Source organism: Rhododendron vialii, chromosome 1a, assembly GCF_030253575.1.
Source record: "Rhododendron vialii isolate Sample 1 chromosome 1a, ASM3025357v1".
Lineage (NCBI taxonomy): Eukaryota > Viridiplantae > Streptophyta > Magnoliopsida > Ericales > Ericaceae > Rhododendron > Rhododendron vialii.
The window spans coordinates 46,723,022-46,844,917 of record NC_080557.1 but is presented as its reverse complement, the minus strand read 5'-3'; the positions used below and the strand labels follow the sequence as shown (position 1 = coordinate 46,844,917).

At 38.5% G+C, this 121,896-nt stretch overlaps 7 protein-coding genes across 15 annotated transcripts; 2 read left to right on the top strand and 5 right to left on the bottom strand.

The window, feature by feature from the left end:
• Window positions 1-2,289: 2,289 nt before the first annotated feature.
• LOC131322118 (protein transport protein SEC24 A-like) lies at window positions 2,290-13,292 on the bottom strand. 3 transcript variants are annotated; one of them, XM_058353278.1, is made up of 14 exons: window positions 13,050-13,292; window positions 10,687-11,685; window positions 10,442-10,580; window positions 8,762-8,952; window positions 7,935-8,042; window positions 7,626-7,829; window positions 7,205-7,436; window positions 5,999-6,148; window positions 5,711-5,867; window positions 4,937-5,064; window positions 4,288-4,610; window positions 4,026-4,208; window positions 3,354-3,594; window positions 2,290-2,730 (listed from the first exon to the last, which is right to left on the bottom strand). In XM_058353278.1, exons 2-13 carry the CDS (start codon window positions 11,638-11,640, stop codon window positions 3,361-3,363), a joined length of 3,003 nt encoding a protein of 1,000 aa, XP_058209261.1. In that variant the 5' UTR covers window positions 11,641-11,685; window positions 13,050-13,292; the 3' UTR covers window positions 2,290-2,730; window positions 3,354-3,360. The 3 variants fall into 3 exon arrangements, with proteins under 3 accessions (XP_058209261.1, XP_058209280.1, XP_058209270.1); XM_058353297.1 differs by having other exon boundaries at window positions 4,026-4,196; XM_058353287.1 differs by having other exon boundaries at window positions 10,442-10,577; window positions 13,050-13,286.
• A 1,534-nt stretch (window positions 13,293-14,826) lies between these two features.
• Window positions 14,827-21,444, top strand: LOC131322075 (peptidyl-prolyl cis-trans isomerase CYP63). Of its 5 annotated transcripts, none has more exons than XM_058353224.1 (14): window positions 14,827-14,997; window positions 15,759-15,847; window positions 15,975-16,029; window positions 17,118-17,206; window positions 17,789-17,813; window positions 17,916-17,954; window positions 18,051-18,168; window positions 18,321-18,481; window positions 18,571-18,925; window positions 19,231-19,325; window positions 19,474-19,654; window positions 19,937-20,326; window positions 20,416-20,493; window positions 20,867-21,444. In XM_058353224.1, exons 2-14 carry the CDS (start codon window positions 15,770-15,772, stop codon window positions 21,228-21,230), a joined length of 2,028 nt encoding a protein of 675 aa, XP_058209207.1. In that variant the 5' UTR covers window positions 14,827-14,997; window positions 15,759-15,769; the 3' UTR covers window positions 21,231-21,444. The 5 variants fall into 5 exon arrangements, with proteins under 5 accessions (XP_058209207.1, XP_058209198.1, XP_058209225.1 ...); XM_058353215.1 differs by having other exon boundaries at window positions 14,857-14,997; window positions 15,737-15,847; XM_058353242.1 differs by having other exon boundaries at window positions 14,861-14,997; window positions 15,756-15,847.
• A 537-nt stretch (window positions 21,445-21,981) lies between these two features.
• On the bottom strand, window positions 21,982-29,837 carry LOC131322104 (2-methyl-6-phytyl-1,4-hydroquinone methyltransferase, chloroplastic-like). 2 transcript variants are annotated; one of them, XM_058353257.1, is made up of 3 exons: window positions 28,873-29,837; window positions 22,973-23,279; window positions 21,982-22,317 (listed from the first exon to the last, which is right to left on the bottom strand). In XM_058353257.1, the coding sequence occupies exons 1-3, from the start codon at window positions 29,430-29,432 to the stop codon at window positions 22,162-22,164; spliced, it is 1,023 nt and encodes a 340-aa protein (XP_058209240.1). In that variant the 5' UTR covers window positions 29,433-29,837; the 3' UTR covers window positions 21,982-22,161. The 2 variants fall into 2 exon arrangements, with proteins under 2 accessions (XP_058209240.1, XP_058209248.1); XM_058353265.1 differs by lacking the exon at window positions 28,873-29,837 and adding an exon at window positions 24,485-25,375.
• Window positions 29,838-44,876: 15,039 nt separating this feature from the next.
• LOC131322071 (protein LONGIFOLIA 1-like) lies at window positions 44,877-49,157 on the top strand. Its single transcript, XM_058353209.1, has 4 exons — window positions 44,877-45,254; window positions 45,343-46,698; window positions 46,982-47,180; window positions 48,270-49,157. The coding sequence occupies exons 1-4, from the start codon at window positions 45,102-45,104 to the stop codon at window positions 48,839-48,841; spliced, it is 2,280 nt and encodes a 759-aa protein (XP_058209192.1). The 5' UTR covers window positions 44,877-45,101; the 3' UTR covers window positions 48,842-49,157.
• Window positions 49,158-56,772: 7,615 nt separating this feature from the next.
• On the bottom strand, window positions 56,773-60,478 carry LOC131322065 (beta-carotene isomerase D27, chloroplastic). 2 transcript variants are annotated; one of them, XM_058353192.1, is made up of 7 exons: window positions 60,114-60,341; window positions 59,568-59,707; window positions 59,374-59,466; window positions 58,884-58,945; window positions 57,940-58,046; window positions 57,161-57,253; window positions 56,773-57,019 (listed from the first exon to the last, which is right to left on the bottom strand). In XM_058353192.1, exons 1-7 carry the CDS (start codon window positions 60,334-60,336, stop codon window positions 56,979-56,981), a joined length of 759 nt encoding a protein of 252 aa, XP_058209175.1. In that variant the 5' UTR covers window positions 60,337-60,341; the 3' UTR covers window positions 56,773-56,978. The 2 variants fall into 2 exon arrangements, 1 of the variants encoding a protein (XP_058209175.1); XR_009198683.1 differs by having other exon boundaries at window positions 56,897-57,019; window positions 57,936-58,046; window positions 60,114-60,478.
• An 8,045-nt stretch (window positions 60,479-68,523) lies between these two features.
• LOC131322063 (probable histone H2A variant 3) lies at window positions 68,524-69,667 on the bottom strand. The gene has a single exon (XM_058353176.1). It carries the CDS (start codon window positions 69,195-69,197, stop codon window positions 68,832-68,834), a length of 366 nt encoding a protein of 121 aa, XP_058209159.1. The 5' UTR covers window positions 69,198-69,667; the 3' UTR covers window positions 68,524-68,831.
• Window positions 69,668-111,064: 41,397 nt separating this feature from the next.
• Window positions 111,065-114,766, bottom strand: LOC131322057 (3-ketoacyl-CoA synthase 20-like). The gene is made up of 2 exons (XM_058353163.1): window positions 114,005-114,766; window positions 111,065-112,142 (listed from the first exon to the last, which is right to left on the bottom strand). The coding sequence occupies exons 1-2, from the start codon at window positions 114,635-114,637 to the stop codon at window positions 111,339-111,341; spliced, it is 1,437 nt and encodes a 478-aa protein (XP_058209146.1). The 5' UTR covers window positions 114,638-114,766; the 3' UTR covers window positions 111,065-111,338.
• Window positions 114,767-121,896: the final 7,130 nt, after the last annotated feature.

Below are 121,896 nucleotides of genomic sequence, written 5' to 3'. Positions count from 1 at the left end.
TTACCAAGTGCATGAACTACTACTCCACATACATTTCGGCCTATTTATTTGAGGAACTAATTGTGAAAGTATAAATAATCCAAATACATTGTCTCATTGTATTCAAAAGTGATCGGATTTAAAGAACACCGGTACCGGTTCACACTTCCCATGATATTGTATAGTTGCACATTGTGGCATTATATCCGATGGATGTTTACTAGGAACCAGCTAATTAACCAAAAGTATGTGGTCACCTTGAATATATAGTTTAATCTGATGATGCTCATACTCGGTCAAAACAAACAGAGCCTAACATTTTTTTGCTTCTTTTTCCTAACAGAAGGGGCCGGGTAGGCCCTTAACATTTTTACCAAGCACCTAAGCTACCCCGGCCAATATAGTTAAAACTTTTGTTTATTACCCCTAATAGGAGGGGCAGTTTAGACATTTGAATAAAGATACATATTAATGACAAATTATGGAACATTGGTGTTTTTGGTGGAATGATAAGTGCAACATTTTATTGGGTAGTTAGTTTAAATGTGTCAAGTACTTATGGTTGGGGAACCTTTAGAGGGCATGCTAATTATATAATTGTGTTGGTTCCTTGTTTGTGCTTTTGAGACCTTTCCTTGAAGAATAATCTAATCATGCCATCTAAATCCTAAACATAGGAAACTAGCCAAAATAGGAAAAAGGTAAAAGCTCTTGAATTCTTTATGGGCAACACTGTTGTTGTGTATTAAATCTTTGTGATAATTCTCTATATTTTTGCAGGACAATAACTTTTCATTTTAATAATTGAATGTATCTAGATTTAGCTTGTACGCACCTCAACTAATTCTGAAGCTCTAAAATTATCGATTGGGCAAACCTTTCAGTTGCCCCAAGGTTTGAAATGTTTCACTCCCGTGAAATTCGAACATGCGATCTCATGGAAGACAAACATATATTTGGTTTCTCATGCCCACTTAGCCAAACTGCTTGTGATTCAGGATAATAACTTTAATTATTTATGGGATTAACTCACCCAAAAGACTAATCAAGGAATGACATTTGGGATCATTTCTGCTCATATATATTCCAGATTCTTGATGTAAAATTTCGAAGTGAAGCTGTCTGAGATGGTTTCAGAACACTAATATCAGGATCTAAAGTATAATTTTTTAATTAAGATGAAAAGTTGTGTCCTTTCGGCTTTGCCAAGTGTTTGTTCGATTTAATTCAAAAATCTTATTTTGAAGTGATAGCATTGGATATGAATCGTATTCATGATTAAAAGCAGATCCATTGCACATAACTATTATGGTTCTATTAGAGAAGTGATTTTCACGCCCTCTTTGTTACCGTATGCACTTCATTTTTTTTGTTCTTGTTCCTGTGTATTCATTTACATTACTTTCTAATATTTTTCAAAGTTTATACTAACGAAAGACTAATATTGTAAATACACATGAATAAAGACTAGAAAAACAAGTGTATGTAGACGATAAAACAAGTAGTGCAACGATAATAATTCCCTTTGAATATTGGTGGATAATGGATTGGTGTTCCATCAGGTTTGAAGTAGAAAATAATTTTGCAAAGTTGCTCCTACATGCAAACTATTCACTCGTCAAAATGCAGTGGAAAATTCTAGCACTGCTTTGTAGAGGTAAAAAAAGAGGGAAAGGTAGCTAGGAAAAAACAATGTAGTGAAAAAAGCTAAATTCTTGTGTTGGGTAAAAAAAAAAGTAAGAGGAAAAACATTTACAAAAGGCTTCATATTTTCGGGAATGGGAATGCTGCCAAGCACCCCCTGCCAAGGGGGCGCCGAGTGCCTAATTTGGCCATTCATCTCGGCAATCGACGGGTCGAATCTTGACCAAGTAATGACGGTTCAGATCTGTATGCACTCAAATTCAATCCGGACTGTCAGTGCCGAGATGAACGGCCTCAGCACCCGCTTGGCAGTCCTCAATAAACAAAGGGAGTTAGCGATGGAATGCAGTCATAAAATGATATAGTTTCTTTTTTTCTTTTAGCTTCATAGTTTGTTACAAATGGGGTTGTTGAAGATTGGGATATCCCTCTCCTGTTGGGAAGCTCAACTTGGTATACAGTCCAAAGGACCTTATGAGTTCATAAGCATCCCACCAAATCAAGGAATATCAGTGATGTGATTCTCAGCCCTTCTCAGCGACTTCATCATGTGTCCTTTACTTCGTCTACGGTTAGGTTACATAACCCCACAATGGGTTTTACCCTTTGGCATTTTTCCACTTTGTAATATCCAGCACCAAGAGCCCAAAAATATAAAAGAAGGAAAAAAAAAAATGCCTGATGCATTTCTGTCAAACTATAATATTATTTTATCTTACAGTGGGGGAAAAAAAACTTTGCCTTCAGATAAATGCGAACGTCTGAAAGTACAGAAAAACTGTAATAAACAACAATGTATAATCTAAAAACAAAAATACTAGCTGAGATGAGGAAAAAAATATAGCAAAATCGTCGAAAAAATTGGTAAAATGTCACACAAATAAACAGACCCTTATCCTTCCTTATAGATAAACAACATAAGTTCACATCGCGAGAACCCCCGTCGGATTATGGTAATGAACAAACAAATGGTTGCTTGCAAATCCTGCTCTGCACCCATTTTCCATGAACTCAATTTTCCATGAACTCAACCACCCTTGTTTTTGGCTGGAAAGCCATGGGTGATGGCTGAACACATGTTATTCTGTCTTCAAGTTAAATTTGCTCCTGGAAGGTGAAAAAGCAAATGATGATAAACCACAAAATGGAACAGAATGCAAGATATAGAGAACCTTATTAAGTGAAAATAGAGGCAGAAAGACGCATGCATAATAAGAATTCTACCATATTAGAAAAATCACACTAATATGAAATCGCATGATTTTATGCACCTCTTGGTCCTCCTCCTCATATCCATCAGACCACTGTATACCCCCAATATAATGAACTCGGTCATAAGATGAGGTAAAGCCTCTGCACATCAACAATATCTAAGGGTATGACTAGGATCTTAATCTAACATGAAACCGAATCAACATAATGTTTAGCCAACGTAACTGCCTACAACTGGAATCAAACAGAGGAGCAAAAGATCAAGTTTTTTTGGTCTGGTCATCATATGATGGAGATGGACACAATTTGGTGAAATAACTACGCCACATCTTTCGCATCATCCTTTAAACAAGCACATTTGTGTGCAGCTTTCCAAACAGGTAATTTAGCAATTTGTTTCTTGAAAAATTTTAACTGCCCAAACACAGCTAACAGAACGAACATGTAGTTCTTAGAACGCAATTATACGCAATACTTCAAACAATCCTCTAAGAAACCAGAAAACAAATCTTTCTTACCTCTATATTATGCATTTTGTTGAACTTGTCGGTGTATTTGCAAAATCCAATCAACATAGCCATTCATGCCGCCAACTTGGTCCTCAACTAGGTTTTGAAGGAGAAAGAATCCTTCTCTGGGTTGCTCACCCTGTCTTACAAGGTGACACAACTGATAGTACGAAGGGTCAATCTCCCTAAATTTCTTCACCATTTTCATCAGCTTTCTTGACAGTTCACTATCACGTTCGCATAAATTTACCTGATTCTCAAGAACAAAAGGATACTGAATCAGAGTGGGGATTGATTACTGCACATTAGTAAAGCAGCAGTCGGAGGAAAGGCCTTTGAAGAAAATGACAAATGAAAACAACCAAAACACTAAAAAGGGAAGAAGAAAAAAAGATGGTTCTGCAAACACCCCGGCCAATGAACAATTTGGTGGTATCTACCAAATTTCACCTCCAAACATAAGGGCTTGTTAATACAAACAACAAATGATTTTACCCAAATTGAAAACGAACACAAAGCAGAATAATATCCAGGGTAATATCCTTAGCAAAATCACAACTAACAAAAAAACACCTGAGATCGTAACATCAAAAAATATCTTCAGAAACAGGCACGTGAAGTATCCAATGTTGAGGACTGTTAGCAATATATCGTATTGACTCTGGAATAGCAGAAACATACCTTCGACAAGTCTGTGGCAAAGTCTTCGCCAAGTAGATTCATAGCTACATCAGGTGGAAGCATTTTACCAAACCATATAACAAAATGCAAACCATCGTCATAGATATAAAGGCCTCTTGAATCTAAGCTCTGTGCAGTAACTGGTAGCCTTGAAGTGTCCAACTCATCTGCCTGAGAAGAGGCCTGCAAATGAGAGATGCAGCTGAAAAAATTCACAAGATTAACAGCATAATTCCAACATTTCTAGTACAAAGAGATGTACCTTTAACAGATACTCATCAACCCGAACCAAACTAGGATATAGCAACTTCAACAAATTTTTAACAGGCAAACTCATCATTGTGTACCCTGCTGCACAGCGTTCATCAAGCTGCGCATCAGCATATCCACCCCGAAGGGGTATTGATTTACAAAGTGCTAGCCCATATAATGGCAATAACTTGAGTGATTCTGGGTATATCATCCTGCCTCCCAAGCGATGCTGCACAGCATACAGATTGCGATACTCTCTGAGGGCCTTGACAATCCTCTGTTGAACCGAGTTTCGAGCTTCTTCCAGTTTATAGGACAGAGTTTTCTCAATTGCTGCAGAATAATTCATGTAGAATTGAAATTTATAACTAATCCTCAGATTCAATTGTGAAATTCTCCCTCCGTCCCTTAATGTTAGTCCGCTATTCTATTTTGGGGGGTCCCATACTTTTGTCCACTTTGAAAAGTCAATGTTGAAATTGTGACAACTCGAAAGATAAAAAAGTGGAGAATCACTTTTGCATTGAATTTCAAACTCAAGGGCACTTGTTCTGTCTCCTAAAAGAGTTGGATTCTTCAAAATGGACCAACATAAGGGGGTGGAGGGAGTATAATCAAAATATCTGCCAGTAGGAGAGGGAGCGAGGTGCTTTTTGTACCTAGCCTAGAAAGCAAAGAAATGATGGCTCCAGTATCAGCTCGGCGGTACATCTCTCCTAGATCTGTGACAATTGGTGCTGCTGCAGTATGTACTCTGATACGCCTCTCTCCAGAAGATGAAGTGTATCTTTCAATGGTTAAGTAAAGCTGTTAATAGCTATTCTACCAAATAAAGATGCAATATGATTCAACATGGTCAAGCAAAGTCCAAATTTAGAACAAAACAGAACTCGTGAAACTCTTCCAATACAGAAGGGCAGAGTAACTCAACCAAACCAAACCAAACCGAGCCTTATGTCCCAATCAATTGCGGTCAGCTACATGAATCCTTTTTTTTTTTCTCCATTGAGCACAGAAAGGTAGAGTAACTTATGAAAAATTATCTGACAAAACTGGTATACAAGTTACTAAAATCAAGTACAGACAGCAAATTGGAAACAAAAGTGGTCCAATAAAGGAGTTTAGGCCATGCTCCATTGCTTGCCCTGATGCATCCTGAAGCAGGTGACTCTTTGATTGGCATTTGAATCATGATCTTCAAAGAAAAGAAACTGCACAAAACTATGTCTTGTCATGGTAACATAGGATGAAAAGGACCTTGTGTATGGGAATACAAAAAAAAGTAATCAACTACATCTTTAGGTTTGTCAAGGCTTGGAAATCTGGAAACCAAACCAAGATAACCTAATAAGCAACTTTTCCAAAGACAACTGCCGCAGTTCCATGCATGAGTGGAGGAGTTAAAGTTCTTTAAGATGTAACTAAAAGGATACAATAAAGCAACTTGGAAATATACAGTCTGAGCTGTCAATAATGCTTCTTCAAGACCCAGTTGCATTGCATATGCTTTATCACAGTCCACAGCTGGAAGTGCTAATAAATCAGTGGACCTTAGCATAAAATTCCCATGATAAGATGTGAACTTCACACCTGATAGTACAGCAAAAGGAAAATTAGCTTTCAAAATTGAATAATATGCAACAAACTATCAAGAGAGTTCAAACCAAAATAGAAGCATTGGCTTGGATATGGTAGCATTTAGACTAATGGGATGGATTGACCTTTTCCACATCTTATACGCAGGACGGATTCCCAGGCAGTTTCTCTCGTAAGATCTCTGGCTAACTCATGCCTTAACTTCTCTTGGTGAATGGATGATTGGAAGCTTGGGTAGTAATATACTTGACCACCAGTATATTTTGCCAATGTCCCTTTACAGGAAAGAAAAAAAAAAAGTTGGACCAGTTAGTGGATACAATGATCCGACTGGGTGCGATGCACAAAATAAGAAGCTAAAGGAAACCAAATTGTGAACATGGGTGTGCTGCACCAAATAAGAAGCTAAAGGAAAACAAATTTAAAATTAGTCTGAAAGGGGCGGCAAGGTCTACTATGGAAGACATGCTTTGAGGTTTTTTAAATGAGTTTTGTAGTTTAGATGGGGTTTATAATACAAGCCCTTTCATTTCTAACCAAGGTATCAAAGTCCTAGTCAAGGGAGTGCTCTTCCTGAAGTCTCACAATGCTGCGTGCAACACGCAAGCCAAAGAAATCTCAAAAGTTTTAAAGCCTACTGGTGACTATGGATGACATCCTACCATACACACGATGCCACCCTGCCCTCAACGTGCGAACTATGAAAAGATGGTTATGGTGCTTCTTAATATATTCTACCTCTTTCCATTATATTCAGCTTTGACACTTCAAGAATTATCAACCAGACCTCACATTATCTATTTAACAAGTGAAATCCAATTACACACCACCGTCTTCTTATTAAACTCAAAGTTTTCCATTCTCAGAACTCCATCCACTCACTCTACAAACAACCTAACCCCAATTTCATAGTCAGCTTCTCAAGATTGTATGACCATTCCGTTCTAACTCTAAAACTTGCATGAAAGTCTTGTAAAACTGAAAGTCTAGCTAGCTAGCAAGAATATAATGACGTCAGTTTAGAACTTCTGTAGCCCAAGAAATGGGACAAATTAAAGATGTTCAATCGTTGCCAACAACAAACACGACTTTCTACGTGAAATAGTACATGAAATGAATAAGTCTAGCATGGCTTTTCTGGCAACAATTCTAATAATAAGAAATAAGTTGTTTCTTTGTGTTTGTTGTATCCCCAAAGTCGTAGTATAACACTCCTAACAAATAAACTTAACGAGACACCATGTCAGACAAAATTAATGATTTTTAAGTTTCAATTGGTGACTTAGCACCACTTGACGTGAAATCAGTAGTGTGCTCAAAATTACACATACCTAGTGATGCTATATCAGTGTACTTGTCACTGAACGCATATACATTCACTGCTATCTGGTACTTTGTGCAATCAGCAGCCATCTGTTTGTAAAATGGATCTTCAGGCATTCTTAGTGCCTGCTCTTTATCTGTTCCATAAGCACGAAGATCATCTCCACGCAATCTGAGGCGGCCTACACCAAGCGAAGGCAGTGTATTCTGGAAAATCAACAGTTTACCACCAAGTTTATGCTGCATAGAGACATCAGAGAGGAAAAATGAGTATGTCAAAGCTAAGCCTATTCTGCCAAATTACTTATGCAAAAAATCAAGCAGCATAAATTCATCAGAAGATCGATGAATTTTAAATTTGAGATATAACAGAGCAATAGGCGAGGCGTAACAGTTTGAAATGAAACTGGAAGAAAGAATGGAGCACACCATAACCATAAATGCTGCTTTAAGAGCTGGACCAAAAGCAGATTCCACATTAACATTGTCCTGAAACATGGAGGGTAAGCTATCTACAAAAGCATCCACCACGCTTCTTGATTCTGACAAGTTGACAAGGAGATCATCGGGCAAAGGAACAAATATGTCATCCAAATCTGAGACCACCATCATTTGAGGCTGCATCAAAGATGACTGGCACAGGAAAGACCCCAACTTCATTAAACACATAAAGATTGCAGGCACGAAAAATGAGTTATGTTAGAATCCTTTTTAAGAAAAAACGCTTGGTTCGCTTGCCTTCATGTTATAAAAATGTATACTGCTGTCGAAGGTTATGAAACCAATTTGTGTTCTGGGGAAGCCAGGCAATCTATCCAAACATGATTTAATAGTCTGTGCCACAACCTGTGAAATAAAAAGGTCAACATAAATCCAAGCCTCAAAAAATGCAGCCACAACTGTTTCTCATTTTCGTATTACTTAAAACTAGAGGAACTGGACATTCGACAAAGATACTTTTATGTTATATAATAGATCGTCCAGAAGAGTACCACAGTAAAAAACAACTAAATGAAACTGTCCTTTGTTTACTCAGAAAGAAAGACACTCTATATGATACCCACAAAAGGGAAGCAACCTTTGCACACACCGATATGAGAGTAGGAAAGGTCACACAAAATTTGAGCTCAACACATATATCTACAACGTAAACATAGGATTCATAAAGAAAATAGAAAACAAACTTAACACTTGAAAGGAAAACAATGTAACAGAAACATCTTAAGATAATACACTCTATCTTTGATTCCGTAGTTGCAATGCACCTTGCATTACAGTGTTATTAATACAACATGGCGGACAGTACCTATTCTAGCTAGCCTATATAATAAAACTCCTCCACTCTACACACACACGGCCGAGCGGGCACGAGAACCAACAAATTAGTTCAGTTCCTTGACAGAAAAAAAAAATTAAGGAAAGAACACTAGACAAATGAAGAGAAAGAAAAACAGCGACAACCATAGATCCAAATGTGAATTGGGGAAAAAACGTTTGAAACGATGGTACAGAAAAAATGTGTAAGATGAGTTGCTAAGTCCATTCTGTTAGCTAACACTGCATACCTCAAGCATTCCACTTCTAATGGCAGAAATAGACACGTCTATCAGGAAAAAATATAGCGGCGGCATCGGAGCCCGCACCATGTATTCAGCTGGTGCAATAAATTCCACGCTACCCTTGGTAAGCTCAGGCCGTTCATTCAAATCAACTCTTCTGCCACCAGCATCCAAATGGGCGAAATAATCACCCGGAACTGGGGATGATGAAATAAATAGTCATATACGCATTGCAAAGCAACATACCTCTTGATGAAAATAACAATGTTCTACCACCCGGGACAACAAAATCAGAAGAATTCCTGTTTAGCAAACACAATTACCCAGTAGCCGGCGAACCATGTGGTTTGCCATGGTATTGTAGATTTCAATCACATCCGTTCGGTAGATCTTATTTTGAGAGTTTTAGCTTAAATTTGGAGATTCCATGTTTGAAAAAGTAGGGTGTTAAGTAAACCTTTACGGATTTTCAACTACACAAAACACCATTCCTCGTCATGCGTACTCCAAAATTAGTAAATCTACCAGAGGAAACAAGGGAAACGATGTTCTAACCCCCTAGACTGGAAGTAAAGTAGTGATCCTGCCTAGCAGAAATATATTGCCAGGCCGCTGGTGCAGCCTGTGACTTGCCATGTGGATTGCAATCTACATCCAATTTGGTAAATCTTATCTTGAGCTTTTTCTAGATTAAATTACTAGTTTATCCAAGTCTTATCCAATTTAGTTAACTAAAGCTGTTGTCCATGAGGTCTGGTGTTCAGTATATCTACGCATTTTCAGCTTATTTGCTTTCTCAGCCAAAAATCCTTGTCATAAGCTGGGTTTGGGCTGATTTCCTAAAGCTGCAAATAAGTGAAACCAAGCAGACTGCTGCAGACCTTCAGAATTCCACGCAATGTAAACAATGTATGCCTTCAGAATGAATACATGCACCATGGGAAACAATGACGTGTAGCAAATACAATCAACTAGGCAGCTGGTGAAGCATGTGGTTTGCTATTGTTTTGTAGACTTCAACCTACACCAGTTTTTTTTAAAGCGTCGCTTAAATTGTGAAATCTCATGCGTAAGTACTTGAAAAGAAAATAATAATAACAATAAATCTTCCTCAATTTTTAAGCTTATTTTCAGCTTTAAAAAGCTATATTTTCTAAGCTGGGTTTGCTGATTTACGTAAGATGGAAATAACTGTTGACCCGTCAGTACAATGTACACAATGCCATTCTCACTTGCAAAAAACTCCTCATCGAAAAGAGACAAACTAAGTAACGAAAAGGCACGGATCATATCAGTATTACAACAGAAAAAATAAAAAAAAAATCCCCGTGCATTTTAGCCATTAAGGAACCTAGCAAGAAGACTTAACATCCAAGTTTACTTCTACATTTTTGACATGGCTGATCAAAGTTGAGTGCCGTAATTGTGCTTAATGCACTATGATAAGGACAACACCACCATACCTTAGGCAGTAGAAAGACAATAGTAAAGATTATGCATTTCTAGCAGTGTCCCTGATGGGGTATCCTAGCACTTGAGACTTGATGGGGTCAAAAAATAGATATGTAACATAGCAGATCATCAAGTGCAATTCACTATCTACATATAAGCTGTTATAAAACCCCAGCACTTCCAATTCCAAATGAAACAAACCATGCTTTCTTCTACAGGTAGTCAGAAACTTACCGTCATTAAGTAAAGAACAGATGTTGCAACGCCACTTTCTTCCCCCATCTGTGAATGTCACATATGGGTTCACATATGTACGGCATCTTCTACAACGAACAATGCCAGTAGCGGAAAAGTTAAGTACCGGCACCTCCTCCTATATGAAGAGGGTTCATAATAAGTGTAAAGAAAAACAGAAGCATAACAGTAGACCATTTCCAATATCAGTGAAGTGAAAGAATTCTGGGTGCATAGATACTCACTCCATCAGGAGCTTCTGCAAGAGGACAAACAACTGCTCCAAGAGGCAAGTGCCATTTTGAAACCAAAGATGAAGAATTTGGTATGGCGCTGGTTGTAAGACACAGATATCTGGAATGACAATTCATAGGATACATTTCAGCCAAAGAGTTTGGCTCCACGTCCCCATCCAATGGCCTTGGCAATACTTTATAATCAAGTCCAGGGTCAAGTGATCCAGGAATAGAGGCAAGAGAAAGAGAGCTGAAATCTTCTGTCAAGCCCTGCAGAGTTCCCATCGGAGGTCCAGAGCCTTGTTGTTGCATCTGCGCAACTGGCGGAGGGTGAACATAACCTCTTTGATGAGAAAGCAAATGGGCAGACGTTCCAGGTGGGGGAGGACCATAACCTCCTTGATGGGTAACAAAGGGTGCAGGCTGTACAGGTGGAGGATGTGTTAGAACAGCAGATGGCCTACTAGGATACCCAGGAAAAGTGGACGGAAATGGCTGAGGACCACTCATTCCTGATGGCAAATGGCTTACGCTTTGAGGTGGAGATCCCATAGGCACGGATGGTATCTGGGGCTGATGAAGAGAAAGGGGTGAGGACCGAAGATGAACTCCGGGAGGTTTAAATGGTGAGGTAAGAACTGGCTGGCCAGGAGCAGAAGGGCGTAGAGGAGGTGGTTGAACTGTCGAAGAAAATTGTGGTGTTGGGAAATGCTGCGAAGGTACTGCAGCTGGTGGGCCATATGATGATGGTGGAGGTGGCATATATGGAATATTAGAGTTAAGGGTTTGTGTTGGTCTAAAGCCGGATGCTTCAGATCCAACCACTGGCCCAGAGGACAAGAAAGGCGCGGTAGTCTGTGGAGCACCTGGTGGTGTAGGTCTATAAGCAGCAGCAAAGGGTGGACCAGCAGGTCTTTGAGGGATACTACCATAGTTAGGATCTTCAGCCCTCATGGTATTCATGTCTCACCCTTGCTCGTGGAAATGGCTATGCTTCCATGAATAATCCTGTGAGAACATGAACCCAGAACTTGTTATTTTTCGTGGAGATAGATAGTACTCTGTATTTATATATAGCGAAGTCCAAGCTCACAGAGTAAATCTCTATGTACCCAACACAGGAAAAAGGAAATATTTTCAGACTTCAGAACAAAGTTGAAAAATCATAAATATACTCAGCACATCAGTAGTAGCATAATATCTAGAAAGCTTCAGTATATTGGTTGATTGAGACAAACAGCATGTTGTCTGAAGTCCCACTTCACAAGACTTCCATACTGTCGGGCTGTCAACTCTTAAGTAGAGCAGTAACTAACAAACATTGTACTTTGGTGTAAATCCAAAGTAAGTGCAAGTCTCGTTGTAGTCACTTGGATGAAATGCAAAAACCTCACGTTTGTTCTGGTCTGAATTGCTTCTGATTACGCTCTTTAACATGAAAAGTCAAGACAGTCATTTGGACAACAATTAAAGAACTTTTGTACTCTGACCACTAATAATCTTGATATGGTCTCCATTCCATTCCACCCAAAGTTGAACATAAAGAACAACTACAAAAAACATCCACTCCAGCAAAGCTAAAAGATGAATACCAAAAGAGTACGACTTTACAAGCATCAACTATCAATGAATTCCTAGAATTTTAAAGGGAATGGTGATCGGAATTCTTCCTGCTTCTCGCATCATTACACGAAACTCAATCCGTCAACTTTAACCCAAACAAACACAATACAAAAAAGATAGTTCAAAAATCAGAGATGGACACAAGATTCAAGTGACGGATGGGACAACATTATGAACTTTTTTTTGAACATATGGAAGACGATATCGATTACGCCAATACAAATTGCAAAGATACTACCAAAAAACATATATGCATAAAATATTGCTCACCCATATTTATTCTAAGAGAAGAAATAATAGAAGCTAGTGTTATATCTCTATGAAAAATCAGAATCGAATTATGTGTTCAACACGCCTTCATAATGTAACATTCATTCATAACAGAATTTGGATGGACGGGTGCTAGATTTTTAAAAGAAAACGTTGTGTGGGCGAACAGGTATAAGCTTTAGACTTTCTACACAAAAATACTACTATAACTTCAAAGAAAGGTTGAAACTTGGGTAGGGCGGTCGCCCAGTTCATCAGCCCCTCGGTCTGTCCTTCAAATTCAAGTACACTCTCTGAAACAGCGAGGCACCCAAATTACTAAATCACCACACAGAAAGCACTAGAAAACCCTGATCTCTTACAGGCTAACTATTGACATCCAATCAAATTGACCAATGCGGAAGGTCCAATTCAGTAACAATGCCAGATACCGGGAAGGAACCAGTAAACCCGTCAGAAAAGTGATGAATACAACTCACAATTATCAAATTTGCATCGAAGGTGTCGCGGGCAGTGATGTGGTGGCTGGGAGGCACGCGTGAATGGAGATCTCGCTCGAAGTTGCAGAGAGTAGGCGATCGCAAGTGGTGGAATTTGAATTGGTGAAGGCTTTGGATTGGAACTAGGGCTTGGAAGACAAGTCCAGAAATTGGGGGAGGAGAGAGACTGACGGAGATGGAGATCGATCGGACTATCGGAGCGAGGAGAGAAGGAAGAAAGGAATTTTACAACGCCTAGAGAAGAAGAGTATTTATTTGCTTGAAAACTTTTCGGGCTAGTTTGTCCGAACGTTCAACCCGGACCGAAACTTTGTCTGGCCTCCGAAAGTCCAACCCGGGGCGGACTCGGAAAGCCCAATCCTCCCTAAAATTAACGACCCCTCGTGTGTCCATGAACGGAGGAGTTGAGTTTTGTTCATTCTCCACGTGATCCACGTGAGTGAATATTACATTTTTTTTTATTGGTAAAAATGGTATTAATCCTACTATAAAGTGATGTTATGCTTACCAAAAAATATATTGCACGTAGTATTATTTTAACAAATAAGAGAGGGTAATATTTTTGCACTCTGAACGGAGTAGCATGTGAACTCAAGCTCGAATTTTTGGCTCGTTTTCACTCAGCTTATTCGGAAAAAAATTGACTCGTTAAGAGCTCAACTCGTCAAGTTCGAACTCAAATTTTTTGTTCATTTTGTAAACGAGTCGAGTTCAAACTAGACAAAACTCGACTCGGCTCATTTGCAGCCTTAATCCCAGACATTATTACTCCCTTCATCCCAAAATGTTTGTCCGGTCCGTAAAACGGAGTGTTAAAAATAATACAATTTTTGCAAGAAAAAATCAAAAGTTTTTTAACAACTTACTAGATATCAATGAGTATTTTTAATTTGTGAAAAAAGTTTAGATTTTTTCTTAAAAAAATTACATTATTTTTAACACTCCGTTTTTTGATCGGACAAACATTTTGAGACGGATAGAGTATAATTTACCATTGTATTGATTTACCTCCCAGTCTCCCACCCCAGCATATAGTATTGATTACGACATGATGTACTCTAATGTGATCCGGTCATATAATTTTCATCAATAATGGAGCGTCTTTTTGGGCTATTAATGGGCCAAATAATTCAAATGCTTTATTTTTTGTTCTTATTTAAGAAAAAATTGCATTTGTTAATTTGAATCAAAGCTGTCTTCATTATTTCCAATTTCTCGGGTTCGTTTGGATGAGGTGAAGGTATAATGTAAGAAGTGGAATTGAATAGTAGGGGGTATTATGTAAGAAGGGTGGGTCCACATTAATAAGACGGAAGATTAAATAATATTTAGTTTGGATGAGGTATAAAATGGAGGATAATGTTATTTTGTAGTTGAATGAAAGAGAGATGAGGTATTATAAGGGGGGATTTCACATTGCCGGCTCCCTCCCTAGCCATGTATAAGCCTTGTTAGGGGGTATTAGAGGGTTATGGAGGAGGGGTATTAAGATATCCCGATTATTGATTTGCCAAATCACACCATAGAAGAAGGCCCACATATTTAGAATGGTATATATTATAATACTTTTTTCTATTGTGGCATCCAAATAGGCCCCTCAATTTATTCGTTTGATCGTTAATTTTAGAATCTTTTGGTTAACCTAAATATCCCGTAAGGCCGTAATATAAAGGGCGGGGGGGGCGGGGAAATCCTATTTTCTATACCGGATCCGCAGCCTCGACCCGAAAACGCTAGTACCCTAGAAAAGAAAAGTACTCTAGTTGTAAAAATGAAGCTTTTACTCCTCTCTCTCTTACACACACGCACGCACTAGTTCTATCACGCAAAGCATGACGGCGGATTTCCTCTCTCATCGGAGGAACTGACGGGCTTCGCTGCCGATTTTTCTTTCCGGCTATCAAATCAGTTGTAACGCTCACTCAAGGTTCGCTTTGTTCAGCCTCTCGGAACTTCTTAGGCTTCGAGTTCTTCCCATTACTTTCTCGTCATTCCCTCCGGTCAGTTTCAGCTTCTCGGGTTGGAATAGAGGTTTGATTAAACAATCAGGGTTTAGGGTTTTGGATTCATGTTTTTGTTTGTCTTGATGGAGTAGTATTGTCTCTTTATTTCACTTTCTTCCGTTTGAGCTTCTTGAGTTGGAATAAAGGCTTTTGAGTGCACACTTGGGGTTTAGGGTTGGATTCGTGTCCCCTTTGTGTATTTATGGCGTAACGATATAATTTTTACCCGTAGTTTACGGAATTTATTGGAATTGTGGGTTTGCTGTTTTGCTGGTATGCGATTTATGAAGCATATCTGTGAAATTGTGAGTGATTGAGGTAATGATGTGAGTACAGGAACGATTGTTGTTTCATTTGTTTTGGAAGAAAGGTTTATGTAAAAGTGTTGGGTATATTGCATGGTAGTTGCCCCACCTGTCAATTTGGTTCATGCAGTTCTAACTATACACTATTAAACTTTCCTCTAAAGTTTGCAAACCGTGCCAAAGTGGTCCACTTGAAAATGGTTGTAGTGATTTTAACTCCTACCATGTGGTTGTTAGGTGTCTATATGACATCGGCAATATGTGAAACATAGAGGTCCAATTCTTTGTTGTGCTATCTGAAGCAACGGAAAATAATTTTAATGTTTCTGTAGTGTGTATTTTATGTGACTATTGCAAGGTTTCGTTTTCAATGTCAGCAGAGTTGGGAGAGATGAGTAAGAAGAATAATCCACTTGTATTCTTGGATGTATCTATTGATGGGAATCCTTTGGAAAGGATTACTATTGAGGTAATTCCATGGCCATTTTCTTTATACAGTTGCTATATCATTTTTCTGTAGTCATCTGTTATCATGAACATTATTTGGTGCTTTTCTCTATTTTGATGCTGATAAATATGTTTTCTTTTAAATGCAGCTTTTTGCTGATGTTGTTCCTAAGACAGCTGAGAATTTCAGGGCGCTTTGTACAGGTAGGTTGTTGAGTCTTATTTTGCTTCTATGGTGAACTCCATTCTTTTCTGTCAAGGAAGAATTCTTTCGCTTGGGAGGAATAATGGTTAGTTTGTTAACTGCTCTCAGGCGCAGATACGCTAGCTGAGCTGATAGAGGCATAGAGCTATTAATGTTTTCTGCTTTCTAAAACTATGATCCCTTGTTATGAACCCTTGGTGTGGAGGTTCATGCTGCTACCTCAAAAGGACTTTGAATTATCAACTTCCTTAGCTGATATTATCAATTAGTAAAATAATATAGTGGAGGCCGTAGTTTGAAGGAGAGGAAGGACCATCAGGGACAGTGTTGGCGTAAGAATTATTGATGACTTTTTTTGGGTTGGGGCTGGGGCTGGGTACTAGACTTGGGATGAAGAAATATTTCTTGGCTATGAACTATCAAAACCTATAATTTTCTGGTCACCGTGAATGGCTTTTTCATTTCCCTTATCTGTTCGTGCTAAAAAAAGGATACTGACCTCTCCTTAGGGAATCTTCTTTGTGGTTGGTTACTGATATTACTCTGCCCTCCTTTACTTTTTGCTACCAATATCGGAAGACGCACCTCTCCTTAGGGTTTTGAAAAATTGGGAATCTCCTTTGTGGTTATTGAAATTACATTGCGCTCCTTTACGTTTTTTGTCAATATTGGAGAAATTACACTGCCCTTGTTGCCAATATTGGAACACCGACCTCCGTTAGTTGACTGTCTAGTACATAAACAGAATTGCACATGTCCACATTTGGTTATTTCAAGGTTGACAGGAAGTGATGAGGGTGGAGGTAGGTAGCAGAAGGCGGCGGTTATTGAAACCTTGAGGAGAATTGGTTAGAAGAGAGGGTATTTTTTTTAATCTTTTTAACGTCAAAGTTAACGGTGTTTGGACAATTGTCTGAAATATAAGGAGAATTTGTGTATTTGGCCCAAAGAAGTAGTGTCTTTTTGTCAATGCCTGTTTCACGAATTCTATCATTGTTCTGATTAGTGAATGAGAAACCATCCTTTTTTGTTGGACCAGCATATTTGGCGGATTTTCGTTATCTTTTTTTTTTTTTTTTTTCTGTAGGTGAGAAGGGCATTGGAGTTTCTACTGGGAAGTCTTTGCACTTCAAAGGATCTAAATTCCATCGCATAATTAGTGGATTCATGGCCCAGGTATGTTGCCAAAGTTACTTGTAAATTGTGATTCAAAAACTACATGCTATGATCCTGATCCTTAGCTTCTACAAAAAGCATCTAAATTCCATCTGATAATTGGTGGATTCATGCCCCGAGCATGTTGCCAAAGGTATTTGGAGGTTATTTTAGAGTGAGAAACACATGCTATGATGAATACCCTTACTTACTTATCTAGTGATGCATCCATGTTGGGCGCTGCTTGGTTGCAGTGCATGGTATGGTTCGTCTTGTGATGAGGTTACATGCTGCTAAGTTCCCAAATATCTACTAACAATTTTGTATCTCATCTGAGAGTTGAATTTTCTTCTCTGCAAGAGTTGAATTTTCTTCTCTGCATATGGAATGCCTGTATCTTTTGACTTTTGGCCTGCTTGCTGCAGACCTCCCCGAAAGTCCTTGGTTTCATCCGTCTGGATAACTCCCACTGCTCTTCATAGTACTCATTAGAAACTAACGAGTCTTATTTCTGGTGTTTCTTCCATAATACTAAATATTTTGGAATGTATATGCATGTTTGAACATCACTTGTGATTTAATACTGATTCCTTGTCTCTGCAGGGTGGTGATTTTCAAAACGGAAATGGTATCTATTTTCCTCGTTGCTTCATCTTCGGTGAATGCAGATTCTGTTTAATTCCGTCTTCATGCATAGACTTGTAAGGCACGACCTTTTGATGGTTTGCAGGCACTGGTGGAGAAAGCATATATGGAGGAAAGTTTGCAGGTAATTTTATATCTTTCCCTCGCTTATCCTGTTTTTCTGATACTGAGCTCACTTATGGATTCATAATGTTTAGGGCATTTTCTTTTCTGTTCGCAGATGAGAACTTTAAGCTGGATCATAGTGGCCCTGGCCTCCTATCTATGGCAAATAGTGGTCGGAACACAAATGGGTCCCAGTTCTTTATAACTTTCAAGCGCCAACCTCATCTCGACGGGTATATGATGTTGTGTTTGTTTTGTGCAGAAATTTGGTTTGTCATATCTAACCACGTTTATCTTTGTTCTTGTGCTTCTCCTCTTTACCTCTTACTGCTATTCGCTCACTTAGAGATCCCCAATTTGGATTTTGGTGGTGTTCTTATTGCAGCAAGCATGTTGTTTTTGGAAAGGTTGTCAAGGGAATGGATGTGGTTAAGAAAATTGAACTGTTGGGAACGACTGATGGGAAACCTTCTGGACTAGTAAAAATTGTAGATTGTGGTGAGACATCTGAACAAAAAATTCAAGATGCAGATGGAGCAGAGAAAGGTACTGCTCTGTTTCTGATCACTAGTTGTAACTAATCTTATGATTCTAATCCCTGGACTATTTGATCTTCATGATGCCTCTTCTTTCAGGGCAAAAGAAAAAATCTGCTAAAGCCATCTCCTCTGGAGATAGTTCTGATAGGCAACGGAAGGGAAGACGCAAACCATTGCTCAAAGACAATAGGAAGAAGAGAAGGAGAGATTCTTCATCGGACTCATACAGCTCCGATTCGGATTCCTATTCTTCAGGGACGGATTCCGATTCAGGTTCAGATTCTGATTCTGAATCGGATTCTTATTCATCAAGCTCTTCTGCTGACGAAAGGCGTAGGAAAAGGAGGTCAACAAAGAGGCCCAGAACCCAAAATCGGAAGAAACAGAAGGGTAGACGACAGGAGAGGACAAGAGGTCAGCGTGGTAAAAGATCAAAGGGAAAATCCAAACGGTATGGTTTCAGTTGGATTAAGTGCATCTTAACGCTCTCTTTGGGTTAATTCGGGTGAGATGATGAGAAAAGGGAACCCCTTCACTTTTTTGGATGAGTAGAGATGGTGGGAACTGGTACTTGCATAAAGGCCCATTCCATTTCTCCCTGAAAGTAGTGAGATTTGGTGACAAATAATTTTCTTTTCTTTTCTTTTCTCTCCTGCAATTCAAAGGAACTGTAGCTACACATATCTGGTATACTGTATTCTACTTAATGTCATCTTTTGACCATTTTCCTTTTTGAAAACCGTGCCCTATTTTCAGGAGTTCAGAGAGTTCAACTGATACTGAAAGTTCAAGTTCAAGTAGCAGTGCCCGCAGCTCTGATGATGAAAATGTAGCAAATGCACGGAAGCGTGGTATTATATTTATTACAATTTTTATTGTTTGACATGTATTAATGTACCTCTTGGTTTAGGCATGGTTTGATACCAAGGCCTCCACATTGAATTTTAACCACCTCTGATGGTGGTTTTCTGACCCTTGGCCGACTCCCCTCCTTTGTAGGAAAAGAAACTCTCATGGTGCAGCAGAAGGAGCGCAAGCAGAAGATGATGGACAAATCTTCTCATGAAGAGGGAGAATTTCAGCAGAAGGATAAACGATTGAACAATGGTCACGCTACAGAGAATAAAGCTGATAAATCTGCCAATCAACATGATAATACAGATATCCTTAAAAAATCCAGGTTTTTACTATTGGCCTACATCTCTTCCTCACATGCATTGGTTCCTCTCTTTTTAGGTAAATGAGAGATTTATTGATTGGAGCATTTCTTACGAAGAGACAAGGCAGGCATACCTTCTGATATATCAATATAGAAAGATTTGAGCAGTGATTTTGTGGGAAGTTTACCACAATTGACAGAATTGAGGAAGGATTTGCAATTTTACATTGGCTTCATTTGTTGCTTTTTGAGGTCAGTTGACTGTCAGATGCGTACCCGCTGTATCTTACTTATCATGTGCAGGAGCCCGACTCCAAGCCCCAGAGGGAGGCCGAAGTCTAGGCGTAGCAGCAGCCGGAGTATTAGTCCCAGAAGAGCCACAAGTAGTCCAAGATTCCAGAATGATAGTGGAAACCCTGACAGGAAGTCTGGTCACGAAAACAGCGGTAGGTCTTTGAGGAGTCCAAATGGCAGTCCTTCGCAAAAAGTTCCGGACCCGTCTGCTTCTAATCATGGTCGGGCCGCATCGGGAAGTCGATCTCCTAATGGCACTCCTAAACGTGTCAGAAAAGGACGTGGTTTTACGGAAAAGTTTTCATTTGCACGGCGATACCGGACCCCATCTCCAGAGCGCTCACAACGTAGGTCTTACAACTTTGGTGGAAGGAATTTTCATGAGAGGAATCGTGATAGGTAAGATTTCAAAGTAATAATACATTCGGGGGAATCCCTGGTTATACTAAGACTGCCGTTGGCTTAAATTCATCTCTGGTTTGCTTTAGATACTCGAGCTATAGAAGTTACGCTGATCGCTTGCCGCAAAGACATTATAGAAGCCAAAGAGGAAGGAGCCCTGCCAGGTCTCTCTCTCTCTCTCTCTCTCTCTCTCACACACACACACACACACACACATGTACACGCACACAGGGATCTGGCATTGTACTCCATGTTCCACCAACTTTTAATGTCAAATTCAATTAACTATTTCTATTCACCATCGTGATGTTGCATGACCGCATCGTCTTGTGAGAAGCGGTAAATCCAACAGTACTGGCTAAAAAACTATAGCTATTTCTGAAGCTGGCCTGGTTCAAAGACTGTAAGACATGTCTATTGAAAGTGGGCAAAAGAAATTAGCATGGAGGGAGTATTTTCCTGCAATTAGCTTTGTTATTTCATCATAACAAGGACCGTTATGTGGGAGCAATGAGTTTTATATTTCCTCTTTCATAGGTATCGAAACAGGAGAAGTCAAAGTAGAAGCAACTCTCGAAGCCCAGATTTCAAGCGTAATCGTGACAGGAATCGCAGCCGGAGCCCTATACGAAGCCCTAGCCCTGTAGATAGGCGACCTGCATTAAGTGACCAGTTGAGATCTCGTCTTGGGCCTCCTCTGGATGACAAGCAGCGTCGTTCAAGGCGAGGAAGATCGAGTTCAAGCTCCAGGAGCCGCTCTAGATCACCTATTGCTGTACCGAAGGCAACTCCTAAAACCGTGAAATCTACTTCCCCCAGCCGGTCTAGATCAAGCTCCCCAGGTGGACAAAGGGGGTTGGTTTCCTATGGTGATATCAGTCCTGAAATCGGTGCAAACTAGCGTTGAGTAGAATGAGGGAAGGATATCCGTTTTTGTTCCTTTTCTTTTACCACAAAATTATTAGGCAACTGGAAGCAAACTGTAACGTTTGTCTACTGAGGTTGATATTGCTTTGCCTTGAGTTGAGTAGTTTCAATTACCATGTTTAACCTTTGTGATCTTTCTTTTGAGTTTGGTTATAATTGAACTGGGACGTGATTTGGACGGTTGACTCTTTCTGATGATTGATTTGTTCCGAACTTTCAAAAATGGCAAATGAATCTCGTTCTGACCTTTAATGAGGTGACTACCGGGAATTGCCAAAGACCTTCGCCAATCTTGGGAGTCCTGTGTATGTGAGAAGTGCATCAGTGTATGGTACTACTCTTCTCATAAGGTGAAAATCCCAAATAAGGCTGGGTCTCGATTGTGGGTTTTCGAAAAAGTTAATGGTTTTTATGATCCACATTCAGCAGTTTCTTCATAATTTAATTTCCTTTTCCTTAACGGGTCTTCCCCTCCACAAATATCAACAGATCCGGTCGAAATGCTGCACAAAGGTTCTGACCCAGGGCATGCACAAACAGGGTTCCCCCTTGGAGGAAATATTTACTGCTGTGATCTTGGCCCACCATAGTGTGTTCGTGCCGAGGTTGCTGTTCAAGTGTTCTGGAATTCACACTACACTTTTAACCGATGACTTGTTTATGTGCTTTTGCACCCCAGGTTCATAACCATAATTCAAGGAACAAACAGCCTCAACACCGACTTATGTCAGGCAAGGGTTCTGGTGAGGCAGAGACCTTTATATTGCAGAGGACAAAATGAACATAAGATGGTGAAAAAGAAAGCATAGGAAACAACAGCAGAAATTGTCCGGGTATCATAACAGCAAACATTAATGCAAAGAGGAAGTGTCATAAGCAGCCCTGAAAGTTAACCGCAAACTCTCTCAAATTGGTTGACCTTTGGGAACAAATTGATCCTTGAGCCACATGTAAATGGGAACCAATACATAGTACATTCCTGCTGTGGCACCAAGAAGGAAACGCAGCAGGAAGACAAGTGGATTGACAGGCTCCGAGACATCCTCAGCCTTCGGACCAAGCTGTGATGAAAAAAGATTGGTAAATCCAGAGAGACAGAAAGGAATTGCAATGAGCTTCAGCGGTTGAAGAAATCACATATTTGTTGATTAAGCACTAAGCAACAATTATATTCAGCCTCAGGTATATCATCAAATTCATGCTTCTGTGTTCAAAAGCAGAGGGCTGACCCCTTATCACTTAATCAAACATATCTCCCCAAAATATATTAGAAATGCACATATAACAGTAATCTAGAAACAGCAGTAAGATGTTTCAGAGATTCAATTGCACGGGGTTGGCCTATAACGTTACAAATCAATTTTCCAAACCTTGAAAAGTAAAATGCTTCTCTCAAACTTAAATCCTACTTAGTTGAAATGAACTTATATCATGATGAGTTCAGCCATTTAACCAATAGCTGCAAATTTCTTTGTGAGGGTAAAGTACTTCATGCAATTAAATGTCAAGAGCTACTCCAGCGATACAGTTAGACAAGTCCCTAATCCAAGTGATAGTAGCATTAGCATGAGAGCAAGAGCCACCTTTAGACAGAACCACAAAAAGACCCCCATCAAAAATAATAAACTCCTCAAGATGCAAAAAAAGATTTAACACGATGACTTGTATATTGGCATAAAAAAATAGCACACTCCATGAGAATACAGAGATGATTACCTGCAAAGGAGAATCACCGGATGCAGGTTTTACACCAGTGACCGAACATCCCATGATCAGCCCGTGGCGACGAACCCCACGGTACCATTTTGGGCCAATCTTCTTCAGCTGAACATCCTTAAATCCAGCTTTCTCAAACCACTCAATGTACTCTTCCTCCTTTGGGAAGAGCATCCACACATCTGCGAAGAACCGGGAGAGCCAAAATGTTGGATACACAGGACCAATCAAGCATGCCTTCCCTCCAAGTTTCAAAACCCTGTATGCTTCTCTGATGCCACGTTGTGGGTCTGGCCAGTACTCTATACTGAGAAAACACATTCGCCAAATCCTTATAAGAAAGACTACCAAGAATATTAATCACTCTATGAATACGTACATATAATATCACTCTTCATATTGGACATCAACTACTGATTCATATCACTTTCCATATTCACCTCACTACTTGTTTGTACCCTAGAAGATCATTCAATCACCAAGTTTTTACTTTACTACAGAGGGAGACGAGAAATCTTTAGAGGGAAACTCGATCTTACACAAAGAGACTCAAACCCAAGCATCATTCCTCAGAAGGATGCATCTTAGGTAACCTCTTGGTCTCCCTTCAATTATACATCAAAACACAAAATTCCCTCCCACGTATTCTGTTGACTACGTATAACGGATTCAATATAACGTTACAGTATCCATAAAACTCCCCATACACTGCCATAAAAAAAACATCTGTCATCTAATGTCTTCTCAACTATGAATGTCAAAAAATTATCCTTTTATTTTATAGCCATTTTGCTAGAATGATTCAACTTTCAGTTCCAAGTAGCTTAAGGTAAACTCTCCAACAAACTACACACATCAACATCTCTACAAAAGACTACATCTAGCTCGAGAGATTCACATACTAAGACCAACAAAATACCGCAAACCAAAACCAAAACACCAACTCCACTATGCATGTGAAGCGACTGAAGTCAGTGCGGGCCCAGACATTTTCGAGACCCAAGCGGAACTTTAAAACAGTCACTTAGAAGATCACTTTCGTTGCATTTTTAGCGGCAAACATTACTAATTATGCTTGTATTTCTTAGTTGATGGGCTTATCTTAAATGAATTCAAAAAGAATAACAAAGACGCATAACACAAATCTTTACGTGGTTCCCCAACTGTGTAGTTGAGTACATCTACAGCTTACACGAATTTTCATTATGTATTGAAAAACGGAATACAAATTACATCGGTTGTGTTAGGTTTATATCATCAATTACTGTAATACCCCTGTCTAGGTTACGGGCACTACTCTCGAGCCCTGCCGTGGGCTTAGTCCCTGAAAACCCGAGCCCCAGCCGGGGGTGCTCCCTCCTGAACCCCGTGAACCCCGCGACCTGACTAGGCAAGTCAAACCCGAATAGTCAGCGCAGCGCAAACTAAACCAATTTAGGCTACACAAAACCAACAAACTCGACTATGTATGTGAAGTTACCGAAGTAAAGGGCTAAACATGGAGCAAAATACCTCCCAGCAGAAACATAACGATCCGCATAATCAGTATCGAACGGGAGATCCTCCGCGTCCCCCTCAATAATCTTGCACTCCTTCAACGGCTCCTTCTCCTTCGCTTTGGCAAGCTGGTGCGGCGACTGATCCAAAATGGTCACATTCTTCGCATCCACGTGCTTCACTATACCTAACGTAGTAAACCCTGTTCCACCACCAACATCCACAACCACCAAACCCCGATCACTCAAATCAGCCGGCTCGAGCGCGTCTTCTCTCATGTCCTCGGTCCAATGGCCAGGGTTTATCACGTGGTCGTAAACAATGGACAGGAACCTGTAAAACCAAAACGCCTCTTTCTTGTGCTGGATAAACCTGGGTTGAGAAACTGGTCTGGTGGCTGAGAGACTGCACTTGGGGGCTAGGGTATTGGTTCGAGCCCTAAGTAGTGAAACCTGATTCCCACGCAAATCTGACCCAACGAAGCCTAACCGATTTGGGGCTACTCCTTTGATCAGTGTGAGATTTTGAGCTCGGATGGGCATTGAAGAGGCCATGAAAATTATCGGGTGGAAAAAAATGTGAGATTGATTCTCAGTGAATTGGAGAGTGAGAAGTAAAGGCTCAGTCAATTTATATAAACCATGCACAAGTTGTGAGAGTGGACTGGTATTTTTTGACTGGGTAAAATACTAATAGTGAAGAAATTGCTGCTTACAAGTTTAGTGAGAGGAGACCAATGAAGAGGGAGCAGTCAATTAGCGAGCAAACGGCAGACCAACAGCAATGGTTTCTTGTGTGCAGGAGAGTGGGTGAAGAGAAAACGCGAAAGAGATATGGAGAGAGAGAGAGAGAGAGAGAGAGAGGGCCCGGAGGGTTTGGTGTGAGCTAAGCCCAAGTTATAGGTTAACTTTGGGAAAAAAGTACTAGCCCACAAGTCATTATTAATACTAACAAAATTTTAAAATATAGCACCACTACACTTGATACAACTACGTTCGGAATTATTCCATATACGTTGGTCCATCTGCATCCAAGCAACACTTCGGAATCATTCCATACACATTGGTCCACCTGCATCAAACCACTATGTGCACAACTACGAAGGTATTTTTTTTTAGAATGCGTTTCGAAGTTGCTTCCGTCAGAGGCGGAGCTAAAAGGGGAGGAGGGTGTCACTTGACACCCCACTTTCAAAAGAAAAAGATTGTTTGTTTGGCATGGAATTCATATCAAGTCCTACGTAACCAACCCGAGCAATTCATTGTTTTAACGTTTTTTTAAAAGAATGTTTCAAAAAAACATAAACTCAATTTGAATATCAATAAGAACTTGACTAATTCGTTCACTTATGTAGAACCCCGAGTGCGCCATCAATACTTTTCTATCGGCACCCCATCTCTCAACTCTGGCTGTCACCCTAAATTTTTTGAGTTTTTTATTTTACCAAACTCTCCTGATATTTAATGCTAAGTGCAAAGAAAATAAGCAAAGAAAAAATTCTTAAAGTGTACATGAACGGCTAAGATTTGCTGCACCGGCTTAGATTTGCTGCACAGCGAATCTAAGCCGTTCATGGTGCAGCGAATCTAAGCCGTTCATGTACACTTTAAGGGTATTTTCTTTGTCTCTAGCACTCCTCGTGCTGAAATGACATATGTAGGCTACACTAGCATTCTTCCTAACACGTGGCTGGTTGCATGAGCTGCAACAGGACTGCGCTATTGGTAAGTCTTGCGGCTAAACGTATTAAGGCTGGGGTTCCAGAAACAAAAAAAAGAACTTATTTTTTGTTGAATAAAAAGGGTTGTTCCGGAAAATAAGGAGGGTAATTATTTTGGTAGAATTTATATAGGTACCAATGGGCGGCGGGAGGGAAATCGTACCGGTAGCCGCGCCGGGCCTTCTCCGGCCACTGGACGGCCGATCCAAGCCGTCCAAAAATTCTAAAAAAAAAAACCAAGGGGGTTCATATATACACGGAAAAGGGGTGCTCGGATCAAGCACCCTACACACCTTGGATGCTGTTGATTCTCGCGAGAGCCCCCTTGGTTTTTTTTTTTAGAATTTTTGGACGGCTCGGATCGGCCGTCCGGTGGTCGGAGACGGCCCGGCGCTGCCGCTGGTACGATTTCCCTCTGCCGGCGCCCATTATCATAGCAACAGTCTTTTTTTTTGTATGAGGCAACTTCAAGCTCAAAAATCATGTGTTTACGCAAATAATTTTCCTACTACTATGGATCTTGTTTGATAGATCTCATTGAGATCTTTAATACGGGGCAAAAAAAATTGAATTTTTTTTTTCATTTACATTATTTTTGAGTTTGAAAATGTGAAATGAACTTTTTAAGAAGGATTTTGTGGAATGCCCCTTCTTATTTTTGAATTAGAAGTGGCAAAATAAGTACTTATTTTTTAAGAAAGTTTCCGGAACGGAGCCTAAAACACCTAGCTCAAGAGAGAATCAAAACACCTACCCAACCACCTATTTTCGAAGTCTTAAAAAAAATTCCACCAATCTAAAGAGCTAATTGAAATCTTTAATTCAATAAAAAAAACTTGAAGACATAGTGTGCGAAAGTATTTTATTTTTTATTCAAAAACTGTATGTCTTTCCATAATGTACACTTACAAAGAAACAGAGAAAGTTAATGGAACATAGGGATGACAAGTGTACCCGCCCTGCCCCAAACCCATCCTGCCCCGCCTCGAACGAGGCGGGTTTTTCACTCCATTTTCAGGAGTCGGGTCGGGGTCGGGGTAAAATTTCCAAAACCCACCCAGGTTCGGGGTGAAAGTACCCCGCCCCTAAACCCGCCCCGAAATACCAGACCCGAAATTATCCGACCTCGCCCTGGCACGCGTGTGTGTATATATGTATATGTATTTATTTATATATGTATATATATTTATATACATGTCCTTTAATTTTATTAGCATTAATCCAAAAAACAATGTCCCTTTACTGTCAAGTAGTCTAATCAAATTTAAAAAAAAAATGATATTTATTGGTGTTTAGTGGATTTTTTAAAAGTTTTCTTCAAATATTTATAATAAATCCTACACATAAAGAAATGGAATGAAGTATCTAAAATACTGATTGCAATTAAAAGTTTAGATAAAACCGCGATACCAAAAGACACAAAAATAATTTCAAAACTTTTATTTTTTAGATTATTTTTATTTTTATTTTGCATTTTTTTTAATTTTTTACTTATAGTTTAATTTTTTTAATTTTTACGGCGCAGGACAGGTAAACCCGTTCCCCGATCGAGGCGGGGACGGGGGTACCCCAAAAAAAACCCGGTTGAGGTCGGGGCGGGGCGGGGCAGGGCAGGGGTGGGTAATGATTTTCGGGTCGGGTCGGGGTATGCAAAAACCCGCTCCGCCTCGCCCCGTTGCCATTCCTGATGGAACATCCCATTTGTGGTGAACTCTAGGTTTGAGGCTTGCTCACACTTTATCTTCCTAAATTAGGGGTGTTACAAAATCCGACGGATCGAAAAAAATTGAAAAAATCGATCGATCGGTTCGGCTTTTGGTCGGGGTGATGGCAGAATTTTTTCGGATCGGACCGAAAAAAACCGAAATCGGTTTGGTCTTGGTTTCCTGTGATTCTCACTGGACCAAACCGAACCGAACCGACCAACTATATTATATATATATATATTACATATATACACTTTAAATTTAATATTTTGGGCGGACCGAAATCTCCGACCGAACCGAACTCACCAGAACCAAACCGAGCTCAACTTTTGTTGGGATCGGTCCTAGTTATATTTGGATCGAACCAAATCGATTTTAAGAAATTTCACTCCGAACCGAACCGAAATGATTCACATCCTAAACTACTCTTCTAAGAGTATCTCCAACGGAAGATCTCAAATCTGATGTGGAGTTTGTAACGGTAATATTTCACACTAATTGACAAACCAACCCAGATGCCTTTTTTAGGCCAAATCCTACGTGGCTTTTGACATGGATGAAGGGGAATGAAGCATGACAACTTTGACTACATATACATTGCCTGTCAAATTTCAAAAAATGACTATTTCTATTTTGACATAAGAGTTGGAAATGAATAATTTGACGTAAAATAAATAGAATTTGATATAAGAGTTGGAGAGGAGGTTTTGATGTCAAATTGAAAATGCCAAAATACCACATCAGTCTAAAAAATAAATTAACATCCCCAATTTAAAATCAAGGGCCGGAGATGCTCTAACTATCTAAAGAAACAGCCCCGACGAAAATGAAAAATTGCCAACTCAAATTTCTCCTCCCCTATTTTTTGCTTTCACATCCCAAATTCCAGACTTAAAACGCATCACATGTGACCAGGTGTCTGCACATGTGAAGTGACTAAAATTAAGCAAAGAGCAAAAGTGGAGCAATGTACGTACCTCCCAGCAGAAACATAACGATCCGCATAATCAGTATCGAACGGAAGATCCTCGGCGTCCCCCTCGATAATCCTGCAGTCCGTCAACGGCTCCTTCTCCTTCGCCTTAGCCAGCTGGTGCGGCGACTGATCCAAAATCGTCACATTTTTCGCATCCACATGCTTCACTATACCCAACGTAGTAAACCCCGTTCCACCACCAACGTCCACCACCACCAAGCCCCGATCGCTCAAATCAGCCGGCTTAAGTGCGTCGTCTCTCATGTCCTCGGTCCAGTGGCCAGGGTTTATCACGTGGTCGTAAACAATGGACAGGAACCTGTAAAACCAAAACGCCTCCTTCTTGTGCTGGATGAACCTGGGTTGAGAAACTGGTCTGGCGGCCGAGATACTGCACTTGAGGACTAGGGTTTTGGTTCTTGTTGCAGCCCTAGTTTGTGTGATGATTTGGGGGAAATGGGTTCTGTGCGAATACTGGAGCCGAATGAAGCGCAACTGATTTGGGGACGCTCCTTTGAGGAGTGTGAGATTATCAGCTCCGATGAGCATTGAAGAGGCCATGATGAGATTATCGATCGGGTGATGAAAATCTGAGATTGCTCCGGCGATTTCAAGTGTAAGAACTGACCCAATTTATACATTAACAGTTGTTGTGAGCAGGTATTGTAAGTTGAGAGTGAAGTGAGATTTGATAGGGGGAAAGCGAAAGGGGAGAAATGGCTGCTTACAAGTTATAGTGAGAGTGTGAGAATAGACCAATGAAGAGGGAGGATTCAATTACTGAGCAACCGGCAAAGCATTTTGTGTGCAGCAAAAACCTAATCAGAATACTAGACTTCCCAGCAAAAACCCATTTGAGAGAGAGAGAGAGAGAGAGAGAGAGAGAGAGAGAGAGGGAGAGGTGGTGTGAGCTAAGCCCACAAGTTATTGGTGGTTTGAGACACGAATTGGTATTGGTATTTTGTGTGACTAGTGTCACTTCAATCGCTCCCATGCATGTCTTGGAACTTTAGATCCATTTTTTTAATGATTTCTAATAAATTTTTTCTTTCAATTATTATTATTATTTTTCTCTTTACTTATTCAGAATACAGAAATGATACCTACACAGATGAAAAATGCACAGATCTTGCACTGATCGAGATGTCGGGCCCACTATGGGTCCCACACAAACGATTTGATCCGTTCATTAAATTTAAAACATTTTTTCAAAGGCCCTCATGAAAAATCAGCTCAATCCGATGCCTATAAATACTTGATCCAATCATCTAACGTTTTGTTCAGTTTCATATCTACATGAAAAGTATGATGATTGGATCGAGTGCTTCTTGATGGATTGAGCTGATTTTTAATGAAAGCCCTTGAGAAAATGTTTTAAATTTAATGAACGGATCGGATCGTTTGTGTGGAACCCGTAGTGGATCCCACAACTTGATCAGTGCATGATCTGTACGCTATTCATCTGTGTGAATAGCATCCCTCTTCAGAATACTAGCTAGACTTTGCAGCAAAAACCCATTTGAAGGAGAGAGAGAGAGAGAGGTGGTGTGAGCTAAGCCCACAAGTTATTGGTGGTTTGAAACACGAATTGGTATTGGTATCTTGGGACTCTAAATCCATTTTTTTTTATGATTTCTAACAAAAAATTTCTTCACTTATTATTTTTATTGGTATCTTGGGACTCTAAATCCATTTTTTTTTATGATTTCTAACAAAAAATTTCTTCACTTATTATTTTTATTTTTCTCTTTACCTATTCAGAATACTAGACTTCGCAGCAAAAACCCATTTGAAGGAGAGAGAGAGAGAGGTGGTGTGAGCTAAACCCACAAGTTATTGGTGGTTTGAGACACGAATTGGTATTGGTATCTTGTGTGACTAAAATGTCACTTCAATCATTGTCATGTTTGTCTTGGGACTCTAAATCCATTTTTTTTATGGTTTCTAAATTTTTTCTTCAATTATTATTTTTATTTTTATTTTTACTCATTACTAAAAAAAAACTTTCTCAAGTCTCAACCTAAACATGACCTCTGAGCTTCGAGATTTAGGCCTATGTTTCGAAAAAAACTACTTCCTCCGTCTCTTTTTTAAGTATTTTGCTTCGTAACTTCAATTTATTAAAAAGACATTATCATTATACCTTTCACATCAACTTTTTCCTCCACTTTTCCTACTTACCCATCATCATTACACTTTTACCCACTAACTTTTCAAAATGAAATATACTTTTAGGGACAAAATAGACAATACACCAACTTTTACCCACTAACTTTACAAAATGGACACTTATTAAGGAACAACTCAAAATAAAATACTGGACAATAAATAAGGGACGGAGGGAGTAGTTAAGCTTTTTGTTTTGTCTTTATTGAGAAACTTAGCTACACTACTGTCCTCATGTGGCAACGGAGCATGGCGCGTTTTGCCATACCCAGCACCAACCCTATTCTGAATGCCGGGTAATGTGTGGGTGCTCCTCTTCAGGCTTAATCGCATGGCCCGCCTTGTAAAAAATTGAGAAATAATTGTTTAACTTGAAAGGAAAATTGAAGAAAAAAGTAATTTGTAAGGTGATATTTTAGAATAATGGTGAAAATATACGGGTTAAAGTATGATTTGTGTAGTATAATGGTAAAAATATGAGGATAAAAATATGATTTGTTTAATATAATGGTAAAAGTACGAGGATAAAAATATTTTGTTTCGTATAATGGTAAAATAATAGGGATGAAAATCTAATTTTATAAATAACCATATTTCGTGGCTGGTAATGGCACAAAGAAACGTTATCTTGATCCCGACCTGATCTGGTGTTCAAATTTTTTCCCAAACACACCCCGATACTTGAAATATTTATACGAACCCGCCCCAATCGGGGCGGGGCTAGGCCAATTGTCATCCCTATGTGTGTCACGCTTGAACCGGCTAAATATTTAAGTTGTTAGATTTTTTAGAGGGTTCCAACTTAAAATTAATTGGCTATAAATGAAGTAAACACTATTTACATTGACCAAACTCGAGTGACTTATGTAACCGACGTAGGATAAAGTCTAACATAAGTAATCGAAATTTGGTTTTTAGATGATGTCAGGGTGCAACGAGATTTGCTACTACAGGTATAGTGAAGCAGGGCTAGCACAGACTTTTTCTTTTGGGTAAATTTCACTGACCTCCCCTGAGGTTTCTGACAAAAACAGAAACCTCCCCTGAGGTTTCTAAAATGTCACTGTCCTCCCTCACTTTTACTGACATTATTAGATTCCCCTCTTCTGTTATCTCTCCGTTTGGAAATCAAACAGAACTACTGATGTCAACTATAATAATTTGACCAAGTACCGAAATTACCCTCAACTTTAAAATACTCAAATTTCCCAGCCAAAACCCAATACTTCGTAGAACTACATGCCACTGCATTAAAATCCATAACCCACTGACATCACCAATCTCCAATGGGCACCATCACACCGCCTCTCTGTCTTTAATGCTCGTGAACAATGAAATACCATTCCTCACCATATATGTTCTTACGTTTAACGATATGTAAATGTAAATCCATGGAGCCCCAAGAGATTTAGTCAAGTGGGTACAAGAAAACAATTAAAGGATTTGCCGTAAGATATCGTAAGTTTGAATTTCACGAAAGTTAAACATTTCAAACCTTGAGGCAATAGGAGGTTTGCCCGGTCGTTAACTTTAAGACCCCGGAATTAATTGAGGTGCAACTAAGCTGACTCGAACATCCGATTATCAAAAAAAATGTAAATCCACATAACACGATATAAATTATCTATATACTACGAAGTATATCTCCATTGTTGTAATTTTTTTAAAAAATTTCATATAAAATGACACTTTAGACCAAAAAAATTAATCAATTGTGTGGTATTTTTCTCGTCTTATGTGAAAGTTTTTTGTTTTTTGTCATAAATTTTCTCTCTAGACTGAACAACTAAGCCCCGATTTTTTTGTTCTATTAACATACTTTACCTCCACATATTTGATACGACTCCAATTACATCCTTTTGAGATTTTGTCAATTTATTTTTATTGTTGAGTATATCTAGTGTATCTCAATCTTTAAAAGTAAAGGATTTTACAAAAAATATTCATTACATTTTTTATAAAATATTAAAAAAAGAGTCTAAAAGTCAAAATGCCAAGTCAAAGATGGCTAATTTTTCAGGTTTGTAAATTTTGACTGAATTTTATTCACTTTTTTTTAAAATTTTTTTTCAAGCATGGCTAGACTAGATGTAACCAAAAACTAATAAAATATGTTAAAATGATAAAACAAAGTTGAATAAAAAAACACATAACCCAATCGAACTTTTTTCATCTTAAAAACTCATTTAATTTTGAAACACAACTGAATTATACTCTACATTTATTTTAATTTTCTTTTCTCTCAAAAGTATATGCTCAAATTCCTTCAACTTCTGGTATGGTCAAGGAAGCAGTGATAATGAATAGGATGAAATAGAATGATGGAACGTAAAGGAAGAGCAAAAGATTGGAGAGGGCATTGAAGTCTTTTACATCCTAAATTTGACAGCGTTTATGCCAAATTAGCTTGGAGGGGGAATCTATAGAATACTTTGAAAAGTAAGGGAGGGCAGTGAAAATTTCAGAAACCTCAAGAGAGGTTTCTGTTTTTGTCAGAAACCTCGAGGGAGGTCAGTGAAATTTGCCCTTTTCTTTTCAAACGAAAATTAAATATGAGGCTGTTACAAACTTTTATTCTCGGATTTTTAGGTACTCAAAATATAAAGTAGATCAATTACATTTCCTAAAAGAAATACGAGTACGGAAAGAACCCAAACAATCCAAGTCCTCAAAAGCATCACCTAAATATAATTATTCCTAAAAAAAAATTAATTGCACATTATAATATTTGAAACATCACTTACATATCACTTTGTTTGAAATTTTAGCAGCAAAAGTATTTATCCAAACATTAATTACTTGAAGAATGAACCTTGTACAAAATTACAAATTGAACGGCGCCCCCAATATTTTCGTTGCATGTATCTCAATACGTTTAATTTTTCTGTAAAATTTTATAGCGGGTACCAAAAAATAGAAGAACCCTTAAAAACTGCATATTTTTGGGGTCTAAAGCGACCGCACCTTAAACTCTAGCCAAGAATTGGCACGTGAATGCCAAAAACGTGACCCACCGGCTTGCCAAGGCGAACGAACGGGAGCCGTTGAAGGAGTGCAAGATTATCGAGGGCGATGCAGAGGATCGATCTTCCATTGTCTACTCACTGCACGAAGGAGGATTTGAAGATTAGTTGTAACTCTTAACGGTGGAGTGCTGATGGCTAAATTTATAGGGGAAAAAGGGAAGAGCTACAAAAAGTTGTTGCTTTCAATATAATTAGACGAGACCAAACGGCAAACCAACATCATTTTTCCAATTAGCAAACAAATTAAAGTAAACAACATTATCAGAGGACCAAAAAAAAAGAGAGTAAACAACATCGTGAAGAGGAGAAAGTGATATGCGGAGAGAGAGCCAGAGAGGTGTGGTCTGTGGTAATCCGCAAGTTAATTACTGACTTTTGCTGGGCACAAATTATATTGAAGAGGAGAAAGTGATATGCGCGCGCGCGCGAGAGAGAGAGAGAGAGAGAGAGGGTGGTCCGTGGTAATCCGCCAAGTTACTGACTTTTGCTGGGCAAAAATTATTGACTGGTTTCAGACACAAAATGTAGTAGGGATGTTCGCGGTTTGGTTTGGTCCTCATCACGGTTTATACAAAATGAAATTCGTGTCTGAACCAAAAGTCCTACAGTTTGGTTCTAATCCAATCCGTGACTCGAAGATCAGTTACGGTTTTGTCCTAGCAAAAATAAAGCGTAAGCATATTCCCACATTAAAAGGGAAGAAGGTTACACTAGAATTAAATTTAACATCACCAGAAAGTACTTGTTACATAAACTAACAAAGGCCTACTTCAGAAATCAGATTCAAAAGTATCTAAACACTAGTAGATTGTATCATTACAGTACATAACATAAAAAAAAAATTGAAAAAGAAACGGACTACTGAAACTGAACTAAGGTAACCTGTAACTTAGTAAAAAAAAACTATGATTTACCGCTTATATTTTATGTACACTTACACTATATTTCATTATTAAGATAAAATACTAAAATTGGTAGAAAAACATTTTAACATTACTAACAATTAATTATATAAATACACACACACACACATATATATATATATATATATATATATTTATAGATATATATTTATTTATTATACATATAAAATTAATATCTCACAGTCCGGTTCGGTTAATCTACGGTTTCGTAATGAAAATCCGTGGACCGAACAACGAGTCACGGTTTTCTAATTTTTTAATCCGTATCCGGACCATTAATCTACGAACAAAATCCAAAAAATACAGATCAGTTCGGTCCGGATCGATTTCAAAGCTCACCAAATTTTTTGAGCAATCCTAAAATATAGTATTTGGTGGGAGTGACTGTAAAAAGCTTTAACGTTTGAGTCACATCGCACGTCAACTGTAATACTAGATAAATTCGTTTCGTAATTCGATTGGCATAATCTTTTGATAAGATTTACGATTTCGATCAACTGTAAAATACTACTAGCAAGGATTTCGATTTACCCAACTGACCTGATATTTGTGGTGAAATGATAGATTTAGCTACTGTGGCGTCTTCGTGTTGCCTTTTCCTTCAAAAAATTATACTACGGTGGAGTGGGGATTTCGTGGTGCTGTAGTGCATTCCCGTGTAGTGCAGGCGTACTGCATTACACCAACTGTCGATCTTATTAATCAACGCTCCAAATATATAATAAACTCTTTTTTCAATAGAGTTTATTTTGAATCCGGACTATCGAAAATATTTTTGGACAGCTGAGATAGTTTCCTACCGCCCCACACACCGCACAACACAGGGATGCACTACAGCAACCTCAGATGTAGAATTTCAAAGTCGAATGAGCGACTATATTAAAATAAATACAGCATCTGTGGGGGGAGGATTAATTTCGACAATAGGAATTGTAAAATACAAGGCTAAAAGTAGTGCTAATGTAGAATTTCAACGTCGAATGAGCGACTATATATTAAAATAAATACAGCATCTGGGGGGGGGGGGGGGGGGGCAGGGATTAATTTCGACAATAGGAATTGTAAAATACAAGGCTAAAAGTAATTTCGACAATAGGAATTGTAAAATACAAGGCTAAAAGTAGTGCTAAAAATACCATTATATATTTAAAAAAAAAAAAAAAACTCTTGGTTGGGCGGACGTTGAATTGTTGAAAACGATGTTTGGCGGATGAACTCATATAAATGTAAAGTTCTTGAAAAAAGTGCTACTAAAAATTTGAAACATCCGCAGGGCAGTCGTTGGAACTCATTCGCTTGCCGGCAAGTAAAAGATGAGTCCTAACTTTCTCTTGGGCTTGGAATAAAATGACTTTTTTTGGGCCCGTGGGCTAATATAAGTAGGCCGCTAGCTTATATTGGGTTAATCTGCTCATGTTCAATTATGGACTAGCTCATAGTCTCGTACATTTTCACTTTCACACAAAGGAAAAAGAATTGCTAGTTTTTTTTTTTTATTTTTGTACATAGGAAAATGGAAAACAACTAAAACATCTCAAAGGTCACTCCCCTCATATCCGCCTCCAGGAGGGGAATGAGATCATCACGAGGGATAATATGAGAAATCATCTTGTGTTTTTGATCAACGCCCATGTTCACAATCCTATCTGCAACCTTGTTACATTCCCTCAAAATGTGCCTTAGTATACAATCCGAAGCCTCTAGAAGAGCTTTACGTACATTCCTTAATCAGAATGATATAAGGGGAACGCTTGGGTGGATCCTCAGTAATTAACGCAATTGCTAGCTGCTATATTCAGCAGTGACAAAAGATTTCTCCGAGGCCCCCAGAGATATATGGAGTCTAGAAAGTGAATTCTTAACTAGAACTTTTGCAGCACAGCTGTTACACTTGACGGCCAGGGTGCAGGCCAGGGTACAGTTGTTACACTTGCTCGGGTGTTTGGGTCGGAGATTGTAGGTTTAACACGTCCAACCGATTGTTCCCTCTTGTTTTTGCCTCCTACAAGTTCGGCTTTAATTACCTAGTCATCGGCGGCATAATAGGGTTCATCGTAGGTAGATTTAAAGTCTCTGTAGTCACAGTTTGGAGAAATCGATTGTTGTATCTGGTCGCTCCCTCCTCGACCATTTTATTTGACCAATAAAAAAATTATTGCACCTGTGAATTATCTTAGCAATTGAGAGAGAGAGAGAGAGAGAGAGAGAGAGAGAGAGAGAGAGAGAGAGAGAGAGAGAGAGCATGTGAGGAGAGCATATGCATCAATGAGAAGCCCATTACTTTAGTGCAGAGTGGGCTACGCTTCCCAAGCAAAGTGGAAAAGCAAACCTCTGCAAATAACATTCATGATTTCCATAAAAACCTGCAAAAGAACCCTAAAAGACCATTAAGCATCTCTTTCCATCACTTTCACTTTGTCCTAATACATGGCCCATGAAAATGGCCCCATTCATGACTTGCCCTTGGAGAATGCACCAGATAGATACTCCTTCACATGCCAAACTCACTCACTCACTCTCTCCGCTGTCTCCTGCACCAGACCTCCATACCACTCCCTCATGGCTCTCTTTGCGTTCGCTTTCATTCAAAGCAAGACCCTTCATCACATTTAGCATGTCTGCAACTTTTAATGCAGAGAAGGGCCAGTTCCATAGCTTTCCTTCCCAATTCAGTTGTCAATTTATGGAACCATAAGTTGTTAGTGTTGCAGATATGAATATAGTTTTAAATCGCAGTATCGGTCGCCGTCGCAGTATCGGTCGCGGTATATCGGTATCGAGACGTATCGGTAATACGTCGCGGGAATCGGGTGTCGCGATCGTGAATTTTTAAAAATCATCAGCAACATGTATAAAACTTGAAAAATATACTTTTGTGGCTTTTGCCCCCAACATTGGCTTACTTTTCTCTAGTCCCACATTGACAAATTACAAAACTTCTATTTACTTTAAATGAATTTGCACTTTAGTGGGTTTGTAAATGAAGACTCAAGGAGAGGTCTCACACACTCAGGAAAATGGGTGGCAATTTGGAAATTTGATTTGGAAATTGGATGTGCGTCACGAGTTATTCGCACAGGGGGGGTGCAAATTTGGGATTTGAGCCTCGTGCACACTGCAATAAAGCCCATGTTTTGCTAAAATTCTGAAACGTTTTTTTTTTCCCAGAATCGGCCCTGTTTTTTCCCCTTTTTCCTTTCTGAAAAATGTTTTTTTCCCCCGAACCGGTCCAAAAAATTCAGTACAGACTGATACGTACCGGAAATAGGCCGATTCACCTGTGATTTCCAGTTTCTCCGTTATACTGGCCTATATCCGAACTGGAACCCTCAAATCCCGGTACGAACCGGCCGATACAAACCGTATCGGCCGATATTTAAAACTATGGATATGAATAATAAAGTCGTCCCTCTCTTTAACAGCTTAAGCTTTTAGATGGGTTGGTGGTTAACAATTTAATACGGTATGATTAGAGCAAACAATAGTTTCTGTGTTTGAACCTCACTGCCTACTTAATGTTAAAATACTTACACGTGTTTAGCCTGCTTACAGAAGAAAGCCTAACTACACGTAAGGGGGTGCGTTGAAGATATAAATAGTAAAGTTGCCACATGTACAGATCTTGTTTGAAACTATAGGCCACATTGGATCATGTTGTGCTTTGGTGACAAATTCGTAGGACAATGCTTTGGATAAAGCTAGGGCAATGCATGTGATCATATTTACCAGATACATATATAAAGCTAGCTCCCTCCTACTATAGGTTTAGGAGGAGCTCTATAAGGCATTGTCCTTCTGATAACAGGTAGCATACGCAAATTTTTCATGAAGAAAGTTGCATAGAGATATGATTAAGAGTTTGAATGGTTTGGGTACTTACTGTTTGGTGTAGTAATGATGATTTTTTTCAATAACTTATGGGCTAATTAAAGTGCTATTTTTCTACACCTACCCATTATATTCATACAAGGTTCTTCACAATTTGTCGAAACTTGGAGAACCTGCTCCACACATTGTCGTGAAATGTTGGTATGAATGAATCATGAGATACTATCGTGTGACTAAGTATTAACTGATATAGATAGATTTTGGAAACTTAGGAGTTAGGATCTTGTTTTTTTTAAGAGGTAGTTAGTAAGCAACTTTTTCTCACTCGTTTTTGTTGGAATAAGCTGATTCTTATGATTTAAACTTGCGCCACAAAATTAGTAGCAAATGTCACATATTTTTGAAATTTGCAATTTTTCTGACATAATGAACAAGTTATTATTAATTGATAAGCCAATATTGATTCGATCATTGGTGAGGTAAGCAAGCTGCGAATTTAGTTTTGGAGGTAGTTAGTGCGACATAACAAATGTCAAGAAATCCAATTAAGTAAACTGAGGATTAATCAAGGGCCAAGATTCCAGAATAAGAACATGAGACAATGGAGTGAGATTGCATGACAGCATGTCATGTGAATGTTTATATCTCTCCTCCTTTTTTAATTAAGGTGATGTCATGTGCATGTTTTTATTTTAGCTCAAGGGTCTGGACCAGTTTAAACGCACTTCAATTAACTCTGGGGTCCCAATTCATTGTAGGAAGTCCAATCAAATTCGGAGCAAAATGCCGTATGGATGGAATGGCTTTAAAGTAGTTGATAACACTCGAGAGATTTCGAGCCTGAGACCTTAAAATGAAAACAAACCACGGCTTTGATCACGAGGCCAATCCGTCGGGGTTAATGCCATGTGGATGTTAGCCTGTTAGGTGACCTTTCCTCTTTATTATTACTGTTAGATATATGAGAGGTTCTGACTATTACTACTTGGGATTACCGGCTCCTTGACAAATATTATTGAGTGAAATGAGATGTAGATTAGTAGCTTGTAATCATACATTTGGGGGAAGGATTTGCTACTTACCACTTGACAAAGATGACAACTGTCTATGCATATGTAGATTAGAAAATGCATTAGGCTCTATGAAGGTATTTGGGCGCTCTCTTTTTCAACTTTTCAGTTTCTCATTTTTGGATTTTAGCTGTTTGACTGGCTGGCGGCTGAATGATACCCAATCACGGCATATATAGGAAATCAAAAGGAAAGAACAACAACATAATTTTAGAATGAGGTCATGATTAAGATCAAATTGCTTGTCTCATTTCATGATTTGGATCTTGGATAAGAAAAAATAAGTGAAAAGATAAATAAAGTGCATTATAGGGGAACTTTGTTGCCTTTGCTTTAGTTAAAGAAACATAAATTATTGACCCCTTTTTTTGACAATCTAAATCTCCAAGAATAGCATATGAGTTTTTTCTCCTTAGGTTTAGATAGGAAAGAGATTCCGGTGAATATAATACAACTATAATCATCATTAATAATTGAAGTTACTACAATTTTAAGTCTTATCTTTCTTGTTCGGTCTATCTACTTTATGGAATCCAATAATATACGTAACATCGTAGAGTAAGTATCATAAATCCTCTTTGACACACAAAACATACTTTACCCTATACGTAGACGAATATAAAAAATAAAAAAAAATTCTACTTTTTAGGGGGAAAAAAACAGAGAATTGATTAAGGATTCTTGGCTAAGGATAAGGGTTTCATAGGAGGAAACAGTCTTGAAGGTGGTCCAGCTACAAAAACCCATAGAGAAATCGATCACCTCTCTTCATGATTGGTTGAGCATTCCCAAATCAATTTCCCCCCAATCAAAAACTTTGTGGAGTAAAATATTTCTAAGTGCTAGCTAGTTTTCATCACATGGGGTGTCAATAGTATGAAACTGAGGGCACATTTCCCCTTCAGAGGCCTATCAATAATTTATCCAATCTACTGGACTTTAGGGATGTTGGATAAACGTTAGCATTTCACTTTTGATAATCAAAAGCCCTTTAAATAGTGACTACATACAAAACTGCCACAGACTTATTATGATACAGAGGAATATGTAAAATCCAGTCAAGGTAGTATTAGGGTATTTTGGAAGTGGGGGGTGGGTGAGAGAACATGGGAGCTTGAGGTTGGAAACTGTGCTATTTCTCTTAGCCCCATTCAAATGGCAGGACATGGGCCTGGAGAGTGAGGCCCTACTTTTTTTCTTTTCTTTTTCCCACCCCCTTTTCACCCCACTAAAAAGGGTTTTGTTATTTATCTCCGAGATCAGTCTAGCTGGTTGGTATGTTTGCTCTCCAAACAATTGATTGGCCCGACAGGCCGCAAGAAAATAACTTCTTGTGAATATCCTAGTCCCGACAAGGATGACCTTCATTTGACTAGGCTGGAGAGAAGATTAGTCGAGGTATTCGTATGCTGGTTTGGACACTCTTGATCATCCGAAAAAAATGGGTTTTTGTTGACGTAGGTAAGGGGGCCTGCACATCTTAATGCATGTGGTTTAATTAAAAATTTATGGGAGGGAGAGAAAGTGATGAAAGTGTTACAAGAGGTGTGCTTGGTGTATTCCTATGTTCCCCCATATTATAGGTTAACTTAGATCAGTGTTTTTCTGTACTTCTAAAGTTCTAACGAATTCTTACTTCGACCCCTAAAGTTTTTACAGCATCAATTTAAATCCTACATGTTTACATTCCATTTCAAATTGGCTTATCTAACATCTTTCTGCAGTGTTTAGACAGAAAAAGAACAATGGCGAATCAAGTGTCCAAATTTGAGGGTGTTTTAGATTTGTCATACTAAATCCAACCCGATAAAATGTGTCACTGCAAAATGTTCTTGATGCTGTTAAAAAAAAAATGTGTCGTTGTAGTAAAATGTATTCCTAGAAGGGTAGAAGATGTACGGGTCGGTCTATATAGGAGAACTAAAATAAAAGCACGAGGTTCAAACAGATGAAATTGAAACTACATGGGAGACCAAATAAAGTCTCCCTAAAACTGTGAAAACCAAGGCTTTAACTTACCACTGTGGAGTAATCATTAGAGCAAAGCAAGTCCATGTGAAAAAGATCAGAGGATGACAAGATTATTAAAAACATAGCAGTTGGAATTCGTAAGAATTTATCAGACCCACATGGAGGAAACATAAAGCAAGACTGGTTTTTTGTCTTAAAGACAGTAAACACATGGGTTTGACAGCCTGAGCCCTGTATTTTGAGTAAATGGAATCCAGTTAACCAGAGGGATAAGGTCTCGTTTAATAATAGTGATAGATGGATGAGATTCGTAAGGAGATGAAATTAAAATTGAGATTGGTAATGAGAAGGGATTGATAATGAGTATGTTTGTTTGGGATGAGATTCGATGATGGGATTATTAATACGTATTATATTTGTTTGAGATGTGATTAGATTGATAGAAAAGATTGGTAATGAGAACAGATTGATAACGAGGAGAGGTTGAGATGAAATTGCCAATACCATCTCCAAGAGGGTATTAGCAATACCCTCAAGTTGGGGTCTTAGCAATCCCTCCGGATTGATAGTCCAGACCATTTTTGAAAAACCAAACAAGATATTGATAAAACCCCCACTTTACTAATCCAATCCCAACCTTTAGGAGGGTTATCAAACGGGGCCTAAGTGATTGGAGACTCAAAGGGCATGTTTGGCATGCAGGAAAATGGTGTGGAAATTTCGTTTTTCCTATTGGGGTTCAGAAAAGTCTTTACACATTTTTCACTAGAGTGTAAATTCCATCAACCTGTGGTGGAAAACTTCCACCACAAGTTTTCCACCACTATCAATTGGGGGCTCCACTGTGCATATTTTATAGTAATCTGAACCATTCATCTTGTAGAGTTCACAAAGTAGTATATCTTTATAAAAAATCAACTTTATCAGACATGAATAGGTATATAAAAATTTGAAGTTTGGTTTAGAAAATCGACGGTAGATAAGTTTAAAGTTAAACTATCCATAGTTGTCTATTTTATAAACTAAGATTTAATTTTTTATATACCTATGTATGTCTAATAAAGCTATTTTTTTTGTGAATATGTACTATTTTGTGAGCCCTACAAAATGAACGGTTTAGATTATTGAAAAAAATACACGGCGGAACCCGCAATGCATGGTGGAAACTATGGCGTTTCCACCTAAGGTGAAAATAATTTTTTCTCTTTTCACTAATACAGTATTTCGAAATATTGTCAATTGAAAAGAAAAAGTTAAGAGAGTCCAAATTCAACTTTAACGAACTGAGCTCTTTATTACTCTGTTCGTGCTATTAGTTACGAGATCAAATCAAACACAATTTCTTTCTCAAATTCAGTAAAATCGATTGAATAATACAGTATTCTAGTACAATTGTGGAGACCAAGATAATGACATGAATGAGTGACGTGGCTGCAAATAGTTCGTTAAGGATGTATACATTGTTAATATAAAAAGCAGAGTCTTTTTTACTTTATATGGGGAGAAGCAAATTCCTTTACTCAGTAGTACGGAGTAACTTATAGTAATAATTATCTCTACTAATTAAAAGTTAGCCTAATTGGGATAATAAATCAGTGGAAAGGAGGCAAAACTTACAAAGAAATGTAACAAGAAAGAGAAACCCATGTGGTTTGGCAAACGAGATTGAGAAAGCAAATAAGTGATTGTCTTTTGTGAGATATGTTCTAATCTCATGCAGGTCAAATATTTTAAATCTTGGTCACTATAGGGTTTGCCCGGTTGTTAATTTTAGAGTCTTAGAATTAGTCTAGGTATGGACAAATTGGCTTGGATGTTCGGTCATAAAAAAAAAAGAAAAAGAAATAAATCGAGACCCAAAAAGATCTAGTGATACCAAGTTTTGTTTCTTTTTGCTAAAGTGAGAAAAACAGAGCCGTTATAGCACCATAATCCACAATATTACATGATCACGCAAAACTTCAACTGAGCATTAAAAGACGTTTGGGCTGGCAACTTGGCATTATGACTGCGAAAAAAGCGAGAACGAAAACCAAACACAGGAATGAGTTTGTGTAGTTTGGTTCGAAAAGTGAATATTTACACGGGCGGATCCGAGACTCTGTAGTGAGCAAAATTACGACATTGTTGTAATGAGCAAATTCAGTCGTTCAAAAGCGTTTTCAACGGGAATTATAAAAAAAAAATAACTCTTCCACGCAAAAGAATAACTCTTCTTGGAAGAGTTTGTTTTAAATCCGAACCGTTAATTTCTTAGATATACAGCTGAGATGCTCACTACAATTCTGTAATGACTTTTGCTCACTATAGGATCCCCGGGTTGGTCCATCCAGGGACATAGTGACAAGAAAATTCCCTAATGAAATAATGAAGTAATACAGTTGAGTAATGCTATAATGACCATATTTTGATAGTATCCAAAATAAGATGTAAAATATGGTCATCAAAAAATATTAGTGTACTCAAACTTTTTCAAACCTTGAGCTTCACGTGTCTTTTATTTTTTGGATAACTGAATATTGTTGATCGATTAATCCACGTAGTCCACACCTTGGACTCAATATACATTGATTGATTCATATCCAATTGAATATTGAATATGAAAGTGATTTTGACATTCTTCAAATTGATAACCGCACTCCCCTTCCAAATGGGAGTGTGCCAATATTAATTTGTAGAGCTCGAAAATCAAAATCCCTATGTGAAATTGATTTTAGCATGTAGAATGTGGTTATCAATGAAGCGTCAAAATCAATACTCATTAAATATATTGAGGATAAAAGAGTTTTTTTTTTGAAAAGCGAGGATAAGTAGTAAAACATATCGATTCTCTGTGTCGTAAAATACATCAATGAGAGGGAAAATTGGAAAAAGGCTTGGGGTGAAGGGGGTCTAATTGTAATTTGCAGACATGTGGTGACTTGTTTGCCATTCTGATTAAAGGTGAGAGGGCAACAGTGTAACACTCATTCATGCTCCACCCCCCACTTTCTTCTCCCCTTTAAAAGGAAAGAGCAGAAAGTGGGAGTTGCAGAAAAAAAAGCTAGTGTCATTGGGGAGAGAGAGAGAGAGAGAGAGAGAGAGAGATAGATATGATTAATGGTAAAACTCTAGATTTGAGCAAATGTAAAGTTAAGGTAGAGAGGGACAAAGAACGCGTATAGTAATTACACAGAGAGAGAGAGAGAGAGAGAGAGAGAGAGAGAGAGAGGTTTTTTTACCAAAGTTAACGGAAGTAGCCGGACAATGACGACGGGTATATTACACGACCAGAATCTGGAGAAACATATCGAGAAGCAAATGGGATGCATGGCTGGCTTCTTTCAGATCTTCGATCGCTACCACATCCTCACCGGAAAACGGCTACACGCCAACAAACGCCTCCCTCCTCCCCCTCCGGTAACATCACCATTTCCCTTTCTTCTTCATTTCCACAAATTTTTAACTAAATCTTCCTCGTCTGATTCAAACCCAATTGAGCTTTCAGGTGATTGATTCGACGCCGGAACCGGAGTCACCTATATCGGACTGTTTAAAAGCATCTCCGGCGGCGGAGCTTGGATCTCCTGCACCGGAGATCGTTACTACTCCGGCTGAGAAACAAACCAGATCGCCGCTTCCACTTCCGGTTTTCCAATTGAAGGAGGGAGCCAGATCTTCGTGGAAGCTGTGCAAAGAAGCACCGAGATTTTCTCTCGACAGCAGAGCAACTTTTGCAGGTGGTGACGACATGCGTGGATCTCCGAGTGTGGTCGCGAGGCTCATGGGGCTGGAACCGTTGCCACGATCAAGTCCTGAACCTGCGGAAAATGCCGAGCTCCGAAGATCTGCTTCTGAATCGAGATCGAGGGATCCGTTACTGTATCGGTTCATCGACAACGACAATTTCCATCTAAATCAACCGAACCCGTCGCGTCCTAGCAACGTTTCGCTAAACAATGCGGTAGTGGAGAACCCCACCACCGCCTCATTTGTCGTTAGAAATGCAAAGTCTGATCCCTCGAATCCAAGAGGCGTCGGTGGATCCTTAGGGGTCCACACTCGTGAGAGCACATCTCGTGGTATTCCGCTGCGTCCTCCGCACCCAACAGGATCCCCGTGGAAATCCTCTCAACAGAGAAAGAACTACTTTGCTCCCGAGGATTCCTTCCCGGAGCCAAAACAAATGGCGGCGTCAATCTACGGCGAGATTGAGAGGAGGCTGAAGACAAGAGGCATCGACGAGCAGGCGAAGGATCTCGAGGCGTTGAAGCATATCCTCGAGGCGCTTCATCTCAAAGGACTTCTACATTCTCAGAAGGCTACACAACACATAAATGAGAGGAGTTTCTCATCACACCAATCTCCAATTGTCGTTATGAAACCCTCTAGATCACCAGTTTCGCCTGGAAAACGAAGAATCGCTACCGATTCACCTCCGACGGGTTACAGAACCGGAACCGGAGTCCGTCGGAGCCTCAATTACGGCTGCGAATGCTCGCCGGCGGCGAGCCCTCGGCGGGAAAGACCGGAGAATGACCGGAATGGTAGGGACCAAGTGAGGGCGAGAAATTTGAGTTCGCCAACTCGCAGGGAGATCAACGCGAAGAATTCAAATTCTCCGGCGAGGGGAAGAGCATTGAGCGTAGAGACGCAGAGGAGAGCTTCCTCTCCTACTAATTCCCCAAAGCTTAGCCCGAAGAGGATCGGATCAGATCAAACGATCACAAACAGATCGCCGAGAAACAGAAAACCAACGGCTAAGATTGATCTGAAGGAGAAGATCGGGGTTGTGATTCCAGAGGATGAATCGTCCTCTGTTTCCGAAAGCAGTGTTAGTACGCCTTCCCAAGCTGATACAGAGGTGCATTAAATTGACTTTTATCAACTTCAATTATGACATATATTATACTCCATAAAAGAGATAAATTTATTTACGGAACCATGCAAACAGACTGTTCACGGGGCTTCTGTAAACAGGTCGTTTGGCCATCCGTTTCGGTTTTTGGACGATCGCAATTCACGTCCGTAAATAACTGTTCACAAAACTCTTCATTAAAAAGATTTTCCCATTATAGAAATACTACTATTAGTCTTCCTACTGCTTGTTCAATGGAGTAATTTAGTATTGTTTACGTGGGTTGCAGAGATCGAAGATGGAAGAAAGCAAGGGAGGGAGCAGTCTACTGGAGAGATGCGATAAGCTGCTCCGTAACATCGGGGAGATGGGTGCGACGGAGATGCAACCGAGTCCGGTCTCGGTTCTGGACTCGTCGTTTTACAAGGACGAGTCGTTCTCTCCGTCGCCTGTCATCATGAAACGAAGAAGCATGGATTTTGTCAAAGGTATGTGAATTTGGTGCCAGATTTTGAACTAGTTGACTTTGTTAATCAGATGACGACGTGTACGCTATAGTTGGGCCCCAGTTTGACTCGGGCTAACGATTTCTACTGTGATTTCTGCTTCGTTTGTGAAATAACCCTTTGGACCGGGGGCCTTGTAGTGCTCAATCTGAGTCATTTAAAAATATTTTTAATGGTTCCAAATAAATGTATTATAAGATGTTGTTTGGAACTTGAACTATTAATTGTAAAGATAGACGGCTTGAATTGCGTATTACAATCTTGTAAGGCACTGCATGTAGCACTCCGATCACTTTTAATTTTCGCAATGGGACACACCTGAGCGGAAATCATTGTTGGAGATTAGTCCCATTTTTTCCCCTAGGTGCATAAAGATTATGGCCGTGTAATGTTAATTTTAGCAATGTAGTTGACACGTGACGATGGGAGTCACATGTGCTGAGGGGGTGAGCCCGGATAGTGATTGGTGGACGATTAAGTACCCAGGCTTGATAATGCCATTTTTGTTTCATAGACAATTTCATGTTTTCTTGTCATGTTTTCTAATGATTTCGTTAAGTACCGGGCCCTGTGGTCAAACTGAGACATTTATTGTGGTATAACTGGAAACCATACCAGAACTTCGAAATGACTGAAACCTCCTCTTATGAAAAATTCCAAAATAAAAGAGAAATTAGTTTCAGAAGAATGCTACCAATTTGTAGATGAGTGTGCATCATGTGTAGGGTAGGCCCAGTAGGGAAGAGCTCACCTCCATATTATTTATTAAATTCTCTCTGTCCTCTCAATTTTTCCTTTATTTGTCTCACTTACATTGCTGATTTTGTATGTTCCGAAAATAGAATATATTCATATAAAAAAACAAAAATGAGTTGTTTAAAATCAACGGGAAACTATGAAAGGATCGTCATGATATGCATTGCGTGCGAGAGAATAAATAGAATTCAGTGGAGTATGATGGAAAATGTGGTGAAATCATATGATTATGATTAGAATCAAGCTAAAATATGCGAAAAACGATTCAAGTTATTAGGACAGAATTCTTATCTCTTTTCTTTTTTTTCAACACAGAACTACCTGGAGAATTTGAAGAAGAGATTTGGAGCCCTGCTACCTCGCCAATTCAATCGACGCGCGAAGATAAATCAGACGACTCTGATTTCATATACATCTCGGAGATCCTTCGAGCTTCCAATTACCTCCCCGATGAGTCCGATTTATTCCTATTGCTAGAGAAGCAACAGTATCTCATAGGCAATGATACTTCAAAAGACACCATGCTCCAAAGAAAGCTCATATTCGACACCATTGCCGAAATTCTCGACGCAAAAAACCAATTGCCGCCGTGGAAAGTCATATCATCTCCCAACTCCATCACAGAAAAGCCTTCACTGCACCGAATTTGGTCCGAGTTCCAAAGAATCAGAGAACGTGACACCGCGGAGGACTTGTTCGACATAATCTGCGGCTTGTTGCGGAAGGACATGGCCGGGGATGCGATCAACGGGTGGGGTGATTCTCCGGTGGAGATGTCGGAGGCGGCGTTGGACATCGAACGGCTCATATTCAAGGATCTGGTTGGCGAAACAATACGTGATTGGAGCAATGTAGTCTCGGGGCCTCGTAGGACATTAGTTTTCTGAAGCAGGGAAGGAGTTAGGGAGCCCTCTTGTTATCGGTACGCGCTAGCTTTATTTGTTACCCACTTGGATTTTCATTTTGGCCTTTCTAGTTTTTGGAAGTCTAGGAAATCTGGTTTTTTTTTTTTGTCTCGAGGCTAGGGGTTTGGTTTACACCGAAAAACCAGGCAAATCTAACTGGCCAATTGCTAATTACTATAATGTTGTAAAAAAAAAGGTGGGATTGAAAAGCTCGTGGGAGTGCATGTGTGAGCTTTGAAGCTTTAATTAACCTTTTTTTTTCCCGCTAATTAAGTTTTAGTGCACTAATTTTCAGGCAGAAGTGATGGGAACTTTGGCATGTTTGTTGGGATTTTTGTAAGTAAAAAAAATAAAGATTTAAGTATAATGCGTGTGATTTTGAAAAGCCGTTGGATGCTCTTCAATCAAAGCCAACTCGCACGGTGCAGTTTGTTTTTTTTAAATCAGATGTCCATGTCAGTTTACGTGCATTTCGATTAATTTTGGGATCTATTCCTAGCGTTCACTCAAGAGGAGCCCATTTAAACCCGAAACTAAACTCCTTATGAACCGATCCCAAAAGAGTTGATCATGACTAGGGGTGTCAAATGGACGGGTTTGAGTTAAATTGGGTAAGTTATTAGTGAGTTGGGTCTTTAACCCATTTAAACTCAATTAGTTATGATCACAATTACCCATACCTAACCCAACCCATTTATTTAAAATCAAACTCGACTCGCCAATTAACCCAATTACATATATATTAAAATTTAAAACGACTAAAATACCCATATATACTAAAATGACCATATTACCCTTATACATTTAAATGACCAATTTACCCTTGTATACTAAAATTACCATAATACCCCTATATAGTAAAATTACCAAATTACCCCTGTATACTAAAATTATTGAACCGAATGGAAATTCTGCTGAAATTTTAGCATCCAGTAAAAAATGATTTGAATGAATTAACTACTAGATAAAAAAAAAATTGACTATTGTCAACTCCAAAAGTTTTTTTAAAAAACCTTTAAAAAAAAATTTAAAAACGAATCGAGCTGAGCAGCTCGTGTCTTGACTCGACTCTATAGTAGCCGAGCCGAGCTTAAGTATGCGTTTTTGGCTTGTTTACTAAACAAGTTAAGCTCGACACTCCAAAGCTCGGCTCAACTAGCAAAAGTTTGGCTCGTTTGAGCTCGAACTTGAATTTTAGGCTCGTTTAATATTTGATTGGTGTGCTCGTCTCTCTCTCTTTTATCTTTCCTCTCCTCCTCTTCCCTACTTGGAAGTTCCCATAGGGTCGTTGAAACCGAAATCTGTCAATTTTTTCGAATTAAAAACCATATTCGTGCGATTAAAAAACTAATGATACCTACATACACAATTTCTTATCACGACACAACTGCCCACTCAGCGCACAAAAAAAAAAAAGTAAAGTAAAAACTGCTCCGATCGGTACGGATTATTCGGGACCCATCTACATTCTCGAAATTGTTGAGGTAATTCGTGACGGCAACGAGTTCGAATTCTATGTCGGAGTTGCCTCTGCCGATTTCCCTGTTGATGGCTATGACGAGTGGATTTGATTGTGACGACCTCAGTGGAGGAAGAATGAGATCGGTGGAAGAAAAATGAGATCGAGACGGGCTAATTTCAATTTGTAATGTGTTTTTTCTATTTTCTTTGATGGGTTATGTTCATGATTTATTGGGTCATTTAAATTGACCCATTAGGACCCACTTAAGACCCAATTACTAAATGGGTTGGACCCATTCTGACCTAACTAATAAATGGGCTGAATTTGGTCTATTTTTTAGTAGATGAATTTGGATTGGTTAATAAGTTTGGACTTAATTTGACACCCCTAATCATGATGACCGGTGCAATATTATGCCACTAAATTGGTGTGGACGGTTGAGCAATACTGTTTTTAATTCGTGAACTTTGGTATTGTAAGGACTTAGCTAGGACAACCCATTTGGCATCTCTAGTTGTTGACCAATGATTTCACGGATTATATATGCTTTGATATTTTCTCATGTTTCAAAGATGCAGTTGGTCGTTTGAAGCATCAATGCAACAAAAAATATCGCCAACAACCTATATATTCCGAGTCCGATACGCTTGCAACAATTAATTAGAGCATCGTTCATGAAATAAAAAAAGGGCCAGTCATGCACATGACAGGCTAGGCTCTGTAGATTAATTATCATATGACACTGCCAAAAAATAAACAAGATCAGAAAATTACTGAACCGATTTCAGGCGTCCGGAAATTGGCAATCGAGGCTAGTATTTTTATGGAGAAAATAGTATATTCTTAAAGCAAATTCGTCTCTCACACCGGTGCTCTTGGGTCTCTTGAACGTTTGCCTCTCAGGATTACCCGATTTTCGAAGAACGAAAGTAGCACTACAATCTGTGGAAAGGGCGAACTAGAAAACTGTGTAGAATTCTCTCAGAATATGTATGTTATGAATGCAGAAATTTTCGTTACTGGGAGAAGATGAGTCCTGTTTATAGAAAAGTAGGCATCCCAATGAAAAAGGAACGGTGACTGTTCGGAATGGTATTAGAAAACGAAGCAATTATTCGGAGTGGTCTCGACCGGAGAGACACCACTGTTCGGAATTATCAATGCCAAACCAACACATCACTTCATTTTCTAAGCACAATGCATTTTTCTTTACATTTTCCCCACTCTTTTTCTTTTCTTTTCTTTTTATTTCCTTTTCTTTTTGTAAGTTTCGAACCGAAGGTCTAGAAAAAATATTCAAGGCCCTTAGGTTACTACCACATGATGGCTCAGGCCCCTTTCTCCGCCATATAATGCGGTGGAATTCAAGACAAAATGTTTGAATCACGTCACAACATGCACCGGAGAAGAGACATGAGCACCACGTACCCGTGCCCTGGGCGCACTGTATAATTACTCGTGTGGTGTGCTTCTGGTGCTGAAAGTCATGGGTCCTCTGATGGTTTTGATTCTCTTGAATGATGACCGTTGACCACAATCCTTTCTGCGCAGATCTTTTGGTGATTTGACTGTCGCAGTGCAATCCATGAGCCTGATGATGTCAGAGCACACCAACACAGGAGAAGTTATTGGGTGTTATCACGGCATTGGCATCATCTTTCAACTGCAAATGACATTGGTAGATGGAGTCAAACAACTACTGGGACAATTGAGATCCAAGTATCCAACCTGGCTAGGAAATGGACTTCTTTTGTAGGGAAAGCTATTCAATGTCTTTGGGACACCGTCACATGGTGTGCCAAACTTATATTTCACAACACCACCACAAAATATACAAAGTTCATATAAATGTATGATAGAGAAGAAATTGAAATACTGTCATATGGTGCCCCTGGAGCACGAAATAATTACTCCTCTATGAAGAGAATCCATTTTCCCCGTATTATGTGATCAATCAGACCGCTGCAAGATTCTCAATCTTCCTCGATTTCAAGTTGGATGATTTGTCGACGCACATTAGACAAATGAACCCGATTACAGATATTGACGGGTGGTACCCTCTTGTCTGTGCGGCTCACTCCGGAGTTCCACATGGATAACCCGAGTCGTACAATAATTTTAAAGTAATTTCTCAAGTAGGTTATAGATTGTGAATGAAAAATTAGACGATTGAATCAAGTATTTACATATATGGAATTGAACGTACTTTTCACCTTGCAACTCCTAAAGTTATTTTAAAATTATTGAACAACTCAAATTAACTATTTGGAACCCCGAAGTGGACCCCACGGACAGGGGTGTGCTCCGCCCATCGGTGTCCTCAGCATTTTCGTTAGACAAATAGTAACAACTGGGAATCTATGACAATCAAGATACAACTGTGGTGGGTCCTCCATTGGGCTTGTTCGTTTGGAGTATTCAGATTTTTTATGCATAGTCCCTACTAAATTTTTTCCATCTCCCTCTCCCTTTCTCTCTGCTCATTATTCTTAAAAATCTGTCGCGAAATCCAAACCGTACTGGGTGATGGTATAGAGCATTGTTTAAGGAGGAATCCTATGAGCATAGTAAATAATTTTTTTCTTTTCAAGTGATTAAATAGGATTTTATAAAGGGAAAATGACGGTATAGGACGTGTTTTGATAATTAAAACCCATCAAGGACAAGCTAAGAACATTTGTTAATGCTGAAAATGTCCTTGGCGGGTATTAATTGTCAAAACATATCATTGGCGGTCATTTTCCCTTTTATAAAAGGTTTTGAATAGTAATATTGTAGTAGTAATTCCTTTACTATTAAGGTGTCAAACTTTTCAATCGGGTCATTAGGGAACATAATCTACGGGGTGGCCTGTTTTTCTTTTCTATGATCAAATAAACAAAAGAAAAAATCTTATTTACGGAGGTGCTGTAAACAAGTGTTTACAACACTCAATCGTGACCGTCCACTTTTAGACGGTCGGAATGTTAATGAAGCTTTTCTAGGAAAGAGTTAAACGTTTCCCCGAAAAAGTTTTATTAAAATTCGGACTGTCCAGAATACTTTTTGGACGGCTATAATTGGTTGATGATGCAAACATGCTGTTTACAGCACCTCCGTAAATAAGTATTTCTCTAAACAAAAATCCGTGCGGTGGCCCAGAAAATATCAATCACTTTATAACAACATTAAAAAATATATCAATCACTTCCTTAGAATTAATATAAATAAACTTTCTGCCTTATCTTCTCCAATTTGGTTGTCTTGCACCACCACATTGTTCCAATAGTTATGGTGTAAAGCTAACAATGATTGAAATCTCCACGGCTTTTTCCCCAAGTGATTGTGAAGTATTGCATCACTTGTTGGGTCTCTTGTGCTTTTGCCTTTTGATTTCCTTTTGCAATATTTTTGTGGATTATGCAGTAGACTCATGTCAGGTGGGGTTACGAAGAGGGAAAGGATAACCTAACCAATTGTCTTGGTACAGATACTATTTCTAACTTCTCTACCTCATTCATAATGGTATCGCTACGACCATCGCTAACTAATTAAGGCAATCTCCAATCCTCCGGCCTTTTCTTCCCAACAGATTTGGATAAAAAATTTGGCCGAAAGTTTAATTTGATACTGAGGACTCTGATAACTATCATCAAAATTTTCATGAAATCAGTTCTATAATTTCCACTTTTAAGATGCGGGAAAGATGGAGTAATTCGCATAAGATTTTGATCACAAAAATTTCTTCAAAGATGTTTCAATGCAAAATAGTGATGCGAAGCTTTACCATTTTCTAAGCTAAATCAAAATTTGATTTATTGACTATAAAACAAAATTCTTAATTCGATTCCATAATGGTAAGAAGGCCCAAATCACACACGAAGAAGTCCAAAATGTGTGGGCCTATATTCTTGACTAATGAATGGGCCTATTCCAAACGTCCGAAAACGAACGAAACTCATGTTTGGGCCTATTTTGGACTTTGGAGTGCCTCTCTCTCTCTCTCATGGCGCGGGAAAGCTTTAACCAGTGTGAATCTGTAATGGGATTCAGGTAGGGCTCGATAAACCTTATGTAACTGTGAATCGGATTTAGAAATCTTTGATTAGAAGAACTTAAAGTCTTGTTCTGCGTTAAGGTTCTTGTTGTGTAAGTTTTTATTTTTTGCTTTACGAGATATGTTATTCTTTGATAATATATCGTTTTTAATTCAAAAAAATTACATATTTCTCGTAGCGGAACGGGTTATGATTAGATTATAACCTTGTCATTAAGTTAGGTTACTTGTCATTAAATTAGGTTACGACTGTAATGCAGCTTGAATTATGATTTCTGCAAATAATGTTGTCAGATTTTAGCAAGTACGGAGTATTCTTTTGGTTAATGAACTCTCTCTAATCTTTATAGCTGGATTAAGTATTTGATTTTTAATCCATCACTCAATGCTTTAGATGCAGATATTTTCTCTTCTACTTTTTTATTTGAACTGAAAAAAAAAGCGAATTATTGTTTCGCTTTTTCTGGAGTGATACGGAATGGAGGCTGCCAAGCACCAAGTGCGTGGAAGCGGTGCCGAGCGGCCCATCTGGTCGCTCATCTTGGCACGGATGGTTTGGATCTAATTCTAGTGCATAAAAATCTGAACTATCCATTGCTCCGTCGATTGCCAAGACCGTTGCCAAGCGGGATGCTTGGCAGCAAAAGAACCCTAAGTTTACCTGAAAACGGCCCCACCATGAATCTCAAGGCCAAGAAAAGTGAATTATAGCCTACCCAGTGCTCCCTGGCCAATTATGCCTTACAATTGAAGCAAATTTTTACATAATCCTATATTTGGAACTCCCTTGCCATCTCTCTCAAGTTTTTACTGCCTTGAACCCTCAAACATACCAGAACTACCTCTGTTTGTCTGTTTCCAACAGCATTGGGAAAATTTGCTGAGGAAAAAAATAAAAAAAATACGCAGTATTGGTAAATCTTGCAACCATGTTTGTTTGGTTTCATATATTGAGTAGAGATTACACTAATTTAATCCATGGAATCGTGCTGAGATGTTAGAAACCTCACAACGTTAATAAATAGGCCAAAACCTCTGTAGCTAATGCAGTGCGCGAAGTTAGGCGTTTTTGCAATCATCTACTGTTGTATTATGTGGTGCTGCAGCAGTATATACAAGTTGGTAGACGCGTATAAACTGCTTACGGGCTTTCTTTAAGTAAGTTTGTTATGCTGAGCTTACAATTGGTAGACGCGTATAAACTACTTATGGGCTTTCTTTAAGTAAGTTTGTTATGCTGAGCTTACAATCTCTATATCCTATTATGTGCTTTAAAAAGTCATACACTTTTTCTTAGTTCATAATATCTGAATCCACCATTATGCCCTGTCCCTCCGATTACTCCTGTCTCACATTAAGGACACCCACATACTTGAGCACTCTTATGAAGACAGATGATGATGATGATGGAGCAAATTTCCCACTGGTTAAAGTGGGTTAACTAGTCCATCACTCTCCATATGGGATGGAAGGGACAGCTCAAGAACCTGACCTTGGTCACATAAGTGGGAGGCACTATAGGTCCACCTTTGCCCACCTTATCACTGAATATTATTCAGTCAAAGCACTTTTACGAATAAAGTTCATTACCTTAGCAAGTCTGGTAAACCTGAAGAATTGGTGTCACCCCAGACCAAGCTTAAAAAGAGGTTGCCAAGAAACTTTCCATGTATCCATTCTTATTTGCCCCTGAGAACAACCTTTTTTTTCCCTCCTTCTGAAAGGGCTCCTGAGGACTTCTTCACCATTTTCTACGGGATCACTTTTTCTTTTCCTGAAGGCCTGAATTCAGTAATGTTTACTAGGGCTGCAAAGTAACAGAGCCGTTCACGAGGCACTTGAGACTCAGGTCGATAAAAGCTCGTTCGAGCTCAACTCAAGACATAAATAAACAAGCTCAAGCTCAAATTCTAAGCTCGTTTCGTTATCAAGCTGAACACAAGCTAGTAGAGGCTCGGCTCGAGTTGGCTCGCAAGCCATGACTTAGTAGACTTTTTACGTTAATTACTACAATTAGCATTAGCATTTTGATATCCTAATTAATGCAGAATCCTTACAAAAATATATTACATGTTATTATTATTCTAAAATTGAGATTTTTTTTTTTTAGAGTATAGGAAAATGAAAGATATATATACCTTCACAATTAATCAATATATTTTTGGTTGTATTAGGCCTATGCGAAGATATATATACGTTATTTGTTGGCCCGTTAAGGCTCGTGAATAAACTCGAGTCAAGCCAAGGCCCGCTTGGCTCGAGCTCAACTCGTTAAGTTTTCACTGAGCTCGAGTTCGAGTTCGTTAAAAACTTAATAAACAAGCTTGAGCACGGTAAAGCTCAGCTCGGCTCGTTTGCAGCCCTATGTATAACTGTTTTTGTGCTTGTTTTGATGCCTAGTAGACCAACATGGTGTATGTGAAAACCCTTCAATTGCCAATGCCTGAACAATAACAGAAATTTCTAAACTGAACAAGAATAACATACAATGTAGTGATCACGGTATTCCAACAAAGGTCCTCCCTCTTTTTTTTTCACACACACACACACACACGCATATATCTTATTCTTCCTTTTTGTTTTTTTCCCGGCGGGTGAAGGGTGGTGGCAAGTTCCTTGAATTATCTGGGACAATTTGAGCTGTGCCTTTTGTTTACTTTGCCTGCATGAGTTACATAAAGAAGAGTGAGCACATTTCGTATGCAGTTTGAAGTCTCACCCCATGCCAGGCAGTGAAATTTTTTGAAGAGGCTTTTTGTGGAAATGGAATTAAGAAAGTGAAGAGGTCTTCGAGATATTTTACATAGTTTGTAGCATGGCTGCTTAAATGCTGGATCTTCAGCAGTTGCAGGAGGTTCTTGACCAAATACCATCTCACAGCTCATATCATCAAAATCTACAAGCAAAAAAGTGGTGTTAAGTTATGTAAAACCATTTGCATTTGTGAATTGATACACTTTATCTTGCTCAAACATCTCCATAGCAGGACCATAGATTGTAATTTTAAGTGCTTGTCTCGTCTTAACAATTTGACTGTTGACGCAGAAACGTGGCGTCTGATGCTTTACTTGGGTTGTTTTCAAGAAGTTCCATCCGTCCCTTGAAAACAGAGGGACTTGGTGCATATTACTGAGCTTCATGGTTGAATGGACAACACTAATTATGAGATTTCTTGCCCACTAATTTCCAGGGAACCTAGTCCATATGCTATAATTGTCACTTTAGTTTTGATTGGATCTAGTTGCAGTGCTGCACCCTTAGTGGTTTATGCTCCGGCCCCTCCACTATATGATGAGCAAAGAACTTACAAGATTTAGTTCAGGTACTGTTTACTCTTACTGGCTTACTGCTGTGTTTCTATCTTTACCGATGTTTGATATACTTGGGTGTGATACAATTACTTTGGGAGGTAAAATAGGAAATGTCCTGTTACGGTTAACGAAGAACAACACATTGCCGGCCTCTTTCATTTTCAAACTTAAAAAATCTTTGAGCTTCCTAATTATTTGTGTTGACGTACAAATTGAAACGAAAACAAACTTTAGGTTATGAAATGGATGATCTGCTATTAGCAGAACATACTAGGGACCATGTTGACTGGCACGCCCAAGGTGTCCTTCATGAACTTTTGAGATGGCATCTTGCAGAGGTTGATGCACATTCCTACACAATTGGACTCCTCCAGAAACCTGTAGGATTTTAAGGAGAAATGAAAAAAGGTTTGTACAGATGATGCTCGAGTGGCCCATGGTTTTCTAAGGAATAACATCAAAATTAGGCCTATTTTATGGGTCATTTAACAGGTAGGGCCTCAGATAAGAAGGAATTTATCAGGATTTTGTAGCGGGCCTTGGATGTTCGGCTACGGGGCCCAGTAGTTGATGCCAGTGATGGTGATGATGGCGTTGAGAAAGAAAGGTCCCGGACCAATGCACAATCATTGGAGCAGATTGTTCTTAGAACTTAAACATTTTTTTAAGTTTGTCTGTCTATGGTTAGGTTAGGTGGGATCTCATTCAACAGCAACTGTAGCTTCAAATTAGAAGGGATTTAAGGAAAGAGTGCAGGAAGTACCTGCACTTTGCTTTCCCACTGCCGTCTCGTTGTTTCCTCTCTATTGTCGTAGGCCGTTAGCATCATCTTGGTGGGTCTGTTAGGTTCCTTCATGCCGCTAGTCTCAACATCTGGGTGTGACTAGATCTGCTTAACAGCGAGGCTGTTTGGGTGGTGGTGTTGGTCCAGGCGGTGTTGCCTACGGTGTTTTGTGCGGCGGTGGTTAGGAAGTGAGTTAGGGTTTTTTGGTTTTGGGTCTGCCGGACGGGTCTTTGTGCCTGTTTGTTTTTTTTGGGCTTTGTTGGTTATTTGGGTATCGGGTTGGGCTTGATTGCTTTATTTTTTGGCTCCCCGTTAGACCTTAGGTGACTGGGCTTTGGCCCTTGTGGTGTGCTGTCCAACTTTTGGTTGGAGTCTCCTTTCCCCTCTCCCATTTTTAATAAAATTTTGCTGATAAAAAAAAAAAAAAGTACCTGCACTTTTTAATGTGGACTACATTCCTTTCTCTTCGACCGTCAAGCTTCGATTCCCTCACCTTGTCGGAAAAACAAGTATCGAAATACTAATACACTCATATATAATCCTCATGTAATAAAATAAATAAGAATGCAAAAAAAAAAACTTCTTTGGTTGAAAATTGTGTGTTCTCAAGTGATCTTTTGTTTCTCAGAGCTCCTCTATACCCAAGATTAGTCTCTTTTTGGATACATTCACACAAATAGAATTGTTTTCGAATGAGTAAAAACTTTGGTACTGTGATGTATGCAGGTGGTGTTTGTTGGCCATTTTCACCCTCTCCTATGCGTGCCTTCTACTTGTGCTGTTGTGAAATTTACGAAGGCCACTGTGCGAGGTGAGGCGTTTTGTTTTTCATAATTCCTTGTGAAATTGGAATGCATACCGTGAGTGACAGAGTTTCAACTTTCAAAACAAAAAGAACTGAAACCTAAAGTACAATCTTACCTCGTTTGGTCCGATTAACCAAGCGAAACACAAAGTGGTGAAAACAGCAAAAAGTTCCCTGGTGAATTTAGAATTTGGTAGCAATGTCCTGATCTGCAAAGGTCACGGCATCATTACTTGTATACGATATACTTGTTCGCGTTTTCTACGTATTTAAGAATAAGAAGACGATGCGATGAAAACGAAGAACTTGCCATGGCAAGAATAGGCCTAGGAATGGCCTTATCAAGAATTTTTGCGACTATCTCATGTTGTTGAACGGGATTGAAGTTGCTCCATAACCCAGTAGCTGCTTCCACAAAGCTATCATAGCCACTCCTGTTGTTTGTGAACCCTGAATTATGGATGTTTCATGTATGAGATGATCCAAAAAAATGAAAAAAAAAGAATAGCATATATCAGGTTACAGATACTTGCATGCATAAAACGGAAGTATTCGCATATTCAGTTTTTACATTTTAAGCGGTAAAAGGCTATTGATAATCCCTGCGACTCGTATAAATCATCCTTTTGATTGATTTGTAGCCCACGTTCGGTAGGTGTTTCAGATTCTGCTTTTCAAGAAACTGCGTGTCATTTATACAATCTTATTTATTTTGTTGCAAAATTGTTTTGAGAATTTAAAGATATCTTTTGGTTGTCAACTTTTGTAGGAGACATTCTGGGAAACTCATGACTCTGAAACAGCAACCGGTGGGAGGTGGTGTTTGACATGATGCATGAAAGCGAAGGAAGCGAACCCGTTGAAGCTTGAACGATTTTGGAGATGTAGTTAATGGCGACGAGTTCAAAGAAGTTGTCCTTGTAAACAGCCTTCGAGCTCGATAATTTCCCTACTTGATCATTCACAGGCTGGGTCAGCACTGAGACAATGGACAGACACTGCTTTCCCCGGTTCAGGTCTCTCCGGCAAGCCTGTGTTGAGAAAGGTATAATGTTATGCATAACAAGCCTGCCTTCCATTTTGTGGAGAGAGAGAGAGAGTGTTTTGGCTGGCTAAGATAAATTTGTTGTAGAGGACAATCTTGCCTTGTGATATGTTTGCATGTAGGAGAGACAAAGAGGGAGTTAGAAAATGAATGAGATGGGCCAGTCAGTAGCTAGTTGTGTCGGTAGATTGACGCAGGGCCGGCCCTGGGTCAAGCCGGAGGTGTGAGCTCTTTAGTCATCTGGATTTTATGCAGCAATTAGGATCCCGTTTTCCATATCACACATTTATATATTAAAGTCAAGTTGTTCCATGTATCTGTAAGATGATTTCTAGCCTAAGTGGCGCATGCTAACTCAATGAAACCAATAGGTCTCTGGTTCAAAGACAAGGAGGCCTTTTTTAGCAAACTATATTTTTTTTTTTGTAATTTTCCTTATTTGAATCTAGGTGTAGATAATATACTTGCACCTCTTGTATTATAAATTTTTTATGCTTTAACAGTTGTAGGTTTTATTCAAGACGAAAGTTCAAATCTTTTGCACACCATAATGTTTTGATAATTTTTTTATTTTTTAATTTTACTTGAACAATTAATGTCAAATTCACAAATAAAACACGACTAAAAGAAATAAAAAAAAAAATTTTACTCGACAAATTTTGATAAAACAAAATATTAAATATTCATTAAAGAAAACGTAGTGTATGAGTGGTATTTTGTTATGTTTGATTCATATTTTTCTAATGGTATAATTTAAAAAAAAAATTAGTTTAGTTAAATTACAAAGCTAAAATACCATGCTTTATCTTTTTTACATTATGTTAGCCACCTATATTGATTTTTTTTTTAAAAAAAAGAACTAGGGCCTCATTTCAAAATTCCCGTCTGTTTTAGAGTTTGAAACGCCTCCTTCGGTACATATAAATTAGAGGCATGGAAAGAAACGGTGGTTTGGGTTACTTCACTAGTTCGGATTACTTAACTAGTTCGGAATGCTTTTTTTTTTTTTTTTTTTTGGGGGGGGGTTAGTACTGGGAAAAAAGTTGGAAATAATAAACTTGTTTTATTTAGTATTTTGAGAGTTATTATTTGGTTATGTTTTTTTCATACGTATTAGTTAGTGGGATTTATAAGTTAATGGTAAGATATTTTGTACTAGTGGATCGAGAAATGAGAGTTAAGCTAGTGAAAAGTCTCTAATGATATTGTGAGTGGAGATGATCATAGGAGTGATGAGTTACATTTAATTAACGATTCCTACTAGTCTTTTGGACTATGAGTGAAATAAAAAATTTCAAGAGTGTGTTTGGACGTAATTAACTTTTTGCAAAGATATATAGTGGGTACGGAGTATTATTTAACTTTGGGCGCTGCTATTCGCAGCCCTCTATTTACTCTCATAGCCAGTTAAAAATTTTCAATTATACTCGACAGTTAGTTACCGAAATTGAGATATATTTTCAGCGTCCAATTATCGAAATATAATATTTTTTTCAACAGATGTTTACTGAAAATGCATGTTTGGCAGTTGTTTACCGAAAGTTGAACATATTTTCAACATGTAGTTACCGAAATATAATCTTGTTTTCAACAGCAATTTACCGAAATGTTATTTATGATTTTCAACAATCATTTACCGAAATTTAGTGGGTTACGGGAGTAAATAGAGGGCTGCGAATAGCGGTGCCCTTAACTTTTAGTTATTTTGTTTCTTAACTTTTTGTCACCACCCTTATATCACATTGTTTGTTTCGACGAGGAGAATAAAAAATGGGTAAATATCACGGAAACCTCTTAAACTATCACAGTTTATCATAGAGACCCCTCCATCTATAAAATCTTTCCACCAACTATCTCCATCTATTTGCCGTTATCACCTAGACCCCCTCTGTTAATACTCTGTGAACCAAAGACTTTTTTCCCCGCCTAAATGGTCCTAACTTTCCATATTTTGGACCAAAAAAAACCCTTTTTGATTGGAGTTCATGGAGAGAGAAGATTGATTTTGGGGGAGTTCGTAAGTTCGTGAGAAACAAGAGTGTTTCTCTGGGTTTTTTGCTAGCATCAGTGTGAACTCCGACATTTGGGTTGCCTTAATCCAACCTCATGTTTGTTGTCCACATACTTTTAAGTCATATAAAATAAAATAAAAAACATACAAGTACCCAAAAAAAACTAAAATTACATTGTTCTTTTAGCTTGAATAACATAAAAAAAAAAATTCAACACCAAAATGTAAACTCCGATAATAGTGACTTATGATTAGCACGATCCGATTCCAAATAAAAAATAAAAAATCTCCTAGCATTTTTTGAAGCAAAATTTTAATTGATTCATCATACTTTACTTATCCGAGAACTCGGGCCCGTTCCACTAACTTTTGATTTTTTTTTTTAAAGTTAATATATGTAAGAAGAATGATCTATCTCGAAAAGTGTAAAAAGTTGGAAAAAAAAAAGAAGCAGCAAAAATGCTCTTTGTAGAATGATGCCTCATTTTCAATTGAAATCATACTCAATCTCTTTAATCTCTCTTGCGAAATGGTAGTTTGAGGGTAAAAATAAAAAGCATGTTTTTTTTAAACAACTTGTAGTGACCATAACACCAAAGAAACACCTTACACTATAACGAGATTTTTAAAAAAAATTTATATGTAACTTAATTTTTTTTTTTTTTTGGTTGCCCAAGCCCGAGGACTTGCAAGGCTTATCCCGAGGCCGGCCCTAGCTAGCGTAGTGTTTCTCTAGGTTTTTGCTTCGTTCGTTCCGATATAAGAGATAACGCCCCAAGCGTAGGGCCTAATACGTTAGTTGAAGCATGATAATCCGGAAATCCGGGATCGTACCCAAGGGAATAATTAATACGGCTTTGCTGGATTTGTAGATGCAAGCAAGGGCTTTCGGCTTTTAGACAGCCAATTTGGTTTTATGTGCGTAGTGGAAATTAAAAGGGGCTAAATTGAAAAGCTAATAAACTAAGATAAAAGACAGGTTAGGTCTAGGAATTACTAACACTCACGACTCAAGTTAAAACTGCATTTTTTACCCAAATACACAATTCAGGATACACAATTAAGGTTCCTAAATCGAAAAATAGAATGGTTCGATCACCAAGTTAGCTCTAGAATTTATTTAGCAAATGCCTCGTGCGTTAGAGCTCCAAGCATCATGTGTGGTAGGTAGGCGATGCTCCTACCTACACATGATCAAGGAGATTAACACCTTAGCGATTTGACAAATAAACCCGAACCCCACATCAATGATCGAAACCAAAGGTTTAAACTTTATGGTGAAAAACGCAATTCTACTTGAGCCATGAGGTGCTAATCACCCCATGACCTAACCTTGGTAAACTACTCGCACATATCTATTGAGAGATAAGAGCAAGCAAAAATCTAGCTAACATAATGAAATAACAAGACTTGAAATAAACTAGAGATTAAGATAGATTGGGAGTAAAGCAACAACTTTAATTAAGGCGACAATATCAAAAACTAACAACTAAAGGCAGAAATTAAAATATTCAAAGCTGAAAATGAAGAACACTCAAGAACAAAGCAAAGAGATTCAAAATCTATTCTAGATCTAAAAGTTGTACTACTCAATCTATTCTACTTGTTTGTACAAAAATGATGACATGCATTTTATACTCCGGGGATCCACGCACAGAATATACCGCGAGATGCTCTGAAGATTCGCCCCTAAGGCCCTCAGCATCGATGGCAATGGGCTTAAGCTGTGTTGCTAAGGTGGTCGGCATCGATGTAAAGTAATACATCCCATCGATGCCAAGGTAGGTAAGGAACTGGGGTGCTAAGGGGCTCGGCATCGATGTAAAGGATTTCATCCCATCGATGCCGAGGCTGTTATCTCCAGCAGTTGGCCTTCCTTGCCTCGCCTGATCTTGCTTTGCCTTGCCAATTCTTGCCTTGCCTTGGCCTGCTTGATCTTGCTTCGCCTTGCACTGGACGTCGGGTCACTTCTGCCTTGGCTCTGCCTGAGCTGTTTTGCTTCTGCCTTGGCCTTAAAAATTTCTTTCTTTGGCAATTCACCTACAAAACAGAACTAAAACACTCTACAAGCAAATATCGTTAACAATAACTAATTAGTACTTAATTTAAACTAAAACTAGCGCACCCTACATTACATTCTCGGGTGCTTATCAGTTTTGTGCAAGTATAGAGAGCCAGGGGTGGGCTGGTAAATTCATGCCCTCCGTTATCCGTAGTTAACAAAATTAAGGAGTCAATTAATAACCCATAGATCGAGGTAGTTGGGGGAGAGGTTTTATAGATGAAGGGGTCTCTGTGATAAACTGTGATAGTTTAAGGGGTCCCTGTGATATTTACCTTAAAAAAAATATAAACACGTACCAAACTTGAAAGAAGTCCATATAATATAACGCTGCCAAACAGTCTTATCTCCTCCTCTTCTCCATCGTGTTTCGTCTCTTCATCCATAGTTACTCTCTCTCTCCCCGCAGAATCCACACCTCGGCGCTCTGAAAAAAAAAAAATAGCACCTAGCTCCTCCATCAATCAGTCGTCCCGCACACTCATCAATCAGCCGCCCACAAAATCGATTTGGTTCTCCCTTTCCAGTATAACTCCCATCATAATGCAGCCTAAATTGCTGTTTAAGATGAGAATTTTTTTGATGGGGTCTTACGGGGAAAAAAATTATTGTTTAGGATGAGAATTTTTTTTCTGTTTAAAAAAAGAAAACCGATTTTACGGTTTAGGATATGAATTTTTTTGATCTATATATTTTGTTATTTGTTTTTTAAAAATGCTCACTTTGTGTTTGTTAAAATGCATGCTTGACAGAGTGAAAATAGTGGGGAGTGAATTAATTCTTTATATCCACTTTTGAGTAGTTCTCTTAATTTTTGGATAGACTTTATGGTCTGATACTGTAAGGACATGCGACATGATGATAACAACATGTGGAGACATGTATGGAGAAATGCTGGGGACACGGCAAAGTGAATTCAACACTTTTTAAAAAGAATTTCAATTGAGAATTTATTTGTTGTGGATTTTGTCCCTCTTTCGTTTGAATGGTATTATTTGATCAAATCAAATCATGTTAGGACTAGCATATTCTTTTCCCTAGGTAACAATGTGATCAAATTATTATGGGACCAACACATTCCTTTCCCTCGCTCTCTCCCCTATCGCCAAGTTAATGACCGAAACGTGTTGCGCCGTGCCATCAGGCACGAACATGTACTAATGAAATTACATTACTTTACCTCTGCGCCCGATAACCGTACGGGTAAAAGGTAAAAAACCAAAGCCACAACACACCCACGTGCAAAACATCAAGCAGTTATTGAATCTGGAACAATTCGCGTACTCCTTTCCATTCAGGGTTAAAAAACAGAACTGTTTCTTTTTTGTTTTTGGTCAAACAGAAATTTAAAAAAACAGAACTCTTTCGGCTGTTCAATTGCAAAACCTTCCGGCATCTGCTTCAACGCATGTGATTCCATCCTGTCCTGCACAACCCTCTTCTTACAACCATTCCAAAGTTCTTCCTCCGGTCCTCCACCTCTTAGTCTCGCAATTAGGGGTGAATTCGGTTCGGTTTCGTTCGGTTTGGGGTGAAATTTTTGAAGACCGATTCGGTTCGGTTCACATATTTCCAGGACCGATCCCGACAGGAGTTGAGTTCGGTTCGGCTCGGCTAGGGTGGGATCGGTCCAGTCGGGAATTTCAGTCCGCCGGAAATATAAAATTTCCATTTAATTTAAAAAGTGTGTATATATATATATATGTAAAAATTTATAAAATATATACTTGGTCGGTTCGGTTCGGTCCGGTGAAAATTCTAGGAAACCGAGACCGAACCGATTTCAGTTCGTTCGGTCTGAAACGAAAAAATTCCACCATCACTCCAACCAAAAACCGAACGGATCGGTCGATTTTTTTGGTCCGTCGGATTTTGTAACACCCCCACTTGCAATTGCCTTGGTAAGTTGGTGTGTGAAATTACTCTTCTACCCTTTTTAAAAAAAAAACGTGCTTTCCCACTTGTTGGGTGTCTGGCTGCCTTCTACATCAGGAGTTTAGATTATTGTGTGCTTGTGTATAAGGGTCCTCAACCAATTGCCTAGTTAAGTTGGTATGGAATTACTTTTCTACCATTCCACACACAAAAAAAAAGGCTCTAGAAAATCCAGAGAAGGGTGTTCAGATATATTTTGATTTTTGAGTAGGGTGTCATGGAAAAATAATTTTTGGGGTGTTCAAGTGACCACCCTTGACAAAGGGTGGAGCGGTCACGGAATTTTCAGTTACACTTTTTCCGTTTAGTTTTCCTAATAAGATACTAGTCCATTTGTTTAATTTTCCTAATTTTTGTTTAGTTTTCCACTCCTTTTTTTGTTACTTTCCATCAATTTTTGAAGTCAGACAAAAATAAGATACCACTCCTCCCTAACAAATTGTGGTTGAGAATCAGAATTTAGGTTTGAGTTCAGAAATTAATGGTCTCGGGATGAATTCAACAAAATTGCAAAAATTAAAGGGTTTAGCACATTTACAATTAATTGCTTCTCTTTTTTCCATCAATACCCATTACAATTAAAAATGGATAAAAGTACATAAACACCCCCTCAACTATCATTTTTATCCACGGAAACCCCTTCACATTTAAAATCGCCCATACAGACCTCCTCAATTAATCTTTGTTACCCAAGTGACACCCTTCCGTTTCAAAACCATTTGTGATGAACCCCCTCATCCATAAATTGGAAAAAAATACCCTTATTGTATTACATACATACACCCCTCTAACCTTTCTCTTTCTCCCCTCTACAAATAGCCTCCAATCAAAACCTAAAATCAACAAACAAATATGAAACTTTGGTTCATATATATATAGGGGCCGGTTTCACCCACAATTTTTGACTCTCCATCTCAACCATTAAAATCAATGATTGGATTAAAACGTAAAAGGACTGTACTCTCCTCCCCCTTTCAATCATAGGTAATCTCTCTCTCTCTCTCTCTCTCTCTCTCTCTCTCTCTCTCTCTCTCTCTCTCTCTCTCTCTCTCTCTCTCTCTCTCTCTCCATCTAAGTTGTTCTCTCTCTACACCCTCACCGACTAACCACTGGTTTCGTCCCACTCTGGCGACCTTCTTTTCTCTCTCCTTCAATACATACTCTCTCTCTCTCTCTCTCAAGAACCCAAACAAGTGACAAAAAAAAAAGATGGGAAAAGCAACGCAGCCACCACCATGGCCGCCGCCGGCTGCCACCACCATTCTCCTCCACTTCTCTTCTCCCACACCTCTCTCATTTCCCTCCTCTTCTTCCCTTTTCATTTCTCAGCAAAAAAACCACCGCGGCACCTGTTGCCATCGCGCCACGATTTTCATACTGTTTTTGGTGTAATATGATCTTTTATGGGTGAAATAAGTGAAGATGCAATTTTAGGGTTATATACAGAAGGTTCTCTTTAAAATGATTGATGTAAGGAAAAAAGAAATTGTATAAAACAAAAAAAAATGATTAGAACGACCGATAGAATAAGTGTATAATATAAATGTTAGGGGGTCTTCGTAGAACTAAGTGATAGTTGAGGGGATATTTATGTACTTTCTCCTTATAAAAAAAGGGTATCTTAGTCATTTCCTCCATTCCGTTAACGGAATTAGCATTTTTTTTCATTTCCAGTAGTTGAGGGGGTCTCTATGGGCGATTTTAAATGTGAGGGGATCTCTGTGAGAAAAAGTGATAATTGAGGGGATGTTTTTGCCTTAAAAATGCATTTAATTTCATACCATGGCAGGAAAATAGACTCCATTAGTGAAGTGAAAAAAAAACAAGCGATACGTACGCTTGGAGATTTAGAGTTTTTTCCCCTTTTCCTTTACATCAAGTTTAATAAGTCATGCTAAAAAACTAATATACACCTACTAACATTCATACCACGTTTGTCTACTTTTTTTACCCAAGAAATCAAACCATAATACACTGTTTGTCTATTTAATTATTGCTTATTCTGTCACAATAGGTTAATACTAGAGGCCGGGGTAGCCAAAATTTGACGAAAAGTGGCAAAATTCGATCAAAACATGCACAAATGCTTCCCATTTATTGTTTGATCGAATTTTGTTAAAATTCAACTTGCACACACATCCTCTAGTGAACCATTATGGTAGAACGTGCTAACCTTTTGATGATAATTCCCTGATATTAATTAAGGAATAAAATATCAAAATAACAAGAGACATTTTCATTGTTTTGTAGCTTAAAATTGAGCTCAAGAGCAGCTGCCAGAGACCTAAACAGTCAAGCAGGGTAAACAATCCACGTCAAAGCAAAAGTACAAAAAAGAGCATCTGAGGAAACCAAAGTTGAGCCTATTTTAAGATTTAACATTCCTTCCTAAATGAACATATATACCAGTTACCAAAAACAAGCAATATACCCTAACATAGATGTTCAAAGCAAACACTACAAGAAACCAAAATAAGTCAACAGTAATCAGTTAAGAACAGCCAATTTCAGATTAGAACTGTCATTCTTTGGAGGTTTTGTTAATGAGGGACTTGTGAATGTGAGGGATCACACCTCCTCCAGCAATGGTTCCTCTGATGAGTGTGTCGAGTTCCTCGTCCCCTCTGATAGCCAGCTGCAGATGCCTCGGCATGATCCTCTTCACCTTCAGATCTTTGCTTGCATTTCCAGCTAGCTCAAGCACTTCAGCAGTCAGATATTCGAGAATCGCAGCTGAATAAACAGCAGCGGTGCCACCAACTCGCCCGTTAGCAGCAGTCCTTGATTTGAGATGTCGGTGGATCCGACCCACTGGGAACTGAACAAAATACAACCAATAGGTCCAACAAGTGGCACAGATTTGAGAAAATGCAAAGGCATAACGCATTCAGGATCATCATCATACATAGACTATAAAACCACTTGATTAATTGGTAGACTATAAAACCACAAGATTGAAAGGTTATGCCAATTTCTTGTTCTATCTCGATGTTAAGATCAGTTACCAAGGCAGATAATAGAGAAGACAAGGAGAAACCTACCGGAAACAAAAGTTGCCCAGATTAAAACAAAAACAACCAAAACCAGTGAAATTGCTAGAAGAAAAAGTGACAGGATTCTCCAAAACGTAAACGATGAAAGAGGAATTGGGATTATACATGAAGGATACTAAAGCAAAAAAAAACTACTATTTTGGTATCCTGAAATGAAGGCAATTGATGGTAGACTAGAAGTAAAGAAGTAGCTCCAGCAAGTGGACCCAAAACAACCAAAAGCCATCATTTAAATTTTAAACCAACATTGTAGAAAATGTAAGCGACAACATAATGATCAATCTAGCTATACATTTTTTTTTGATCAGCAATTTAGGTATACATAGAGAATGAAATGAACAGACATAACCCAAACTGTATCACTAGCGCAAAGCCGCAAAGTGAAACACTTGATTGTCAAAATGTGGAAATTTCTGGAGTTATCACATCGCCACAGTTTGCTCCTAATGTTGAAAGATTTTACAAAAATAAGTTATTTTTCGACCTATTGAGTGTAAAATTATCATGTCATTTGACGTATAAGCAATTGGGAGTCAAACTAATTTGGTTAGAAAGTAGGCTAGACAAACTTTCCAACAGTCCAAACCACATACAAATCGGAGCTCGAGAGTGCCTTTGACAATGCTGCAGAAGTATAGTTAGTTTTGAAATTTTAAGGTCGCGCCTAGGCGCATTAGAATGCGCTTGGGGCGCATGGATTTGCGCTTGAGGCGCATTGAAACTCAAAAATTGTTCAAACTTTGCGGGTTTATCCCGGACACTCCCGAATTCCGATTTTTGCAAAGATGGAATCGTTCAAAAGCTTGTTGAGTCTAATTTCAAACCCAAGTAGTTTAAAATCTAAAATCATTTGTACATTAGAGGATAGGACCAATATACCCTCAGAGAGTTGGAAAGTAGTAAATTATTTAGGTAAAAAGGATTTTTAAAGTACTAAAAGATGGCGAAATCCAATCATAAAAATATTACTCCTTCCGTCCTTTTTTAAGTGTCTTTCTTCGTAATTTCAACTTATTAAAAAGACATCATCATTATACCTTTCACATCAACTTTTTCCTCCACTTTCCCTACTTACCTATTATCATTATACTTTTACTCACTAATTTTTCAAAATGAAATATACTTTTAGAGACAAAATAGACAATACACCAACTTTTACCCACTAACTTTACAAAATAGACATTTATTAAGGGACAGTCCAAAATAGAATACTGGATTCTAAATAAAGGACGGAGAGAGTAATATTTATTTTATGAGAATTGAATAGTAAGCAGACTACAAAACTCATCGGAGTACTACCATGGATTTATCCCGGACACTCCCGAACTTCAATTTTCAAAAGGTTGGAATCATTAAAAAGCTTGTTGAGTCTAATTTCTAATTGAGTCTAATTTCTAACCCAAGTAGTTTAAAATCTAAAATATTTGTACATTAAAGGATATGAGCAATTTACCCTTAGAGAGTTGGAAAGTAGTAAATTATTTAATTTAGGTAAAAACTCGCATCTCCCTCATCTTAAATTAGATAAAGACCTACTATATAACAATGAAGAGGATTTTCAAAGTACTAAAAGATGGCGAAATCCAATCATAAAAATAATAAAATTTATTTTAAGAGAATTGGATAATAAGCAGACTACAAAGCTTATCGGAGTATTACCACCACTCCACCACCAACATTGTCACCATAATACAACCCCTCCACCACCATCTAGTCACCACCTACACAAACATCACTTCAAACCTACTACCACCGCACTTCCACTATGCTACCATCATTGGCATTGCATCTCAACTCTACCATAGTCGTATTCATTTAACCACTGCCACAAATACAGCCACGACTTCACCAACACGATGATCACAACTCCACATGCAACTCCACCACGATTACTACACTTCCACATCACCATCATTTTTGCACCATATAACCACCGGCCCACCACTCCACTATCACAACTCTTACTTTTTTGACGATCTTTGAGTTGGTCTAAATTCGGCCAAATTTTTATTTATTAAAATCTATTATGTTTTTGGTTTCATCCCACCACATACGTTTTAGGACTTTAAACATGCTCTTCATTGATATAACATAGGTTTCGATTTGGTTTAAAATTAGTGTGATTCGAAGATTTTTTTCAAGAATAATATATTTTTTGACTTGTTGAGGGTAAAATTGTCATTATCTTCTGATGTACGCTTAAGAGGGTAAAACCAAATGTACTTTGTAAAGTGATCCACAAAAATAACATAATATTTAAATCCATCAATTGATTCAACTGGTGCAGGACCCCATACATCGGTGTAAATGAGGTCAAGCGGACCATGACTTTTAAGAGAGGAAACATGAAATGGGAGCCGATGACTCTTATTTCATTGACACGATTGGCATGAACTAAAGATAGTAGAACTAGAGGACAAAGGTAGAGAAAAGTGCTTGACAAGGTGTTGAAGTGTTTGAGAAGAGGGATGGCCGAGACGTTTGTGCCAGTCATATGCAAGGAAGCCTTAATGCCAACCATAGCGAAGTGCTTTATTTTGGAAAGATGCACCGACTTTGGCCACTCATACACATCATCTTTATTTAGGCCGTGAATGAGAGTTTCCTTGGTGCGCAGATCCTTCACAGAAAAATGGGATGGAAAAAATTCAATGGAAGTTTGATTAGTTTTGCAAAACTGAGAAACATAAATCAAATTTTTTTCCATAGAGGGGACACATAGAACATTAGATAAATTAAAATGTTTGAGAAGTAGAAAGTTTAGTAGAACCCGTGTGTGTGATACTCAAAACTGAACCATCGCCAATAACAATATCATAGGGGCCATCGTAAGCGGAATGCATAGACAAGGTACCGAGATCAGCAGTCACATGGTGGGAGGCAGCAGAGTTAGCTAGCCAATTTTGTGGTGCGTAGCGGGTGGTGGTGGTGGTGCAATTTGCAACGTCATTAGATTGGAGTGGCCGAGCATGTGGACAGCGTGTAGCAGTGTGACCTTGTTGAACACAAAGTTGGCAAAATCCCTTGTAGCCGCTGCCGCTGCCTTTATAACCATGGCCTTGAGACTGGGTAGGGGGACGGCGATGATGTATTAGAACCATGATTGTTGCGGGGCTGAAAATTTTGGGGATGACTAGGGTAGCCACTCCGATTGTTGGTGGAACCTCGTGGATGGGAAAAATTATTTGTCCAATGGGTGGAGTGGGCGTTGATCACCGAAGAGACACTTTGGGGCGCCGTCTCTTTTTGTAAGAAAGCTTCATAGTCAACAAGCTTGTCATGAAGTTCCTCGAAGCTTATATTGCTCTCGCGAACACGAAGAGCACCAGCAATGTCCTTGAATTCTTCACCAATTCCATTAAGAATGTAAAGGACAAGATCATCTATATGAACAGGCGCATTAATAAGAGCTAGCTCGGCAGAGGTAGCTTTGATATGCTGCAAATACTCAGTTACGGGCTTGGAGGCTCGAGGTTTGCTGAGACGGTCCTTGAGACTCATCACCCAAGAACGAGATCGATTGGCACAAAGTGTGGCTAGTTTAGACCAAGCTTCATGCGAGGTTGTAGCGGATGCAAGTAAAGGGATGACTTGTTCCGAAGCGGAGGCGATGACCGCATGTAGCAAAAGCTGATCCTGTCGCCGCCAGAAGGTGTACGTAGGATTGGGTGCTTGAAGCACTGTCTTTGGTGGGCATGGATGTGAGCCATCAACATAACCCATGAGATCAAACCCAATGAGAAGGGCATTGAATTGTGCACGCCAAGAAGGATAGTTCGTTGGGGTGAGTTTGAGCGGAAGCTGGGCAGCGGCATTAATGAAGACTAAGACATTATCAGAGGCAAGGGGTGAGGGAGTTGAAACAATAAGAGAAGGTATCGATCCCGCGGGATCACCAGACATTTGCTTTGGGTCGGTAGTCATGAAGGAAGGTTAATAGGATCTCTTTTACTCGTAGGAGTAGAAAATAAGCTTTGATACGATAAAAATGTTTCTTGATAATATTATTGATCTCTACAAAGGTATTTATAGTTACAGAGAGAGATAAGGATTACAAGTTTAAACTTGAAACAACACTATTCTGATCTATAATGATATGTAATAGAAAATACATCCAAACAAAATTTCCAAGTGATGGAGTCCTTATCCTTATCATTAACATTTATAACGTTGTGCAATCATCTTCCTTACTAACATTGACTACAGTGTCACAAACCAAAGCAATGCTCCCTATCCTTTGGTTAATTCTTCTGGCAAACGCTGTGTCCCCTTCCTCATCACAAGATATGAACGTATTCCTGTTGGCCGGACAAAGCAACATGTCCGGCCACGGCGGCACAACCAACGGCACCTGGGACAGCATCATCCCACCCAAACGCCCCCCCAACCTGTCGATCCTCAGCCTGGCCCCAAAACCTCACATGGGTTCCCGCGGCCGAGCCACTCCACAGGGGCATCAACGTGAACATCACGTTCGGGGTGGGCCCCGGGATGTCGTCTGCCAATTCGGTATTGGCCAAAGACCCGAGCATCGGCATGGTGGGATTGGTGCCCTGTGCATTAGGGGGGTCCAACATAAGTAGTTGGGGTAAGGGAAGTTTTTTATATGACCGGTTAGTGAGCAGGGCTAGAGCCGCCGTGCAAGGCTGAGGGAATATCCAGGCGATGCTATGGTATCAGGGGGAGAGTGATACGGAGTTACAAGACGACGCGGAGTTGTACATGGGGCAACTAGTGAAGTTCTTTCAGGATCTAAGATTCGATCTCAGTCTCCTTCACTACTAATAATACAGGTACACTGATTGGGCTACTTTGCAGAATTCACATCTTAGTATTGATTCATTTGGATGAGTTGATCCTACACACCCATGTAGCCGACCCCAATTAATTGAGACACAAGACTCGATTTGGTTTAGTTAGTCGATCCTACAAACTCAAATAAATCTCGGTATACAATAGAATTGACAATAAACTTTCTGGTAAGAAATTGCCGAGCTTCATAAATACCAACATGGATGTTCTCACTTAGGCCGGCCCCCTCTGTGCCAATGGGCCTTTGGCTCAGCGGCATAGAGAGGTCTCAGATTCGAGTAGATGGAGCTAAGTCCAGCGTGCTGTTGAAGCTTTTGTAATATGGTTTACCAACTCACCAACGCTACCTTGGCCACAAGAAAGAGCATACAAGATTACCAGTTGGAGGAGGTGGTCTTTCGGGATTAAGGAAGTATAGCTACAAGATTTCCGGAATCAAGCACCATGTTTTAGTACATTGAATACCCTTTATATCAACATAAAGTAGGCTTCGTTCTGGTTTAATGTTGGTGTGATTCAAGGATTTTCCCAATATAGGTTATTTTTCGACAAGTTGAGGGTAAAATTGTCATATGTTTTGACGTATAAGCAATTTGGGAGTCAAACTAATTTGGATAATTAGAAAGTAGGATAGACAAGTTTTTCAATGGTTCAAACCATGTGCAAATCGGAGTTCGGGAGTGCTCGTGACAAAGCTGCAAAGTTTGGTTAGTTTTGACATTTAAAGATCGCGCCAGGGCGCAATAGAATGCGCCTGGGGCGCATGAATTTGCGCCTGAGGCGCATCGAAACTTGTAAATCGTTCAAGCTTTGCGGGTTTATTCCGGATACTCCCGAACTCTGATTTTCGCAAGGTTGGAACCGTTGAAAAACTTGTTGAGTTTAATTTCTAACCCAAGTAGTTCATGTATTAAAATATTTGTACATTAAAAAATATGACCAATTTACCCTCACAGAGTTGACAAGTAAATTATTTCGGTAAAAAACTCGCATCTCCCTCATTTTTAATTCGATAAAGACATATTGTATATCGATAACGAGGATTTTGAAAGTACTAAAGTTGGTGAAATTCCATCATAAAAATAATTCCTTTTGTTTTATGAAAATTGGATAGTAAGAAGACTACAAACCTCATCAGAGTACTACCACTACTCCACCACCACCATTGTCACCATAATCCAACCCCTCCACCACCATCCAATCACCACCTACACAAACATCACTTCACAACAACTACCACCGCACTTCCACTACGCTACCACCATTGGCATTGCATCTCAACTCTACCACATTCGTATTCATTTAACCACTGCCACGAACACGTCCACGACTTCACCAACACGATGATCACAAACTCGGCATGCAACTCCACCACAGCTACTACACTTCCACATCACCATCATTTTTGCACCACATAACCACCAGCCCTCCACTCCACCATCACAACTCATACTTTTTTGATGATCCATGAGTTGGTCCAAATTCGACCAAATTTTTATTAATTAAAATCTATTATGTTTTTGGTTTCATCCCACCACGTACCTTTTAGGACTTTAAATAAGCTCTTCATTGATATAACATAGGTTGCGATTCGGTTTAAAATTAGTGTGATTCAAAGATTTTTTTCAAGAATAATATATTTTTCGACTTGTCGAGGGTAAAAAAATTGTCATTATCTTCTGATGTATAATTAATTTTGGCTCAAACTAATTTGGGAAAGAAAGTAGGCCAGACAAGCTTTCCAACCGTTTAATTCAGAATCCTGACTGCCCGTGGCAAGATCACAAAGTTTGGTCGATTTTAAAATTTCTAGAATCCGCCCGGGGAGTGGTGGAAGGCGCATGGGGCGCATGGAATTTGTGCCTAAGCGCATTAAAACTCCATAGTTGCTCAAATTTTGCCAGTTTATCCCGGACACTCCAGAACTCCGATTTTCACGAAGTTTGAACCGTTAAAAATGCTTTTAGAGTCTACTTTCTAACTCAAGTAGTTTGAATCTAAAATTATTTGTAAATCAAAAGATATGACCAACTTATCGTCAGAGAGTTGAGAAGTAAATTATTTCGGTAAAAATTCAACGAGTCCCCTGTAATTAGTTCTTTGATCGTTATAATTAAAGAAAAAATTTAAATATATTATCAGTTGAGGGATGAGTTATTGATGGGACGGAACAAAATTGACGAAGCCATGAGAAGATTTTGTCCCGCCAAGTCACAGGGAGTTAGTTCCGTTTGTTTTTCTTTTTTGTCAACATACAGAGTTGTTTACCACAGCCAATTGATCAATGCTGTTAGGTATTGTTGCTTACATATGCCTCCATTATATCAAATGTATATAGAGATCGGGATCAAAAGGGAGATTTGGTGATAGATCCATTATAGAGATTTAATAAGTGGACAGCATCTTCTATGCACTCGGTTTTCCTAGTGGTGTCATGTCTTTGGTGGTAACGTCGACCACTTCTATGCATTTAGTGGCTCCGACAATCTTTGAGTTGGTGAAATCTTGACGAACTTTTCATAAACCAAAAAAAAATTATTTTTACGATTTGATCACACCACGTTTTAGTACTTTGAATACCCTTTATATCAACATAAAGTAGGCTTCGTTCCGGTTTAATGTTGGTGTGATTCAAGGATTTTCCCAATATAGGTTATTTTTCGACAAGTTGAGGGTAAAATTGTCATATGTTTTGACGTATAAGCAATTTGGGAGTCAAACTAATTTGGATAGTTAGAAAGTAGGATAGACAAGCTTTCAAACGGTTCAAACCACGTGGAAATCGGAGCTCGGGAGTGCTCGTGACAAGGCTGCAAAGTTTGGTTAGTTTTGACATTTAAAGGTCGCGCCAGGGCGCAATAGAATGCGCCTGGGGCGCATGAATTTGCGCCTGAGGCGCATTGAAACTTGAAAATCGTTCAAACTTTGCGGGTTTATTCCGGATACTCCCGAACTTCGATTTTCGCAAGGTTGGAACCGTTGAAAAGCTTGTTGAGTTTAATTTCTAACCCAAGTAGTTCAAATCTTAAAATATTTGTACATTAAATAATATGACCAATTTACCCTCAGAGAATTGACAAGTAAATTATTTCGGTAAAAAACTCGCATCTCCCTCTTTTTTAATGGGATAAAGACCTATTGTATATCAATAAAGAGGATTTTGAAAGTACTAAAAGTTGGTAAAGCCCAATCATAAAAATAATTACTTTTGTTTTATGAAAATTGGGTAGTAAGAAGACTACAAACCTCATCAGAGTACTACCACAACTCCACCACCAACATTGTCACCATAATCCAACCCCTCCACCACCATCCATTCACCACCTACACAAACATCACTTCACAACTACTACCACCGCACTTCCACTACGCTACCACCATTGGCATTGCATCTCAATTCTACCACATTCGTATTCATTTAACCACTACCACAAACACGGCCACAACTTCACAAACACGACTATAACTCCGCATGCTACTCCACCACGATTACTACACTTCCACATCACCATCATTTTTGCACCACATAACCACCGGCCCTCCACTCCACCATCACAACTCTTACTTTTTGGACGATCTCTGAGTTGGTCCAAATTCAACAAAATATTTATTAATTAAAATCTATCATGTTTTTGGTTTCATCCCACCACGTACCTTTTAGGACTTTAAATAAGCTCTTCATTGATATAACATAGGTTTTGATTCGGTTTAAAATTAGCGTGATTCAAAGTTTTTTTTCAAGAATAACATATTTTTTTTGACTTAATGAGGGTAAGATTGTCATTATCTTCTGATGTATAAGTAATTTTGACTCAAACTAATTTTGGAAAGAAGTAAACAAAATAAGCTTTCCAACCGTTCATTTTAGAATCCAGTTTGCCCGTGGCAAGACCACAAAGTTTGGTCGATTTTAAAATTTGTAGAATCCGCCCGGAGAGCAATGGATGGCGCCTGGGGCGCCTAGAATTTGCGCCTCAGTGCATTAAAACTCCATAATTTCTCAAATTTTGCAAGTTTATCCCGGACACTCTAGTACCCCGATTTTTGCGAGGTTGGAACCGTTGAAATGCTTTTCGAGTCTACTTTCTAACTCAAGTAATTTGAATTTAAAATTATTTGTACATCAAAAGATATGACCAACTCATCGTCAGAGAGTTGAGAAGTAAATTATTGCGGTAAAAAATTCAACGATTCCTTTGTAATTAGTTCTTTGACACATATAGTTAAAAAAAAATTAAATATATCATCAGTTGAGGGATGAGTTAATGATGGGAAGGAACAAAATTGATGAAGGGAACCCATGAGAAGATTTTGTCCGACAAAGTAACAGGGAGTTAGTTCCCTTTTTTTTTTTGTTGTCAACATACAGAGTCATTTTCCACAGCCAATTGATCAATGTTGTTGCACACATATGCATCCATTATATCAAATGTATATAGGGATAGGGATCAAAAGGGAGATTTGGTGATAGGTCCATTACAGAGATTTCATAAGTGGACAGCTTGTTCTATGCACTCGGTTTTCCCAAGTTTATCATGTGTTTGGTGGTAGCGTCGACCACTTCTATGCATTTAGTGGCTCCGACGATCTTTGAGTTAGTGTAATTTTGACTAACTTTTCATAAACCAAAAAAAAATATTTTTATGATTTGAACACACAGTGTTTTAGTACTTCGGATACCCTTCATATCAATATAAAGTAGGCTTCGTTCCAGTTTAATGCTCGTGTGATTCAAGGATTTTCCCAATATTGGTTATTTTTCGACCAGTTGAGGGTAAAAATGTCATATGTTTTGACGTATAAGCAAGATGAGAGTCAAACTAATTTGGTTAATTAGAAAGTAGGATAGACAAGCTTTCCAATGGTTGAAACCACATGCAAATTGGAGTTCAGGAGTTCCCGTGACAAGGCCGAAAAGTTTGGTTAGTTTTGACATTTAAATGTCGCACCAGGGCGCAATATAAGCGCCTGGGGCGCAGGCATTTGCGCGTGCCTGAGGCGCTTTGAAACTTGAAAATTGTTCAAACTTTGCGGGTTTATTCCGGATACTCCCGAACTCCGATTTCCGCAAGGTTGGAACCATTCAAAAGCTTGTTGAGTGTAATTTCTAACCCAAGTTGTCCAAATCTTAAAATATTTGTACATTAAAAATATGACCAATTTACCCTTAGAGACTTGACAAGTTAATTATTTCGGTAAAAAACTAGCATATCCCTCATTTTTAATTGGATAAAGACCAATTGTATATCGATAACGAGGATTTTGAAAGTACTAAAAGTTGGTGAAAGCCAATCATAAAAATAATTCCTTTTGTTTTATAAAAATTGGGTAGAAAAAAGACTACAAACCTCATTGGAGTACTACCTCTACTCCGCCACCATTCAGTCACGACCCACACAAACATCACTTCACAACTCCTACCACCACACTTCCACTAAGCTACCACCCTTGGCATTGCATCTCAACTCTACCACATTCGTATTCATTTAACCACTGCCACAAACGCGGCCACGACTTAACCAACACGATGATCACAACTCCGCATGCAACTCCACCACGATTACTACACTTCCACATCACCATCATTTTTGCACCACATAACCACCAGCCTTCCACTCCACCATCACAACTCTTACTTTTTTGACGATCTTTGAGTTGGTCCAAATTCGACCAAATTTTAATTAATTAAAATACATTATGCTTTTGGTTTCATCCCACCACATTCCTTTTAGGACTTTAAATAAGCTCTATGTCGATAAAACATAGGTTTCCATTCGGTTTAAAATTCGTGTGATTCAAAGATTTTTTTCAAGAATAATATATTTTTTGACTTGTTGAGGGTAAAATTGTCATATCTTCTGATGTAAAAGTAATTTTGGCTCAAGCTAATATTGGAAAGAAAGTAGGCCAGACAAGCTTTCCAACCGTTCCATTCAGAATCCAGTCTGCCCGTGGCAAGACCACAAAGTTTGGTTGACTTTGAAATTTATAGAATCTGCCCGGAAAGCAATGGAAGGCGCCTGGGGCGCCAGGAATTTGCGCCTCAGCGCATTAAACTCCATTGTTGCTCAAATTTTGCAAGTTTATCCCAGACACTCCAGAACCCCGATTTTTGCGAGGTTGGAACGGTTGAAATGCTTTTCGAGTCTACTTTCTAACTCAAGTAATTTGAATTTAAAATTATTTGTACATCAAAAGATATGACCAACTTATCGTCAGAGAGTTTAAAAGTAAATTATTGAGGTAAAAATTCAACGATTCCCCTGTAATTAGTTCTTTGACCCTTATAGTTAAAAAATAAAAATAAATATATCATCAGTTGAGGGATGAGTTAATGATGGGAAGGAACAAAATTGATGAAGGGAACCCATGAAAAGATTTTGTCCGATAAAGTAAGAGGGAGTTAATTAGTTCCGTTTTTTTTTTTTGTCAACATACAGAGTCATTTTCCACAGCCAATTGATCAATGCTGTTAGGTATTGTTGAATACATATGCATCCATTATATCAAATGTATATAGGGATAGGGATCAAAAGGGAGATTTGGTGATAGGTCCATTACAGAGATTTCATAAGTGGACAGCTTCTTCTATGCACTCGGTTTTCCCAAGTTTGTCATGTGTTTGGTGGTAGCGTCGACCACTTCTATGCATTTAGTGGCTCCGAGGATCTTTGAGTTAGTGTAACTTTGACTAACTTTTCATAAACCAAAATAAAATATTTTAATGATTCGGACACACAGTGTTATAGTACTTTGAATACCCTGCATATCAATATAAAGTAGGCTTCGTTCCGGTTTAATGTTTGTGTGATTCAAGGATTTTCCCAATATAGGTTATTTTTCGACCAGTTTAGGGTAAAATTGTCGTATGTTTTGACGGATAAGGAATTTGGGAGTCAAACTAATTTGGTTAATTAGAAAGTAGGATAGACAAGCTTTCCAACGGTTCAAACCACGTGCAAATCGGAGATCGGGAGTGCCCGTGACAAGGCCGCAAAGTTTGGTTAGTTTTGACATTTAAAGGTCGGGCCAGGGCGCATGCATTTGCGCCTGAGGCTCTTTGAAACTTGAAAATTGTTCAAACTTTGCGGGTTTATTCCAGATACTTCCGAACTCCGATTTCCGCAAGGTTGGAACCATTGAAAAGCTTGTTGAGTGTAATTTCTAACCCAAGTTGTTCAAATATTAAAATCTTTGTACATTAAAAAATATGACCAATTTACCCTCAGAGAATTGACAAGTTAATTATTTCGGTAAAAAACTCGCATCTCCCTCATTTTTAATTGGATAAAGACCTATTGTATATCGATAACGAGGATTTTGAAAGTACTAAAAGTTGGTGAAAGCCAATCATAAAAATAATTCCTTTTGTTTTATAAAAATTGGGTAGAAAGAAGAGTACAAACCTCATCGGAGTACTACCTCTACTCCACCACCAACATATTCACCATAATCCAACCCCTCCACCACCATCCAGTCACCACCTACACAAACATCACTTCACAACTACTACCACCACACTTCCACTAAGCTACCACCATTGGCATTGCATCTCAACTCTACCACATTCATATTCATTTAACCACTGCCACAAACACGGCCACGACTTCACCAACACGATGATCACAACTCTACATGCAACTCCACCACAATTACTACATTTCCACATCACCATCATTTTTGCACCACATAACCACCGGCCCTCCACTCCACCATCACAACTCTTACTTTTTTGACGATCTTTGAGTTGGTCCAAATTCGACCACACTTTAATTAATTAAAATCCATTATGCTTTTGGTTTCGTCCCACCACGTACCTCTTAGGACTTTAAATACGCTCTTCGTCGTTATAACATAGGTTTCGATTCGGTTTATAATTAGCGTGATTCAAAGATTTTCTTCAAGAATAATATATTTTTTGACTTGTTGAGGGTAAAATTTTCATTATCTTCTGATGTATAAGTAATTTTAGCTCAAACTAATTTTGGAAAGAAAGTAGGCCAGACAAACATTCCAACCATTCAATTCAGAATCCAGTCCGCCCGTGGCAAGACCACAAAGTTTGGTCGATTTTGAAATTTGTAGAATCCGCCCGGAGAGCAATGGAATACGCTTGGGGCGCCTGGAATTTGTGCCTCAGTGCATTAAAACTCCATAGTTGCTATAATTTTACAAGTTTATCACGGACACTCCAGAACTCCGATTTTTGCGAGGTTGGAACCGTTGAAATGCTTTTCAAGTCTACTTTCTAACTCAAGTAGTTTGAATTTAAAATTATTTGTACATCAAAAGATATGGCCAACTTATCGTCAGAGAGTTGAGAAGTAAATTGTTTCGGTCAAAATTCAACAATTCCCCTGTAATTAGTTCTTTGACCGTTAGAGTTAAAAAAATATTTAAGTATATAATCAGTTGAGGGATGAGTTAATGATTGGAAGGAACAAAATTGATGAAGGGAACCCATGAGAAGATTTTGTCTGACCAGGAAACAGGAAGTCAGTTCCGTTTTTTTTTTTTTTTGTCAACAAACAGAGTCATTTTCCACAGCCAATTGATCAATGCTGTTAGGTATTGTTGCATACATACGCCTCTATTATATCAAATGTATATAGGGATTGGGATCAAAAGGGAGATTTGGTGATAGGTCCATTATAGAGATTTCACACATGGATAGCTTCTTCTATGCACTCGGTTTTCCCAGTTGTGTCATGTGTTTGGTAGTAGCGTCGACCACTTCTATGCATTTAGTGGCTCCGACGATCTTTGAGTTGGTGTACTCTTGACTAACTTTTCATAAACCAAAAAAAAATTATTTTTATGATTTGATCACACCATGTTTTAGTACTTTGAATACCCTTTATATCAATATAAAGTAGGATTCGTTCCGGTTTAATGTTTGTGTGATTCAAGGATTTTTCCAATATAGGTTATTTTTCGACCAGTTGAGGGTAAAATTGTCATATGCTTTGACGTATAAGTAATTTGGGAGTCAAACTAATTTGGTTAATTAGAAAGTAGGATAGACAAGCTTTCCAACGGTTCAAACCACGTGCAAATCAGAGTTCGGGAGTGCCCGTGACAAGGCTGCAAAGTTTGGTTAGTTTTGACATTTAAAGGTCACGCCAGGGCGCAATAGAATGCGCCTGGGGCGCATGCATTTGTGCCTGAGCCTCTTTGAAACTTGAAAATTGTTCAAACTTTGCAGGTTTATTCCAGATACTCACGAACTCCGATTTCCGCAAGGTTATTGAAAAGCTTGTTGAGTGTAACTTCTAACCCAAGTAGTTCAAATCTTAAAATATTTGTACATTAAAAATATGACAAATTTACCATCAGAGAGTTGACAAGTAAATTATTTCGGTAAAAAACTTGCATCTCCCTCATTTTTAATTGGATAAAAACCTATTGTATATCGATAACGATAATTTTGAAAGTACTAAAAGTAAAGCCAATCATAAAAATAATTCCTTTTGTTTTATGAAAATTGGGTAGAAAGAAGACTACAAACCTCATCGGAGTTCTACCACTACTCCCCCACCAACATATTCACCATAATCCAACCCCTCCACCACCATCCAGTCACCACCTTCACAAACATAGCTTCACAACTACTACCACCGCACTTTCACTAAGCTACCACCATTGGCATTGCTTCTCAACTCTAGCACATTCATATTCATTTAACCACTGCCACAAACACGGCCACTACTTCACTAACACGATGATCACAACTCCGGATGCAACTCCACCACGATTACTACACTTCCACATCACCATCATTTTTACACCACATAACCACCGGCCCTCCACTCCACCATCACAACTCTTACTTTTTTGACGATCTTTGAGTTGGTCCAAATTCGACCAAATTTTTATTAATTAAAATCTATTATGTTTTTGGTTTCAAGAATAATACATTTTTTGACTTGTTGAGGGTAAAATTGTCATTATCTTCTGATGTATAAGTAATTTTGGCTCAAACTAATTTTGGAAAGAAAGTAGGCCAGGCAAGCTTTCAAACCATTCAATTCGGAATCCAGACTGCCCGTGGCAAGAGCACAAAGGTTGGTCGATTTTGAAATTTGTAGATTCCGCCCGGGGAGCAATGGAAGGCGCCTGGGGCGCCTGGAATTTGCGCCTGATCGCATTAAAACTCCATAGTTGCTCAATTTTGCAAGTTTATCCCGGACACTTCAGAATTCTTATTTTTGCGAGGTTGGAACTCAAAACATATGACCAACTTATCATCAGAGAGTTGTGAAGTAAATTATTTCGGTAAACATTCAACGATTCCCCTGTAATTAGTTCTTTGATCGTTATAGTTAAATTTTTTTTTTAATATATCATCAGTTGTGGGATGAGTTAATGATGGGAAGGAACAAAATTGATGAAGGGAACCCATGAGAAGATTTTGTCCGACCAAGAAACAGGAAGTTAGTTCCGCTTCTTTTTTTTTTTGTCAACATACAGACAACCAATTGATCAATGCTGTTAAATATTGTTGCATACATATGCCTCCATTATATGAAATGTATATAGGGATTGGAATCAAAAGGGAGATTTGGTGATAGGTCCATTGTAGAGATTTCATAAGTGGACAGCTTCTTCTATGCACTAGGTTTTCCCATGTGTCATGTGTTTGGTGGCAGCTTCGACCACTTCTATGCATTTAGTGGCTTCGACGATCTTTGAGTTGGTGTAATCTCGACTAACTTTTCATAAACCCAAAAAAAATTATTTTTATGATTTGATCACACCATGTTTTAGTACTCTGAATACCCTTTATATCAATATAAAGTAGGCTTCGTTCCGGTTTAATGTTGGTGTGATTCAAGGATTTTCCCACTATAGATTATTTTTTGACAAGTTGAGGGTAAAATTGTCATATTTTTTGACATATAAGCAATTTGGGAGTCAAACTAATTTAGTTAATTAGAAAGTAGGATAGACAAGCTTTCCAACGGTTCAAACCACGTGCAAATCGGAGTTTAGGAGTGCCCGTGACAAGGCCGCAAAATTTGGTTAGTTTTGACATTTAAAGTTTGCGCCTGGGCGCATGAATTTGCGCTTGAGGCGCATTGAAACTTTAAAATTGTTCAAACTTTGCGGGTTTATTCCGGATACTCCCAAACTCCGATTTCCGCAAGGTTGGAACCATTGAAAAGCTTGTTGAGTGTATTTTCTAACCCAAGTAATTTAAATCTTAAAATATATGTACATTAAAAAATATGACCAATTTACCCTCGGAGAGTTGACAAGTAAATTATTTCGGTAAAAAACTCGCATCTCTTTCATTTTTGATTGGATAAAGACCTATTGTATATTGATATTGAGGATTTTGAAAGTACTAAAAGTTGGTGAAATCCAATCATAAAAATAATTCCTTTTGTTTTTATGAAAATTGGGTAGTAAGAAGACTACAAACCTCATCGAAGTACTACCACTACTCCACCACCAACATTATCACCATAATACAACCCTTCACCACCTACACCAACATCATTTTGTTGAAATAAACAGTAAGCTTGATTTGGAACGTGTGAAACTATTGTTTTGGAGGCTTTGCCTAAGGTAAGTTGGTCAAATAAGCCTGCAAGAAGAACTATTGTTTTGGAGGCTATGATTGCCTAAGGTAAGTTGGTCAAATAAGCCTGCAAGAAGAGCAAGAACAAAAACGTGGGCATTGAATTTAAGCTTCCGTATTTCATTTGTGATCTTTGCAAAGTTATCTACTTGTCTGTTTAATTTGCCTATAAAAGAATGTATTCTGATTATGTAATATGTGTGAGTGGAGTAAGAGAATAAGAGAGTTACAGAGAGAGAAATTCCTCCTCTTTGTATGTTATTTTTCAGATTGAATGAGTTCAATATATGTGAGTGTGTTTGTGCAATTCTCTTGTGAGTTTCATACATTATAAGTGTGTGATCAATACTCCTCCACCCAACAAAGTGGTATCAGAGCTCTTAGGCTAATCCCGGAAAAAAAAAAAAAAAAAAATCTCTCTCACAAAACATACCTTCGCCCTGCTATTTTTTTCAAACAGACTCAAAATCAGTTTTTTTTTTGGTGCTGCCCAGATTTTTGAGTGCGCCGAAAAAAAGTACCATCTGTCTTTTCCACCAGAAAAACAGAAGTGATCGACACTCAGTTTTTCGATTCCATAAACTGAATCGTCTCACGCCGACGAGTTCAGTCCCGGCAAGATCGAAGCCGTCCGACTGGAGGTGAAAGCGCAGCTATTCATCTTCCACAAGTCTGGTGAACCAAGCCGAATCATTGAGACGAAACCGGAGTGGTCACACCCGAAGCCAGACGGACAGTGTGTCTCTGTAGTTCCAGATTGAAGAAGCAATTTTTTCTTCTTTGGTTCCATCGTCAAAATCAAAGAAGAAAGGAGCAGGTGTCTTTTTTTTTTTTTTAAAAAAAACAAAAGATTACATTTAATTTCACCACCAGACAAGTTGTCTGATCCAATTCCTCCTACCAAGCTACTTTCCATAAAAGCTGGTCCACCGAAGGTTCAATTGCAGTCTAACTCCTGTACTTTTGAAGTTATCTAGTCAAAGTTCAAAAGTTGCAAAGATTTCATTTTGACCCCAGTAAACTAGATTCCATCATTTCTAGTTTCGATGGCTAATGGAACATCCCAAGCTGTTATTCCAAAGCTCACCAAGGACAATTATGATAATTGGTCCATCCAAATGAGAGCACTGCTGGGTGCTCAAGATGTTATGGAGATGGTAGAAGAAGGTTACGATGAACCCGCCTCAAAAGAAGCTGAAACAGCTTTAAAGGAGGAACAGAAGACCACACTTCGTGCCGAGCGAAAGAAGGATTGCAAAGCCAAGTCCATCATCTATCAAGGACTTGACGAAGCCACATTCGAGATCATCGCTTCCGCCAAAACTTCCAAAGAAATTTGGGAGAAGCTGCAGAAGACCTACAGAGGTGCTGACAAAGTAAAGAGGATTCGCCTTCAAACACTACGAGGTGAATTCGAGTCTTTGCGAATGAAATCCTCAGAATCTATTTCTGAGTATTATGCTCGAATTATGGTGGTTTCAAATCAAATGAGGAGAAATGGCGAAACTCTCACCGACACGAGAGTTATAGAAAAGATCTTGCGATCTTTGGATCGCAAATTCGACTTCATCGTTGTTACATTAGAAGAACTTAAAGACGTTTCAACCATGTCTATTGAAGAGCTCGTGGGTTCGCTGCAAGCCCACGAACAGAAGTTGCACAGAGACGATGATAGAGCCCCGGAACAAGCTCTACAAATGAATTATCCCTCAATGAAGGAAGGTACGAGCAAGGGGGGACATCTCAGAGGGGACGAGGCTATGGTTCCCATGGAAGAGGCTCTAGAAATTCAAATTCCAGAGGCAGAGGTGGCAGAGGATTCTCCAGAGGAGGGAATCAAAATCATGCTCCAAGAGGAGGTGGTCGAGGACAACAAAATTATGCTCCAAGAGGAGGTGGACGAGGACAACAAGGTCATAATCCACGAGGAGGAGGACAAGGCAGAAGAGGCAGTTACAACAATCGTTCGAACGTTGACAAAAGTAACGTTCAGTGTTACAATTGCGAAAAGTATGGCCACTATAGCAATGAGTGCCGGGGAAGATCAGCATCAGATCAAGTTGGCGAAATAGCCAACTATGCAGACAAGGAGCCATCAGGAGGAGATTCAATGAATCTCATGGCACACAGCCCAATCGAGCAGGATCAAGGTACATGGTTTCTTGATTCTGGAGCCAGTAATCATATGACTGGCTCAAGGCAGCTTTTTACTGAACTTGATGAAAAGGTTCAGGGAGATATTTCTTTTGGTGACCTCTCTAAAGTACCAGTTCGAGGGAGAGGTGATATTATAATCAAAAGGAAGAATGGAGATCATGCATTCATCTCTAACGTCTACTATGTTCCAGACATGAAGACTAATATTCTTAGTCTTGGACAATTCCTTGAGAAAGGCTATCAAATTAGCCTGAAGGATATGCAGCTGACGGTTGCGGATGCTCGAGGGAAGCTGATAACTCGAGTAATGATGGCGAAGAACAGGATGTTTCCGCTAACTGTTCTTCATGACACGCCAAAGTGCCTCAATGCCATTATCAATGACAAAGATTGGATATGGCATCTCAGATATGGGCACCTCAACTTTGAAAGCTTGAAGCTGTTGGCGAATAGGAAGATGGTTAAGGGCTTACCTCATATTCAACATCCAAATGAGGTATGCGAAAGCTGCATTCTTGGCAAACAACACCGCAATAACTTTGGAAAGCAAGTTGATTGGAAAGCATCTATGCCTCTCGAGCTAGTACACACAGATGTTTGTGGTCCATTAAAGCCAATCTCAAATGGTCAGAACAGATACTTCCTCACGTTTATCGACGACTATAGCAGAAAGACGTGGGTATACTTTCTGAAATTGAAGTCAGAAGTATTTGAACAGTTCAAAGAGTTCAAAGCTCTTGTTGAGAAAGGAAGCGGCTACCACATTAAGACATTGCGGTCAGACCAAGGAGGAGAGTACACTGGAGATCAATTTGAGGGATTCCTTAGGCAACAAGGAATCAGACACCAGTGCACACCTGCCTATACTCCTCAACTAAACGGTGTAGCTGAAAGGAAGAATCGCACCATTCTCAACATGGCTAGAAGCATGTTGAAAGATAAAGACATGCCCAAGAGATTTTGGGCCGAAGCAGTTCAGTGTGCAGTTTATCTACTGAACAGGTGTCCTACGAAGAATGTGCAGTCGAAGACACCACAAGAAGCATGGTCCACTCACAAGCCAGGTGTGGGTCATCTCAGAGTGTTTGGTTGTATTGCCTATGCTAAAGTTCCGGAGGCTAACAGAACCAAACTCGAAGACAAAGGAGTTAAGTGTATCCTTGTTGGATATGGTGACAGAACGATGGGATACAGGTTGTATAATCCCATCACTCAGAAAGTGATTTTCAGCAGAGATGTCATTTTCGAGGAAAATGAATCCTGGAGCTGGGGTCAAATAGAAGCTACCAAGAATATGGAGCTAACACTTGAAGATGAAGAACAGGTACAAACCAGAGATGTACCTGGTAGACCAGAAGATCAACCAGCATCTTCCCGTGGTTTCTCTTCACCACAACAAGGTGAACCATCCTCACCAGTTGAACGAGAAATTTCAGACATGAGGCCCAGAGGAATTCGGAACTTGAATGATCTGTATCAGAATACAGATCAGATGGATGCAGATTTTACCATGTTCTGTCTGCAAATCAGTTGTGATCCAGTTAGTTTCGAGGAAGCTACCCAAGAAGGAAAATGGAGGAAGGCTATGGATGAAGAGATTCAGTCCATAGAGAAGAACAAGACTTGGGAGCTAACCTGCCTCCCAAAAGGTCACAAGGCAATTGGAGTAAAGTGGATCTACAAAGCTAAGAAGAACGCTCAAGGAGAGGTTCAGAGATACAAGGCAAGGCTTGTAGCAAAAGGATACAAGCAAAGAGAAGGCATCGACTATGGCGAAGTATTCGCCCCTGTTGCCAGGATGGAGACAATCAGGCTAATAATCTCATTAGCTGCTCAGAAAAGATGGAAGATCTACCAGTTGGATGTCAAGACAGCATTCCTGAATGGATTTCTAGAAGAAGAAATCTATATTGAGCAGCCATTTGGATATGTGAAGAAAGGTCATGAAGACAAAGTGTACAAATTGACGAAGGCGCTATACGGGCTGAAGCAAGCGCCTCGTGCATGGAATACCAGAATTGATAAGTACTTCCAAGAGAATGGATTCGAGAAGTGCCCTTACGAACATGCACTCTATATGAAGAAGGAGACTGATGGAAGCCAGTTGTATGCATGCCTCTATGTTGATGACTTGATTTTTACAGGCAACAATCCAGCCATGTTTGAAGCATTCAAGAAGACGATGTTTCAAGAGTTCGAAATGACGGACATCGGACTTATGGCTCACTTCCTAGGCATTGAAGTGACGCAAAGTGACGAAGGAATTTTTATCTCCCAAAGCAGGTATGCCATGGAGATACTGAAGAAGTACGGGATGGAGACATGCAATCCTGTGACGACTCCAGTCGACAGTGGACTGGAACTGAAGAAAAGTGATACTGGGAATGTTGATCCAACCTATTTCAAAAGCTTGGTTGGAAGTCTGCGATATCTAACCTGTACTAGGCCAGACATACTCTATGGTGTTGGGCTAGTCAGTCGATACATGGAGACGCCAGATCAGTTACACTTGTTCGCAGCAAAGCGGATTCTCCGCTACATCAAAGGAACTCATAATGACGGACTATTCTATCAGTCAGGCGGTGACCTGAATCTTTCCGGCTATTCAGATAGCGATTGGGGAAGAGACTTGGATGAAAGGAAGAGCACAACAGGGTTCGTTTTCTTCATTGGAGATACTGCCTTCACTTGGACATCCAAGAAGCAAGCGATTGTGACATTGTCATCTTGTGAAGCTGAGTATGTTGCCGCTAACTCAGCTGTCTGTCATGCTATATGGTTAAGGAATGTGCTGAAGCACTTGGGCTTTCTGCAAAAATTGCCCACAGAGATCTATGTTGACAACCGCTCTGCAGTTGCGCTTGCAAAGAACCCGACTCATCATGAAAGAAGCAAGCACATCGATACCCGCTACCACTTCATCAGAGAGCATGTAAAAGCAAAGGAAGTGGAGTTAGTTTCTTGCAGGACATATGATCAAGCAGCAGATATCTTTACGAAGCCCCTCAAACATGAAGCTTTCGTCAAAATGAAGACAATGCTTGGAATGAAGAATCTCTGAGAATCAAGCTTAAGGGGGGATGTTGAAATAAACAGTAAGCTTGATTTGGAACGTGTGAAACTATTGTTTTGGAGGCTTTGCCTAAGGTAAGTTGGTCAAATAAGCCTGCAAGAAGAACTATTGTTTTGGAGGCTATGATTGCCTAAGGTAAGTTGGTCAAATAAGCCTGCAAGAAGAGCAAGAACAAAAACGTGGGCATTGAATTTAAGCTTCCGTATTTCATTTGTGATCTTTGCAAAGTTATCTACTTGTCTGTTTAATTTGCCTATAAAAGAATGTATTCTGATTATGTAATATGTGTGAGTGGAGTAAGAGAATAAGAGAGTTACAGAGAGAGAAATTCCTCCTCTTTGTATGTTATTTTTCAGATTGAATGAGTTCAATATATGTGAGTGTGTTTGTGCAATTCTCTTGTGAGTTTCATACATTATAAGTGTGTGATCAATACTCCTCCACCCAACACATTTCACCATCACTACCGCAGCACTTCCACTCTGCTACCACCATTGACACTGCATCTCAGCCCTACCACCTCCGTTTTCATTTAATCACTGTCACAAACACGCGCGGTCACGACTTCACTGCTACGACGATCACACCAAATTAATTTTTGGAAGAGCGATGAATGAAAAACTAAAATTAATGTTTCATAATTTTGGCCGTTTCGAATTGCACTTAGCTGCTTTGAATTACTCTTGGCCGCATCGAATTGCATTCGGCCGCACCAAATTACTCTTGACCCAATCAAATTGCACTTGGCCGCTGTAGGTGGATAAATTCAAGTAGTGCTCCGAACAGCACTAGAATGCAGCGGCTTCACGTGCCTCTTGAATGTAACCCTAATTTTGTCAATGAAACCCTTGTCCTGCAAAACAGACAAGATGTGAGCGCACCTTTGCCTCTCGTGGCAAAGGCCCTCCGATGCCTTTGTTAGTATCACGTACTAGCAATCAAACCCTAATTATCAGTAGGAAAGCAACAAGAATGCTGTATATTGCGTACCTTTTTCCTCTAGGTTTACCTCTTATTTATAGATTTGCGTATGCTTGCTGACCAAGCATCCGTGTTGCCCTAGGATTCCTAACTCGTATAGGAATCCCAGGATATCAAGGATTCTCGTTTCCTTTATCAGTTCATTACCTTAATCCTTGTAAGACTCTTTTCCATAACAAGCCGAACATCCCATACTCGTTGAATATCTTTCTCAGATCCTATATTCTCGGGATCTTATCTTTTAATCGGAATACCAATGATTCTGGACCCTTCTAGAATGATCCCTCAAATAGGACTTCTCTCTCTGTTCGGCCATCTCATGGCCGAACAGACGGCCTGGACCAGTTACTTCACGTGTTACTGGTCCTAAGGAAAAATTTGAACCATATCCTTTCTAAGGAGCTCTCCTCCTGTTCGGCTTTCTCTTGCCGAACAAGTTTCTTGAACAATGGCATCTCTTGTAATTTTCCTTGTATTTGGTCCAATAACGTCTCGTGTTATTGCCCCGAGAATCGTACGACCTTTCTGGACCATTGACTTCTCATATCACCGGTCCATAATGCGTTGACCTTTTTTTGGCCGTGCTCGGGCTCGTTTTGTACCTGTTCGGGAATACCTCCCTACAGCCGCATCTAATTACTATTGCCCGCATGAAATTGTACTTGGCCGCCACTATTTACTTTATGGTATCACAAATGTTCATGGCCAAGTGCAATTCCAAGCGGCCAAGTGCAATTCCTCGTGGCCAAGTGCAATTCCTCGTGGCCAAGCGCAATTCTACGCGGCCAAGAATAATATGACGCGGCCATGTGCAATTCGATGCGGCCAAGAGTAATTCGTAGCGGCCAAGTTCAATTCCATGCGGCAGAGTGCAATTCGATGCGGTCAAGTGTAATTCAATGCAGTCAAGTGCAATTCAATGTGGCCAAGAGTAATTTGTAATGCTCCTCTTGCTTGAGGTACCGTATGCATATCTGGGACTCACCTTATGTGAGATGGGTTAAAAAGAACCGGTGTATCCACACGCAAATTTTTTGAAAAGAGAGATTTGATACTTCATTTATACTATTTTTAGAAAGCATTGCGCCATGACTTTAGGCGTGGCAATTACTAATAGTATTTTTATATTACTTGCAGTTTCCCCCTACTCTAAGCTAGTTAAGCTAATTGAGTTTTGAAAGGAACATAAACTGGGTTCGTAATTACGTCGGTGACCTTCCCCACAATCCCCCTATAATTAGTTCTTTGATTGTTACAGTAAACAACAAAATTGAAATACAAACATCAGTTTAAGTATATCTTACAGGGACTCATTCAGTTTTCTCAATTGTGTCATGCATTTGGTGGGAGCATCGAAACTACTTCTATATATTTAGTGGTTCCGACGATTTTTGAGTTGGTCTAATCTAGACAATTTTTTCATAAACCAAAAATTATATTTTTATGATTCGATCACACCATGTTTTAGTACTTTGAATATCCGATTTATCGATATAAATTAGGTTTCGTTCCTGTTTAATGTGTGTGTGATTCAATGATTTTCAAAATATAAGTTATTTTTTGACCTGTTTGAGTGTAAAATTTTCATATCTTCTGAAGGATAAGCAATTTGGGAGTCAAACTAATTTGGTTGGAAAGTAGACTAGACAAGTTTTCCAACGTTTCAAACCACGTGTAAATCGGAGTTTGTGAGAGCCTGTGACAAGGCCGCAAATTTGATTAGTTCTAATATCAAGGTTGCGCTTGCACGCATAAAACTCAAAAATTGTACAAATTTTGCGAGTTTATCCCAGATATTCCCGAACTCTGATTTTCGCAAGGTTGGAACCGTTAAAACACTTTTTGAGTCTAATTACTAACCCATGTAGACTAAATCTAAAATTATTTGTACATTGAAAGATATGATCAATTTACGCTCAGAGAGTTGAAAAGAAAATATTTCAGTAAAAAACTCACATCTCCCTCATTTTAAATCGGATAAAAACCAATTGTATATCAATAAAGAAGATTCTGTAAGTACCAAAAGTTAGTGAAATCCAATCATAGGGTTAGGTATATGGATAGAGCTTCTTCTCTGCATTCGGTTTTCCAGTTGCGTCGTGCATTTGGTGGTAGCGTCGGACAACCTCTATTTTTCTACTAGCTGAGCAAATCATCCGTGCAAAATATTGGATTGCTCAGATATTGATAATTTCACAATCAGAAAACATTATTCCTCAATGGAAAAATAAAATAAAATGTTCAACCTTATGTGCCATTGATTCTTTCATGGCAAAGGTCTCTGCACTACAGGGTTTCTGGATTCCTTTTGGTGGTCTGTCTGCAAATCTCAATTCACCTAATTCGTTAAGCAGCGGAATTTATCGATCGCGGATTAAAATGAACATAGTTTACAGAGAGCGTCAACTGAGAATATTTCTCCGATGAAGTCTGGGCGGACAATGTGGTATATCTCCTTAATTCCAAAGTGCAATCTATATAATTTGGAGAAGCGTTTTTTGAATTCTCTATATTTTGGACCATCGGATTTGTATATATTTATTCTATAGCTGAGATTTACGGGTATAAGACTAGAAATATACTTGAAAATAATGAATATTTGGCAGAAGCATGAATGAAAAACAAAAATTAATGGTTCATAATTTTGGCCGCTTCGAATTGTACTTAGCCGGTTTGAATTACTCTTGGCCGCATCGAATTACTCTTGGCCGATTCAAATTGCATGTGGCCGCATCTAATTACTCTTGCCCGCATGAAATTGCACTTGGCTGCCACTAATTACTTTATGGTCTCACAATTCTTCGCGGCTAAGTGCAATTACAAGCGGCCAAGTGCAATTCCTCACAGCCAAGAGCAATTCTACGCGGCCAAGAATAATTCGACGCGGCCAAGTGCAATTCGATATGGCCAAGAGTAATTTGTAATGCTCCTCTCGTATGAGGTGGGACCATACGCATATCTAGAACTCACCTCATGTGAGAAGGGGTTAAAAAGATCCATTGTATCAACACGCAAAATTTTTGAAAATAGAAATTTGATACTTCATTTAGACTATTTTTAGAAAGCATTGCGCCTAACCTTTAGGCTTGGGCAATTACTAGTAGTATTTTTATGGTACTTGCAGTTTCACCCTTGAGCTAGTTTTTAAAAATTTTGAGGAAAAGCTAATTGAGTTTTGAATGGAACATATATAAACTTGGTTCGTTATTACGTGGGTGACCTTCACCACAATCCCCCTGTAATTAGTTCTTTGATTGTTACAGTAAACAACAAAATGGAAATATGAACATCAGTTGAGGGGATATCTTACAGGGACGCATTCTGTTTTCCCAATTGTGTCGTGCATTTGGTGGGAGCATCGGACTACTTCTATACATTTAGTGGCTCCGACAATTTTTGAGTCAGTCTAATCTAGACAATTTTTTCATAAACCAAAAATATATATTTTTATGATTCGATCACACCATGTTTTAGTACTTTGAATACCCTATTTGTCATTATAAATTTGGTTTCGCTCTAGTTTAATGTTGGTGTGATATAATGATTTTCCAAATATAAGTTATTTTTTGACCTGTTTGAGTATAAAATTATCATATCTTCTGATGTATAAACAATTTGGGAGTCAAACTAATTTGGTTAGAAAGTAGAATAGACAAGCTTTTCTACGATTCAAACCACGTGCAAATCGGAGTTCGGGAGAGCATGTGACAAGGCCGCAAATTTTATTAGTTCTGATATTTCAAGGTTGCGCCTAAGCGCAATAGAATGCGGCTGGGGCACATGGATTTGCGCCTGAGGCGCATTGAAACTCGAAAATTGTACAAACTTTGTGAGTTTATCCTGGACATTTCCGAATTCCAATTTTCGCAAGGTTGGAACCGTTAAAAAGTTTGTTGAGTCTAATATCTAACCCATGTAGTTTAAATCTAAAATTATTTGTACATTGAAAGATATGATCAATTTACACTCAGAGAGTTGAAAAGAAAATATTTCAGTAAAAAACTCGCATCTCCCTCATTTTAAATCGGATAAAAACCTATTATATATCGATAAAGAAGATTTTCAAAGTACCAAAAGTTAGTGAAATCCAATCATAGGGTTTGGTATATGGATAGAGCTTCTCTCTGCATTCGGTTTTCCAGTTGCGTCGTGCATTTGGTGGTAGCGTTGGACCACCTCTATTTTTCTACTAATTGAGCCAATCATCCGTGCAAAATATTACATTGCTCCGATATCTATAGTTTGATAATCAGAAAATATCATTCTTCAAAAAAAAAAAGAAAAAAAGATGTTCAACCTTATGTGCCATTGGTTCTTTCATGGCAAAGTTCTCTACACTACAGGGTTCCTGGATTCCTTTCGGTGGTCCTTCTGTAAATCTCAATTCACATAATTCGTTAAGCAGCGGAATTTATCGATCGCGAATTGGAACAAACACAGTTGATAGAGGGCACCAACTGAGAATATTTCTCCGATGAAGTCTGGGCGGACAATGTGGTCTTTCTCCTGAATTCCAAGTTACAATTTATATAATATGGAGCAGCATTTTTTGAATTCTCTATATTTTGGACCATCGGATTTGTACATATTTATTCTATAGCTGAGATTTCCAGGTATAAGACTAGAAATATACTTGGAAATAATGAATATTTGAAAGAAGGAATAATGAAAAACTAAAATTAATGTTTCATATTTTTGGCCGCTTGGAATTACTCTTGAGCGAATCGAACGGCTCTTGGCTGAATCGAATTGCACTTGGCCACATCGAATTATTTTTGGCCGCATCAAATTGTTTTTAGCCGCATCTAATTACTCTTGCCCGCCTGAAATTTCGCTTGGCCGCCACTAATTACTTTATGCATGGTCTCACAATACTTCGCGGCCATGTGCAATTAGAAGTGTCCAACTGCAATTCCTCGCGGCCAAGAATAATTATACGCGGCCATGAGTACGTAATTCGGCACGACCAAGTGCATTTCGATGCGGCCAAGAGTAATTCGTAGCGGCCAAGTTCAATTCGATACGGCCAAGTGCAATTCAATATGGCCAAGAGTAATTTGTAATCTCCTTTCGCATGAGGTGGAACTATACACATATCTGGAACTCACCTCATGTGAGATGGCGCTAAAAAGAACCGTTGTATCCTCACAAAAAAATTTTGAAAAAATGGGGTTTGATACTTCATTTAGAGTATATTTAGAAAGCATTGCGTTGTGCCTTTAGGGGTGGGCAATTACTAGTAGTTGTTTTTATATTACTTGCAGTTTCACCCTTCTTTGAGCTAGTTGTCAAAAAAAATTGAGGAAAAGCTAATTGAGTTTTGAATGGAACATAAACTGGGTTCGTAATTACGTCGGTGACCTTCCCCACAATCCCCTTGTAATTAGTTCTTTGATTGTTACGGTAAACAAAAAAATTGAAATATAAACATCTGTTGAGGGATATCTTACAGGGACGCATTCAATTTTCCTAATTGCGTCGTGCATTTGGTGGGAGCATTTGACTACTTCTATACATTTAGTGGCTTCGATGATTTTTGAGTTGGTCTAATCTCGACAATTTTTTCATAAACCAAAAAAAAATATTTTTATGATTTGATCTCACCATGTTTTAGTACTTTGAATACCATGTTTATCAATATAAATTAGGTTTCGCTCCAATTTAATGTTGGTGTGATTAAATGATTTTCCAAATATAAGTTTATTTTTTTACTTGTTTGAGTGTAAAACTATGGTGTATAAGCAATTTGGGATTCAAACTAATTTGGTTAGAATGTAGACTTGACAAGCTTTCCAACGGTTCAAACCACGTGCAAATCAGAGTTCGGGAGAGCTTGTGACAAGGCCGCAAATTCGGTTAGTTTCTAAATTTCAAGGATGCGCCTGGGTGCATAAATTTGCGTCTGAGGCGCATTGAAACTCGAAAATTGTTCAAATTTTGGGGGTTTATGGACAATCCTGAACTCCAATTTTTGCAAGGTTTGAAACGTTAAAAAGTTTGTTGAGTCTAATTTCTAACCCATGTAGTTTAAATCTAAAATTATTTGTACATTGAAAGATATGATCAATTTACACTCAGAAAGTTGAAAAGAAAATATTTCAGTAAAAAACTTGCATCTCCCTCATTTTATCGGATAAAAACCTATTATATATCGAAAAAGAAAATTTTCAAAATACCAAAAGTTAGTTAAATCCAATCAAAGGGTTAGTTATATGGATAGAGCTTCTTCTCTGCATTCGATTTTTCCAATTGCGTCGTGCATTTGGTGGTAGCATCGGACCACCTCTATTTTTCTACTAGCTGAGCAAATCATCAGTGCAAAATATTAGATTGCTCGGATATTTATAGTTTCATAATCAGAAAACATCATTCTTCAACGAAAAAAAACAAATGTTCCACCTTATGTGTCATTGATTCTTTCATGGCAAAGGTCTTTGCACTACAGGGTTTCTAGATTCCTTCGGTGGTTTGTCTGCAAATCTCAATCCACCTAATTCGTTAAGCAGCGGAATTTATCGATCGCGGATTGGAACGAACACAACTAATAGAGGACGTCAACTAAGAATATTTCTCCGATGAAGTCTGGGCGGACAATGTGGTCTTTCTCCTGAATTCCAAAGTGCAATATCTATATTATAAAACAGAGTGGTATCTTAAGGAAATATTCCAAAATTTATGTACACATACAAACAAGAGCACATTTTTAGCCATTAGATTGAGTTTTCAATACGTTATAGCCATTGGATCTTACAATATGACATTTTGATAAATACATTACATTTGAGTGGCATTTTAGTGAGGGAGGGAGGAATCTTAAATAAAATTCTCTCTCTCTCTCTCTCTCTCTCTCTCTCTCTCTCTCTCTCTCTCTCTCTCTCTCTACGCAGGCAACAGAAATGGGTTGGGTGTGGTCCGACGAAGTAGACGACGGCCATGACGTCGCTGCAAAATCATTGATACTGCTCTATTTAAACCAGTGGTTCCCATCTCTAGCTTCTTTCCTTCTCATGTACTCGCTACCTTTTTTATGTAGCCAATAAGGTGTTTGATGGAATGCCCAACACATGTTCGGTGAATCTGTAGCAATGAATGGGTTTTTATAGTAAGTAGACTACTTTTTATTCAATTGTATGTATTTTGGAAAATCTTTGGAAGCAGGTAATGGCTATTGGCCATCCATTTAAGTTAGAAAATGTGTAAGCGCGCGCATGCCGTGTGTGAACAATAGTTCATAACTGAGTGTTTCATTTTTTTTTCTTAGGTATAAGGCTGCATAAATCAAAAACACCAAATTAGAAGGATGATAATTTTCGTCCTCTACTCTTATTGCTCTCTCATTTTTATAAATTAAACTAAAAGGCCAAAACCAATATCAAAAAGAGTTTCCATTATTATTTATCATCCCTTACTGGTTTAGTTAAAGCATTGATTGGTATGTAAACGTTGGTTCTTATAATCTTACTCTTGGACATGGGTTGATATATTGGATTCAATATTAGGCCAGTATTTATTTGTAGTGTGTTGATCGTGGAGTCGTGCCTTCAGGCATGCACTAGCAACATGTCTTTAGATACGTTGCGTCGTACCTTCAGGCACGGGTATTGCACTAGTATATAATATGGAGCAGCATTTTTTGAATTCTCTATATTTTGGACCATCGGATTTGTACATATTTATTCTATAGTTGAGATTTACGGGTATAAGTCTAGAAATATATTTGAAAATAATGAATATTTGAAAGAATGATGAATGAAAAACTAAAATTAATGTTTCATAATTTTGGCCGCTTTGAATTACTCTTGGACGAATCGAATGGCTCTTGGACGCATCGAATTGCACTTGGCCACATCAAATTACTCTTGGCCGCATTTAATTACTCTTGCCCGCATGAAATTGCACTTGGCCGCCACTAATTACTTTATGGTCTCACAATTCTTCGAGGCCATGTGCAATTACAAGCGTCCAAGTGCAATTCCTCACGGCCAACAAAAATTCTACACGGCCACGAGTAATTCGACACGGCCAAGTGCAATTTGATGCGGCCAGGAGTAATTCGTTGCAGCCAAGAGTAATTCGTAGTGGCCAAGTGCAATTCGATATGGCCAAGTGCAACTCAATGCGGCCAAGAGTAATTTGTAATGCTCCTCTCGCATGAGGTGGGAACATACGCATATCTAGGACTCATCTCATGTAAGATGACGTTAAAAAGAACTATTGTATCCACAATCAAAATTTTGAAAAAAGTGTGGTTTGATACTTCATTTAGACTATTTTTAGAAAGCATTGCGTCGCGCCTAAAGGCACGGGCAATTACTAGTACTTTTTTTTTTCGGGTAAGTTAACATTTTATAACAAACCACAAGAAAACTTCTATCGTAGGGCAAAACCTTAGGCGAACACAAAACAGCAAAGCCACTAGATACACTCAAACTAGAAGCACAGCCAACTCCTACTCCTACAAAGCAAAGGAGTTACATCCCAATTCCTACATAAAGAAAAAAAAATTACCGGAATAAGGAAATTTCCCCCATGAGCACACTCTATCTCTAATATGAGCCACTATAATGGAAAGAACATCATCAGAAGTACATGATTTTTGAGAGAAGATCCTACGTGTGTTTGAGCTAGTTGTCAAAAAAATTTGAGGAAAAGCTAATTGAGTTTTGAATGGAACATAAATTGGGTTCGTAATTATGTCATTGACCTTCCCCACAATCCCCTTGTAATTAGTTCTTTGATTGTTACAGTAAACAAAAAAATTGAATTATAAACATCTGTTGAGGGATATCTTACAAGGACGTATTCAATTTTCCCAATTGCGTCGTGCATTTGGTGGGCGCATAGGACTACTTCTCTATATTTAGTGGCTTTAACGATTTTTGAGTTGGTCTAATCACGACAATTTTTTCATAAACCAAAAATGTATATTTTTATGATTTGATCACACCATGTTTACTTTGAATACCCTGTTTATCAATATAAATTAGGTTTCGCTCCTGTTAAATGTTGGTGTGATTAAATGATTTTCCAAATATAAGTTATTTTTTGACCTGTTTGAGTGAAATTATCATATCTTCTGATGTATAAGCAATTTGGGAGGCAAACTAATTTGGTTAGAAAGTAGACTAGAAAAGCTTTCCAACGTTTCAAACCACGTGCAAATCGGAGTTTGTAAGAGCCTGTGACAAGGCCGCAAATTTGATTAGTTCTAATATTTCAAGGTTGCGCCTACGCGCAATAGAATGTGCTTGGGGTGCATGTATTTGGGCCTGAGGCGCATTGAAACTCGAAAATTGTACAAATTTTGCGGGTTTATCCTGGACATTTTCGAACTCCGATTTTCGCAAGGTTGGAACCGTTAAAAAGCTTGTTGAGACAAATTTCTAACCCATGTAGTTTAAATCTAAAATTATTTGTACATTGAAAGATAAGATCAATTTACATTCAGAGAGTTGAAAAGAAAATATTTCAGTAAAAAATTCGCATCTTCCTCATTTTAAATCGGATAAAAAACCTATTATATATCGATAAAGAAAAATTTTAAAGTACCGAAAGTTAGTGAAATCCAAACATAGAGAGAGTGAGGGTGAGAGAAAGGGATGGAGGGAGAGAGTGAGGGGTTTTTCAATGCTTCCTTTGCGTTTGTATGCAAAAGGAGGCTAATTGGCGGTTACTTTGGGCGGGAATTAAAATCGTTTTTGGGGTTCTCAACTTTACTAAAATTCCCCTATCTTTTTCCATAAGTACCAGTCTGATGTACTGGGCCCCAAAACAGCCCAAACCTGTCGAGATTTGAACTCGCCGAGGCAACAGGCCCAACCTAAGTGATTGGGCTCCTGCCGAAGCCAGCTTTCTGGTGGGCCTCCAATTAGTCCTTTAAGGAACTAATTAGGGAAAATGACGGCTAATGACATGTTTTGATAATTAATACCTGCCAAGGACATTTTCAGTATTAACAATTGTTCTTAGCATATCCTTGGAGGGTATTAATTATCAAAACACGTCCTGAGCCGTCATTTTCCCAACTAATTAGTAGGGGTGAGAATTTTCGACACGACACGAAATTAGCGGATTAGGGGGAACTATTTCTGACACGAAACATAAATATGACACGACTCGATAACACGAAAAGCTAAACAGTTGGGTTAGGTTTGAAAAAATTCTAACACGAACACGAGATGATACGACACAAACACAACACGACATGAGAATTTATGAAATGACACGATAACCCGACACGAAGTTAGTAGGTTAGAGTCGGCTATTCTTGACACGAATCACAAATACGACACGACACGATAACACAAAAAGTAAAACAAGTCGGGTTAGGATTGAGAGAATTCTGACACGAACACGAGATGATACAACACGACACGATGTCCACCCTTACTAATTAGTATTTTAATGAGTCCAAATTACATTTTTTTGGACTCAATAGCTAAGATAATGTTAGTTTAAGGATGAAATATGTGGTTTTGGTAGTTTAAGGATGAAGTAAATTAATGAGTGATAGCTTGAGGGATAAAAACATTAAAAAAAAACTCTATCTTGTTTTCCCTTTTTTATGTTAAAAAAAAATGAGAAGATTTTTTGGAAAAAAAAAAGAGTAGATAGCAGTGTACCCCAAATATATATACACACGCGCGCGCGCGCGCGGGATCCAATGAGGGATCCCGCACGGCCTTACCGTGCGGGACTTTCCTTTTTCGATCGAATTGCGACGATCCGAGCTGCTCAAAGTGTGCAGAACGTGATTTTAAGGGTACCTGCGAGAAATCGGCAAAAAAAATGATCGGGAAGGGCTTGATCCGAACAGTTTTTTACTGAACCGTTCAATAAAAAACTGTTCGGATCAAGCCCTTCCCGATCATTTTTTTTTTTGCTAATTTTTCGCGAGTACCCTTAAAATCACGTTCTGATCACTTTGAGCGGTTCGGATCGTCGTAATTCGATCGGGAAAGGGGAGTCCCGCACGGTAAAACCGTTCAGGATCCCTTAGGAGATCCGAACTATGTGTGTATATATATATATATATATATATATATATGAGATAGTACGAATATGGGTTCCCAAACTTGGGTAAGTGCATCGCCAATAGGCTCTTGAAATGAATCCCCTTGGCTTAAGAGTATTCGCATCAATCTTTTTAAATTTTGGACAAAATTATACCTTAAAAATTCACTTTATTACTTTAGTTACTTATTTTTAAAATATCTATTGTATCAGACTCTTTACTTTTGCTCTCTACTCAATTAAATATTCATACTTTTGTATTTCCTTTATTTATTCCCACATTTCTCTCATAATTAACTATTTGCTCTTCATTTGGTTCTATGAGTATTTTAGGGCTCGTATACGAGAGTCCTAGAGCCAATTTTTAATCCGTTTAAACTGGTGTGAAAATCTTATTTTTCTAATCATATTATTCGAAAAGGTTATAATTAATTTTGGTCACTAGAGCTCTTATAATTAAGTGTCTACTTTTTATTTGAAACTTTGTAGAGCAAATACTTGATAGGACAGTTATAGAGACAAAAATTAACTATGACCCTTTAAGATAAAATAATCAAAAAAATAAGATCTTAACATTGGTTCAAACGAATTGAAAATCGAAACACTTAATTTTTTAACAATATAGGTGGAGTCCCCGAGCCCTGATCTCACGGTCGTCCTTCGCATGAACTCCAGCGTCTCTTCTTTGAAAAAGTTCCCGAAACACTGCAGTCGAGCCGCTGCCCCTTATATGGTTATGGTTTGGGCCTCTGGCGGCTTGTAACATGCAAAATCTAGCATGTAGATCTTTTTGGGTGCTGGGTTGTTGATGATGAAGAGGAAGGATAATCTCATTAGGGTTAAGCATAATAGGAGTGGTGCTTTCAGGGCGAGATTCATGAAGTGGGTGATGAAGCCTAAGGGATCAAACATGATACTTCAAGTTCTTGGGTTATCAAACTAGGGTTGGTTAATGGGTTTTTGAGAGAGAAAGGCTTCAAAATCATAAGGAGAAAATTTTCTGATAGGGCTCATTTTTTTCGTATTGTTCGTGTAAAGTAATTTACGTAAAAATTCACTTTCATTGTGATTTTGAGTGTTTCTTGAAAGCTGATTTGATCACAGAGAGAGAGAGAGAGAGAGAGAGAGAGAGAGGGGGGTTCGCCATGTATCTAGAGCATCTCCCCGGCCCCGGTGTCAACAATTTTCACCCTTGGGCATCCCCAGGGCTGGCTCAAGTCTTTCGGGGCCGGAAGCGCATTTCGAAAATAAGACCTTTATGCATTTTTCTACTCCTTTCGCCCCAATTTATTTGTTCAATATTTGACTTTTACTTGTCCCAAAATGTTTGTCCACTTTAAAAGACCAAGGGATCAAAGGCTACAAAATTCCCTTTTTGTCACTTACCATATGAACTAAAGTAATTTTCTTCAAAAAGTTTGGAGGGCAACTTTTGAAAACTTGATCATTTATTGGTGCAATGATTATGTTCCCTTAAAAAGTTGTATTTCCTAAATTGGGCAAACAAATTGAGACAGATGGAGTAGTAATAAAAGAAATCAAAATAGCAAATTCGAAACAAATAAAGAATATGTATTTGTTATGGAATACGCCTTATTTTCTTTCTTATTTTTTAATGCTTCAATGTTTCTAATGAGTAATTTCACAATTTAGGCCTATTTTAATTGTAGCTCCTAAATTTCAATTGGGCCTATTTTGTATAAAGGAGACTAGTGCAATTTTTTTTGAACCATATATATATATATATATATATATATATATATATATATAGGGATCCTAAAAATTTGGGGCCCCTCGTTTTTAATTTTTTCCGGGGGCTGGAAGCGCCGGCTTCCCCAGCCTCGGCTATAAGCCGGCTCTGGCATCCCATGTATCTAGACTTTGCTCTAAGGAAAGGCATTATTTCGGCGCGTCAATAATTTTTATATCGAATTAATGGTTTGAAATGGCTGGAAAACCAGAGAGGTAAGTGTAACGGAGCTAGACCTTAACTCAGAGCACAACTTTTCCGGTGCGCCAGCTGTGGATATGAATGGTATAACTGTTGCCGTTATCCAAAGCGGAGACACATCATATAGAGGATGTGCGACATTTGCCATCCCGATCAAGTATGGTTAGGATCATACTTGATATAAAAATTTAGATTTCGATCGTAATTTCTTACTTTTTAGATTCCTTTTCTCACAATAGACTAATTAATAATTCACAAAAAATTAATAAAAAACTAACAAATACAAAAAAAAAATTGAATAAGAACAAAAAATTAGCCATTTAAGCCGAACAATATATATGTGCAAAATTTGTTTCATTTGGTCCGGTTTGAGTGAATCTTTGGGTTCTTTATTTTTATTAATTCTTTTCGAGTTTGGCCAGTGTGGTGGGTTTTCTTTTTCTTTTTGAGTTTGGTCAGTGTGGCCGGTGAATCTGTTTTGGGAGTCCAAATTAAGTATGTATTACTGTATGTAAAGTATTGAGTCGCCACTGGGGTAAGTTTGAGTCAGTTTGTCTCAGACATGTAATAAGGATCGACAGACTGAGAGCTCTTTCTTGATCGACAGACATGGCCGTTCTTAGTTGATGGAACAATTTGTCTAAATAATTCCGTTAACGAACGAGACCTCAACCTGCTAATTAGCTATGTGAAGGTGACCCTCAACAGCTAGCTTCTTAGAGGAACTATGGCCTTTCAGGCCACGGAAGTGTGAGGCCGACACTTCGAGGAAGCTCCAGCTCAGATACAGTGATTCAGATATACGGGGCCTTCTCGGATCACAAAGGCTTCACAATTCTGTTATTTGGTGATCAAATTCAGGAGGCTAATTGTTTCCCTCAAAAAAGCAAAACATACGCATTGGCTGTGTGATAATTTATCATTGATAAGTTTATTTATTTTATTACTTAGTGTTTTAATGTTTGATTTTTGTATTATAGGTATTTTAAAGTTTAATAGGTTAAAGTCGATTAAATCATAGATTGGGCCATATTTTGTTCGACCTTTTATTACCACTTATTTTGACTGAAGTCTTGGAGAAAAGAAAAAGGAATTATGCCTAAGCCAATACCAGCCCGCGAGGGCTAATATTTGGGAAAATGACGGCTCAGGACGTGTTTTGATAATTAATATCCATCAAGGACAAGTTAAGAACATTTGTTAATATTAAAAATGTCATCGACATGTATTAATTATCAAAACACGTCATTGACCGTCATTTTCCCTTATTATTTTAGTCGGCTACAGAAATAAAAAAAAAAGGAGGAGGGCATTGGTTTTCGGCAGATTTGGACGGAAAAGAAATAGAAGAACGGGGCTGCGATCCCAAGCAAGGGGCTATTGCCTTTTTACAGCCGATCATTATTCAGACGAAGAAGACGAAAAACCGGCTGCCATTAGTAAAATTCTTTTGTTTCTAATATTGTTTAGTTTTTTTCAGAGCTTGGTTTTTCCTTTAAAGTTATTTGAAGCTTTGTTCAATTACTCGCACTTCGATAATTCGTTTTAATTTCTGTTTTTAATAAAAGTTATTTGTTAGTATTTGATTAGTTGATATTTTTCTGTTTATTTTTCATCTCGCGTAATAGAAGCATATTTCAAGTTAGGATTTCTTTTATTTTATGCGCAATGATTAGTGAGTAGTCGTATAGGTAGGGTCGCAGGGTGATTAGTATACTATGACCAGTTTGGGTACTACTCCTATTTTCAAATAATAAAGGAAAAACAATTTTAGGTTAATAAAGAACAGTCGTTAGACGAATCCGAGCATTGTCAGAGCCCATGTGAACGGGGGAATGGGGGTTCAAAACCCATTCTTCGCTGCACATGGGTGAACGACGACCATAACGATTCGCATCTTTCGGGTTATCTTTTTCTCACTAAAATTAAACGTTTTAAGAACACATAATGAAACAGGCTAATCGAGACTGGTTGTCAATGCTATGAACCTTACAATCGTACCTCCTTTAATTATTTGAAAAGTACAATCAATTTCTAGATTTTAGTTAATCTAAGCATCAAATTACAAGGGGTGGCTACTTAAGAGCCCGTTTAAATTATAACAACCTAAGTTTTTAGTCAGCACACATCACTATCTCTGTGGATTCGACTCCGGACTTACCGGATATTGTGTTACGTCGGTCTCCGCCCTACGCTTGGGGCAACCCAATAATTTAAGACTAGAAAATCGTCAAGCACTGTGTGATTGAGATGAACGGGCGTGCCAGGACCGTAACGTGATCCAAACGTGAATTAGGCTAGAGAGCCTGATTCTAACTTCCAAATAGGTGACTTATGTGCAGTGGATGAAGTCTACCGCGGGTTCTTTTTGCCTCAATGAAGAGGACTTTACCATTTAATTTTCTCGAAGGGGAACTTAATTAGCCATCTATTTTACCCTACTTATTTATGTGCTCATCCTAATGTGTTTAAATACTTATCTTTTCATCCTCAAATTCAATTAAATCTTACCCTTTCTTTCTCCTAATTTTTCAAATCTTTATATTTTCTAATCATCTCAATTCTCTCTCCTTTTTCTAACATTTCTCTCACCTAATCTTTTGAATTTTTTTTCTCTCCTAATCTTTTCTCTCATATTTTTTATTCCCCTAAAATCTAAAAAGAAAACACGACTCTTACAAAAACGAATGTGTAAGCCGAAAAATATAACAAAACATAATCAATTCACAAAACATGAAAAAATCTAATTGAAGTATATGAACAAGACAAGATCAATTAAAAAATATGACAAAATCGAAAAACATGGCAAATTTCGAGAAGTGTAGGTTTCGATCGAGATAGATGAACAAAATATGATCAAATAAAAAACATGACAAAAATTAGAAAACATGACAAGTTTTGAAAAGTATAGGTTTTAATCGAGGTAGATGAACAAAACATGATCAAATAAAAAATATGACAAAAATCAGAAAACATTACAAGTTAATAGAAGAAAAGTAAAGGTAATTGACATGCTGAAAATGAGAATGAACACGTTATGGGTTGTGTGCACCGAATACCTTCCGGATTTTCCTGGCCTTCTTATGAGCCACCACCACGAAGGCTAAGGTGGTTATGTTAGTGGATTTGGTGGGGTTGTGGGAGTTCAGCCATGCATGAGGTGGAAGCCCATGATAGAGTGGATGCAAACAACACAGTTGGCAGCCGGAGAAAGCAAACAACACAGTGGACATAGAAGAGGCATCCCACAAATCGACAACAAAAGAAAGCAGCCACCGATTAAGAGGGGAAATGGGAGAGGGAAAAGGAGAGAGGTCGATAAGGCGAGGATGGGGTCTGGCCGATGACGCTGTCAGAGATGGTGGCGTAAGGAAGAGGCGGAGAGGCTAGGGTTTCATGAGGAGGGAAGAGGCAGAAACGTCACATACGTACACTCAAACCCAACACGAGTTAAGAGAGAGAGAGAGAGATTATTGGCTTTAACTAAATCCCACAAATTTAGGAACATCCTACTCTTATAATTAAGAATATGTGCAAAATAAAATATAGCTAATAACTAATAACCAAGGGCATAACAGAAGACAATTTGAGAATTGGAACATAAGTATTCAAATACACTAGAATAGACACCTAAAGAAGTCTACTGAATAGGATTCCTATTTAATTTTCTCTTTCTCGAAGTGATGTAGAGAGAGAGGAACGAGTGCGGTACTTGAACCTTGTAAACGCCGTAGGAATAAAAAACGCTCTAGATTTTTCATTATTAAAGAGATGAGCGCGGTGCTCAAACGTAAAGAACGCCGTTGAAATAGAAATGCTCGGTATTTCCATTGTCAGAAATAATAAAAGTTACATGTACTGAAACCGTAAGTGCAGAAAAATAAACATAGTATGACCGGAGCGGGAAAAAAAAAGGATAATTGAAGCAAGAACTTGAAGTTGTGTGTTGATTTGGAAGGGCCTTTTCTCTTCTCTGTTTCTTGCTTTTATAGACGTTGGCCGTGGGCGGTTATCGTCCCATTCTCAGGATCATGGTGCACAACCTCCATAGTGCTTGAAATCACTCAATATACCATATCATAATGTTTAGTTATCAGCCCAATCAAAATGTTTAGTTAACGATAGTTTTAATTGGCAAAATACTTACCATATCATAATTAAATAATATAACCACAATTATTATAATAAAATTATAAAGTGGCGTTACTTTACCACAACCTGTAGTTTTTTTTTTTTTTGTGATGACATATTCCATTACAAAATGAAAATATATCGTTAGCGAGTATATTTCTAGAATGATTGATCAAAACTATTTGAATATCAAGTTATACGATATTCAATATTATCACCAACAAGCATAACGAAATCAATGATTTTGATCGTTATTATTGTGTTGCGGTCACACAGAGAAATTAGTTTCATATAAAGTACATTAAATGTACAAATTCTAAATGTTTTTTTTTGAGGAAAAATTCTAAATATTGTTACCGAGTATATTTATAAAATGATCGATCAGAACCGTTAGAATATGAAGTTTTACAATATTCAACATTGTCACAAAAATTAGAAATCATGGGATATCGACAAATATGTAACCAAACGACATTTAACATGTCCGAATGCATTAAAGTCTAGCATTAATTGTGGTACGACATATTTTAGTCTTGCTACAGAATATTTGGATTAATTTCTTTCGATACGACACATTGTGGTAAGCAAATGCCAATTTTTAGTATCGTCATAAAAGTTATGGTTATGTTATATAATTTGTGGTCATTTTTTGGAGAGGGAGAGGGAGAGAGAGTGAGGGAGGAGAGAACAATCGGTTACCTGCTTAGCCCTTTTTCATTTTATTAATTGATTTAATAAATATGTGGTTCAGATCATTCACTTTTAAATCCGATAGTTTAAAATCATTGTGTGTACGGTACACCCCTTATTACCCCTTAATAAGGGGTGTGTACCATAGGACTTCTCATATTTGTAACCAATCATTTCCAAGTGTCCCATGGCCATATTTTGTGCTACTGCCATGGTTTCATGGGGACAAACAAAACCATAATCCTTGAACCCACGTTTTCACATTCTGGAAAGCAATTCATTGCAACATTGGCAGGGAAAAATTCATGCTCAGCTCCCCTTTTGTTACCAAGTACCCACATCGTGACACGTTTTATTGCACGGTCATTTTTGGGTACAAACACCAATCAAGTTTGCTAATTGCTGCGGAACCATATCGTTCATATTCATGCATTTTGTTTGGGATGATGCTTCGAGATTGGTCGCTGCCAAGGTCGATCAGTTGGGCTATTATTGTTGCTGCTGCTATTACTTTACATGTTCAAGAAGTGAATTTGTGGTATCATGGTAACCAATGTGGAGTGGTGCTGTTTTTGTAAGGTCTACCAAGAATTCATATCTACTCAACTCCCAAGTGCTGATGCAGATCTTTCAGAAAATCAGATTATTGTTCTTCTGAGTTTTCCCCGTTTGCATACGTGTCGGACTGTTTGTATTTTAGTTCTTTGCTGTTGGCATATAATTGCCCGACCCTTGGGTGCCAACCTAGTTGGAATTATATTATTCGTTTTGGTTGTGTAGTGGGCCGAAATAATCACGGTTCGAAGAGGTCAAAAAAATCAGGGTCAAACCTACCCTTGCGGCATTCTTTTAATGACTCTGACATATGATCTCATCCGAGCGTCGCAACGTGCGTGGGAAGTAGAGCCTACTTGTTAACAGTCCAAGGCCTTGCCTTATATATAGCCCACTACCCCTTTAGGTAAGGGATCTCTCTCTTCTCTCCCAAGGGCATACGCACACTCTCTTCATTCCTCCACTTACTAACTTGTTCGTCGGACCTAATTTTGTGGATAAATTTAGTATAGTGGGTAAAGAGGTACTTCAACTTTTGGTCCCTAAATTTTTGTCTCAAATACTTCAATTTCTTGTAGTTGCTTCTTCCCAGAGGTATATTCCCCTTCGATTTTCGGGTACTCAGTCCACCGTTCACAATTTTATCTCTCCACCATTCAACAAAAGAAAAAAAGGGTCAAAGGTTATTTCAGCCCCCCACGGGTTGTCATGCCATCTTTTCCGCATTCCTTTTAATCATTGTACGTAACTCTCCTCAATGGTTAATATATAATCTTTCATTACTGAGAAAAAAAAAATATAGCTGATCCAACTTAACCCGGCCAGTGGCCTGAAATGAAATGAAATACACATGTAATAAAAATAAACCAAACTAAGATCATCGATCACCATTCATGGTGTCTGTAGATATCACTCAAAGGTAGTAGAACAAATAAAAGAGGAAGAAAAAGTTTGTAAGCTCCTAAAAACATTATTCTTGCAGTAATTTAGGGAGGCAAATGCACGTGCTAGCTGCATGCAGCGTCCGATCATGTGGATTTGGACGGTTCAAAGAAGTAAGGGAACGGAGCATTGTTGTTGAGGTCCACAGGAAACCCATCAATCTCGTCACTCCAGGGATTCATCACCGCATCATCAACGGTCCTGATTGCGCGCCAAACCACGCTGCAACACTTGAACCCGGACCCGAAAGCCATTTGCCACACCCGATCACCTCTCTTGATCCTCCCCTTGGCTTCAACGTAGGCCAGCTCGTACCACACTGAGCTACTAGAAGTGTTCCCAAATCTGAACAGCGTCATTCTAGAAGCTTCCATGTCGGTCTTCGTCAGCCGCAAGCTCCTCTGCAGCTCGTCCAGCACGGGCTTCCCGCCGACGTGCGGGAGGAAGTGATCGAAAGACTTCTTGAAGTCGGGAACGTACGGCTTGGCGTTCGCCACGGGAAGACGCCTCGCGACGTGGTTCAGCAGGTACCGAGCTTGTTCGGACGCGGGAAGGACCAGGGGAGCCAGCGAGGTTATGTTGGATTCTATGGCGGTGATGGCCGCGGCCAGCAGATCCTTGGTGATGGTCACTCCCGCGTGCCCCTCGGTATCTTCTTCCGAAACGATGCAGTTGTAGCATCTGTCGAAGCTGGCGGTGTGGGTGGGGATGGTGTGGAGCAGTTGATACTTCGACGAGCGGCTGTCGGAAGGCCGGTTGGAGAGGAGGATCGCGGCCCCGCCGACTCGGAACAAGCAATTGACAAGAATTTTAGAGCGGTCGTTACCCTTGTAGCAATTTTCGGTAATGTTCTCGGTGCTTACGACCAAAGCATAGCTGTCGTGGTGTACCTGTTGAATTAGAATTGGAATAGTCAAAATAGACAGACCATTTAGATTTTTGTTTGAGAAATGATTTTGCCACTTACTTTTTTTTTTTTTAATGTCACTCCATTGCAAATACATTTTTACATCAAAAATATACTTGTAGAAGAGTAGCGTTAAAAAAAAGAAAATGACAAAATTAGCAACCTTTTATTTTTATTAAAAAATATCAGTTTGGTCAGTATATTATTTTTTTTGGATTTCTTTCGTCCGAACCAACAATCCATAAAAAAAAAAGACTCAAAATCAAAAAAAAAAAATCGAATCAAGACCAAAAAAAAAAGGTAATCCGACTTAATTATTAAGCCAAAACATGCATGGTAATGTAATATTTGAATTAAGGTAACAAACATCACAGAATGATTAAGTGAAAATGAGAAAATTAGCATTTTTTCCTCGTCATTAATAGCAAAAGTATGGATAAATTAAACCTAATAAAATATCGAGGCGCAATCTAAGGGTTTTTTTTTTATCACACAAATTAAGGGCGTGTTTGCGATAGTTGTGGATACAAATATTTTATTCTAGTTTTAGATTCTACTGCTGATTCTAGATTTTAGTAGAAGCAGATAAATATATTTATCATAATTGTGAAATTATGATTAAATTACAATAAAATTTGGTACTGTTTACTTCGAAAAGAAAAAAAAAATCAATTTTTATAAAAACTTAAAACCTACACCCGTAACCGAAAAGTTTCAGAAGTTACTCAAACTCAGCTTTGAAATTTTTACAATTTCATTCGTTTTTTAGTTTTTCAAAATTTGTAAAACAAAGATGCTACATGCACAACGGTTGTGCAAAACATCAAACACAAAAAATCTCCATCCGTCCATTGTTGTAATAAATGGTCAAGATTCGTTCAAACTTTTCCTTTGAAGAGTTTTTTTAAAATCTAGAGCGTCCAAACACATCTAAACGGTCAGAATTGGTTACACAACACACGCAACGGTTGTGTGAATATCATTTCCGTTTGTCAAATTTGAAGCTGTATTGGGTTTGGGATTCTGATGCTAAAACTAATTAATGCCCAAATCTAAGGCGTGAACGGCTGCTACCCTTTGGGCGCAGCAGGGCGCCCAATCCAAATAAATCGTTTGACACACACAAATATGATCAGTATTTCTTTTACTCAAATAAGTTGGAATAAAATCATGAGTTGAGGCATTTACCAAAAAAAATCATGAGTTGAGGCCTCATGTAAACTTAATTATTTCTTCGTTTTGTATATTTTGTTCGCTTTTTTTTTTTTTGTGTGTGTTAAATTCGAGTGATTTTTTTCATTAATTAATTATCTGTCTCGATGAGAGGAGTCTAAAATGTACTCCCTCTGTCCCAAATTAGATGACAATATTTTATAACTGTGTCAATTTCAATTCCTTATATCTTTTAATACGAATTTCAAAAAATATGCAATATGGATCTTGTTTGATAGTTCTTGATTAGTTCTATTATACAAAGTTTTCAAACTCATGAAAAATATTATAAATTGAGAAATATAAGCAATAAAAAATAGCAAAAATTTTAAAAATTATCATCCATTTTGGGACGGAGGGAGTAACAGAAAGCAAAAAAAATTCACTAAAGACAAAAAAAAAATTCAAAGAGTAGTCTTATTTGTCTAAAGTGCCATCTTATTCAAATTTTTTCAACATCAGTTCATATTTTTATACTTTTCCGAATCGCCTCGTCGAGACGAACGATTAACTTCAAAAATTACGACAAAAAACTAAATAGACAATTTCAAAAAAATAAAAAATACCGAAATAAATTCCAAATTTATAAGTTTACAGAAGTACCAAAAAACAAGAGTCTAGTAGTTAACCAACCTGAAGCAGCTGTTTGGCAAGATTAATAGCGATAAGCCCGGCAGTGCAACCCATTCCACTCAGATTATAGCTAACGACACCCTCCTTCATCTTATACCGATTCACAATCACGCTGGAGAGAGACGGCGCCGCGCAGAAAAGACAACAGGTCACCACCACTATCCCGATATCCCTACTCTTCACTTTGGTCTTCGCCAGGAGCTCGCCCACAGCCCCGAAAATCGCCATCTCTGCTTCCGCCCTCGCTGCCTCCATGTCTGGGTCCGGAAGGTCCTTGAGAAAGGCCTCCGGTAAGTAGGTCGAGTCGCCGAGCCCCGATCGCTCGATCGTGTTTCGCATGAACGCCAGCGTCTCTTCTTTGTACAACTTGTTGAAGACCCTGGCTTGCGCCACCGCGCCTTGTTTGGTTATGGCTTGGGCCGCCGGTGGCTTGTAACATGCGAAATCTAGCATGTAGATTTGTTTGGGTGGTGGGTTTTTGGTGAGGAGGAAGAAAGAGATTATTATTATTGTTAGGGTTAACCATAGTGGTTGTGTGAGGGCGAGGTTCATGGAACCTAAGAGATTAAACATGGTGGGCGAAAGTAACAAGAAAACAATGATCAAGAGAAAGAGTTTCTGTTTTGTGACCATGGTTTCTTCTCTCTCTCTCTCTGTTTAGATTTTTTGATGTCCGGTTTTGGAGAGAAAACCCTTCAAAACCCTAGAAATTCGGAGAAATGTGTGTAATTTCAAAAAAGAGGAGAAAGGTGAGCGTGGTTAAATAAAGGGATTGGTAGGTGAGATGGTCTTGATGAGGGGACGGTGCAAGGATTTAAGGTTCAGGCATGTCAATTGAGAGAGAGAGAGAGAGAGAGAGAGAGAGTCTATTTTTCCTTTTCTTTTTCTTTTTCTTTTTTTTTGTAATGTAAGGTGTTCCGAGACAGCCATGTGCACCTCAAACTTATTTTTACAGCTCATTTCCTAGCCGTTTCACACGATTACAAGTGATGATGAGGTGGCCCCAGAAATTGATGGTAAAGAGAATCTATTTTCACTCTCTTAAGAGAATATGTACTGCTTGACCGATTCCTAGACCTAAAATAATGGGTTGCCCCAAGCGTAGGGCTGAGACCGACGTAGCACAATACCCGGTAAGACCGGAGTCGAATCCACTAAGGACGGTGAAGTGTGTGCTGTGGAACCTCGGGTTGTAGAATTAAAATTAGCTCTTAGGTAGCCACCCCTGTCTTTTAGTTTATTAATTAACTAATACTAACAGATAACTTGCTCAAATGATTAAAAAAAGAGGTACGGTCGTAGAGAATCCGGCGCTCGCTACCCAATCAGAATCCGCTCGCTTTTCAAAGTTCTAAAAAATGGTTAAATTTAGGGAGAATTAGAAACTCCGAAGGATGCGAATCCTAAGGTTGCCGGTCCCGTACACAGCAGCAAACAGGTTTTGGTCCCCTATTCCTGCTCACATGAGCCCAGGCAATGCCTTGGATTGTCCAACGGACGTAGTTTTCACCAACTAAATTTATTTAATTGAATTAATGTGCAGAAAATTGCGAGACGAATCCTAATTGGGTCGCGGCGCGCCTTTACCCAACGACCAAACCTCAGAAAAACTACTCACTCGTTATTAAAAATAAAAGGAAAAGAAACCCTAATTTGAAACACACTTTTATTACTCGATACGAAAAATAAATAAAAGATCTAAGTCAAATAAAAACTAACGAACAACTTCAATAAAGAACAGAAATTGAAACGAATTACTGGAGCACGAGTAATTGAACAAAATTTTAAATAACTTAAAAAGAAAAACAACTCACAAGAAAAACTAAACAATGTTCGGAACAAAGAAATCCTGCTGGCAGCCGTTCGGCAGCCTCGTCGTTTCGTTCTCTGTTTCGTCCGTGGAAAATATATTCCTCCTCTGGGGAACCCCTTTTTTCCTCTTTTTAGTATCAAATTCCCCAGCCGTGTATCACTTGAAAAAGCCCTTGTTTTTTTCTTTTCCTTTTTCCAGCCGTACTCATAAGCTTGGCCCATCATTTTTCTAACTATGAATCATTGGGCCCACCATTTAGACCAAGTCCAAGTCCAAGTCCAATTCTTAATTTCTTCTTACAGCGAGAGTTTTAACTCTTTGGCTCCACCTCTTTGGTATTCATGCCCGATAATTTCAGTGCTAATCTCTCAACTCCGTATTGCAATTTTGAACTTCCACTAGATTGAACTCAAACGACCTAGTTTCGAACACCATTTAATATTTCAATTTTTGCACTTTTTACATCGAACTCTCCAAATGCTAACAACACAAAAATAAAGCATAAAACTCCAAATAATAATATAAATAGACTTAGCAATGGCAAATTAGGGGGCGCGTATGTGAACATTCACGCGCCTATCATGTACAAATGAGATAGACTTTTTCACGGCCGCTCCGTGAACAGGGTGTTTATAGAGCGGCGTAATGTCAGTCGTCCATTCGCCCAATCAATGACTGCGATTCGTTTTCAATTATGACCGATCATGATTAACTTTTTTTCGAAAAAATTGTATTAAAATCTGGACCATCTAAAACACTTTTGAACGGCAGCAATTCACTTCCGTAAACTTTATTTACAGAAACTTCCGTAAAGAAATTTTTCTTTGTACATATATATTAAAGCAATTTAATTTTTTTTTTACTCGGCAAATAAAACATTTTATATTATTCGAAAGGTTACATTGGGGGAGAACAACCTAGCTCATAAAGCATAGGAGCACCATGAAAATACAACGCATCCAACCGATAGTTGGATAACATACATCAAAACTAGATTACAACTTCAATTTTTTGATACCATTTAGAAAGATGTTGAACTCTTCCACGGTGTAGACTTTGATGTTGAACTTGGCCTTCATCCACGTTGCAACCCTAGTTTTTATTATATCTCCCACTTCCGAAACCTATTTGTTGAGTTGTTGAAGATGTAGTCATTCCTCGCCAATCAAAAAGACCATAGTGTCGCATAGAAGCAAGCTTCCCAAATATGTTTCTCCAAATTGGAGAACCCATTTGCAAACCACCAACTAGTTAATTTCGGAACCGATATTGGGCATACCCATTTCATGTTCCACCATTCCAAAATTAATGACCAAACACTCCAAGGGAAATGACAATGAAGAAATAAGTGCTGAGTTTCAAGATGCAGTGAACACAGAGGACACAAAACTAGCTGAATCTCATTTATCACATTTCTGCTTAGAAGTTCTGACCTGTGATAGCTTTTTCCTTAACAGCCAACCAAACAAAAAATTTCACCTTTGGAGAGCATAAGTTCTTCCAAAGAGAGCCGAGGAGATCATTGCTTCAATGGGATAGCAGCTCCCATTGCCCATAAGCTAATTTCACATAGAAATTACCATCCCCCGTCCAACGCCACATTAACGCATTAGGATTCGATTGGTTTAACGTCACCCGTTGGAGTCGTTGCCTCAGGTTATCCATCTCTCTCTTCTCCCGCCCAAACATATCTCTCCTGAACAAAAGGTCCCATGACCCCCATCAGCGTCTCCCCTCATATTGCTGATCAACTCTTCCGTTTGGGTAGATAATGCAAACAATCTAGGATATTCTTCTTTCAATGGTACCTCACCCAAACAAACGTGTTCCCAAAATACAGAGGCATTACTTGAATTTACCTGCATTCTGAAGCTTTCTCGAATGGAGTACCCCAGCTGAGATGAGAAAGTCTCAAATGAATAGATATTTGCCCAAATTCTAGAGGTAGGACTAGAACCGTGACCATAAGGAAGCCAACAATTTTCGTTCAGTTTGTATTTACCCTTAATGACTTTCATTCAGAGAGACTCTTTATCTTTACCAAATCTCCACCACCATTTGGCCAAAAGTGCTAGATTCTGTTGAAGCATGTTTTTCACCCCCAACCCACCATCAGATTTCTTCCTTGTAATATCGTCTCATTTTACCAAATGTGTCTTCTTCTTATCACTAATGTTGCCCCAAAAAAACTGTCTCTACATTTTCTCCAATTTCTTTGCGACTGCTACTGGCATTTTGAACAAGGACATAAAGTAAATGGGGACATTTGCAGTGTTAGAATTGATAAGAGTAATTCTTCCCCCTGTCGAAATACACTATGATCTCCAAACACTCAAGACCTTCTCAGTCCTTTCAATTTATGGGATTGGGTTTGCACCCAAGGGCAGGCCAAGGTATTTGATTTGATAATTTTTCCACCTAACATCCCATAATACGAGCCAATGAAGTTATCGCTTTTCAAGAGTGTCCCTCATGATTTAAACTTTTTGTACAAGCAGAGTTATTTTTTTATTTGTGACCACAACATACGCGCACCATGACTAATTGTAGAAGATCAATCACACCGTTTATTAGCAGGAAGCCCATTCAAAGTCAGAAAAAAACTTTGTATAGACTAGCAGCATGTAGGGGCAGAGACAATGAGACTTTGTTTGATTTAAATTTTGAAAGAGGTTTTAATTAAAATGTAATAAATGAGAAGAGATAGATAGAAAAAATTTATTAAAAATATGCGCAAAAATTTTGAGTACCTCAAACGAACAAATTCTGAATGATAAGGGGTTACGTGCCCCTCTTGTATTTTTATCACCTACTGCATAGTACTATTTGTTTGACACGCAGCACAGATTCACATTTAATTACACCCATCCAACACTAGACACGTATGTGCTAAATGTCTTCATGGTACAACGTTGAAGGGTGGAGGCCTGTATATTCCAACCAATGAGCCTACCATTGGCCCCTATTGAAAGCTACAGGCCTAGTAGTAGGGACAGATGCTACGTAGGAGCATATAAGAGAGCTGCTACTCCCCCTGACACACACCCCCGGCCCCACCTCCCTTTTCCCAGTTTACCCCCTCTCTCTCTCTCTTCCTTTTCTTTTTTTCCACTTTCTGCTTCTTTTTTTCTTCTTTTTTTTCCTTTCCTTTTCCAGTTTTTTTTTTCATTTTTTTTCATTTTCTTTCTTTCCGGTTTGAAATTTTTTTTCTTTTTAATAATAGGTTCAAGTCTAATTCTAGGCTTTGTAAAGTAATTGAAAGAAAAAAAGTGTTTCAATTGATCATATTTATCCCACTGTTTTCTTTTTCTTTTTTTGTCCTTTATAGATTAAAAAATATAGTTACGAAAATAAGTGTTTTAATTTTCAATCCGTTTGAACCGGTGCAAAGTTGTTATTTTTCTGATCATTTCATCCTAAATGGTCATAATAAATTTTTGGCTCCAAGGCCTTTCAATGGACACCCTAAAAGAGTCTTAAAACTAAATAATGAGTCTTAGGTAGTTTGTTGAAAAGTCTTAAACCAAAAAATTCATTATGACCATTTAAAATAAAATAATAAAAAAACGATCTTTGCTCTGATTTAATTGAATTGAGAATTAAAGCACTTAATTCTTGAATTATATTTTTAAATATACAAATGGTGTATGTATAGAAATTAAATAAATAAGATATAAGTAATTAAGTTTCTAAAATTTAAGAAAACTGTGTCATCATTATCTTGAACTATTTGTTCAATAGTATTACTAATGGGTCTTGGAACAACCGCATTAGGCATAGTCCAGCTATCAGGGAAGGTAATTTCTTCTCAATTTATCAACCTATTAGTTGCAACATTCGATGTTAACATATTAGATTCTACTAAGGTAGTTCTATCTGTGGGTCGCATCATTCGTACCCTGGGATTCATAGTATTCATAACTTTGTAATAAATTCTATAGATTACAGCAATAACTTCGGATCCAGGCAAGAAATCATAACCTCTAGTCTGAATTCTACAATTCAAAGCTTCTCCTATATTCCTATCCGTAAGAGATAGAGATAAATCAGGGAAAGCATTAAAATAAACAGGACCATGACTTAAGCTGGTCTCAATAGCCCCAATAATTGAGGATCTCCAATTATTACACCTTCCATCACGCAAAGTGACTTGTAAACAGGTGTCCATTCCTAGTAATGTTAAAGGTTTAAGGGCAATTTGCACTAAACCTACATGAACATATCTATAATTTTGCATGTGTGCAAGTAGATCAGTGCGATCCATAAGATTAATTATCTTATCATTCAATTCCAGGCTTTCTGTTCTTTCAACAGTTTTAATTGCCATACTACTTTTTAATTCAAACATTCCATGTCTGTATATAACAGAATGACGAACTGGGGGAATTGTCCAGTGATTTAACTGTTCTTGCACATTTGCATATTCTATTAATTCAGAATTTTTAATTCTTTCATTATCAGAACGAAATAGCCTTCTCATGATGAGATGGGTGTGTTAGTGCTTACATATTCCATTATAACATAATTCAGAAATTCCAGAATCACATCATCCGGTTGAGGATGAGAATTTGATTGGGATAAGATTATCCCAAAACCAAATACCTCATGGAGTTTATACTCATCAGAATAACACAGTAGAATCACCTACTGCTAGTGAGATGGCGTTCAGTCTTAATAATGATAATAGGGGCTGAACTCAGAAAAGAAATCAATGCAGAATTTCAACTCCCAAAATATCAAGAGTTTAGGATTTGGTATTTCAAAAAATATAATTCTAGTCAATTGCAAAAATTCAAGAATGAATTTTATGATTGCCTGGAAAGCCAACAAAAAATTATACCTTTCACTCAATGGTTTTATGGAAGGTATTGGCTTGAATGTGATAGATCCATAAATGTTATACAGGATTATCATAGGAATTGGAGGTCTATGACAGGAACTGTGATTCGCGCAGTTCATCCTCCAACTATACCTTTGTCTATTGAGGGAAATTCTGAGTCTGATCCACCTTTGGAAACTGCTGCTTTTGTTAGACCTACTAACACAGATCCAAATGAAAAAATTTATAAGCAGAATAATCATACTAATGCCTGTCTTAATACTATTGGAGACCAATTAGTCAGAATAGAGGAGCAGATAGCTCAAACTAAAGAAGATATTAGACTAATAAGTCCTAAGACCGGAAACAATGAGGATGATATTTCACCATCTAATATCAGGCCACCATTACCAATAACTGGGTTTAATCTCACAAACCCTAATAAAAATTCTGATTTATTAAAAGAATTACAAATGAGATTTAAGGGATTAACCCTTAATGCTATCTCTGATGACCACGACCAGGAGATGTCTTCTCAGAATGTGGTAGAGTTAGAAAATTCTTTCTTCAGTCTCAACATGAGACTATTAATAAAATCCAATATCCCAAAAATTTTCCTTATAGTGGAGCTGATAGATATTATTATCCTAGACCTACTCCACAAGATATGCTTTATGAAGAATCTGGTTTTCAAAAACAGATGTCTTGCAGTGGTAGGACTATCTATGAATGGAACATAGATGGTATGACTGAATATCAAATTTTTGGTGTTGCACATCAAATGATGATGTATAGCACAATTTGCACCAATAATAAAAATGAGGATAAGGAAGTCGCCGGTTGGATCACAGTTGGATTCACTGGTATGCTTAAAGGTTGGTGGGATAATATTTTAACCACAGACCAAAGACAAGAAATTTTGAATGCAGTTAAAACAACTGAGACTGGCACAATAAAGCAAGATGCAGTTTACACTCTTGTCCAGTCAATAATTTTACATTTTGTTGGTCATTGGGATAACCAACGAGAAAGAAGTAGAGAGCTACTTCAAAATTTGAAATGTCCAACGTTAACTCATTTTCGTTGGTATAAAGATGTGTTTTTTGCTAAGGTTATGCAAAGAATTGATGCTAATAGTGAGCATTGGAAGTCAAAATTTATTGATGGTTTACCTTATTTCTTTGCTGAGAAAATCAGGAAGAAATTACGTGACCAGAATAATGGTCTATCTATTGATTATAATAGATACACTTATGGCCA

What these genes read in the sequence shown, in the direction of transcription:
- LOC131322118 (XM_058353278.1), bottom strand. Translation starts at nt 11,640, where the DNA reads ATGAATACCATGAGGGCTGAAGATCCTAACTATGGTAGTATCCCTCAA. An exon ending in TTGATGAGTATCTGTTAAAG is followed by an intron (nt 4,209 to 4,287) that starts GTACATCTCTTT and finishes TCTCATTTGCAG; the next exon opens with GCCTCTTCTCAGGCAGATGA. An exon ending in TTGCCACAGACTTGTCGAAG is followed by an intron (nt 3,595 to 4,025) that starts GTATGTTTCTGC and finishes CTTGAGAATCAG; the next exon opens with GTAAATTTATGCGAACGTGA.
- LOC131322075 (XM_058353215.1), top strand. Translation starts at nt 15,749, where the DNA reads ATGTCAGCAGAGTTGGGAGAGATGAGTAAGAAGAATAATCCACTTGTA. An exon ending in CGCCAACCTCATCTCGACGG is followed by an intron (nt 18,169 to 18,320) that starts GTATATGATGTT and finishes TTCTTATTGCAG; the next exon opens with CAAGCATGTTGTTTTTGGAA. An exon ending in AGCAAATGCACGGAAGCGTG is followed by an intron (nt 19,326 to 19,473) that starts GTATTATATTTA and finishes CCTCCTTTGTAG; the next exon opens with GAAAAGAAACTCTCATGGTG.
- LOC131322104 (XM_058353257.1), bottom strand. Translation starts at nt 29,432, where the DNA reads ATGGCCTCTTCAATGCTCATCGGAGCTGATAATCTCACACTCCTCAAA. An exon ending in CGTTATGTTTCTGCTGGGAG is followed by an intron (nt 23,280 to 28,872) that starts GTACGTACATTG and finishes GTGTTTTCTCAG; the next exon opens with TATAGAGTACTGGCCAGACC. An exon ending in CCGGTGATTCTCCTTTGCAG is followed by an intron (nt 22,318 to 22,972) that starts GTAATCATCTCT and finishes TTTTCATCACAG; the next exon opens with CTTGGTCCGAAGGCTGAGGA.
- LOC131322071 (XM_058353209.1), top strand. Translation starts at nt 45,102, where the DNA reads ATGACGACGGGTATATTACACGACCAGAATCTGGAGAAACATATCGAG. An exon ending in GCCTCCCTCCTCCCCCTCCG is followed by an intron (nt 45,255 to 45,342) that starts GTAACATCACCA and finishes TTGAGCTTTCAG; the next exon opens with GTGATTGATTCGACGCCGGA. An exon ending in CTTCCCAAGCTGATACAGAG is followed by an intron (nt 46,699 to 46,981) that starts GTGCATTAAATT and finishes CGTGGGTTGCAG; the next exon opens with AGATCGAAGATGGAAGAAAG.
- LOC131322065 (XM_058353192.1), bottom strand. Translation starts at nt 60,336, where the DNA reads ATGGAAGGCAGGCTTGTTATGCATAACATTATACCTTTCTCAACACAG. An exon ending in GCCAGTCAACATGGTCCCTA is followed by an intron (nt 57,254 to 57,939) that starts GTATGTTCTGCT and finishes TTTTGCTTGTAG; the next exon opens with ATTTTGATGATATGAGCTGT. An exon ending in GCAGCCATGCTACAAACTAT is followed by an intron (nt 57,020 to 57,160) that starts GTAAAATATCTC and finishes TAACTCATGCAG; the next exon opens with GCAAAGTAAACAAAAGGCAC.
- LOC131322063 (XM_058353176.1), bottom strand. Translation starts at nt 69,197, where the DNA reads ATGCGTTATGCCTTTGCATTTTCTCAAATCTGTGCCACTTGTTGGACC.
- LOC131322057 (XM_058353163.1), bottom strand. Translation starts at nt 114,637, where the DNA reads ATGGTCACAAAACAGAAACTCTTTCTCTTGATCATTGTTTTCTTGTTA. An exon ending in TTGCCAAACAGCTGCTTCAG is followed by an intron (nt 112,143 to 114,004) that starts GTTGGTTAACTA and finishes CTAATTCAACAG; the next exon opens with GTACACCACGACAGCTATGC.